Source organism: Lottia gigantea, assembly GCF_000327385.1.
Source record: "Lottia gigantea unplaced genomic scaffold LOTGIsca_53, whole genome shotgun sequence".
NCBI classification, from domain to species: domain Eukaryota; kingdom Metazoa; phylum Mollusca; class Gastropoda; family Lottiidae; genus Lottia; species Lottia gigantea.
Window position 1 is genome coordinate 306,877 of NW_008709815.1, and position 144,179 is coordinate 451,055.

General features: G+C 32.1%; 23 protein-coding genes across 23 annotated transcripts; 9 read left to right on the forward strand and 14 right to left on the reverse strand.

Moving 5' to 3' along the window:
* Positions 1-1,850: 1,850 nt before the first annotated feature.
* LOTGIDRAFT_234595 (hypothetical protein) lies at positions 1,851-5,150 on the reverse strand (the record flags this gene model as incomplete). The annotated part of the gene is made up of 8 exons (XM_009062732.1): positions 1,851-2,014; positions 2,200-2,272; positions 2,615-2,874; positions 3,166-3,335; positions 3,468-3,561; positions 3,803-3,895; positions 4,367-4,466; positions 5,023-5,150. 8 exons carry the CDS (start codon positions 5,148-5,150, stop codon positions 1,931-1,933), a joined length of 1,002 nt encoding a protein of 333 aa, XP_009060980.1. The 3' UTR covers positions 1,851-1,930.
* Positions 5,151-7,893: 2,743 nt separating this feature from the next.
* Positions 7,894-10,593, forward strand: LOTGIDRAFT_234596 (hypothetical protein; the record flags this gene model as incomplete). The annotated part of the gene is made up of 3 exons (XM_009062733.1): positions 7,894-7,910; positions 7,945-8,142; positions 8,690-10,593. 3 exons carry the CDS (start codon positions 7,894-7,896, stop codon positions 8,946-8,948), a joined length of 474 nt encoding a protein of 157 aa, XP_009060981.1. The 3' UTR covers positions 8,949-10,593.
* On the reverse strand, positions 10,516-12,094 carry LOTGIDRAFT_86983 (hypothetical protein; the record flags this gene model as incomplete). Its single annotated transcript, XM_009062701.1, has 4 exons — positions 10,516-10,648; positions 11,073-11,191; positions 11,601-11,750; positions 12,026-12,094. Coding segments are annotated over 4 exons (471 nt in total), but the record flags the coding sequence as incomplete, so codon positions are not given.
* A 1,037-nt stretch (positions 12,095-13,131) lies between these two features.
* Positions 13,132-17,613, forward strand: LOTGIDRAFT_193514 (hypothetical protein; the record flags this gene model as incomplete). The annotated part of the gene is made up of 9 exons (XM_009062734.1): positions 13,132-13,372; positions 13,684-13,938; positions 14,150-14,278; positions 14,594-14,790; positions 15,055-15,149; positions 15,306-15,540; positions 15,816-15,941; positions 16,109-16,226; positions 16,482-17,613. The coding sequence occupies 9 exons, from the start codon at positions 13,132-13,134 to the stop codon at positions 16,661-16,663; spliced, it is 1,578 nt and encodes a 525-aa protein (XP_009060982.1). The 3' UTR covers positions 16,664-17,613.
* Positions 17,543-19,931, reverse strand: LOTGIDRAFT_126181 (hypothetical protein; the record flags this gene model as incomplete). Its single annotated transcript, XM_009062735.1, has 7 exons — positions 17,543-17,641; positions 17,867-17,931; positions 18,116-18,175; positions 18,387-18,444; positions 18,645-18,771; positions 19,343-19,431; positions 19,863-19,931. 7 exons carry the CDS (start codon positions 19,929-19,931, stop codon positions 17,543-17,545), a joined length of 567 nt encoding a protein of 188 aa, XP_009060983.1.
* A 4,271-nt stretch (positions 19,932-24,202) lies between these two features.
* Positions 24,203-33,103, forward strand: LOTGIDRAFT_126429 (hypothetical protein; the record flags this gene model as incomplete). The annotated part of the gene is made up of 23 exons (XM_009062736.1): positions 24,203-24,577; positions 25,309-25,459; positions 25,757-25,944; positions 26,428-26,511; positions 26,790-26,932; positions 27,087-27,130; positions 27,273-27,378; positions 27,519-27,665; positions 27,831-27,972; positions 28,132-28,239; positions 28,641-28,786; positions 28,935-28,998; positions 29,265-29,367; positions 29,766-29,899; positions 30,050-30,173; positions 30,366-30,446; positions 30,590-30,753; positions 30,992-31,130; positions 31,299-31,428; positions 31,698-31,905; positions 32,114-32,290; positions 32,586-32,736; positions 32,979-33,103. Coding segments are annotated over 23 exons (3,234 nt in total), but the record flags the coding sequence as incomplete, so codon positions are not given.
* Positions 33,104-36,338: 3,235 nt separating this feature from the next.
* Positions 36,339-38,559, reverse strand: LOTGIDRAFT_165704 (hypothetical protein; the record flags this gene model as incomplete). Its single annotated transcript, XM_009062737.1, has 5 exons — positions 36,339-36,502; positions 36,782-36,968; positions 37,265-37,447; positions 37,881-38,063; positions 38,341-38,559. The coding sequence occupies 5 exons, from the start codon at positions 38,557-38,559 to the stop codon at positions 36,339-36,341; spliced, it is 936 nt and encodes a 311-aa protein (XP_009060985.1).
* A 306-nt stretch (positions 38,560-38,865) lies between these two features.
* LOTGIDRAFT_165705 (hypothetical protein) lies at positions 38,866-39,825 on the reverse strand (the record flags this gene model as incomplete). Its single annotated transcript, XM_009062738.1, has 2 exons — positions 38,866-39,053; positions 39,708-39,825. 2 exons carry the CDS (start codon positions 39,823-39,825, stop codon positions 38,866-38,868), a joined length of 306 nt encoding a protein of 101 aa, XP_009060986.1.
* Positions 39,826-40,334: 509 nt separating this feature from the next.
* Positions 40,335-46,001, forward strand: LOTGIDRAFT_234601 (hypothetical protein). Its single transcript, XM_009062739.1, has 3 exons — positions 40,335-40,659; positions 40,945-41,257; positions 45,979-46,001. The coding sequence occupies exons 1-2, from the start codon at positions 40,432-40,434 to the stop codon at positions 41,038-41,040; spliced, it is 324 nt and encodes a 107-aa protein (XP_009060987.1). The 5' UTR covers positions 40,335-40,431; the 3' UTR covers positions 41,041-41,257; positions 45,979-46,001.
* Positions 46,002-48,082: 2,081 nt separating this feature from the next.
* Positions 48,083-48,845, forward strand: LOTGIDRAFT_94379 (hypothetical protein; the record flags this gene model as incomplete). The annotated part of the gene is made up of 3 exons (XM_009062740.1): positions 48,083-48,172; positions 48,271-48,431; positions 48,590-48,845. Coding segments are annotated over 3 exons (507 nt in total), but the record flags the coding sequence as incomplete, so codon positions are not given.
* A 2,380-nt stretch (positions 48,846-51,225) lies between these two features.
* LOTGIDRAFT_165708 (hypothetical protein) lies at positions 51,226-56,560 on the reverse strand (the record flags this gene model as incomplete). The annotated part of the gene is made up of 5 exons (XM_009062741.1): positions 51,226-51,746; positions 52,070-52,213; positions 52,423-52,578; positions 53,225-54,043; positions 56,494-56,560. 5 exons carry the CDS (start codon positions 56,558-56,560, stop codon positions 51,226-51,228), a joined length of 1,707 nt encoding a protein of 568 aa, XP_009060989.1.
* A 1,086-nt stretch (positions 56,561-57,646) lies between these two features.
* LOTGIDRAFT_59697 (hypothetical protein) lies at positions 57,647-58,223 on the reverse strand (the record flags this gene model as incomplete). Its single annotated transcript, XM_009062687.1, has 2 exons — positions 57,647-57,729; positions 58,106-58,223. Coding segments are annotated over 2 exons (201 nt in total), but the record flags the coding sequence as incomplete, so codon positions are not given.
* Positions 58,224-58,481: 258 nt separating this feature from the next.
* On the reverse strand, positions 58,482-59,115 carry LOTGIDRAFT_82568 (hypothetical protein; the record flags this gene model as incomplete). The annotated part of the gene is made up of 2 exons (XM_009062699.1): positions 58,482-58,871; positions 58,996-59,115. Coding segments are annotated over 2 exons (510 nt in total), but the record flags the coding sequence as incomplete, so codon positions are not given.
* Positions 59,116-63,670: 4,555 nt separating this feature from the next.
* On the forward strand, positions 63,671-67,431 carry LOTGIDRAFT_165710 (hypothetical protein; the record flags this gene model as incomplete). The annotated part of the gene is made up of 7 exons (XM_009062742.1): positions 63,671-63,806; positions 64,226-64,348; positions 64,828-65,057; positions 66,241-66,498; positions 66,680-66,862; positions 67,074-67,218; positions 67,307-67,431. 7 exons carry the CDS (start codon positions 63,671-63,673, stop codon positions 67,429-67,431), a joined length of 1,200 nt encoding a protein of 399 aa, XP_009060990.1.
* A 4,897-nt stretch (positions 67,432-72,328) lies between these two features.
* On the reverse strand, positions 72,329-74,244 carry LOTGIDRAFT_126231 (hypothetical protein; the record flags this gene model as incomplete). Its single annotated transcript, XM_009062743.1, has 5 exons — positions 72,329-72,516; positions 72,929-73,025; positions 73,170-73,276; positions 73,631-73,754; positions 74,152-74,244. 5 exons carry the CDS (start codon positions 74,242-74,244, stop codon positions 72,329-72,331), a joined length of 609 nt encoding a protein of 202 aa, XP_009060991.1.
* A 1,309-nt stretch (positions 74,245-75,553) lies between these two features.
* Positions 75,554-77,098, reverse strand: LOTGIDRAFT_126242 (hypothetical protein; the record flags this gene model as incomplete). Its single annotated transcript, XM_009062744.1, has 4 exons — positions 75,554-75,651; positions 75,994-76,129; positions 76,510-76,689; positions 76,946-77,098. 4 exons carry the CDS (start codon positions 77,096-77,098, stop codon positions 75,554-75,556), a joined length of 567 nt encoding a protein of 188 aa, XP_009060992.1.
* An 813-nt stretch (positions 77,099-77,911) lies between these two features.
* On the forward strand, positions 77,912-85,267 carry LOTGIDRAFT_193532 (hypothetical protein; the record flags this gene model as incomplete). Its single annotated transcript, XM_009062745.1, has 12 exons — positions 77,912-77,938; positions 79,162-79,322; positions 79,520-79,626; positions 80,861-81,004; positions 81,239-81,374; positions 81,596-81,686; positions 81,920-82,054; positions 83,393-83,498; positions 83,664-83,737; positions 84,004-84,164; positions 84,787-84,983; positions 85,209-85,267. Coding segments are annotated over 12 exons (1,395 nt in total), but the record flags the coding sequence as incomplete, so codon positions are not given.
* Positions 85,268-91,745: 6,478 nt separating this feature from the next.
* Positions 91,746-93,007, forward strand: LOTGIDRAFT_126357 (hypothetical protein; the record flags this gene model as incomplete). Its single annotated transcript, XM_009062746.1, has 3 exons — positions 91,746-91,799; positions 92,199-92,402; positions 92,852-93,007. The coding sequence occupies 3 exons, from the start codon at positions 91,746-91,748 to the stop codon at positions 93,005-93,007; spliced, it is 414 nt and encodes a 137-aa protein (XP_009060994.1).
* A 5,215-nt stretch (positions 93,008-98,222) lies between these two features.
* Positions 98,223-99,395, reverse strand: LOTGIDRAFT_73524 (hypothetical protein; the record flags this gene model as incomplete). Its single annotated transcript, XM_009062692.1, has 1 exon — positions 98,223-99,395. A coding segment is annotated over one exon (1,173 nt), but the record flags the coding sequence as incomplete, so codon positions are not given.
* An 8,080-nt stretch (positions 99,396-107,475) lies between these two features.
* Positions 107,476-111,580, reverse strand: LOTGIDRAFT_150683 (hypothetical protein). Its single transcript, XM_009062747.1, has 7 exons — positions 111,386-111,580; positions 110,592-110,763; positions 110,380-110,456; positions 110,075-110,203; positions 109,804-109,899; positions 109,272-109,373; positions 107,476-108,760 (listed from the first exon to the last, which is right to left on the reverse strand). The coding sequence occupies exons 1-7, from the start codon at positions 111,485-111,487 to the stop codon at positions 108,671-108,673; spliced, it is 768 nt and encodes a 255-aa protein (XP_009060995.1). The 5' UTR covers positions 111,488-111,580; the 3' UTR covers positions 107,476-108,670.
* Positions 111,581-111,893: 313 nt separating this feature from the next.
* LOTGIDRAFT_219361 (hypothetical protein) lies at positions 111,894-116,411 on the forward strand (the record flags this gene model as incomplete). The annotated part of the gene is made up of 8 exons (XM_009062748.1): positions 111,894-112,099; positions 112,341-112,435; positions 112,780-112,960; positions 113,270-113,366; positions 114,672-114,870; positions 115,183-115,307; positions 115,828-115,933; positions 116,223-116,411. The coding sequence occupies exons 1-8, from the start codon at positions 111,988-111,990 to the stop codon at positions 116,409-116,411; spliced, it is 1,104 nt and encodes a 367-aa protein (XP_009060996.1). The 5' UTR covers positions 111,894-111,987.
* Positions 116,412-119,455: 3,044 nt separating this feature from the next.
* On the reverse strand, positions 119,456-124,547 carry LOTGIDRAFT_126355 (hypothetical protein; the record flags this gene model as incomplete). The annotated part of the gene is made up of 12 exons (XM_009062749.1): positions 119,456-119,643; positions 119,885-120,020; positions 120,227-120,354; positions 120,557-120,743; positions 120,963-121,073; positions 121,349-121,426; positions 121,648-121,751; positions 122,200-122,330; positions 122,540-122,726; positions 123,163-123,678; positions 124,112-124,214; positions 124,467-124,547. The coding sequence occupies 12 exons, from the start codon at positions 124,545-124,547 to the stop codon at positions 119,456-119,458; spliced, it is 1,950 nt and encodes a 649-aa protein (XP_009060997.1).
* A 5,599-nt stretch (positions 124,548-130,146) lies between these two features.
* Positions 130,147-143,037, reverse strand: LOTGIDRAFT_234610 (hypothetical protein; the record flags this gene model as incomplete). Its single annotated transcript, XM_009062750.1, has 7 exons — positions 130,147-130,241; positions 130,627-130,683; positions 130,999-131,158; positions 133,235-134,237; positions 134,632-134,737; positions 136,574-136,609; positions 142,986-143,037. The coding sequence occupies 7 exons, from the start codon at positions 143,035-143,037 to the stop codon at positions 130,147-130,149; spliced, it is 1,509 nt and encodes a 502-aa protein (XP_009060998.1).
* Positions 143,038-144,179: the final 1,142 nt, after the last annotated feature.

Here is a 144,179-nt window from a genome sequence, read left to right on the forward strand (position 1 = left end):
CAATAAAAAAGATACATGTACATTAAAAAAGGGATATAGATTTTAGAAAAAGATTCCTATCCAATAAATGTAAAAGTACCATAATCAGATCACTGCACTTGAGTTTTCACAACGAAATTGAGTTCTATCAGCTGTTAACCAATAAATAAACATGATATGAAAATCACAATTTTTAGTTCAAAAGGCTGCTGAATTCTCAACAACTAACCAGATATTTATTTAACATAATTTATTGAACACAACTATAGAGATTCAACAAGCAATAATATAGTGTAAGTTACTTGAGAACTAGCACTATAATAAATACAATAGTACAACTCTTCTAGAGATATATAGGCATATATGAGCCTTACCAAAGGAATTGTTTGATATTAGCTTCTTGTGATACTTTTAAATAAAACAAATATTTTATGAAATTTAGACTGTTGTGACCTCAAGATCATTAATTTCTTCCACAGATATGATCCGTGACATGACAATATGGGTATCAATTTTAGTGGTATAATTGAACTTTGACTCTTAATTCTGAAAACTTAGCAAATATTTAGGCAACTGTGTCACTTATACTGTATATGGGAACTAATGCAACATACAATATGTTGAAAATTTCTCGATGTCATTATTGAAAGCTACAGGGTACATTTTTTCTTGAGTAGTATGGTTGATATTTCTTAGTTTTAAAAGTATCAACATCATGTACTAAACTGTAAATTTGGATTTAAGGAGTACTGTGACATGAAATTAGGGCTGATATCATTCTATACATTGGGGTGAATATATTAACAATATGAGATAACAAAGATAGAACACAACCCATTCTTATCTTAACTTGATGAGGTCAAACAGTTATTTAAACATAATTTTACTAAAGTTATATTGCCTTATACAATATCTAATCTTTTATTTTAGCTCCTTCATATTCACTGAAATTTATGTTTAAATAATCTATTCATAATTTTGTTTTATATTTTCTGTATTCCACTTCAATATGAGTTCAATCAGACTAATATTCTTAAAGGGGATGTCATGGTTAAACTTAAATATTTACTTTTATGAATATTTCATGCACAAGACCTTTACTACAAATTTCGAAAAATCACTCTTCATAATAATTCTCACATCACCCTTCTTATAACAATATAAATAACATTTGGTTAAATTGAAAAGGCTTAATTAACATTCAAACGATGGCACTAACTGATAAATACTTTAACATATATACATATCACAAATATAATATGAGCAACACTCCAGTGAAAAATGCAAATTCTGAATGAATAACTTTATATATAATGACTTTGAATTCCTCCTCTTCCAGTAATTTGATTATCAACTCTTTACAACTAACTAGGAGCTAAGCTGATCATTGCACTGTTCATAAAACTTAATACAATAGACAATATATAACTCATTTCAACACATTTAGTCAATTTTCTTCCATAATCATAACATATCACATTTCTGCAGATATAACCATCAATATTTACAATAATCATCCTTTTGAGGAATCAATTTTTACAACCAATGATATCACAAACAACATTGAAAATGAATACTTAAATCAGGTAATGTTATAGCCTCTAGTGATACTTGTTAATGTAATCATATATAACAGAGAAAATACTATATTACTTTGTAATCATATATCACTATAGATAGAAAATATAGACATCAGTTTAACAACATGAGTTTTCGGCAGGAAAAAGATTAGTAAGTACAGATTCTAAAGCAAATGACTATAACATTCTATGAGATTAAACTTCTTTTACTATCTCTACATCACATTCATTTTGATTACATCACAAATACATATGTAACCATTTTAATCATTCTGATGCTTACATTTTCTTGCATTCCTATTCATTCAAGTTTTATTTGTTGAATGACAGACTATAGTTTTTGCATTGTTTTTGCACAGATAAGTAACGATTTATAAACTAAATAAATTGATAAAATCCTGTGGAGACAGGTTTCTTGAGATACTTTCCTCATGTACACATGGATGACCAAGAGACTGGAAAGAAAAGATACCACCAGATGTAAAATATATTTAAGAATTCACCCCAGCCCTGTAACAAGAGTTTAATATAGCTCGTACTGGAATAAAACTCTACAGTTAAAACATTTACTGTGTCCAGTGTTAATAATGTGACTGATTTGATGATTGAGATAAATATATATATATATATAGATAATTACCTGCCAATAAATACTGCCACAACATGAACAAAGGGCTAAATAATCAGCATACAGATCTTTTTTCCCAAATCGCCTAGAAATTAAAAAAAAATAGAAATTTAAATGAAATATTATTCAGAGTTCAGACGACACCCAAAGCTATGAAATTGTGGTTCAGAGACATAGTTCTGTATTAAGTTTGATTAAGAAAGTTACAGCCATTATCTTACCTGTCCCTCATCAGCTTAGTTAGGGAACAGCTAGTGACATTTCTATGAATCAAGGAGAGGCCACAGAATTGTCTTAGGGAGTCTAACGGGCAATTCTACCCATATATAACATAAAATGAAATGCCAGAGTGGGTAAGCCAATTCCAGGCTAGCCATGCCTACCCTACTACACTTTCCTCAAAAATTTTATATACAAAATATCTTACTTATAGCAACGTTTATAAATATACTGCCAATCAATATCTTTTTCTTCTAAATGTTCAGGTAGAAAGACCAATATTTGATTATCATCAAAATGGAAGAAACATAGTTGTTGCCACAGCCAGTGTTCTTGTGATATCAAATGTAAAGATGTAGAAGACATTCCAGCTCTCATAATATCTTTATGGTCAACTATACGTGACAAAATACATCGCACACAATCTTCTGGTAGATCTGTAAACTTTGTTTTACCATCATCATTCCTCTGAAATACACAAAATAAAGGACTTCAAATGCTGCATTTATTTTCAATGAAGTCCTACATCAAAAAGTATGGATTGATGGCAAACGTTATCCACTACAAACAAAAGTGTCTTCACTCTTAGATTGCTGGAGACTAGATCATCTTGAATTCACATCTTTTGTTCATACAGTTAAATTCAGACATCATTTAGGAAATCATCCATGACTGTCATAAGATGTAGAAAAATATGACATCATACAGAATGTAAAATGCTTGAAATTGTATTTAACAATTGTGAACTGTCATACAAACCTGTTTGACTTGAAATTCAGATATTTTATCTTGCATCTGTGCAACTGCTTTCTTATGCCTTGTCCATAAACAAGCACTGCCGATGTGTGAGTTTTCACCTTGATTAAGGGCACTATTAGCTGATTTCAAGAGGTCTCTGATACAACCAGTATTATATTCTGTTTTTAACACTGAAATATCAACATATATAGTACAATATAGTAATAAGCATTTGTACAAGTTTCACACAAAGATCAATATACTATTTATTGCTTCACAATACAACTAAGAATCTTAGTATGTATAAATTAGTAAACACATACCTTCATTGGAGAAAGCTTCTAATATTGATATCACATGTTTCTGTGCAGTTCCGCTTAAACCAGTAAATTTCTTATTGAAAATAAGCTCAAGTAACTGAAAGTAAAATTTAATATATTTCAATAAGTGTGGAAAGAAATAACCTCACTATAAGTACCGTTACTGTATTATTTGGTATATGGAGCCCATAAACAATAACAACCTTTGAAAACATTGCGTTCTGGTAACAAGCATCCAACAGGTCCATCAGGTAAAATAGAGAACCAAAATGACGCATGAAATTCAACAATTCTTGTGATGATAATTCTTGAACTAAAGATTAAAGAAAGGAAATGACCTTTGCTACAAAATTAATTCTCTGGATGTCTTTTACTGCTCCAGCCACATCCAGTCTAATTAATGCTTCACTTAAACATGTTAACTCTTTTTTCTGAAATATAATAACACTTCATTTAAATATACAGTCAAATTTGCAGTTGATTTGGAATATATACAATTGATTTGGAATATGTAGTTGATTTTGAAATATGGGCTTACAATAGATTTGGAATATGCAGTTGATTTTAAAATATGGGCTTACAATAGATTTGGAATATGCAGTTGATTTTGAATAGTTGATTCAATTTGGAAATGAATTGGCTGTGTTGCTTGTACTAGTAAAGTTTTTCTCAATGTACACAACCTGGCAGAATACGACTTTCTATTGGTGAGGCAGGTGAGTATTCAGAGAATAGACTATTTTATTTTATTTCAATGAAAGTCAAAGTCTTCTGAAATGATGCCAAAATTATTTATGGAACATTGTTGGATACATTTGTACATGTGTCATAAGAAAAATATGTTATGTTAAGATTTTGCTAGATTACATATATTAGAAATGTATCAAATGAAATAAGTATACCTCTCTTGTCATGGCTCTATTATATAAAATATATGGCTGCCTTCTACCATAAATATTATCTTGATCTGACTTTATATCTAATAAAGCTAAACGTATTAATCTGAAATTGGATTAGGATAATCTTTGAATAACTGATTTACAGTAAAATTCAACCTTTTCAAAACAACTTTGAGGGATATCAGCAGTATGATCTATCTCTCTTAGCAATCTAATGCAATGAATTGTGTTAAATCACTTTATAAATCTGGCAATATGTGAACAAATTGACTACTTTTAAGTGAGAAGTTATTCATGATCAAAAAAGGAACTGCAGTTATCTTACATATCATATTGACATTATAAATGACAGCTGTTAAAATATGGCCTTCACAATCTGTCAATAAAGCAGCCATGACAAACTGTATATGTAACTGACAGTGTCAGACAATCTGTGAATGGGTATTGATTGTTTTAAGTGGAACTAAGACTAGAGAAGCTAATGGTGTTATTATATTTCAGGGCCATTATATTTGCTATCAAAAGTTGAATGTCCAATTTGCACTTACCAACTGAAAAATATTTGACTATAAATAAATCTTTCATCAAAATCTTACACATTTTCCTAGAAATAAAGATTTTGTCATAAATTGACCTAGCAAAATAGTATGAGACATTACCTTGCTATCACATTTTGGTTCAAATTCTCAAATACTTTGACACGCCATAACTTCAGTTTTTCCCAACCTTCTGTTGTTCGAACCCATTGATCACCTGGTGAACGCCAATCCCGACCCAGAAACGGCATTTTTTACTTCTAATTATCAAATTTCAGCTCTTTGTCTGAAAATATTGCGTACTGTTTATAAACATATGTAAATAATGTTTATGTGTTCGGGTTAAATTATTTCTAGAAATTTGATTGGCTGAGTGTAGAATTATTTGTATTCTGATTGGTTGATTATTTATAGATTATAACGAGACCACGTGCTTTTGTTTACATCGATCAGCTGAGAACTTCAGTCAGTCGAAACAGGATTCACCATCTTTTATTTTTTCTCTCTTCTTTCTTATGTCAACATTTGATTTACCTGCATCCACATGTTGTTGAAATCAAGGTCAATTAGAAACAAAATATTACTTGTAAGATACTTTCTATTTGTGGAAAGTGCAGCTACAAAAGTAGTGAAACAGACGATTATTTTAAAGATTTCTTTAAATAATATGACGTATTGGCTTAAAAAATCTCAATTTCTTACCTCTGCCAATTTTGTAAATAAAAGGAAGACGCAGTATCGTGTTTGAAATTCCTGGCACCATGCCATATTTCTATAGCTACCTATATAGCGTTAATTGAAGTAGTGTAAGTACTTGATGAAATATATTACCTGAAAATTGGCAACAAAAAGTAAATAATTAAAATGTGATAAAAAGAGATTTTCTCGGTCGAATTACGTACCCACTAGACTTCTAAAATATTCAACACACCGATATTCATCCTCTGTAGACTTTATGCTACTTATACATCGTCATATATGAGGGAAAACTCGTAGTGCATTTCTGACACCCAGTTTGAAGAAAATCAAATGCTGAAAAAGGTCAAGCCACTCAAAATCGACAAATCGTTAGGTCCTGGATGTTTCTATGCCCATTAAGGGCAATTATTGAAGTCAGGAAGGTTACCCCAAGTATGGAAGGACTCTACAGTAACACCAATCTTTAAGGAAATGAACTACTGTAATCCTAACAAAAAGATTGAATCTATCATCTTAAATAAAGTCATTGACCATATGACCAAAATTCAGACTCTCAGCACAAACAATGGCTTTCTATCCGGACGATCAAGTTCCATTAACCCTCTAACTGTGCTGGATCACACTATTGGGCGCAATTACCTGGACTTCGCTAAAGCATTCGACTCAATTCAACACGCAAGTCTGTAAAGGAAGTTAGACAGTTACGGAATAAAGGGTGACATCCTAGAATGGACAAATTCTGAGAGGCTGGAGGCAACAGCTATGTAAAAGTTAACGGAGAAGAGAGCAGTTTGGAACCAGTTATCAGTGGCATATCACAAGGAAGTGTCTTAAGACCTGTTCTATTCTTTACAAAATACATAAATGACCTACTGATAATAAAGTTGCTGACGATAAAAATATTTTCCTGTCCCTAAAACTGTACTTAGATATCTCATCAATATATAGATGCATACCAAGTTTCAATCAGATCTGGTAAAAACTGTCGAGGCTATGGGACATGCGGTCGGACGGACTGACATGAGTGACAGCAATATATACGTCCACATTTCCACGTGGGCGTATAAATATGCATTTCATTTGTAAAGCTTTTATTGAACTTTTTAGTTTTTTATTGCACTCATTGTAGGAGATAGGCACCAGTTATAAGAAACAGCAAACTTTATCTTTTAGGGAATATTCATAGTCTTGTTTGACTAATAACCTTGCATTTTTATCATCACGTAATTTTTGTATAATCTATAGGATATAGTCCATATTGTTTACATAATATGAATAAATATCCCTTTATCTTATTTTGTTGAGCTGTTGTCGGTCAGGGGTCAATAGTGTATAGGGTTGTCTATATAAGAGCTTAACCGGGGCAAGTATCTTATTTTCATAAACATAGTTAAACAAAGAACAAGTCTGAATAGCTACAAAAGGTGAGCCCGAATTTAGTTAACCTGAACTTAAAAATCCAAGAAAATTTATCATTTTAAGAACAAAATGCTACTATATTCAAATATATTCACAAGATGGATTGTTTCTATGATTAATTGTGCATTTTATGTACACTGTATACGGAGTTAAATTACGTCTTTTTATTGAAAAATAATGAAAATTATATTTCAGGAAACTGAACGCTTTACCTAGCCTACGGGCTCTCCTGGCCTGTATAGTGCTTACTTGCATCTTGAAGACAGATGCAGCTCTTCCACTAGGGTTTTGTGAAAGACCTGCTCCATTTACAATCAATGGAGTTAGTCCAATGCAAAATGGACATGGTCGAGTAACTTTGGTAGCTCTTTTACAGGCCAGTTGAGGGTTTTGTATTCACCAAGCCTCATTGTAAGTACTCTTTGTACCATCGTAGATATGTAGTCAATATTGTTTCCATTTATCTTTAAATTTGATAGAATAACAAAGTTCAAATTCAGTGAACCATCTAAGCGATCATTCCAGATTTAAGGAGATTGTAAAGAGGTTTTCTTTACGGTACTTATTTGTTTTTTTTTTTGGACAAAGATAACATCAATTTGAACCATTCTAATGTTCAGACAGAGGTCTGTGTTTGTTGCAATTACACTAAAACCTTATATCATTGGCAGCTATTGCGATAGTGTCCTCGATACACAAGAAAAACAAAAAACCTCTTTACAATCCCTGTACAGAAGAACGACAGAGTCTTGTCTCTTTTTGGTAGATTTTCCATTGTTTTGACTAGTAGGCCTATAACCAGCACTCACGAGACTGATGCAGCAGAATCAATAAGCTGGATTTGCAAAATATCGCACGTATCCGATTATTTCTAACATGGCTAAAAACAGAAAGTATAGCAACATCAAATTATTTGCATAATTTCAGATTACAAACGTTGAAAAATGATTTGGCACTTGAAAATAAACCGGACGTCAACTTTTTCATCATCAATGGCGAACATTCCCAAGAATTGATAGGTCGTTTTCCATCCATCGAGATCCCAATTTACCAAGATACTGAACAACTTGGGTTGTGGAGGACTGTGTTTGCTGGTAACAAGGACGATTTCATCATCTTTGACAGGTAACTTATAACTTTTAAGGTATCCTCTTTTAAAACTTGGCTAAAATAGTCTTTGTTCATCAGTGGACTTACCTGGTGTCAAAACTATACCACAAAAGCCCTCTATAATTCCATAAAACTAAGTAATTATTCATTAAACTACGTAATTATGAAACATGCTTAGCAGCCCGATCCAATACTAACTCAGTTCAATGGATATATCGTCTTACATAGAGATTCTATTCTACAGTCATGGCACTTGGTAAGTAAAACTGCTGAATATAAACACTTGTTGACCAAATTTGAGAGTTTAATTGTTATAACCATTCTAAGAGGCAGTATTCCTCAAAAATCTGTCTTCTGTAATGGTTTGGCATACCAACTAGCATAAGAAACTATATATTAAGAAACTATATCATGTAAATGTATATAATACATAGTCTGATCAACATGAATTCCAGTAATCCGTATTATCTCTATTTGTTCATAAGATATGAATAAGCATGTTTCGGGCCCCAGTTTCGATTACGACATAAGGATGTCATTTTGTTCACTATATATTTTGTAGGTGTGGTCGAAGGGTGTATCATATTCCCTTACCATACAGCGACCTAAGGTTAAATTACACCAGGTATGCAATAGATGTGGTTTATAACAGAAGAGTCTGTGGCGAATGTGATTCATCATCAAACTACATGGACAGAATGATGGGAGATCAACCAGCTTCCACAGATGTTGATGAACATGTTGATATAGTTGGCCAGTCCGATACATACCGGCATCGGAGACGACAGAGACATGGACGTCACCAAGACAGAGATATGTGAACCTGACAAAGCTCTGAATCTGGAGTCATCCACAGGCCAACACACAATTGCATCTGTCCTTACGAGATCCACCACAGGCGATGTTCTTGACAAAATGAAGAGGTTTCCGGTAATCCCGCGCGACTAATTCGCTGCACGTGTAGGAAACCGCCACCAACTGTCCAAGAAACATGTCAATGTCAATCCTGTTCCAACAAGATCGCTAGAAGACCTAGCAGAATAAAAGCCTGACGACAAACCACATCCTGACAATGACGAAGGCGAACAGCATTCACTTCATCCTCACAACCAAGGAAAACCTGACAGTGTCCTGTGGCACATCGTCACAGATACTGTCAATGTCCAATAAGTTCAAGTGAATGCCACTGCAGATTTCATGTGGGGATGTGCAGATGACCAACAGCTTAGACTCCGTAATCCATCTCTGGAGTCTTAAGAACATCATTTAAAACGTTATCATTTTTCAACCAATCCAAATTTTCTGAGCATTTTTTATGCATAGAGAAAACATCATAAAATTAGACAGTCATTGTTGTAGTTTAAGGGTCAGCATCGATTAGTGCTAAATGTAGTATAGAATTTGTACGTCTTCTCATATAATCTCCTCTTGTTTTAAAAGTCTGATTTTCATTAAGAAATGCTCAGAAATATTTGAAGTCTTAAGAAATACCAGCTATTGTAATGATAGTAAACAGATAAACAGAGCGATATTCTGCAAACTTGATGCCAGTATCTGGGTTTCTCAAGAATAACCATTGTACATTGATATGTTTAGCTTTATTTAAACTCACAAATGAAATGTTAAGATTTTTTTAGTTTTTTTAGTGTTTGATGTTTTAGTATTGATGAACTTTTAGTATATTTAAAATAGTTGTTGATTAAAATCAGTATGAAATACATTTTATTCAATGAAATAAAGACATAAAAACAAACAACAAACTTTAAACATTAATACTGAAAGTAAACTCAAGTATACTTGTCCCATTCATGGCAAAACTTGATCCTGGCGTAGATTTTCATTAGTTACTATTAAATACATTTGCCTCGTTTCTCATCATAACAAGTAATTTCTAATGTTAGAATATTCATAATAATATATTTGTAACATTACCTTAAAGTCACCATTGATTTTTGAAATCTATTGACCTCATATAAAACAAAAGATAAAGCATTATCTCAGTAAAGTTTAAAATGACTAAATGAACTTTTTTTTACACTTTAACACTATTACATGATGAACAATTAAGGCACAAACTAATGATCAAATATGAATATCAAGCGATTATTATGCATAGATAAGATTTGATATGGTATTCTCCTGGATACATGTTACAAAGCTTAAGTGTAGAACTACAAATTTTGTGTAACTACCTTCACTTTTCCATGTCAGTATTATTCAATTTTTGCATTGAAAATACCATAAAATATAAAATAACTTTGGCACTAAGAATGGATTGCATTTGAACTTAAGATTTTCGGAATTTTTGTAACTCTTGATCCATTAATCATGACGGCTCAATCAATAATCACACTCCTCTCATAACTCATCATAATAAGCATGTGAGCTAATTTTATCAACTGCTTCTTTTATTGGTTTATAAATATCTTCAACTGATGCCCATGGTCCCCAAGAGTATAATACTTGACCATTTTCATCAAGTAGGTATTTCCAAAAATTCCAATTCGGAGCTGCCCCAGACCTTCCTGAAAGGGAAGCAACCCAAATTAAACTGCTTAGGTGAAATGTCACTGGTCAAAGTAATGATAAGCAAAATGGATATCATCAAAGTGCAATGGTAAAACTGTACTGTTCTTTTTTTTGCTCCAGATAGGCTATGATTCTCTGATTTGTAAATGTCAAGGAATGTCTTCATGTACAATCTGTAGAACATTGGACATAGTTTTTGTGTCCCATTCTGACATTTATTGCAATTTATTGTAATACCATTGAGCTAAATATTAATTACATTATGTTTTGATATATCTGCCACTAGCTTCTTTCATTTCTTTAAAAAATGTATTGGTTAACTCAAACATGCTTTCGTAAGCTTTAAGTCCAAGAAAACTGATGATTTTAAGACAATTCATAGACACTTGAGCTAATCAATATTAGTCCAACAATACTTACGTATGAGATAGTCCCATGGTTCTGATACATGTGGAGGCAGAACATTCACTTTATCAAATACAGGGAAATTGACATGATATTTCTCTCTAGTAAATGTGATTATATCTTCTCTTGACTGTCAAAATAAATAATTAACCAATGAATAATAGAACACAATCAGAAACTGGAGGAGAATACAGTCATCTAACTTTTCATTTACAGAACTCAGTTTTAGCTATTCATATCACTATCCACACGCAGTTATCACTATTGACATAATATCACAAATGACATAGCATTACCAATAACACAGCATCACAACTAATAGCATGTTAGAAGCTTAATAATGACCTGTAAGTGACAAAAATCTTAATCGGCATAGTACATTTATGTTTCATTGTAGGGTAACCATTTGTGTTTTCAGTGTTTTAGATAGTTGAAATTTTACTCTTCAATCAATTAATACAGTAAATATTTTCACAACATAAATGTGATAAACACTACAATCTTGGTATGTTTAACAGGTAAATTATAAGTATACATACACCTGGTTCTTGACTACCAAATTGATTACATGGAAAGGCTAAAACTGTAAATTTATTCTGTTTACCAAGGACATTCTGTAGTCTTATTAAAGCCTTATAATGACTGTCTGTATAACCACATTCACTAGCTACATTTACCACCAATGTCACCTAAATAATGTACCGGTATGTAAGTGGATTATTTTAGATATAAGCTTATATATAACTACATATTATAGACTAATAACAAATAACTAATAGCATTCTTTTGGAAACAACTCAAGATCTACAATTCTGTAGTCTAATGAACCAATTCAGAAACAGGCAGCAAGCCACAGGCACAGTTCATACAAACTTTGACAAAAGCTTATTCCAAAGGTCCTCTGATTAACTGGCCCAATCAGTTATATGATTAGAATTATTTGAAAAGAAACAATTGGTCGTACCATGCCCCTATATTCGTCCAGTGATACTTTGTTACCATGGATGTCAACGACTTCAAAGTCATAGAAATCATCATGTTCTGGAATATTTGCTGCATGAAAATTTTTGATATTCTCATCAATGTCTAATTCATGATAGGGATCATTTTGATCTGATAGCGGCGTCTCTGATGCCAGGACACCGTGGAGTAGGATTAAATATACAGAAGCAATCAATTGGCAATTAATTAATGTTTTAATCTCCATTTAAATGGCTATCAAAACACTATGTATAATTAAGGTTGTTTTGTAACAGTAATCACTGATTATTCAATCAGAGGGCACCATACTGTAAATAATTGTAAGAACACTTCACGTGAAATACCGTGTTTTCACGCATTAGTTTGTTTAACGAGATTTACCAATTGACCAATCAAATTGCTAACTTTAATCAAGACAGCCAATCAAGAGACAGTAAATTAAATGGTGACGAGATCTGAAAATCATAACCTGCACGAACTTGTCAATGAAAACAAAAACGCTGCATTTAACTCTAAAGTTATTGTTTTAAATTGTGATAAACCGTGAGTACTATTCTTTTACTTTCCAATTAAATACAGTTTACATGATTTAGCTGATAGTGAAGGGATTATCTTCAGATCTAGATCAAGATCTATTTGCTTTTTCAAAGTGACCAGCTCACCAGCTGTAGATAGATACAAGTAAAAAAAAAACATTATGGTTTTTACAATGAAATATTCTCTACACTTCCTGCATTCTCGATGGTAAACTGAATGTATAATATTTTGAAATACCGGTATCGACATAGCCACATTCTTGGCCTAATAAGTTTCAAACCAGATAGTTAAACCCTCACCTATACAATAAATAATTATCTGGACAAGAGTGACAAGACATTTTTCTGACTTTATATTGTAGGCAATGTAATGTCTATTTGAACATTTTATTTTGATTAATAGGTATAAGCTTAATATATCTGAATTGACAGACTAGGGCTTTGGTCCAAATCCAAGGTATGGTAATGTTTCTGATTCTACAACAGGCTATAATAATTAGCAACCTGTGATTAAAATTCATAAACATAAAATTCATTTTTTATATTTCAGGTCATGTCCCATTTTAATTTAGAAAATGAGTTGAATAATGCTTTGAGGATGGATGCACCGTTAGCAAGAGCAATGCCTGCTTCTAGAAAAGGCTTAAATGATTCAGAATGCAATGCTTCTTTGAATATGAGTATGAAGACTCCTAAAAAGGGAAACAAGTCATTCAGTGGTTCAAAAACGCCATCAAAATCAAATGAATCCTTAAAAAAGACACCCAAATCTTCAGGTAAGTCACATTTGTCAAGTTTGGTTAGTGATGAAAATAGTATATTTAATTTATTAAAGCCTATTGATTTAATAGCTGACTCTGACAGATAGCAGTTATTGTTGAAAGTGTAGTTTACTTTGTACAGGAAATTTGATATTGTTGACATACTTAATAGATTGATATTTTCAAAAACACCCTTTAAAGTTGTTACAACTGTACCGTTAAGTAAAAGACAAAATCCTGCAAAATGAGAGAGCAGCCTGTTTTATATTTGTCTTGCCAAGATGACTTTCAGAGGCCCCAGCTTAGATAAGTCTCCTAGATATCAAATGTTATCTTTCATGCAGGTAAATATGGAACACCTGGAAATAAAAACAGCCGCACACCTGGTGGTGACAGATTTATACCTAACAGAAGTACAACACAGTTTTCTGTTGGATATTATAAAATAATGAAAGAAGAAAAGGGGCCTGATGAAAATGAAAACTTATTGAGTCCATCAGAGAAAGAATATAAAAGAGTTATGAGTGAAAATTTAAATGGAGATGCTTTGAATAGTAAAATCCTGTCTTTCAAAGCTAAAGCACCATCTGCTCCAGAAAGTAAGATTTTTATTTGAATATTTTACATGAAAGTTGTCAAGACCTCTCCTTCATCTCTTTCTCGAGTATGATAGTGACATCTGACATGAAGTTCTAAGTACGTTACAAATAAGTAATCAGAATTAACATACAACTGTTGACATTCAAAATGTACAAATTTTATCAACTCTTGTCTTGATATTTTGATACTATGAATGGTTTATTTTGTTAGGCTTCACCAATAATATGAAGGTATTGTATAGTTCATCGAAAACACCTTCTAGTGCTAAAAAAACTTTACGACAGATACCACAAGTTCCAGAAAGAATATTAGATGCTCCAGATATTATGGATGATTATTGTAAGTTTGAAACTAATTTGTAATATTTTTGAGTGTATATCACAAGAAGTGAAATGAAAAATTAAAATAAGAAATAGTGTTATCGAACAATTGATTTATATTCACTTTTAAAGAGCATTGAGGAATGAAGCAGTACATTTGATGAGTTGATCAGTTACTTTCAAATATAAATCGTATGTAAAACATTGCAAAAATTTAACCTTTTTCAGATAAGCTTAGCATTTCCGTTGAATTGTACCCAAGTAGGAATTCTGTGTATATGTAAATTATTCATTACTAAATGTCTCAGTGCATTTAATTCACTTTTAATTCCAGATCTAAATTTAGTTGACTGGTCATCTACCAATAATTTAGCTGTGTGTTTGGGTGGTGCTGTTTACATATGGAATGCTACATCAGGAACCATAACTCAGTTAATGGAAGTTGAGAACAGTGAAGAATATATTGGGTCTGTATCCTGGGTTAAAGAAGGAAATTATTTAGCTATTGGAACTAGCACTGGTGAAGTTCAGGTAAGCCATTATCATTTAATAGATAAAGTCTTTTTTTTATTGTAATTGTCCAAATACAAATATTTAACAGTTTTGTTGATGAAAATACCGCTTAATACAATTTGCCTTTTTCCAAATCAATATTTCGCAAGCCATTCTCTATACGTCATAGATTTAGTGCTTTCTATCTGATATAATACCAGGGGTAAAAATTCAGCAATACATAATCGCCATGTGTTCATCAATGCCTATGTCTCGTGTCAATTTTTATAATATATCTTTTAGTTGTGGGACGTGGTAGAACAGAAAAGACTAAGAAATATGGCAGGTCATTCAGCTAGAGTTAGTTCTTTATCTTGGAACTCGCATATATTGAGCAGGTAATTAACTATTTTAAACTTCTTTGAAGTAACATAGTCATTAACAACTCTCATATTAATGTATGGCTCAACTATCATGTAGAAAAATCATTAATCATATCAAAGTAATGTTTTAAAGAAAAGTTATTAAATTAAAATTATTTTGTTTGATTTCAGTGGTTCACGAAGTGGTAATATTCACCATCACGATGTCAGAATACCACAACATCATGTAGCCACATTAGCTGGTCACAGTCAAGAAGTTTGTGGTGTTCGTTGGTCACCAGATGGTAGATATCTAGCTAGTGGAGGCAATGATAATATACTCAATATCTGGTCCTCACAATTTAATAATTTACCACAAGATAATCAGCCATTACATGTCTTCTCTCAACATCAAGCAGCAGTTAAGGTAAATTTACTATATTTCATACATTGAAAAGTACAACCCTAGATATTCTTTAATAGCTTGTTTCAATTTGGCTAACAGAATTTACAGATAATTTATGTATTCCTACCATCTGAATACTGATTTCAGATGGTAAAACGCCCTCTACTCTAAGCTATGAAAGAAAGCATATCATGTTATATGACATTCGCTTGGTAACATGCATCTTTGGCTGAGGAATACCTTGTGATATCAAAAGCAAAATATGATTTTATATATGAATAAAATTTATTTTTCAGGCCCTTTCTTGGTGTCCATGGCAACCAGGTTTATTAGCTAGTGGTGGAGGTACTGCAGATAGACAAATCTGTTTCTGGAACTGTAATACTGGCACCTTCCTTAATAGTGTAGATTCAAAATCACAGGTAATTGAATTACATTTATTTATAATTAGTAGAGTTTTCATATAATTTCTTTCTGTGTATCATCATCATCATATTGATGAGTTGGAAATAAAGACTTATGACAAAATTACTTTCACTGACATTTTTCTACCAAAGTAACTACATTTAACTATTATTCAAAATTTCAGGTGTGTTCAATATTATGGTCTAAAGAACACAGAGAGTTAATATCTAGTCATGGTTTTGCACAGAATCAGTTAACAATATGGAAATATCCAGCTATGACAAAAGTTGCAGATCTCACAGGTAAATATACTGTTATAAGATTATACACAAACCTCTCTAATCAATTTCCAAAAGCAAAATGGAGATAGATATTTGAAATGATAGCATGAATAGAAAAGTGTTTTTTGTCAACTCCACTGTAACCAGTATGGGTCTCATTTTTTACACAATAGTTTATTACCATCAGGTTAGTGGGTAACATCAGTTGTATTCTCTCAAAAGTATACACGAATCCTTTTGTAAATTCCTATAACCAATATTTGATATCATTTTCAGGGCATACAGCTAGAGTTTTACATATGGCTTTATCACCTGATGGTTCAACAGTAGTATCAGCTGGAGCAGATGAGACTTTACGGTTATGGAAATGCTTCGAACATGATGATCAGAAGAAGAAAGCCACAAAATCAACTTCTAAAGACACTTCAACAACATTCCGTAAATCTATGATACGATGAGTGAATGGACATGTCAGTTTGTGCAATGGTGCTTTTCCCTTTCAGAATTATTGAAAGATTGTGCCCAAAATATGTAATTCGTGGAATTTTATTACTTTGACTTTTTTAGACTGTAACAGACATTTACGAATTGAGGGAATGTTTACTTAATTGTATAAATTATGTGTTACAATTCTGTTATGTTTTTGTTTATCAAGTATCGTTATTGTTTAGTTTAGATATATTAGGGGTAGTGTAGTTTATAGATGATATCACTAGTTATGTTGTGGAATATTCACATGTTTCAAAAGAACCAAAAATGTCATTGTTTCTGTCTAATAACAAATTGTTAATTTTAACTAAAATCATCGTAGGGAAACAATAAAAAAAACATGACATTTATTTTTTATCTGATAATGGACAAATTGTTTTCTTTGAATTTTATAAAATAAGTGCTTTATAAATTATAGTGCCTATTATTATGTTAAAATAAAACATTTCACATTACTTAGTCTCTCTCTTATCATGCATATAACAAACAAATCAACCAACAGGGATAATAGCATACAAATAATTAATAATAAACCCGAATTGGATACATAAGCTTATTTGATGTTTCTTTAAAACATGCTCAAACTCTTTCATCAAAATTGACTGATGATTACCCTATATACACATTGTGCAACGAAATGAAATAAAGACAAACAAAAATCGAGCAAATTATCGGGTTCAACAAAATAATTAGAGCTACCAACATAACCACAAAAATATAAAGCTGATTGTTTGGTATTTTGTAACATGTACTGAGTAGACTTCACAATGCACATATTGTATACCAAAAACTCTAAAATCACACACAGTGGCTCACATAAGTCTGGGATTGTTAATATATTTACAGTCTTATCTCCCCTCTATCAGTTTATCTCTAGCTATCACAGATTCATCAAATTTTATCATAAATGTTGTTCCTTTATGCCAATGTACTGTCACTTTAGCAGGCTGAAACAAAGAAATAGTGATACATGTATAACTCAAATAGACCTATAAAATATGGACGAAATCAGATCAGATTTTTCATATTCTGTAAAGTCAAAAACTACATGAGCATTCTTGAGGTTCCCAATAGAAAATTGTTTATTTGAAACTATACCCATCACTCACATATATGATGTACATAACACAATAATATATCAGTTTGGAAACTACAGAATACTTAATACTTACAAAGTTGGCTCCATTCAATACTGATTCTAATATACCAGCTGTAAAAGCAGCACAATTTAAACTACCTACAAAAACATAATGTGAACACTAAAATAATTGAATATACAGCTTGAATTATCATTTATTCACTGCAAAACCATTATGACTGATCTTACATATAATAGTTAAATATTTGCAACTGTACAATGCAGTTATTTTCTTTCCTAAATTTTAAATTCAATGTGGTATGCTTCAAAAATGGAATTTTACCTTTATCTTTTGGCACTGATATAAACTTATTTACTATTGGTTCCTTTTCTATTAAATAATCTAGGAGAGTTAAGGACAGAAACCTTGACTAACAGTTCACTCCTTATCATTCTAGTGACAAACTTCATTGTCATGTGTTTGGTTGATCTCATATACAGTGACCACACTAACCAATGGACATTATACAGCAATCTTACTGTTACTGATCGAAGGATTTTCCTTATTGCAAATTCTATCAAAAAATACAACAAAGTTTAATTATAAAGGATACATGTTCTTTCATCATCGTTAGCCAATTCCAGTTTATCAGCTTCTCTTCCAAATAATGTCTGAAAAATATAGAGAGATAAATGATTATTCCACCTCTGCTCTTCAAACCTTTTTGTTAATACTTGGTCAGGCATGAAGAATAACATTGAGTTATTATCATTCTTTTTTAAGGGGGCCGCGGATAGGAAAGGGGGCTGGTCTTTTCAATTATGTTTTGGCTTAATTTTGTTGGTATACACTGAAATAGATTTTGACATACCTTCCAGAAATTAGATTTAATGAATAATAACAAATTTAATAATTTTAATTCTCTTTTGTACCCTTTTTCTCTCAATAATAAAACATCTAATAGATGAGAACCAACGTGTTGTCCCAACTCAGCTAATCTAAAATAAACAAATACATACATGGAATGAAGTCAAAATACAGAATCTAATTTTCAATTCTCCTTATGATTGTTCCACAGTTTTATTGTGGTCAGAGAATATAAATAAGTATACTTTAAGATGAATTTCCTTTTTTTTCAGTGTCAAATTAAGCAAACTATTTGATTAATTGGTGTTTCTAATGAAATACCATGTATTCTTTCTTATATCATTATGTTCTTATTGCATATATTAAGAGTTTTAACCAATCATAAATGTTAATGTATGTACAGTCTGGATAAACGAAAAAAAATCATTGGAATTCTGATAGTAATTCTCTTCTAATTTAGCTAATTATGAATTAATTATGGACATGTGAAACAAACTGGTATTTTTCCAAGTCATCAGAACACCTCTAATTTCTATTCCTATAAGAATTAGCAATTTTTATAAATGAAAATAAGGGAAATCATCTTTAAATTCTTTTCAGTAAACAAATTTGCAAAATATATCTGTTCATAAAGCTTATTTGTAACCATGTTTCAAAAACAATAAAACAACCATATTACTTTCTTGCCTATATTATATTTACCTGTTCTGAAGTTCTGGGACAGTAGATACACGATTTTGACAATACTGAACAATCTCAGAAAATAGCAATGCAAATGTTGCAATATTCACCTGAAAGAAATATATACCAAAATGAGATCAACTATTTTAAGCTGGTTTCACTTGGAAGAGATAATGAAGTTGTTTAAAACAACAAGTGAGAACACTATGTCATGGCAACTCGGTTGCTTTATATGCATAGACAGAATAAAGTATTCTGTTCAAACTACAATGTATAATACACAACTAGTTTCTAATTTGGCATTGATAAAAATATACACATAAACTATTTTCCGTAACATATAAGAAATGTTTTGATGCTTATATTTTAATTCACACAATAAAAACAGTAATATAAAATATAAACTATTATTATGTAGAGTAGTAGGGCTTTTGCAATCGATCTGTTATTTAGCGGTAAAACAAATGTCTGTCGATATATTGGGTAGGGTAGTATTTTAAAAGCTTTGAATTCATGTAATGTGCTATATTTATGAAAATACTACCTCGGGTTTACCCTTCCCAAGACCTTTATCTAAATTATTTGATTTCTGTCGTCCAAGAGAAGCCATTTTGATAGTCTTGATCTTTTGGTATTCTTTAGACATTGAAAGAGAGCGGCCGAAAAAGTCTGGAAAAATATAACTACATTTTTCAACCGGAAGCTTAACTTGATACCCTAAAAATTTGTGAACGAGTAATTAAACTGAGAAAACGAATTAATTTCTTGATCTCTTGAGCAGCGTACACTGGCTCGATGACAACCAATGCTCAAAATTTCGCTTAAAATCTCCTTAAAATTATTATGTAGCCAGAGGAAAGTCGCTCTATTATTCTAAGAGCGGTTTTTGTGGTTATTGCCTGTTTTTTCGATTATTCAAATTGGCCCGTAGGCTACGTTAGAGAGGCAACTATTTTTTTTTTTTATCTGAAACTAGGATTGCATGTGTATAGGCCTACTGATCATGTTTAAGACTGAAATTAGCGGTAAACCTATCTCTATAAACGGACAATGTTTCAGCAAAGAATATGAATTCTCTGTATATGAAAATTCTAGACTAAAACCACGATAGAGCAGATGATATGAACTTAATGACCTCTATAATGTCTGGAAAAATAACCTTAACCTAGAACTGCAACGAACACTTAAATAAACACGGCTTATGTTCTGAAACTGCATCAAAGATTTTTATTTAGGCCTGAGAGTTACAAGTTCGTCACGAACGTTGTAAAAGCCTGGCAATTTCATCAAGTCTAGACGATATCTAGACAAATTGGTAGGAAATATAAATAAAGTGGAGCATATAAATAAATTAAACCGCAATACACGTATCTATTTTTTACCCCCAGCAACATATGGTGCATATTTTATTTCGCATACATCAAATAGTTATTAAACCCCTCGACACTTCCAATATCTAACCTTCATCGTATATCTGTTTCATCATACCTACCTGTGTCTACCTTTAATCCGAATCTTTCCCTGTTTAAATTGCAAAACGTTTATCTAAAATATAGTGAGTGTACTGAAGGTTTAGCTATTTACACAAATTTAGACAGAAGAACAGTACTAGGCAATTGAAGGTAAAGCAATAAAAGAGAAATATCTGACACCATCTGAACAATACGTCCACACTGATCAAAATCACTTCTATTACCACCGTGATCCAGAAGCGGCGACCGCCTTTTGGAACTATAGGGATACAAATAGGCGGTAAACTTACTTAGAGTTGGGAGAGGAGGACAGCTGATGGAAAGACTATCGAAATCCCGAGGGTCGTAGAATGCTAAACGAAAGCTGAACCGGATCAAACAAGGATAAAAATAACATTTAATACCAACTTGTTCAGAATTACCACTATTATCAACTTGTTTAGAATTACCACCAACAGAATCAAATTTAAAATTACCCTGTAATTTTATTACAATTGTAATGACAGTGCCAGTAGAATTCTTTCTCTGGTCCCGACTCTCCCGTAGAACCTGTTTCGATTCTGTTAACAAATCTAAAGATGCAACCGTATTTCGGACTATCCAACATAATCTGAACATATTCGTCCTTGCAATACATGAGAAAAGTTAATCATCGTTAGAAATGGGAAATTATTGAAACGTTTCTCGTCAGAGGAAAATGAGAAACAAATGTGATGATAAAGGTAAAACCGTTAATACACCTTCATAGTCTAAATATGCAAGATGTGATGGATACGATTAAATAATTTATTAACTCTTTCAATTGAAGGGTTTTTAGTGCTACTTTTTCATTGTTGATTTTAGATCACAAGACACACTTAAGTTCTGTCATATAGTAAGGTATTGTATGTAATTGTGGAATTACATCGGCTAAGTTGGCTCCATTCAGGTGTAATCTGCAGCCTACATTAAGCTTTACTGAACGTGTCTGCTTGATATTAACAAACTTAGGTCGATCTGATGAGAAATATACGTCATGTAAAGTGTACAGTTTAGAAATAAGAAAGAAGATAAAACCTAACCTTGTCTCACCCCTATAGTCTTCCTGATAAAATTCCACTTATGACAACATTTTTATTCGACAGTTTTATCAATTTCCTTTCTCTTAATCGTCACATAATTAATGAAAGGATCCAATTACCCAACGATGAGACTATTTCTTTAAAAATTGAAAAGAGGAATTTTTATTTCAAAGTAATATTTGCGTGAACATTCCATAGAACTTGATATCTGTGCAACTTCATCTGGTATGGTAAGCATGTTTTCACTTCTACAGTGTCCATAGAAACTAATTAAGCCCTCACAACCATAGCGATTTAAACCACTATAAGTGAGAGGGCATCATTTGTACTATTACCAGTGATGATACAAATAAAACTGATTTTTGCAAGGTTGAACAAATTTTCAGAGTATTTTGGTTTCGTTTTTTAACCCGTAAGATTTGTAAATTGGTTGATGTAGCTCCAATTTCACACTAGATAAGCCCCATCAAGCTGAAACGAATTATTGTTTCACCCAGTACCACTATTGTTTATTATTACTATAGTAGTTTCACTAGGTTATCATTTGACCACAAGCTTTTAATAGTAAACCGTCTAGTCAGATTGGCATCAGATAGAGTGCCTCCAGCCATAAAACACCTGATATTGGGATCGTAGAAAAGGATATATATCGTATCAAAGTACTTTGGATTTGCAAAGCTCTTCCGAGAGAAATAATTTTACAGTAGTACATTGGCGCTGATGGAAACCGGTTCTTCATTCACTCAAATAGCTTATAGAAGCTTTCACGGGATAACTTTCTGGATTCAAAATCCGACTAGCACAAGCTTTCGCATTCGGATCGCTATGACTTTAAGGGGTTAAAATTATTCTCAATCGTAAAGAAATTCGTTTAAAGAAAGATATCTTGATAAAGCAAACTTGCGTTTAATATGACCACATAAGCTGGAATAGTTCCAAATGTATTACTACAAACCTACAACTCCGTAAATCGCTCGCTCGACAAATTCTATACAAGAAAACCACACGTTTTTATTATAATAAATACAATAAATATAATATTTATAAAGCGCGTTATATAAAAACAATTACTCTAAGCGCTTATTCTGATCTAGAATCACCGGCTTACTACAATTTTAATGATTGACCAAAAAAACTTTATGAAATAGTGAAACGGGTTTATAAAAGCGAGAACGAAGGCATATTTCAAGTTTCAGGTATATAGATATCAGTCAAACAAACAATGTCTGGGAACTGTTAATAAAACACCTTGATGTATTGTACTTGAAACAGGTAGATAACATGAAAAATTGAATAACATCTGATTGTAAATTGGTTAAAGTTAAATATCAGATATCTTGGCTAAATGTTATTAGGTGCAATACCTGTTGTGTTTTAACAAGAAAAATTGCTGGAGGGCAGACGTGTCGATATTCTAATATGTCTATCTTCTGTTTATTTGCTGAGTTAGTGCACTCTTCGAGTTTTATCTGCAGGAAGACAGACAATTAGTAGAAACGTCTAGATATTGGGCCAATATTTGGTTCTCAAGACTTACGCTCTGCTACATGTGTTTAAGATAATTAAATTAGATAATTAATGAATTTGATTACCATATTGCTATCTTCTCATCACCTTTCATAACGGAGAAATTGGAATACAAGAGTATATAGGACTTCACCGATATAGATCAGAGAGAAAGCTAGACAGGTGCCTGAAGACGACCAAAACACGTGGTAGGTAACAACCTGTTGGAACCTAGTATTGGCAGTATGACGTTAACGTTGATAAGACTGGGAAGAGTAGAGAGATATTGAGAGCTGTGTCTGTAATTTGGAATGGTTGAAGACAAGGAACATTATGGTATGTGGTTATCGTTACAGGACAATAGACTGATTTGAAAAAAAAAACTACGCTTCCAGAAATTCTTCATTTTTATCTTAAAGGATATTATGACCTCTATTTACTTTCTTCTATTTTTAATGATAAAATTAATGGGAATATCACCATTAGTTCAAGGACAACATGAAGAAAACTTTCACCAAAAACTTACAGGTAAGAAACCAGTTTAATTTGTTACAGATACTGGTGCCTTTCAAGCACCATTACTGTTATATCGATTTTGGACTGGGTCTCTCTATCTCAAGCGATTTCTTGATCTTTCATAAATCAATTTGCATAATCCCGAGATTTCTATAAATCTACATAAATTTATTCTAAGTTGGTTGGCTGTTTTTTTGGTTGTTTTTGGACTCTATTCTCCGACCAGTCTATGAAACATCAAAAGTTTCAGCACGATTTGTACTTTTACCAAAACTTTGTGCATTTTCTCGTGTATAGATTATGGTTTTCAGTCTTTACTGTTTTCAGATGATCTATTGAATCAGCTTACTGATTATCAGACTGTTATACCAACCTTAGTTGATGAAGAGGGTCACTTTGTCAGCTATAATGTGGGACAGGACAATGTTATACGATCGAGAAGTCGGAGAAGCGCAGTGTATTCCAACAATGTCGATGGTAATTCAAGCAAATCGAGGGTTTTTTACAAATTATCGGCATATGGAAAAGAATTCAATTTTAACCTGACTTTGAATACTCAGTTGTTATCTAAGAATTTTGTGGTAGAAAATTGGAGTAAAAAGGGCGTAGAAAAAATGCCCAACATCCACGATTGTTATTATGTTGGATATAGTTCCGGTCCTTATAAATCTAGAGCTGCTATTAGTAATTGTATGGGTTTGGTACGTATTCACTTTAACTAACGTTTCATAATCTAAAATATTTGTGTCGCTTTGACCGTTTCCATAAGTATTTTTGGTAAAATGTAAAACCCTATTAAGAAAACCCAAATAGGACAATATCTCTACGATTTTATTTTTCATTGGAAACGTTTAGAAAGCAAATATTCAATATATGACGAATGCAAAGTTCTCAGAGTGTGATATGTGCCAAAATGAAAATTACAAAAGATAAAATAGAGTATGAATATCAATATTGGAATATGAGTTCGCAGTTAACACTTGTTCTTATCGATAAATCATGTAACGAATATAGTCCGAACAAATCGTCTAATTTCTCTCTCAAGTGTATATATGATTATATCGACATCAAATGCCAGGTGAACGATTCGGACCATTTCGAGATGAAAGTTATAAATCTATCAGCTGTTTAAGTTTGTCTGCTCACCAACATCTGATTTCTGCTAATTTCAATCAGACGTGATAAGTAAACACCAGATTTAATTCAGAAATCCAATTCGTTACAGTCTAATGCCTGTGGTACTATATTTCATAAACCATTTACGTAGATGATAAGTTATATAACATAAATAATTATCACTTATAGCCCGAAACCCGTACTATGGCTTCCACGAAAGTATATGAAGTTTTATCTGGATGAAACGAAATGTTCTCAATGAAAATTAAAGATTAGAATAATTCTCAGTCAGTTAAAGGGGGACCTCTATTTACAGCATGGTGTTTTTAGTACTGAAGAAGAAGATTATTTTGTTGAACCACTATGGAATACTACTAATAAAGTAGAAGATGAAGGTTACCCTCACATCGTCTATTCTAGATCGTCTTTAAAACTTAAAGATAGATTCCTTCACTGTGGTGTTAAAGGTACGCACTATTTTGACGTTTTGGGGAGAAAAATTACAACTAACCAACTCAAAAAGTAAATTTAGAGAGTCCTTTTAAAGTCAATTTTTTCAGATCCAGTTATTCGATGCATTTGACAGCTCTCTGCCGTTTCCTTAAAGCTGAAATTGTTGCATAGCACTGATGGGCTTTTCATGGCGAGCTCACAAATCTTATGACGATAAGAATAAAATAACAATTGAATGAATCTAATTTCAGATTACAAGTTTAAAAAATGGCAACGTCTCAAAAATAAAGGACCTCGTATATTTAATGAAGTATTGAAACCAAGAAACAATAAACGTTATCACTATACCTATAAAGATAAGAGTAAAAAGAAAAGAAGAAAACCAAGGTCTGTGAGTAGAAACAGGAATGTGGAAATGTTGGTTGTAGCAGATAAAAGAATGGTTGATTATCATAAAAAGAAAGAAATAGCACCATATGTTTTAACAGTAATGAACATTGTAAGAACAATTTACCATTCACCCATTATTCACAACGATAGTTTATTTATATAAACCAAATTATCTTTAACTTCTAATATCCTTTCCTTTTTATAACATCTTAACCAGTTCATTATCATCGCTTGTAACATAAATTGCTTTTTCCTTTGATGTTTTTAAAGACATAATTTGCTTAAAATGTGTGTTCGAGGAAAAGCATGGCCGTTTATCAGCAATTTGTTGTTGTACAATACTTGGATAACTTAACATGAAAGCCAAATAGAATCTTATAGGAGTAGGTGGAGCTTAGGTATGCTACAACCAGTTCATTTTTTATTGCATGGCTGAAGCTCTTCCTCGGATTTGTTCGTTTAAATGTGTTAACTCGTAAAGAACCGTGGTATATATTTTACTTAAAGATGTATGGCAACGTTTGTTAGATTATGAAAATTTATACCACAAAATAATCATTATAGAAATATATTCTGTATATTTTGAGGTCAGGTTGCTAAATTATTCCACGATCCAAGTATAGGAAATTCCATCAATATCATAATAACAAGACTAGTTTTACTCTCAGAAGATCAGGTACGGTATATTCCCTTTAATGTTTATCGATAGCAAGGATTCACGTGCATTTGAAGCACTGACGTAATGGAATCACTATTCAGCCTGAACCATATCGTCTTTAAATTTGAGATCCTCACCAAAAATTGAAGCTATACAAGGATGAAGGGCACTGGAACAACTAAGCTGAGGTGAATTGTTTTGATGATTTGCACCCCTTTCTAATGATAATGATCGTGCTTTCTAATAATCAAAAGAATGCATAAAAAAAATTGTACTTCATTTATGTTTTCTTTAAGTCTGGATTAGAAATAAGTCATCATGCTGATAGATCGTTAGATAGTTTTTGTAAATGGCAGCAGACTATCAATGGACCAGATGATAAAGACGGTGTTGATAGTAATGGAATAGCACACCATGATAATGCTATATTAATAACCAGGTAAACATGCTAATTCACAATTAAATAGTCATTTTATAATGGTATAATGTTGAAAAAAATTGAGCGTAAACTATTCATAACACAAAGCAAAAGACTTCTATTTATATTTGTATATTTTGTTCCTGTTTTATTGAATTATTTCCATTTTTTGTAGATTTGATATATGTACTTATAAAAATAAACCATGTGGAACACTTGGTAAGAATTATATTTTAACATTATTTTTTCGATAACAGTTCCTATTGATAACTTCATAAAGACTACCCAATGGCCCAAAAACAGAACATTTTGAAGTCGCTTTCCAAACATAAAGTTTAACAAATTGTTTATGTATTTCTAGGATTAGCACCAGTAGCAGGAATGTGTGAAGAAGATAGAAGTTGTAGCATCAATGAAGATATTGGATTGGCCTCGGCCTTTACAATAGCTCATGAAATTGGTCACAAGTACGTTTTTAAATTTTTGAATTCAATGTTATTGTCTGTCGTCAAGTTCGCAAAATATTTTGAAACTGACTAATCTTTGGCATTCAATGCTGTATTTACCACAGAGTTGATAATGCTAATAATGTATTTAATTTTCATAGTTTTGGAATGCATCATGATGGAGCAGGTAATCCTTGTGGTACCCCTGGACACGAAAGTGCACGAATAATGGCTGCTCAACTTACTAAAGACACTAAGCCGTTTCTATGGTCAAGCTGCAGCAAGGAATACATCACCAGCTTCCTAGAGTAAGTATAAAAGTGATGTTCTATTAAAGTGTCTACGGGAAACCAGGACTAGGAATTGGATTATGCCCCGTGAACTTCGGTGCGATTATGACACAATGAAGTGTCGTTTTTATTATGAGAAAAACTAAAGCTGAAATTATATGTGGAATATCGTTCTCTTTGCAGCTCTGGTAGAGGACATTGTCTTAAAAATACTCCACCACAGAGAGAATTTGATTTCCCAGATCAGCTGGCTGGTGAACGACATGGTGCTAATGAACAATGTAAACTTCAGTTTGGGGAAAGTTCGAGGGCTTGTAACATGAAAGTAAGTGACCCCATTTGTCACTCAAAGGACTCTGATGAAAATACTACAAGAACTTAAAATGGCAATAAACATACAGCATGAAATAGTAAACGGATAAGAGTCGCATCAGCAAACGATTTACCTGTAATACATATACCTGTACAATTTTTGCATTTGTAGAATGTTTGCGCTGAGTTGTCGTGTATCGATAAGAAAAGAGAATGTGTAACTAACAGTATACCGGCAGCTGAAGGAACCCAATGTCCTCTTACAAGCAGAAAGAACGGGGTATGTATAAGCAGTTGAAGACGTTTGAGATTTTTTATTGATGTGATGTTTCACAAGGCTTTCACTTGTTAGGAACACAGATTTACATATCAGTTATACTTGGACTCATTAATCCACATTTCCAGGTGACAATCAATCTACACAACCTGTCTTCAAATTTTACATTATCAGATCACAATTTCGGATCTTGATATTAAAACCGGTTTCTCTCAATTGAATGAAATGGTCTTCCGACATTTTAAACGTGTAAGATTTCAAGCAAATTGATCTGAAAAGGATTTTGAAGTAGGTTTTGATTGTGCTATTCCATGAATATTTTTCTTTTGGTCTGAAATTTGTGCTTTGAAATTACTGATATAATTGACGTAATGTTTCCTGATGCCATATTCGGTATATTTTAGTGGTGTTATCGAGGAACATGTAGATCCAAATATTTCACACCAAAACCAGTGGATGGTAATTGGGGTGGTTGGTCTGAATGGGGAGGTTGTTCTAGAACTTGTGGTGGTGGAGTGTCAGCTAGTCACAGGAACTGTAGTAATCCACCGTGAGTATAGTAACTTTTTTTTGCAACTCCATACTGCACTATATAGGTATAAACCCTAAACTTACATTAAAATCGCTTTTTGTGCCAAATGTTAGACTACTGTTAATATTGTATGGAGTAAAGAATTGTAAATATCTGAATATTTCAGAGCTCGTCATGGTGGTAAATATTGTACTGGTGAGAGGAAGAGATATCGATCATGTCAAATAAAGGTACATATCTTATATAATTATATATAATAAATTGTGTCACTTGATGACATTTAAATACCGAAACAATAATGGAAGAAGAACTTTCCTTGAGGACACCCTTGATCTGGTCTGTACGGTCCGACCGGTTTCTTGAAACTCTTAAGGGCAATGCAGCTAAGATATTAGGGTTAAATATCATTAAAGATCAATCGAAAAGTAATATTTCAGCCTATGTTTTGGTTGCGTTGTTAGTTTCAGTAAATTATCCAGGCTTATATCAATTTCAGCCATGTCCCCAAGATTCAGTTGATTTTCGAGTGGTGCAGTGTCATAATTCAGACAATGAGACGTTTAGAGGAAGACATTATACATGGAAACCCTATACAGGAGGTAATAATACGGAATAACATCATAAAAATTATGCCGTTATCTTCAAATACAGCGTTAATCGAACATCAAAGTAGTTGCCAAAAGACAAAGTTTAGGTCAGATATGGAAAATATTTCACAACAACTGACGTTTGGATGAAACGAAATAAGTGTAATTGTATTACAGATTCAAATGCAAGATTAAATAAAAGTTTCAGATAAGTAATATTTTAGGACCTAATGTGATATTTTGTGAACACTAGATCACCATTGTATTATGGGTACACATATTGCAAATTATGGTAGTGATGATGTGTCAATATTGAATGTAAACTTACAAATGTTTATGTTTCCCTCAATTAATGTAATGATTGCATTACAACAGTGTAATCTTATTAAAGCCCAATTTATTTTTTGCAGTACAGGTGAAGCCTTGTGCCCTAATTTGTATGGCCGAAGGTTACAATTTTTACACTGAGAGAAATCCCAAAGTCTTAGATGGTACAAAATGTTATCCGGATAAATTAGATGTTTGTATCAGTGGAGACTGCCACGTAAGTTTGTTATACCTTTTTGGAGAAAGTGATCATACGTTTATTCCATTTTATTCATCTTTCAAATTCTCGTCCACGACTTTTTTTTTACTACTTTTAAAATAACCTTTGAAACTATAAGCTTATACTATTTTATGTTTATCTCAATAGAAAGTGGGATGTGATGGATATTTAGGATCAACCTTAAGGGAAGATAAATGTCGTGTTTGTGGTGGTGATGGTACAACATGTAAAACTATATCAGGATTATTTACTAAACCATTACCAAAAGGGTGTAAGTAGGCTACAATCATTTTTATTTCCAAGGAACAGAAACTCGGCATGATCCACTACGATGCTTGTCTGCTTTGCTGAACTTTGAAGGACGACTTAAAGGTTATCAGATATCCATATTCAATGTCCAATTCAAAATAAAAACTGGTAAAACCATCTTTGAATTCCACTTATCACATAATTTATATTTCAGCATACCATGAAATAGTGAAAATTCCAATTGGTGCAATGAATGTAAAAATAGAAGAAGCCACGTTCTCACAAAACTACCTCGGTAAGTCCGTTTTGAACGTTCACTGCATTTGAGATATAAGCAGTTATCATGAAGACCAATATATTATTATGCAAGAAATTTATTTTGGAAAAAGCCTTTCATTGTCCAAATACACCAGGCACTTATTCATGTGTATATTGTAGCATTGAAGAATGAAGGAGAAAGATACTATATAAATGGAGATTGGACTATTGACTGGCCTCGAAAATTCCAGTTAGCTGGAACCGTATTTCATTATGAAAGGCAAGACAGTCAACCCGAGTTATTAGAAGCTGTTGGTCCCACAAGAGAAGCGCTAGTTGTAATGGTAAGAATGAGTTTTCACCAACATTCAGTATCAGGTATTTGGGGGTTCGGAAACCGTAGGAACGACTACAGTTAATATAATTGCCGATTCGGTCTTCTACCACTTCAAGGATAATATATAGATTCGTTATTCTCGCTAGATAAAGGAGGAACAAAATTGCTATAATTATATACAAATTTTGTTTCGAGGTATTTTATGATGAAAATCACGTTTTCTCACTCACCTTTATTATTTACAGATGTTACTTCAAGAAGAAAATAAAGGAGTGAAATATGAATATAATTTAGCATTCAATAAAACCCACACAAATCATGATATATCATTATATACCTGGGATCATTCACCTTGGTCCAAATGTTCCAAAACATGTGCCAAGGGTAAGTAGTAAACTTTCAAAATTCATCTCACAGACATGATAAATGCTAGCAATGCAAATAACAGTCTGCGACAAAGAAAATTTAGAAAACCTCTTTACAGTCCCTTTAATCGACCGAAAACAAAGAGAGTCATCCATGTACTCAAATGTAATATCCTTATCTTTTCAGGTTTACACATATCAAAACCACAATGTGTTCACAAAAGCAATTCTAATATAGTCCCTGATAAGTATTGCCGTCCTCAACCACGACCCAGTGATCATAGAAAAGTTTGTAATCCCCAACCATGCCCTCCCTCGTAAGTAAGAACGCATTTTGATATTGACTGAAAAAGTGGCCAGTGGTTCATCACAGATAGATTTATTATTTTCAGAAAACGCGAGCTTTGTCTGAGCGTTATTACTGATAGTGTCGATATCTTGACGCCATCGGCTTATGGAATGTAAGGGTAAAGTAATTGCAGAACGCTGGATTGTAATTCTTAAAAGCGTTACGGACAGTTGAAATCGGACTTTTTCAGGCACAGACAAAAAAAACGAGCTTATATCAATGTTTTCCATTAAACAGATGGACGTTCAGCGGTTGGGGTGATTGCAGTCAATCCTGTGGTGGTGGTATACAGACTAGAACTGTTGTATGTGACAGTACAGTCGGAGATGGAGAACCTAAAGAAGTGGTTGATGATTCTAAATGTCTTGAAGAAAAACCATCAGTTGAAAGAACTTGCGGTAAAGTGGAATGTCCGTCAGTCTGGTTTACAGATGAATGGTCTGTGGTAAGAGCTTTTTGGTATTTCAAAATATAATTTTACTTCTGTGAAGCTAGGAAAAGAGCGTCCGCACCAATGTTCCAAAACAGACTACGGTCTTGGGATAATAAGCCCAACGTGATGTATTATGCTAAGTGTTATGCATCTTATAAAATATATAACTAAGCTTGCCTTGAAAATCCAAGTTTTTCATTCCACTGCCATGTTCTTTTAGTGTAGTCCAAGTTGTGGGGTTGGAGAGAAGAAGAGAAGAGCTTTCTGTATGACCAGTGATGGTAAAACATACCTGAAAGAAAATAAATGTGGCGTCAAAAATAAACCAATTACCAGAAAGATTTGTATTAATAAAGATTGTTCACCTCCAAAGTGGGTAAAGGGTGAATGGGGAAAGGTAGGAGTCTTATAGCTAACATAAATTGCTAAACATTGTTACGATCGGTGGTCGTAAGCAAACATTTCAAAATGGCATTATTTTTAGCACGCTAGCACAATAACGTTCTCGTGGGTAATTATAATTATGTAGTTACACATCCAATATTTGCCCACCAAAATGATCGTTTGTGTATGGCAAAACTTTCTCGCTAACAAGAAGTCGATGTTCTTCTGAAAGCGTGACCAGATAATCTGGAATCATTTACAGTTGGGGCAGATCTCTGGTTATGATATAATACTATCAATTATTCCAGTGTTCTGCAGAATGTGGAAGAGGTCATCAGAGGAGAAATGTCCAATGTCACGCATCAAATGGTGATGTGAGTAAGAATTGTGACAGACGATTAAAACCCGTAACAGTTCGTACCTGTGAGAGGAAATGTGACAAAAAGGCAGAGAATGAAGGTAGGTTTTTAACAATAACGTATAGTTAATGGAACTTTTACTCATGTTATTCATCGTGTCTTCCTTAATATTTGTTCTCGGCTGTGTTTCTGGATGCCATTTGTTCTAAAGATTGTTTTTAGAAACCAGAGCAGGAATCATTGCACAAATTATGCTACGCAAATATCTAAGAAATATTAATATTCAGAGTTTCTCTACAGTTTAGGTTTTTGCATTCAAAAGAAATATTGTTATATTTTCAGAATGTGTTGATAAATACAAAGTTGCATACTGCCCGTTAGTTTTAAAATTTAGATTCTGTAACAGAGAGTATTTCCAGAAAATGTGTTGTTTAACCTGTTTAAAACATGCAGCTAAACGTGGATAACCAACCATGTGTTTATTGAAGTGGAAGCCAATAAAAGATGTATCCTAGAAAGAACTCATAATATAGCTACCTCCTTCACATCATGATTTGCTTGTTAGATAAAAAAAAAACCCCAGAATTACTCATTATTGTCTAGTGATATCCTGTTGTGCCTTTACTTCACCACATATACAATGTAGGTGTTATCTGCCGGTACCTCTATTATTTGATTGTTGACGAACAGGACATCAGATAATCATTCTATCAAGTGACATGGATAGAAGAATCTGAGATCTATGAGCTGGAGAAGAGAATATATAGCTAACTTTATATATTAAGCAAAAGAATCAAAAGCTTTGGAATTATTGATCAATATATTTCGATCTAAGACCCTTCATACAAAATTATTTCTTATTAATTTATCATATTGAGAATAGTTCAGATATAAATGGTTATATTTGTAAATTTATTAGGATTGTTTGATATAGAAAACAGAGGGACACGGTACAAATTAAAACATTTATATAACTGATTAATTAAATATTTCAATGTTGATTAATTAACCTGTAAAAAGTACATTGAGGGCATTATCAAACTTTAGGGTTGAATAACAGGTATCAGAAACAATAAATTGTGTTCAAATTTCTTATGTGCCAATTTAAAGTGGATATTTTGGAGAAATGGACATAAAGTTAATATTGAAATTTTTTGAAATGCCATTTTTTTTTTTTTTAGAAAAACTAACGACCAAATAACGCATAAAAAAAAGCATAACCTTCTCTACACACATTATGAAAAAACAAATGTAACTTCACATTGAAAAAAAGATAGCTTGCCAGGCAAGGTAACATACGCCGACTGGCAGCTGTCAGAAATGATTAAACAGTCTTTAGTGACTACAGGGTTGCACAATATAGCTAATAGAGTGAAACGTCAAGTCAGACACGATATTTCGGTGAAAAATTATCCGATCATCACGAAAATCAATAGGGATCATCTTCATAATGACATTGACATACAAAATAAAAATCAAAAGAATCTGTAAAAAATTGTAGCCTGTAGAGTGAGCACGAGTTGCACAATATAGCTAATAGAGAAAAACGTCAAGTCAGACACGATATTTCTGTGAAAAATTATCCGATCATCACGAAAATCAATAGGGATCATCTTCATAATGACATTGACATACAAAATAAAAATCAAAAGAATCCATAAAGAACTGTAGCCTGTAGAGTGAGCACGAGCCAAATGTGAACGGATGGATGGACGGACGGACCGACGGGGTGATTACAATATATGCCCATCTTACGTGTGGGCGTATAAAAAATGTAACTTCACATTGAAAAAACAAATGCACTTGAAGCATGATATTTTGGTCATATTTTAACCAAATCACTTAATGCTTCAAGTGCCTACAAAATAATATGAAATATCTAGCATTGAAATAAAAGCAGATCTTTGGTTGAGAAAAAAAAACCAAAAAAAATTGTGACTTTAAATTGCATCACAGAAATAACAAAAAAGTGAATACTATCTATGACAAGTATATAATGTATAAAGTATAAATAAACTAAACAAAAATAACAACAAACTAAACATGTAGATCAAGTTAATATATGTATAATTAAATAATATATAACATCTAAAAAATGATTTGTGGTTAATTGGAAGCAAAAAATATCAAAAATTAAAATGATTTACAGAACAAATTGTATGTTCTGAAGCAAAACAATTTTCACTAACAATACAAATGGTACTACATTTCAATATGAGCAAAAAATTCAATGTTCAAATATATACATGTATCAAATTAAAAATTATGGCACTAGAATAAAGGAAGCCTAATAGAATTTTTTATGGGGTGGGCTCATAATCAAGATTCAAGAACAATAACTCCTTAAATCAAATTATGTGATAGCAGATTAGATTCATTAACATAAAGAAATAATGGCTCAATAGTCTAAAACTACATCCAAAGATTTACTTATAAATTTAAAAATAATCAATACAATTCAGAATAAGGCAAAATGTGAAAGAATTTTTTTCACTGGAGCCTCAGACTTATTACTAATAATGTAGGTATAGGTATAAGTGTAATATATAGGTATAATATATTGGTATAGCTCAATATATATTTAACCAATTTCCTGTATAAGAATATATAATTTCACATAATATATAGAACCTGGTTAAGATGATATTTGATGCTGAATAAAAAGATAGCTATTGGCATCATCTCATGTCTACCTCATCAATTTTGTTGGCATTAGTAGACTTCTGCTATTCAATTTTGGAAAAGGCATATTCACATAGAAACAACTCAATCTAATAATAGAATAACTAAGCTCAAGCTAAAATTATACTAATAAGAAGTTAAATCTTTTTGAGATTCAAATTTATTTTGGCACCAGGACAATTGAATTTAAATTCAATCCAAAAAATATTTTCATTGGTGCTAATTCCTCTGCTTCAAGCATAGAGTGGAACTTTATTTGTTTACTAACAACAGATCCAGAAAACATTTAAGATTGCATAACAGAAATGTAGCAAGCTGCCAAATTTTCAAAAAATGTATGTTTTCAATGATAAATTTTCACTTATTAATATAATGTCATACCATTTACAATTATAATAACTGAAGGCTGAATAAAATAGTATGTATTGTGTTGCTCAATCTTTGTGGGTTATCCAACCGATAAAAAAAAATTAAATAACTTGACGGTGCTACCCATGAAATATCATATATAGTAATACCAATCTTGTAGAATAGAATATAAATCCACATAGTGTACATAAGTTAAAAACCGACATAAAAAAATGAAAAAATATATATAATGTACATCGTGTTATGTAATTAGTATGTTTTAGGGTCTCTTAATGAACACAGCCCTATTAAAGATTAATTAAAGGTATTGCAAACAATAGTTAATAACAATCTATTATAAAACAAGTAACAAATATAGTGCCAAATTTATAAAATAAACATTTTCTTAAATTTAAAAATGAGATTATATTCTTTTTTATAAAATGTGAACAATACAGTTAAAATTCATGGAAACTGCAAAAGTCTAAACATATATTTTAATATGCAAATAAGAGAGGATTTATTTCCGAACAACTTTGTTAGGAAATAAAAGCTTTTTCAATTACCATTAATTAAAAAAGACTGAGAAAAGGTGCATTTTTTATGAATTTGGCCCCAAGGAGTTCTAATAAATATGAACTATCACGTATTTCACAATCAAAAAGGCACTGTTTACTCTACTTCTTCTTCTGGAGGGGGAGGGGCAGATGGTGTGTGTCCCCAGTTGTAGTAGGTATATTGAGGTGCAAAGTCCATATTTCCTTTGGTGTAGTCATCATCATTCTGTTCCTTGATATTAACTTTACCAAAAACACAATCAGCATAGGATGGTGGTGCTAAACAAAACAAATATGTACATATGCTGTATTTTATCTTACAGCCATGGTCCAACACTCTGTGTTAAAGCACCAAATTTAGAAAAATTGCTCTATATGCTGCTTATTACATGACCTCCAATTCAAATAGTTTTATTCTTCAGAAACAACAACATTCTGAGTGAAAAATTCTCATAAAACAGAAGATAGTATGTTTAAACCTCTTATCATCACTTTTCCCCTGAACAAATTTTTAAAAGTCCACTATACAGCAATGATATATTATGATAAGTAACTTACGTCCTATAGGAGCTGGATTTACAGGATCTGAAGGTGTTGCCCCACCATAAGCAGGTACAGGAGGGTAGGTTTGAGGAGGAGGTATTGGAGGAAACTGCTGCACAATATGTTGTAGTGGTATTGTACCAATAATGATTTCAAAAGGTATACACAGATCAAACGCTGGTCCAGAAGGATCTACCTTCAACTACAAAATAACAGAAGAGTCAGATTTTAATAATATTTTTTGGCATTTCATTTCCAAGCATATTCACATTCACACTAGACTGAAGCAGAATTTCAAATAGATTTCAGCTCTTTGTGTTACATACCTAAAAATATCTGAAAATCAATTGACGAAAACCATATGGTGCTGATAAAATCCTTTTAAAATATTTAGCTTTGGAACTGTGGGTGAACTTTGCCGCATAGAATTTCAGGTGTTAAAGCAAAGTAAAGTAAGCAATCTTATTGAACATGTTTGTCTGTTTTAAATATACTTACCTCCAGATAATAATGTATATCTATAATACGACAACCAGTGAGAAAGGAGGGAGGAACAGGAGGTATAATTAGTCGTTCACCACTCCAAATATCATTTTCACCTTGTTTAAATTCTCCATGTTTAATCTTTGCTAAACTTCTACTCTGAGTCTTTGTTTTACATCTGGCATGGTATTTTGTTACCTAAAAATAATTGATACCAAAAGTAACTTCAGAATAGCTCTTATCTTCAGATATTAAGGGCTACAAAATGATATTTGGAATTGAGCCCTTGCGATACCTGATACCATTCTTTGTATTCAGTCATATGACTGTCAATTTTGATTTTAATATCAAGGGTCAAAATCCTCAAAATGTTTTTCTGAACATGCAATTCAGTATTGAAATAAAGAATGTATCATTTCTCAATTTTCAATGAGTCAACATCTGTCACCATTGTCAAGGGATAGATTTTGATGATCTATTTGTAGCCATAAGATCAGGAGATGTACAGTAGCAAGTGTTATGATGTTCAAGCTTTTATAGATTCTTCAGATATTCTTCTTTACATGTTCTTTGTATATCAAGCTTCAATAAACACATGTCAAATATTAAGACATTCACTTTAATAACATACCATTTTAAAATTGACAGATGAACCATTGACCTTTCGATTAGATGAGTTGTTGATTTCAACATTTAAGGTGATTGCTTCCCCTGGAACATAACCACCTCTGTCTATTCTAAATACAGCAGATATTGGTCCAGATTTACAACACCAACAACATAGAGTCTTCTCATCATGACCTTGTCTAGGTTCCTGAAATATTTACACATAAATATATCTTAAGCTTACAGTGCTTGCTAAAACTGTGTAAACAATTAGATGAACAAAAGTTATAGCTTGGTGATACATGCTGAGATTTATCTACTGGCTATGGAAATTGCATAGAATTATACATCACATGGCTACACAAAGACATCTTTAAATTGTCCTTTGACAAGATTGTGTCATAGTTGCAAATACTGTTCGTGCCAAAAAGACTTGAAGCTGTTGGTCTCCCAGTTACTTATGCTATAAAAGATTTGATACTTACAGATGCCGTTGGTTCTCTGTTTAAATCTAGAAGACAGATGACAGTAAAAGCTGTTTTAGTTGTATGATCAAATTTCCAAGGCTGGTCAATTGTTGACTTCAACCAGTAACGTACATATCCATATTGACCCTCAAAAGAAGATGGTAGGTTTCCAGGCAGTTGAAATTGAAATGGGTAGGTATTTATACCAGCAGGCAACATGGCAGAATCGTTTCCCATCTTGGGCCCTGAAGAAAAATCATATACATGTAGTGACAAAGACAAAATTTAACAATTTTACAATCAACAGTGTAAATTAACAATACCACAGATCAATAGTAAGCACAGGCTTTTCTTTAATATAATGCCGTAGACTTTTACTTTTGCATGTATCAAACAAAAAAAGATTACAGAGTAATGTCTTTCTCTCTAATGGCTCTTAGCTGTATCAAATGATTTAGTGCTATAAGACTTTATTTTGATGGATTTTAGATATGAAATCGAAGCTTTGCAAGCTCATGTCAATTTATCCCTTCAGATCTAAGCTCATCTCATAAAAGACAAATAGGAGAGAATAACAGCCTCACATTGTCCAGATAGTAGAACTTCTTGATTGAAGTATTCTTCCTCAGCCCTATAATGAACAGTTTCTGTTCGCCTGTTGTTACCAGATCCCCTGTGAACCCTTTCAGACCAATGAACAAATGCTCTGCCATAAAACGACAGGCGGATTCCTAAAAAAACAAGAAAAGGTAAAGAAACTTTAAAGGGACAGGTAGGATATTTTTTCACTAATCATACTTTAGTCTGAGAAACAGGAATTTTTTTAAGCTATAATCAGTTATAGCCCATCTTAGAAATTTGAGCCTTCAAATCCACATGTGTCAAGAATTATCTGCGATTGAATGTTAAAATAACAACTTGTCGAGTTAAGATACTCTATGATAGAAAAGACATATATGGGAAAAGTGAGTAAAATTCCTAGGTTGAAGTATATATCAACCCCCCAATATGGTGCACCAGTCCCTTTAAGAACCAGTAAATTCTGACACATGCAAAAAAAATGTTTATCATCATTATGTTTATAGAATCTTGTTCACGTCAATCAATTCACAAAACTTGTACATTAGTCCATACCTTTTTTACTGGCTCCGACAGATGACTACAATGGTCAAGACCATGGTCAAGACCATGGTCAAGACCGTGGGCAAGGATCAAGATTTGGAATCTAGTTTTAATAGAAAATATATCTGCTGACACCAATTGTCTTCTGGAAATTCATACATTTCATTCAGAAAAAAAATGTCAAGGTCAATATCAGAAACATGTCAATGAAAAATAATTATTGAATGTGGTAAATAGTCACTGCCGTCAGAGATCAAGCTTACCTCTAACCTTCTTAGGTTCGCTGAGTTCAACAGTGACGCGACCCTGAACAATCTGTCCGGCATAGAACACTGGACTTGGGGCATCTATATTTATCTCAAATCTGGTTAGTTTTCCCATTTCAAAACTTTTGGACAGTAAGATTGTCAAATCTTTAGCTGGAAGCTAGATACGGAAGTCAATTGAACACCATTTTCCACTGTGTAAAGTCAAAATGTGGAGTGACAGATGGGGATAAAAAAAAAACGAAAAGAAGCATTATTGTTAATGCAATACATTTAGTTTGCAATATTTGAAGCTGCTCAAAAATCAATAAAACTATATAAATCTAGAATTCTGATATAAAGTTTATTTTGATGAAAAGAGTAGGTAATATCCTGTGATGATGTATTATGATGCATTCGTTAAGTCCGGTAAAGCCTTGGCCTAATCAGAGATAATGGAAACTCCACTGAAATCAAATATCGTTATCTAAACTGCATGGGTGGCTTTATTAAGTTCCTTAAGATACTATCTGCACACTCCAGAATACCTTTAAACTATTAGGACCAGAGTTCTTTGATTAAGACATTAAATACATGTAACGAATACAGCAATATTGCAAACCGGAAGAAGGGAAATCTTGGGGACGCCCAGATATTAATTTTAGGAATCAATAAGCGAGGGTTATAAACAAAACGTTGTTAAGCATCTTTTACTTGGGAAAAAACCTACTAAAAGCGCAAAATGGGAGACATACAGAAAAAGATTGAAGACCATATTAGTTCTAAGAAAGTGTTTATCATTTCGAAATCATATTGCCCTTTTTGTACTAAGGCCAAGAAAATATTTGAGGAAAAGTACTTGAAAACTGGAATATTATCATCCGATGATTATATGGTTTTAGATATTGAAAATGATCCGAATTGTGATAAAATTCAAGAATTTATGTCAAAATTGACAGGTGCTCGCTCTGTAAGTTTTTTTTGCATTCATTTTAATCATGAATTTTTCAGTTTTAAAAATGTTTTTCCTATCCAAAACATCAATCGTTTTCAAGAAGTGTAGCCTATTTATTCAAATGTAAATTATCAATCCTTTTACCTGAAATCAGAGAGACAAATATGACAAACAATTGAAAATGTTATTTTGAATATTAGTGATATGGCTGAAAAAATTTGATTCTGTTATCACTATCACTGTGGTAGGAAAGTGAGTTGCCTGTGACAAATGAAAGAATAATTTTGTTTTATTTTGTAGGTTCCTAGAGTATTTATCAATGGTAAATGTATTGGTGGAGGCGATGAAACTGCTCAACTTGAAAGTCAGGGCAAATTAAAAGCTCTGTTACAATAATAATCATGTAACATGGATTACCACTGAAGAATGGAAGCTCGAAAAGAATTTTTAAAACATTGATATTTGGTTTTATATAAATTTAAATGATATTGAAATAAAGAAAATTGATATTAAAAAGCTGTATATCAAGTTCTATTTATTTGATTCTAATATCATTTATACATTCCGTAAAATTTTGATAATTTTATTACGGTATATGATTAAAATTTGATTTCATCTGTTGTTGATTTTATTATAAAAATTGACTTGGATTCCATGGGCTAATGAGGAAACAATTAGGAAACTAGGGAATACAAATCATTTTACTTTGGTGTGATATAAGAAAGTACATGTTCTGTTTTTAGATTTGGATGCATAATGTGTTGAGTGCAAGTGTTATGAATTGTGCAAACCAAAACATAATAATATAATAATAAACTTTTCATTTTACATGTTTTAGAAATTAGGTCCATGCCCCTGTGACATGACCCTGTCTAACATTCAATACAATGAATAAGAAAAAATCTACACAATATATCGATATACATTTTGTTTAAAAATACAAAAGTACCTGTATTAGATGGGCAGATTGTGTTGCTGGGATCAAGTAAATTACCACACAAAAGGCTATTTCAATAATGTATAATATATACAGGAAACTATGAAATCAAATCAAACAAATAAGAAAACCACCATTGGTGCATCACGCCCCCGTCAACCCCCGCAACGACCAACCCACACATCCAAAACAACAACTATAGAAAACAGAACAACATGCTCACAAACCACAAAAGCCGACATCCACGGCCCAAAAAAACCAGCGACAAAAAAAACACAAGACAAAAACACGCCGGACGACAAAGAACACAATTATAGCTCATGGACCAAGTTTCTCATATCCCACCCTCCCACCTACTGCACTGCAGCGCCCCACATTCCAGCATGTCATCTCCCATCCACTACTATTTCATCACCAATCCCAACGAGCCACAGACGCCAGTCTCCACCACAAATACACCTGCTGATGATAGTGTTGAAGATGAAATAAAAAGTATTTCTTCCACAGGATAGCTGCTTGTGGAAGTGAATGCGTTTTTTATGCCGTCAATTACATTTCTTTCCAAATGAATAAGTGATGAAGCCCAAGATAAAAGATAATGCATAATTGAATTCAATGGGCGAGGCCATATTCCAGCATGGTGGGGACAATTTGTGATTCATAGACACCTTTCATTTGCAGGTGTTCTGTTCTGAAACATTGTTACAATTATACGGAGTACATTGAAACAATACTTTGCACTTTGCATCATAAATGTCCCAAAATTTGGTTGAAAATTTCTCTCTGCAAAAACAAATTTGAAGCTGTGATAATGATGTGCCTGTTTTAAATTTTAACTTTGAATAGTATGAATAACACACATTAAACCACAGAAATCATTTTGATATTCCAAAACTATCCACACAATATTAAAGGGACAGATTTCGCCATTTTCGGGGGTTGGGTCTTAAATAATTATATCTAACTAGTCTTTAGAACTAGGAATTTCACTTTCTATATTGGCCAATATCTTTATGACAGAGTCTCGAGAAATGACGAGATAATTCTGGACACACATGGATTTGAAGGCTCAAATGTCGACGATGAGCTGTGAGCACTATTACTATTGTCATTTAGTTTCGGACTAAATACACTACGATTCCTTCAAAATTTATCGGTTGGTTTTCTTACTACTTCCGGTAGGCCAAGTTACTCGCCATTACAAACCTATTTCGTCTTGAACCTAGAGCTGACTTGCAGTTCCGTCGCTTTTCATAATGTTTGGTAGATTAACGAAAACGGCTTTAGGCACCCACACCTACGCGTAAGTTTTTCTTATAATAACATAACTGAATTAACATACGGCGTAGAGGTGAATAAAACTTGACCTTGGTGGATGATAGTTTCGATCACCTAAAATAGTACTAGCCTTAGACTAGAGAGGCCTAGTTAGTTAGTAGTTATACCCATACTGGATTATTATGAGCTTAGTTTCCTGCTGTCAACTTGCAGGTCTGGTTCAATAGGTTGGATGCTTGTTCACTTACCTGAAGGTCTTGAGTTCATTCCCTGCATAGGACAAGGACGAGACATACCTTCAAATTATTGAATGGTCCTATATAAGCCTACTGTGTACTTAAAAAGATCCCTTGGCAACTCTTGGTCTACAATGAGCATAGAATTGAAATTTTTCTCTCATTTCACCAATATTCAAAATATAATTTTCTACTATATAGTCAATATACTCATGCAATTTGTCTAAGAACGTATTTATTTCTTCTTTGTATTATTTTACAGACTGATACCTGCTGGAATTTATGGTAGTTGTTTAGGATTAATGGGCCTGTATTTTTTAGATTTTCAACCAGTACTAAGATTTGTTCCCATTTACAATAGAAAATTTAAAGTTGATGAAGATGAAAAACAAGGTGAGTGTTAATTGATGAACACCCTTAAAGATGGTTTGCTTATTTTTCTTGTTCAAATCATTCTCATGTTTGATAAATCATAGTTATCTGTCAAAAGTAGCTGATTATGAGTTGATTTTTTACTTTTGAGACAAACTAGTTTTTTTTCCCAATTATTAGAACACCTCTACTTTTGATTGATATAAGTATTAGTATTAGCTATCCAAAATATCGAATGAAGTAAGTGCACCTATCTGAAAATTTGATTTATTGCTTCTATGATAAGTAAACAAATTTACAAAGTCCACACAGGTATGGTGAATCTTCTGAAATTTGTTCTCTCTTAATAAAGATTTAATATCTATTTCAGATTAATAGGATTTTTGTTTATGTTTGACAACAAATCTGGAGTACAAGATGAATGTGAGAAAGTGAATAATGGCGTTATTGATTAGGATTATTTATTAAACATATTGATCTGTATTGATGAAGAATAAATACCGGTTCAATTTGTTATTTTTTTTTTTTTTTCAACATGAAAAACATATGTACAAGAGGCCCTGAAACTTATCAATTTGTCCTGGTATATCAAGTATATTATGTTACAGGAAAAAAAGAGACATACAAACCAACTCTACAGTGCAAAATACGCTGTTTGATTTCTAGTCAAACAGTCAAAGTTCAAAGAAGTATTTACTCTACAAATTGTTCAAGTCCACAGATAAAATTCTATATTTTTTTTTTAAAGGTACAAAAGAAAGACACACAATTGCTAACTATTTATGGAACAAAAAACATTACAGGATAATGATATTAACCCTTCACTTCCATATTGATTTGTTTCTAAACTAAAGTCATACTTTTGAACCATGAAAAGATCAAAAACCTGCTTCATTTAAGAGAAACTCACAAAAAATGTGTAGGCCTACACTCATCGTATCACAAATACAAGTTTTGACATGGTCTTATTAACCCCGAGGAAGTATGATGAATGGGGGCATGGTTTGGACACTATGGCCTACATCATTTCTATAGATCAGCCCAACCCAGTTTGATGTCCCAACTACAATTACTGTGTTAGCTCTTCACGAGTGAGATCTTGTGCCGAGCACAAATCATGTAGATACTGTCATCTTGTCACGCAATGGATAAAAACTACAATCAACTGTGATTTATGTAAATGAATCCGTTTCACACACAAAATGAGTTCTATCAGTAGTTACCACTGCCTCTGGACAAAGAAAACATCTTCACTTTGCAGACGATGGCTTGTACATATGGGTACTGTCCCTTTTTTGTTAATGATATCTGTTACGGATCCTTATGAGCAGTGTCATTGACATTATTCGTATTGTGTTCTTCACCACTTTGTAATTTGGCTTTTTCCAGTAAGTGTTTTCTCTCTTCGAAGTAAGGTATCCAGGTATACATGCCACACGCAACACCTATTACGCTAACAAATACAATGTCCATAATGGTAAATCGTTTTCGAATGCGAAATTTCATCGCTGGCTGGAAGTTATAACGTTGCACAGTCACACTATTAGATTCTTGTGTGGTTTGTTTCACCTTTAATTACTTCAAACCTTATTAACCGGATGTGTATAAGTATGCTAAACCAAACGATAAATTTTCAAACAACATTAGTCCGAACATGTCCTATTTTTTTTTATCCCCCTAGATGCCAGATTGTTTAAACTGTTGTATAAAAGCTAGAGGGTTAGGGTGTGCGTGGAAAAGGTAAAGAGCAGGGTGGGGTGGTGAGAGGGGTTCAAGAATCCCAAATGGTGCCACTCCATATGGCGATAAGTGGCAGCCAAAATGGAAAATCGCTTTAGATCGCCAATTTTCCTCGAAGATAGCTTTTCGGGGTGGATGAGCCAATTCCTAACATTCAAGTACCGTGAATCTAATATGGTGGACCTGGTTTCCTAAGTAGCTCTATACAGCAGAGTCCATGTATGAAACTAAATTTATTTGATAGTTTCATGTTGCTACAAAAAGACAACAGACTATAATGCATTTCCAAAGCATTTTATTTTCAAATTTCAACACTTATGGTGTACGATTTAGTCAATCGAAACTTGAATTATCAACGAATCAATCAAACAAATAAATAAATAAATAAATACATTAGAGCATGTAATTTATTTGTGGTCTTGACACTATAGATTGTGTGTTTGATGTATTCATCACGTGTTAGAGATAGGCACGTGCGCTCGTGAAAGGAGTTCAGTGAAGTTTGGAAAGGTGAACATACTTCTGGTTTGAAACCTATCTGGGAGAGGGGTTGTCTTCTGTGATATGTAATTTGATTATAATATACCATTAGAGAACGTCAGTAAAGCAGGTAATTGATCTGAAGAAATAATAGATTTATTTGCGTTAGACAACGTTGTCGATATTAGATTTATTTTCTGGCCACCTTGGACAAAAGGAAAAAAAAACTATTTTCATGTTGCAAATATCTACTCTCTGTCACATTATCTAAAATTTAATTTGGCCTATTACTTTGAATTCTTTCAAACATTTTAATTTTCAGTAAGAAGCCAGCATGAACAAATATGGTTCTTTTCTTCTGCTTTTATTTTGCCATTATTTTGGTAAGTAGAATAGATGATTGCTTATGTCTGCTTTTGTACATTTTCATGTATACACTTACATGCTCACGAAAAGAGTAACTTTAAAATTGGTCGTAAATATTTATTTGTGCGATAGGGCACCAAAACATTGTTGTTATGCCTACAGATTGGACAAAGCGAAAAGGAAACAATAATGGTCACACAGAGCAGTATTAATTGTCCATTTTAAATATATTCCCACGGAACCAGTTATACCCAGTTTTTTAGGAACTTTGTACATGGTTTTTATTGCAGACTTTACATCTGGGAACTATTATGGAGTTGATCCTCTACAACTTGGTTTAGAACCCCTTTCTCAAAGTACAGGCTTGTTATATATCATAGAAGGTATTGCATTACCAGCTGGACGAATTACTGAATTTAAGGTATTTTTATGCATCCAAATGATATAATTGCAAATTTTGTTTCTTGTTCTACAAACTGTCTTTCAATTTTTGGTGTAGAACATCCACAATTCTATAATGTGTCCCAAATTGGAACAAAGATGCTAGTGGTTGCATTTACCTTACCTGGCAAGGCTGTAGCACAATCACAGTAAAAAGTAGACAAAAGGGGATTCAAGGTGAAAACAGAAACCCAAAATTACTAAAGGTTTTTTTACAACAATTAAACCACATAAACGTGCTTATGTTTATGAATATACAACACATATTCCATTCTTTATCAGGTGTTTTATGATACTAGAAATGGCAGGCCATCTACATTCCGATTACAAATTTATCGATCTGAACCTTCGAATCAACAATATGAATTTACTCTGATAGGTGAAAAACGTGTCGAATCTCGTGATGTACCAAGTAACATACAGTCGGAGAGAACGGTAAGTCTGCAAGAAAGGGAAAAAGATCGTCACTCGAAAATCTTACATTGATTGCCTTTTCTCATTATTCTAATATACAAACAATACTGCTGCGGATGTTGCAATCTTCTTAGAGAATTGTCAAGAGTTTCTTGTACTCGTTGGTGAGAATAATCCTTTGCATTCTCATCATATAAAAAACTGTACCCTTTAGTATTAACCATAAGATCTGATAAGAGGGTGCAGGCATGCTTGGCAATCTATTTTCACTTGTAGTTGAAGGTAAGTATTAAATCTAATGTAAAGCCAAGTTGCTGCAATTGATATTCATTTCTGGCCAGAGTTAGTGTTGTAACAAAGCAAACTTAATAACCATATTTTCATTTTCTAAGATATGCATTGAAATTTTAAACACTGTATTGTTAACTAGACTCTTAATTATCTGTTAATCGATTTCAGTTACACGAGCGATAGAAATGGTTTATTACAAATAGCTCTGATTGTTTTTTAGATACCACTCAGAAGTGATGAATATATTAATACTCAAAATGGTGACATACTTGGTATCCTGAGTGAAGATAATGACATGAGTATCACTTACCAATTAGATTCCAGAAACGAGAAACGTGTTAGGTTTACCAGATTAAATTCCTATCCTCAAGTAAACGATAGAGTGCAGTTCAATCAGATCATCCAACCTGAATTATTCGCCATAGCAGTATTTATTGAAGAAAGTAGGTATTTTGTAGTTATCCCTATTCTAAACTGATTGACTTTGTCCGTTAGGCTACACAACGAGATGTTGGAATCATTAATTTTATAACTTTCTTCATGCACTTCGGGATTGTAAAGAGATTTTCTAAATTTTTATGACACGTTTCAGACAATTCAGACATCTACGGTTCCTGCGATTCCACTAAAACTAAGTGTTTGATGACATCACTAATCGCGAAAGGCCTTATGTAAGAAAGTTGTGATTTTGCTGTGTCCCTGATACACAGAATAATTTTAGAAAACCTCTTTACGATCTCTCAGATTATGATAAATGAAAAGAGACACGATAAAGAATCTGATAAATCTATATTTTTTAGACTTTCAGCCACAAACTAACCCTCCGACTACTAGAGTAACCACCCAAAGACCTACCATAAGACCTGCACAACCAGCGATAGCTGGGGCTACTGGATTGAGAGGACCTATTGGAGAGAAAGGTGATCGCGGTGAACAAGGTTTGAAAGGTTCAAGAGGATTTACCGGAGATAAGGTTTGTATACAGAAATTGATAGATTTTAGAATTAGAACATTGATGCAAAATGTCAATAAAAAAATAACTTTTTTTTATAGGGCAACAGTGGAGAAAAGGGTCGTAAAGGCGAGAGAGGAAACGCAGGACGAGATGGACAGAGAGGTGACCGTGGTGATAATGGACTTGAAGGGGCTGCAGGTCCAGTTGGGGTGCAGGGAAATGCAGGTCAAACAGGCCCAAGGGGATTCAAAGGAGACACTGGAACGAAAGGAGATCGGTAAGGAATAAAGATGTACGCATGTAAAATGTTGACATATACGCTTAAATAAAGGATTTGTCGACGTGAAATAGATGTTCGTGTCTGCACCATCAAATGGTGTGAATCTGCAGTTCCACTATTCACCTTATCAGGATCTTTACTTGTAATTTGAACAGGAGTTTTATAATTTTCAGGGGTCAGATAGGCGATAAAGGTAGTCAGGGCGATGTTGGTTCAAGAGGTCAGGATGGTATAAAGGGACAGAAGGGTAATATAGGTTCACGAGGAGATAGAGGTGACCGTGGTCATACCGGACCATACGGTGCTACTGGTGCCATGGGCTCTAAAGGTAGTCGTGGTGAAATGGGCCCACAGGGTTTTACTGGTGTAACTGGACCTTCTGGTCTGACGGGACCTGTTGGACCTGTAGGTTCAGCTTTCCAGGGTAAGTCTCCTTTTGGGTGTCAATTATTTTACTAAATGGACACAAACAAAATATGCATTGATTTGTAGAAAATTCCCATAGCTTTTTGACATTTACTGTTTTGTTCTACAACCTGTAGAATCCTGTAAGATTAAGCGCGCCATGAAATCCCATACCAACAACTGCATGTTATTCTTATGGTTATAGATCGTGATGAATGCCAGACTTCAGGATGTTCAGGTGGTTGTGTCAATACTTTGGGTAGCTATTATTGTACATGTAGTGCTGGGTATGAACTAAGGACATCTGATAATAAAACCTGCATGGGTGAGTGTAATAAATCGTAACAAAAAAATCTCAACGAAATTGGTTGAAACACTTATGTCTCTTGAGATATGGACCAAACTGTTGAATACAAGGTAGCATTTTATTTAGAATAGCACTTCCTTAATTTAGCTGTGTACAATAAGCTTGATTTGTTGCATTGTGATCCTTATACTTTATGATGAATATTGACTTTCTGCATTTGACCCCAACATAGAGATCCGGTTCTAATCCCAACCGGCCCCTCGAATTTGAATTGATCCTTCTTGTTGAATGTTTTCATATGAGGTTTTGACGAATAACTGCAATTAGTCACATTATCACTCGGAATGGATAGGAACAAACTCTACTATAATCTGATATAATTTTACATTTTAGATGCTAACGAATGTGGAAAAAACAATGGTGGATGCCAAGAAACGTGTAAGAATACGATCGGTTCCTTTGAATGTTCATGTGCTGCCGGTTTTGTACTTTCTCCAAATAGAAGAACTTGTAAAGGTAAGATTTAATGGCAGAATTCAACTGTATCAATGTTAAATTCCAAAGGTTGAATTAATTCCCTTGCTCGCCCACTGTGACAATCGTTTGCGAACACAAATGATATTAATTGGTGTTATAGAATTGATATTGCTAAGGCGAATCTTTCTGTTTATATATAGATGTTGATGAATGTAAGTCGAATGACGGTGGTTGTGCAGATGATGAGAAATGTATTAATACACCCGGAAGTAGACGATGTATACCAAAAGTTATAGAAACTCTTGTGCAGTCTAATGTACCAATAACAGGTAATAGATTAGTTTGTCGTTTATGATTTTAATACTAGTTATAGATGTTAAAAACGCTGGTAAATATCCCATTTCGTGAGATTTGCAGAATAGTTATGAGGTGGCTTTTCAGAACTTCACATGGAAAAGGCTCGTTGACATTAATGATTCTAGAAAAATTAAAACAGGGCTTAAATTGGAACCCTTAATTACTTTCTAGGTTTAGTTTGAATGATACAACTAACCAGTACATGGTGTTCCAATTTTTGTTTTCTTTTAGCTGCACTAGAAAGCTGTGAAAGTGGATCTGGGTTACTAAGCAGAATGACAATGATTGGATTTATTGTTTGGTTAATCATTCTCAGTGTACTTATCATAATAATACTAGCATGTCTGTTCATAAGGAAGAGTCGCAGACGAGACGATTTCAGATATCGTGATGACGCCAGTAGGAGATATTCTGAAGCTTGGGAAGACCAACGTTCACATAAAAGCGCGCCATATTCCAGCCGCTTACCGGAAGTTAACTATTATTAGCTCTTATCATCTTCACCTACTCCATTGTAAAATATGCAATATTATATTTATATTTGTTAAAATGTTAAAAAATATACCTTGTCTTGTGTTTGTTCATTTATCGTTTTGTGGATGAATATAGTTACTCGTGGAAGTAACTTACTCAAAACCACACTGGCTTCATCTTGAAAAAAAGACCTGTAGGCTTAAAGGGATTGTAAGGAGGTTTTCTTAATAATTAGAAACTGATATCATCAATTCTATTTGCATTTTCTGTGAAAATCAAGTGATGAACAAATTCTAATCAAAAGAAGTATATATCCTGCAAAATTATTTACAAAACGAAAATTAAAAAAAGGGTGAGGAATATATATACACTGAATGAATAGAATGTTGATAAATGGTAGTTACAGTACTGCTGTAGACAATTATTTACATTTGAACAAGATCCGAAAATGCCGATTGTTTCGGTTTGCGCCTGGGGCCAATGTCGTCAAAATTTAATGACGTGCATGGGACCATTAGGCATATTTGGATTTAAATTAGCAAGTCTTCGTGAAAAAAAAAACACACACTTAATAACACAGAAACTCCAAATTCTAAAAAATCTTTGAATAAAACGCTGTTCACTGGACTAAAAACTTCATAAATAGCTAAATGTGGTAAAACCTGGAAATTCTTTTATCTTGAAAATATCATCTCCGGCATCGAATGGTATAACAGTTATAATAATTATGTGGTTTATGATCAGATTACTACGACCCATCCCAACATTTTTTCATTCAGTCATATTGAGACTCACATCACCACTATTGCTTACGAGATTTTTATGGTAATTACCAGTGTCCTTGGTCTCATCCAATGAAACATCAGTCCACATGGTCTCAGTACTTTTACTGTTCAATGTTTTATAACTGAGTAAGTTAATATGATTATCAGAATGATCTTTTGATGGTGATAATTTCGCCTCGATGGATTTAGCATCAAGTTCTTTACGTTTTGGAAGGGACAGAGCAAGACGCTTCCAAAATTTGGTTTCCTTTTTGTTGTCTTCAATGGTAGGCCACTCTAGGTATGTGATGGTTCTTAGGATATGTTTTAATGTGGCGTCAATACTACCTTGATGTTGTGATATATCTTTATATATAACTGGCACTATTCTAGAGTGAAGGCTTAATGATTCCAAATGGGCGGTTTGAAATTCAAACTGTGCATATTCACTTCCCAGATAGTTGGGCGAAATAATCAACACCGTTCTTCTACTATTCTCTACTGCCCAAAGAATATTGTTGGCAATCGCTGGAATAGAAGATAATAATGTTACAATTAACTTTTATTACCATTATTTCAAGAAATCAGAATTTCTATATTTTGGTAGCACTTTACCCTTTTTCTCTATTTCTAAAAAACATGTACATCAAATGGTATTACTCAGCTTAGTTATTCCAGAATCTCTGCAAAAGACATTCTTCACCGTTTTTCCAGAATTCATACAAACGTATTTGCGAAATTCATATACTTGTGTCCTTTAAGAATTATGGCAAAAGCATTTCAAATTGCAGAATATCATTTCAAATAGTTTATAAGTGATTGAACAATATCAAGATCACAGCAAAACTTACTTTCGCCGACTTTAAAATCTCTGAAATGGAGGCAAAGTTTAAACCCCAATTCTTTCTCTAACTTCTGGAAAACGTGATTGAGAACAAAGCCCTCATCATCAGGATGTGATTTGTAGGATATGAACGCATCAAACATTTTGCCATCTGAAATGTTAAGATTTTAAAAGTTTAACCTAATAGAAAGGAGTCGTCTATTAATATTATCCCTCGAGAAAAAAAAAACAAAGAAGGCCAATATTATCCTGCTCTCCTGACAAAATTTGCGTTCTTTGGCCATGCAATCAACGTGACATCTTTCAAGTGGTAAGATACTGAAGATCAGATTATGATTAAAAGGCAAAGCAAATATCTACCAGAATCTTCATAAGGCTGCATATAATGTACAATTTTCATGATGAATATCTCTCTTCTCTTCCATAACCACACTGGTAGAACAATTAGTAAAAATACCAATAAAACTAATAATCCAATACAACTACCAGCAACCCACCATACCCAGCCCGCATTTGCTGAAAAAGAGAATCACATGCAACTGCTTGTCGTTCTTACTTATATAACTGACACGAACTTAATTGATGACCATTGAAATCACCACGCCAAACATTTCAGTCGATCATTGAGGAAGGATCTATTTCAATTTTGATTGCCTGCATGTCAACAAATTCCTTTAAAAACCGATGTATGGGCAAATCATAAAACAGATTATTCGAGACAGCGGCGCCCACAAAGTTAACAATTAATTGTCCACTAAGTTTTACATGCCGAGCCTCTAATTTTTACTTTTTGTTTCTAAATATGTGGAGTGATTATGTTACTTGAACAAAATATTGACATCTTAAAATGACTGTGAAGTGAAAAGCTTAAACGAATCTTTCAGAAATAAATATATTCGACTTTAAAATCCTGCATCTTCACAATGGTCAAGGTATTACGTTTAAAAAAAAATTATGTATGAAATTGAGGGCTCTAATTGGCTGTATTCAGTCGCGTACAATCCGTGCAATCAAACTGTGAAACAAGAAAGTGGGCCATGACAGTCAAGGTATAAGATGAAGACGTAATACCTTGACCATTATGAGGAAGAAAATCCTTGTGCCACTCAAGAAAACAAAATACAGAAGGGATTCTTAATCAGTTACTACTTCTTAAACATACCTGGTGCTATTAATGTCGCGGGTGTCGGTTTAGGATCAGTACAATTTTCCCCAACCCAATCTGGATGACAGGCGCATCTTTCTTTCAGACCATCTAAATAGCAATGTCCATATTCACCACAGTCCACTCGACATGGCTTTCGACAGGTGGTTCCAATAAATCCCTTGTCACAGTTACATTTAAATCGGTTTTCTTTTAATTTCTCTTGATCGCATATACCATGTTTACAAGTAAAACCAGAGGCACATTGCCTTAAAGCCAGTGGCGCTAGACTTGTAGATGGGATAGATGGAGTAGATGCTGTTGTGGTGTCTGAAGAATCAATGAATGTTTCACACTGAGATCCAGTGAAGCCGTCTTCACAAATACAATACGGTGCGCATGTGCGTTTATTTTGTTTACATATACCTTTATAACAGAAGGCAAAACTGTCACATAGATTCATTGGACATTCTTGGTCAGTCTCTGTATCATTTGTGACTTGGATGTTAGATTCACAGTTAATTCCTGTATAACCTTCTGGACAAACACATTGCTGTTGACACGTATCTTTATTTATAGTACACGATCCTCCATTTAAGCACAGTGTAGTGTTACCACCACATCCATCGGGACATAGTTTCTCTCTACATCTTTTACCAGTGTATGGAGAGGGGCAATGGCAATTAGTCTCACATAATGTTGTATTAAAGCTACATTGTCCATTGTGTAGACAATAAGTTGGAAGGATACAGTAATTTGTTATTTGGGCACAGTTATTATTAGAGGGGGGTGGAGTATTCCCAGAGAAGTCGAAATTAAAGCCGGCTTCTATCACGCCTGGTTTCAAGCACAAGAGAACGATTGAAATTATTGTAGATATCCTGAGGAATAAAGAAAAAAAAAGCAAATATTATTGGCCTTGAAAATATTGTTATATTTGATACTCTCATCTCATATATACTAAATATTTCAGAAAATATAATAAGCTACAGCAATGATCAATTTAATGAGTGGAGAGCTTTTAATTGAGGTTTTTGAAGCGTAAAACAACCCGCATCTAAGCCAAGTACATGTATACCTTCTTTCAGAAAATGAAATCCGTCAATTTTGTCAATAATTCTTGTTTTATACAATATAGAACCACAGTTTCCAGGTTATTGAACAATACATTTTAAAGGGTTTTGTTATGGGGAGCTAGTATCGAATTAAATTAATCTGGATTAACGATTTAAGAAAAGTCGGATGAATATTTTCTTTTTTTTTATTTTCTTAAACAAGATAATAATACAGTCTGAATTTTATAGATAAACACATATTACTTACATTTCGTCAAATCTTTTTCTCACAAAAGGAAACTAAGTGGTTCTATACCGGATTTCATTCGTTGACCTCTTTATATTCATACATCAATTAATACTGTATATGGGTAGGCCTATAGACCATGTCCGTGTAAATAAACACTTAAAGTTATATCCAAGTTACTGATCTATGGCTGACTGTAAAATTATACTGTACATTCACATCACTGGAGTAAAGTTATGTAGATCCTCAATTCGACTATTGACAAACTGGGATGTTTCGACACTCTGCTAAACCCAACTATAAACTCTACGATGGTTTACGTGAAAATCACAAAAACACGACTAAAAAACCGTTTTGTTTGCTTTGTATACGATTCACTGATTATGACAAGGATTGACCGAAATTTACAAGTAGGTCTATTGTATATCCATCCATACCTGTATAAATATACGAACTCTGCTTGCTAAAGGGATTTATAAAATTTTATTTGTATCGGTGACACTTATTGCTTGTATAGTATTTTCATAATTCCGATTTCTGTGGTTTTCAACATGATTCATTACTATTGTATTCACCATCAAACGATTGACTTTTGATAGCTCTGTCAAAATCAAGTAGAGTTATTCTGAAATTACAGTAACCACAATCTTTTAACGTGAAAGCAGAGTGGTGCATGTAGAGGCATAAAAGGGCTAGAAATCCTTGTTCAATCCCTTTAAAGTCAAATTGCTTAAACTTATTCCATTGATTAATTTCGCCAAAGGCCATAACACCGTCTCCTGTTTATGAAGTTCGTGGATATATAAATCTTCTTTGATGTATATCTCACTTATTCCAGGGAAAAGTAACTGTTTAACCAAACACACACTGTGTTTATGAAGCCCTATATGACAATTTTCCGGTAAGTATTGTGTATCACCACTCCTCAATACAATGTTTTCAGAAGCAATGTTTCATTGTGTTTTTAATCTTTTAAATTTTTTCCATGGCCTTCAAGCTTGAATGATCATCTACCTATTTAATATATAATAACAGGATGTAAGTATCAATTTATACAATGCATCCCATTGGACAAATAAATATCTCCCCTGTCACGCAATTTTAAAAATAGATATGTTCATAAGCATCGAAGCGTTTCAAATTTGTCTATAAGATAGATTTGCCGCTAGAAACGATGACTTATAATGATAGTATAATTGTGTTTACATTTGTTGTGATTTGAAAAGATGATATTTCTGTACATTGTTATAAATTATTTACTCAGATCAATCCCGACATAGCTCGAGCTTCATTCAGATTTTTTAACCAGATCAGACATTGAAAAAGCATCGAGCTGCAAGCTGTGTACACCATGGATCCCTCGACAGTTAAAAATCGAAAAGAACCTTTCCTCTATGTACTTCACCTTATTTGGCTCCATCAAATTGAATACACGGCCTACTAACGATCCGAACCGCAAAACAAAACCCAAAATCCAAAACAATTTGGCGAATATTGGTAGCAGCTAATGTAGCCTACTTTTCAAACGAGGAAGTAATTATTTCAATATGAAAAGTAGTATCAGGTGTTTAGAAGAGTAAGCATACCCTGATTGGCGCCACACCCGTCATAGCTACTTAACATACACGACAAATAGAAACGTGCAAACAAAAAATAATAGTGACCTGACTTGATAACTTTTAAAGTTATTTAGACTTTCGAAAATCTATGGCAAAGGCAGGAGTCGTGGGCCAGAAGAATAGATACCACGATTCGTTTCTTTCATATCCCAAGCAGTTTTGTGATGCCGTCTGTAATAGGTCATGAAGAACTGGAGGATTGTTATTTCACAATGGCGGGAATAGCTGCTTTGCATAAGTGGCTACATCCACTAGAACTCGCGTGGTTACCTACAAGGTAATAATCCTTACAACCATATATAGAGAAAGCCTGTAAAGCAAATCATGTTCCTCTAGCAACGGTAGTGTAAATTATTAATATCCTACCGTAATATATCGTACCGTTTGCTAAAGGAACATGATAGCAAATATTCTTATCCAGTCTTCTCCACATTGTCTGCAGAAATTAATGATCAGACCGCAAACGTATGAGTGGTGAGAATTTTGGATGGGTTTCTTCATTTACATGATCGAATCCTCGACCTTCCTTTTTAAAGTATTACATGTAGTAGACGGGTAAGTTGTTTTAAAAAGACAATACTTATTTTGCATCAATTTATTTTTTTATTTCCTAGAGTTCGCTACGTTGTTGACCTTCATGAAGATGAGCTTCATTGACAATTCCATCTTGTTCATTTTCATTCCGGGACTGTCTTCCTTCAATTATGTCCATCCTATCAGAACTGGGTCTCCTATCTAAGCTGACTCGTGGAAAGAAAGCAGGATAATAGAACTGAGGTCTTCTACCACCTGCCTGATGATATCGGGGCTTGTTGCTTGCACAACATTCGCGACATTCTGGAGCAATCAATATGGAAGCCATGATTGTCAGTATGGACAAAATGATCAACCATATTAAAAGACCAATTACAACATCCCTAGTAACCAGTCGTACATCAGCTGCAATTTGTGAACCTGAAAAAATAACCCAGTTAAAGTCCTGTATTAAACACCTATAGAAATCTTTCAGTTTCATGAACATTTAGTCACTCCAAGGAGAATATTTAGATAAATGCTACTAATTGCTATTGAACTTTCTGAGGATTATCAGAATTTGATCCAACATCATGAAATACCATGATGGATTCTGCCGAGATCTTATGGACAATAGTCTAAAAAGTGATAAAAGCAAATCAAAAACTCACTAGTTGTTGGTGAATCCGGTGATTTATCAAATGGTCCGGCACAGTAGTGATCATTCCACAAATTAATACAAATTTGAGCTGTTTTACATTGGGCAGTTCCACTAGCACATTCATCAAAATCTGTAAATATTAAAAAATCAAGTGCTATTTATACTGAACACAGCTATTTGAAATCCATGTAAATTAACTTGCATATTATATTGCTGACAGGTCTGAAAAATTTAAGACAAGTTTAAAGGAATCCCTTTTGTATATTTCTAATCATTTTCAATTATGCTTATGTTTTTATACGTACCGTTGCAGTGTTTTCCATTTTTCGAGAGTCTCAGACCAAGGGGACAACCACAAATATAACTTCCAGGGGTATTAATACAATTATATTCACACAAGCCATTTTCTATATGACATTCGTTGATCTCTACAAGACAATATAAACGGGAATGTACCAAATCTACTTGGATGTATATGAAAGATAAGTTTATGAATGACAGTTACCGTTCAAAAATTCTCCAAAGAGCCCCTATTCAAAATCCCGAGTGACAAAATTTACCTGCAAACCAAGATAGGGTCCTATACTTTGCGCCGTATAGATGCAACGATTTATTTTTCTGTTGATAAATTCTGTTATTTGTCAATATAAGATGATGATTCCTAACGTCAACCTGAAGAAAACAATCATTGGCGTATATTCCGATTGGGTCACATGGACGGATCCGCAGATCTGTGTACTCTAAAGAGGAAAAGAGACTATTTCTCCTCTCCTTCAAGGGATCTACAGCCCTGGAGATACTTACCTATACATCGATTATCTTTTAATTCATAGCCTGGATAACACCCACACTTGGCACCAAGTCTTGTATTAAGACAGTTATGTTCACAGTTCAGACTACTAGTAGAACAGTGGTCAACATCTAAAACAAGAGTAATACAGAGTTGATCATTTGAAAAGTAAATATGACGTTGCAAAATGAAGCTGGGTAATTTCAGGGATAAACAGTTGGTAGAGAGTTCCGAATATAAATACCATACAAGGTTATCAGTAATGGCGAAGATTACGCTAAACTTACAAGAATTCTGGACTTAGCAAGAACGATACCTAACAAACACTGCATCTGAAAAACAATTATAAAACCAGAAACTGAAGGACTACTTACTATCTGGATGCCACATTGGACCGCGGGCACCAGTAACACCACGTTGCCCAACAGGACCAGTAAGACCATCAGACCCTCTATCACCACGATCACCTACATATCCAATAGGACCAGTGGAACCAAAAGGACCCATAACTCCAGTAGCACCTGCTTCGCCTCGTAGTCTGTCACCAGTAGTACCAGTAGCACCCGTGTTTCCAACGGGACCTTCGGGTCCAATATCACCACGTTCTCCTGAAAATCCCTGATCGCCTCTGGGTCCTTTGCTCCCTAATTCACCCTTCTCACCACGACTACCAAATTCCCCATCTTCACCATTTGGACCCCTATTTCCAACCGCACCAGTTTCTCCTCGAAATCCTTTAAATCCTCTGCTTCCTTCTAACCCTATATCTCCGGTTTCTCCCTGAAAAAGTTCAATACACTCCTTTAAACATTGGACATCCTTTTCAGATTTTATAACTGCAGGTATGATCAACTAAAAAGAAGAGAGTAGAGGAATGCATGGTTAAATAACGACATTTCAATACATAAATTACCTTCGGTCCAGCATCACCTGTAGGTCCCTTTGAACCCCTTTCTCCTCTTGGTCCTTGTTCACCAAGGTCACCTCGAATGCCTTTTAACCCCTGGGGTCCAGTCGCACCTTGAGAAGCTCTCACTGAAATTATAATGAAAAGCAAAAGTATAAAAAAGATGGTGTCAAATAGATGAAAGTACATCTTCAACATAAGAGACAAATTTAAATGGAATATTTTTTAAATTATGACAAGTGTAATAAGACTTGAGATTACAGAAAATAATGTCTTACCAAGAAGTTCGACTTCAAGAGCAAACAAATAAGTTGTTTGATATGGTTCGAAGCTGAGTGTTTCATACAGTCTTGGATAATTGCCGTTTGGATAATATCGGTTAATTGTTTGTGATCTCAGATCTGTTTGGACATAATGAAATGGGATGCAGGATTCGTCTGCATCTTCACTGGTGAAGCCAAGTTTATCATTTCGGTTGATGTCAAAATATTGTGATGGTTGTAGTGGCCACTGGAATGTAACATGGTGTTCTATATAGAATGACACATGCCTATACATGATATAGTATTAAGATCGTTGCAAAGGTCAACTGACATCCGTGTGCGAACTAAGGCAGGATTTGCAGCACATGATGACTATGAAACGATCTCTATGTGACAAATAGGAAAAGTCATCACTCTAAGACACAAAACTTCATAAATCAAAACTATAAAGATAACGAAGTAGTAAGTGAGCTCCTTACATAAACGAGCCCTTCTTTAGAACCATCATAAATCTTTTCAAATATCAATGTATAATTATATAAACCAAGAGTTTCAGAAACTAATCTCCAAATCTGTAAACGTGGTCTGCATCCAATTTTCGAATTTCGAAATCTGTATCCAATAACTTTTCCATTTTCTAATTGCAAGCCATGGTGAATAACGGTTCTCTTTCCTGGTCTAGACATCTGATTATCAGTATAATTATATCCAATAAATCCTACAATATTCAAAAACTCATTTTTCTAAATAAGAACAGCAAAAAGTTTATTGGAGAAACCATTAAAACATGGTATTTTTACAGTAAAGATAAATTAATTTGCTAAATTAAACTATCGTAGATAGTTCTTTATACCATATATTACAAATCCTAAAAAGTGATCATTTGAATAAATCACCAGATCATTCGATGTGGCCAGAAAATCTCAGATACAATGCGAGACTGATTGGGAAAAGATTTTATACATCGATATACATTATGACAATTGTATGTAGAAAGTAAAGATGTAGGAATGATTCACAACCAGATGAGTTCGGAACTATCTTCAAAACTGGATACTAATACTTACGTCCGAATCGGACTTCAGGCACAGGAGTAGTGGTTGTACGTCTTGTAGTGGTAGTTGTCGGTTGAGGTGTAGTCGTGGTTGTAGTAGGAGTAGTTGGTATAGCTGGATCTGCAATGAAATGACCGAGCCAATATAGAAAAATTAAATCAAAATAATCCAGCCTAGGTCTGATTGCATACCTTGAGGACAGACAGGTCGGGAGTCTAGAGAATACGTTATACGCCACTCGACAGCAGAAAATACAAGATATTCGTGAAAAATGTCAGATCCATCTAGGATCATTGGATCCAAATGCTCAAAATCTAAGATGGACCTACCTTTGACAATCACACCAATAGGAAATAAAAAGGTGGTTTGGTATGGAGCAAACTTATATACACGGTTAACTTCAGGTGGGGAGCTGTTTTGAAAGAAGTAACGCCTAGTTTGCGACCTTCTGTTATCCGTAACGTACAAATATCCAACGCATGTTGATGTTTCTTTCAAACTGGTAAATCCCAATCTCTGATCTTCTCTGACATTAAACTCTTCAGATGGTGGAAGGGATATCTAAAACAGCCAAGGAACGAATTAAGTTACATGGCATTAGACTGTGCACTATATGGAACAACTGATATTCGACATTATATGACTAATCATGAGCTGAAGCATAAATGGAATCTCAGGAAAGTGGATTTTTTTTTACTTTTTATCAATTATTAGATTCAATTTAGAAAATACTCTAAGAAATTATTTTAATTGTCTTACTTCATAATAGCCTGTGTTTCCATAGAATTCTCTGTATCTATTTAATCTATATTCTTCATCGTTGAGTCGATCCCAGATTTCTAATCTAATGTTACAATCATCTTCTCCAATAGTAACATGGTAACCAGTTACTGCACTGTTAACCAACTGTAATCCATCCAATATAACAGTTGATTTGCCTTCTGGGGCGAGGTTGTTTATGGTGACATTATAACCCAATGCAATGTCTGAAATTCCAAGTCAAGAAAACTCAAAAGGTTGAAATCCATTGTGTGAAAACGTTGATGTACATTAAAATAATGAATGGTCAATTTTATTGTGTGTTTTGCCCTTGAAATCGAAACTCAGATGTGGCTTTGCTCATAAAAGGTTCGACAAAATGTTTTATTTTTCAAATTGAAGTTCGGGTATTTCAACTACAAACTTTCATACATTACTTCAAATATAATTCAAGACTCATTTTGGAGTAATATAGTATTAATTGATATACCAATTTCAAAATACTACAGAGTTCTCAAGACATTCTAAGAAAAATGGCATTGCATGCAATTTCAAATTCCCATGTAGAATATTTTTGAAATTCTGAATCAGATTCTTGGTCAGAGAGCCGCTTATTGTTTTGTTTGCTGGGGTGGGGAATCTTGTTATAGAAAATACTTACCCGTCACTCCAAGTTTAAATGTATAGACTGGATTTATGCTGATAAAAATGGCCAATATAATTGAAGGCAGGTCATTTTTCTGAAATATACAAGTGTGGTTTAACACGGTAAATCTGATATCATAAGAGGAAAGGTTGTATTTCTTTAAATCAATTTCTTACCATGTTGGACTTCGGTTTATAAAAGTTGTTGATACACCAAAATCATACAAAAGTGAGTGATTGAGATTGAACTGTACTCATCGACTGGTTACAGAAAGCACGTGAAATAAATAACCTTGACCTCGAGCTGATCCTCTCAACCGCCACAGATTGGACGTCTCGGTTGACATCATGTTGGCATTTGAACCGAGTGCTTCTGAGGGCCAGTCTACATCTCCCTGATTTCTTCTTCTGACACACTATGGACCAGTTTCATATTATTTCGGTCTAATTAATGTGAAGAATTGAATAATATTTAATTTTACTTATGACAATTGGTATGCACTTGAAAATCATATTTTGAATATTTGTGACATGAGAGAAAAACTTCAATTTAGAACTCAATGAGAGTAGGTTTACCCACCCCTCTAAAAAGCATTTTCAAGCTGAAAAGATGGGAACAAATGACAAAGACTGTTCTCTGATTTCTCATCCAGTGATGCAAGTGAGAGAGGCTGACATGGAAAAAGCGTCTAGTCGTTCGGATGGGACAATAAACCGAGGCCCCGTGTGCTACAGGCTGTGCACGTTAAAGATCCCTCGACAGTTGGAGATCGAAAAAGAACAGGATAATGCCGCTGTCCTGGCAAAATTTCCCTCATTGCGCCCTGCATGGCGTTGCCCGTCTTCATTAGCCCACATGGTGCAGAAAAGTAGGACGTAAAACTCCATTCATTTCATTTCATTTTCTAATTTCTTATAAAAACATAAGAAAATCAGTTTCGACTTAAAGGCTAACGGCTCGGAGTTTTCAAAAAGCGAAAATTTGGAAGAGAACTTTTGAAAATTCAAGGGAGATAAAATTTTATAGTCGATTAGATAAAAAAGACTTGCCCTAATACATAAAAGAGTCCACAAGATAGTAATAAGGGTTTCATCCTGAGTAAGACGGATAGCTTGGAAAACAGGACTTTGGTAAAGTCTGAAAAACAAAATCAGCAACCTGAGTATGAAATTCGGATTCAGGACTTTTTCATTAGCCAGGAAAAAAGTCTACACCGAACTGGTCAAGGATAGACAACTCTTGTTAATAAGAGAAATTATGCTTTTAATCAATCTCAATATTGATTGATTAAATCGGAAATAAATCAAGAAACAAAGCTGCTGTGATTTGCTTATTAAACAGAAAGAAGATGCCATTTTTTCAGGTATGGGTAACAAAAATTAGAAAGTATCTTTCTAGCATGATGAATCTCTGAGTGTTTGTGCAAATCGTTTCACATAACTACCCACAATGGCACACTGACCATAGGTAGTGACAGTGAGTAGACCGAGAAACTCCATACCATAGAGTCCATACCCAAGATATGACAGATGATATTGATGGCTTGTCACATGGCAAAGGGTCAGAGATAAATCTACCAAACCTTTTTAGCTTTGTATTCCCACATACCCATATTATATGAGCATACAATACTGCATAGCACTGAAAAAGAAACTATTCATTAGGCCTACTGATGTGAAAGGGCTCACAGGATGAAAATAAGCAAGTGTGTTAATCTTAAAATTAATTTAGCATTCAGTTTCTACCATTTGCATCTATTCCATTTGAATATCACATGTTCTTCACTTATAAAGCGAATTATTATTGGCTGTTGTTCGATGATGTAACACCTAATTCTAAATGTTAATCACTGTCTTTGTATTTGTAGTGGAATGCATCAGTTCAACGCCATGTGTTGCATGATGATGAAGATTTTACTACAAATTGAAAGCCTAGTCTAGAAAATAAACATGAGAAGTCCAAACACAAGAGCTAAGATCTCTTATTTTCTAGTTACTATAAATAATGATCAGAATGTATTTAATCCTGGAGACGAAATTTCACTAACTATTCATTTGAAGGTGCTTGAACCCTTGAAAGTAAGAGGTAAGATTTACTGTACTTTCTCAGTTGAATACTGTGTTCAAATTTAAAACTTACCATAAGAAGCAGAGTGGACAGTTACATTACAGTGGATGTGCTATTGAAGGTAGTTTTTTCGTTATAAACAATATCTATTTAGGTAGTTTTAGATTAACAAGCATTGTTCTGGACACATCACTGTATATGATATTTATTATTATACAATTATATTATAATATTGATAATAGCTTTGTGTGTGAATCAATGCTAGTAACAATATGGAAGTGACAGCATCAGATGTTACTGAATGTGAAATGTGCAGTTAAAATTGAGCTGTCAGCTGATGAAACACCTCTGAGGGCAACTATATATACCGGTATCCCAATTTATACTCCAGCTGTAAAATGATATAGATTATTTATGATGTTTTATGTATTTTGAAGGTATACATTTAAAGATATGTGGTCAATGCTATGTCTTGTGGGGTGATAAGAGATCAGGGGAAAGTAAACGTTATGAAGGAGAAGATAATTTTATAACTGAGAGAAAAGTTGTCTGGGGAGAAGGTTTGTGTCTTTTGATTGAACAGTCAATTTATTTTTGTCTTTGGTTTGTTGTTTCATGTTTAAAAACTTGTTCCGATTTAAAAAGCTGATGTCTTACAAACCTTTGGTTAAAAACAAAATTCTAGTGTTTTTATGAGACTGTTCTCATCAACATTTAACACTGAAAGATAATTGTCATTTATATTGATGATAATTTGTGTTATTGTGATTTTCCTCTGTAATAGTATTGCTTCTTGGCCTAATACTTCAGAACAATATCCATTTATTACTCCCTAGAGATTTTAACTTGCATAACAGTATTGACATACGATCATAAAAAAGGCAATAGAATTATCCAATATACAAAATTGAAAGACATATATTGACACAACAGTAACTATACTATACAAATAATTATGAATTTGAGAGAGGGCACCCTATTTTGTATGTCATTGTTTGGCAAAAGTTTTAAGCTGGGAAGCTGTCTTTTTCTTTTCCAGAAGGTGGATCAGAGAGGGAACATGTACTATCTGCTGGAGAATATGCATTTACAGAAAATTACATACTGCCTTTAGAAATTCCTTCATCATTTGAAGGGAAGTATGGTCATGTTAGATATTGGGCCAAAGCTAAGATTTACCGTAGAAATTGGAAACAAGATATTAGCTCGGAAGAATCACATTTTTCAGTGAATGGTGTGATAGATTTAAATGAAGCACCACATGCTCAGGTATGGCAAAGTTTGTTTTTTTACATCATAGTTTTAGTATAGCATCTATTCTGTTGTAATAATGCTACAGATATTTAGCTATTCAATTGATTTTATTAGATATTTTATTACATATAAGCGTTAGTCAAAATAAACTTTTGACCTAACCTAACCTAACCCTCTGCATTTTGTGAGAGAGTGAAGGAATTTGGTTAAAGCAATTAAAATCAAAAAGTAATTTTGACGAATGTTTAAGAGTCCAGTCTTCAGACCCTAACTGAAGTGGCTATATTAAAAATAAAAGCTAATACAAAAGCAAACAAAACAAAAGTTTGGTCTAATTTTGGTTAGATTGGAGAATGCCTGTTCTTAAATAATAAAACATTGAAAAACTACAGATTGTTGACATTATAACAGAACTAAAATTTACCTCAAGGTATCAGAATGAACTGATTGATCAATATAATACATATAATTATGATTATTCATAATAGATCAATATCTGAGAGCCCCTTAGAGAAATAGCTGAAGGAAACATGTTTAAATTTAGTAAGACAGTCCAATGATGACAAAACAAAGTTCAAATCAGTTAACCTTGTTCTACATTCTATTTTATAGTATGTATAATGAATAACATGTAGGTGTATTATAATGTATAATGAATAATATGTATGTATATTATGTATAATGAATATCACGAAGTATAGAATTATGTATATGTTTGTATATTTTATATAATGAATAATATGTATGTATATTATGTATAATGAATAACAAGAAGTATATAATTATGTATATTTTTATATATTTTATACAATGTATAATATGTATGTATATTATGTATAATGACTAACAAGAAGTATAGTATTATGTATATGTTTGTATATTTTATATAATGAATAATATGTATGTATATTATGTATAATGAATAACAAGAAGTATAGAATTATGTATATGTTTGTATATTTTATACAATGTATAATATGTATGTATATTATGTATAATGAATAACAAGAAGTATAGAATTATGTATATGTTTGTATATTTTATATAATGTATAATATGTATGTATATTTTATATAATGCATAATATGTATGTATATTTTATATAATGTATAATATGTATGTATATTTTATATAATGTATAATATGTATGTATATTATGTATGATGAATAATATGTATGTATATATATTATTATCTAGGAAGTAGTAATAAGAAGTGAAGAGAAATCAGTATGTTGTTGGTGTTGCAAATGTGGATCATATAGTGTAGTGTTTCGGTTAGACCATCGTGGCTTTGTAATAAGTGGACCAATATTTATCATGGCTGAAATTAGTAATAATTCTACCAACTATGTCACTGCTACTGCCTATTTAATTATGGTAAATATTGATAGCATCTATTATCAATCAACTATTAGTGTTATAAATATGTCATACAAAACTCCATACAAAGAACAGGTCTGTTTTCCACATATCTAAATGCAGGCTCTATGGTAAAGAATCAGTGTAGATTTATATCAGATTTGGACGCCTTAGAACAAGGCAAATTATGTATAACTCCAATTGCCATTATGGTAAAAATATTTTCTGGTGTTAGTACTAAGATTATTTAATGAATTTTGTCATTATAATTTTCTAGAAAACTACATTTAAAGCTGAGAATAGTAGTATTAAATGTAAAGTAGTTATAGCAGAAAGTACACATGAGAGTATAAAACCTGGTGGCAGTGATATCTGGAATGATCCTATACTTATACCTCCTGAAACACAACCTACTAATCTAGGTGCATCAACAATAATAGGTGTCGATTACACAATACAGGTAATATACTAAAATACTGAGTTTCATCATAATATTAGAGTTACAGTGCAACTTGATATTACCATACTGTGTCTTTCTTTAACAGAACAATGTGTTTATGTCCACTTTTTGTTTGTCTGCAGTATTTTATTGTTCAGTCTTCTTAAAAGTAAATACATCAAAATTTTTTTACCCGCATACTTTGTTTATTATGAGGTTTTTAATTTTGTAGTTTCACATACAAACAGATGGTTGTGATTGTGATGATATTAAATTTAAAGAAAAGATTATACTTGGTACAGTCCCTTTAAATATGATAGCAAGCTCATCTATAATGTTACCAAATGATGAATGTACACAACAAACTCCACTAATAGGTAAGTCTTGTTCTCTTTAAGGACATCCCTGGTTTGGGTGGTCTATGTTTCTGCCTAAATTTGCATATTTTTGCTTGAATTTTTTCAGCTCCACCAAGTTATGATGAGTGTATAAATAAACCTTCATCTTCTAAACTTTATAAACAAGACAGTTTACCATCATATTCTGAGATACAGTCTTACCCTCTACATCAACAAATTACTAGAATATAGACCTCTACATCAACAAATTACTAGAATATAGACCTCTATATCAAGAAATTACTAGAATATAGACCTCTACATCAACAAATTACTAGAATATAGACCTCTATATCAACAAATTACTAGAATATAGACCTCTATATCAACAAATTACTAGAATATAGACCTCTACATCAACAAATTACTAGAATATAGACCTCTATATCAACAAATTACTAGAATATAGACCTCTACATCAACAAATTACTAGAATATAGACCTCTATATCAAGAAATTACTAGAATATAGACCTCTACGTCAACAATTTACTAGATTATAGATGAGTATGCTACATCTACCATTTACTAGAATATAGACCTCTACATTAACAAATTACAAGAATATAGACAAGAAATCTACAGTATTCTATATCTACAAGTTACTAGAATATAGACCTCTACATCAACAATTTACTAGAATATAGACGAGTATTCTACATCATCAATTTACTAGAATATAGACGAGTATTCTACATCAACAATTTACTAGAATATAGACGAGTATTCTACATCAACAATTTACTAGAATATAGACTAGTGTTGAGTGTTATTTACATCATGTTAGGTGAAGGTATTTTTACAGAAATATCGTTCATAATTCTTATGTATGTTCAAACTAGAGTCATCATTGGAGAATTGAGAAGTGAAAAACAATAATTAGCTTTTGATCCTTTATCATAATCAGAAAGTCATAGATTTTCACAAACTGTACTTTAAAGAATAGTATAGTGACAAGTGTTATCAAACATGCTTTGTATTTACAATACAATACCCTAGTAAGTATATCAATAGGTATTTGAAATTAACATAAACATTCAATCCAATACATTCTAATAGCTAACTTTATTGACAAATCAAATTCAACATGCGATTTATTTCCATTTTGATTATTCATTCCAATGACTATTCTCTGAAACTGTTGTTTAAAAAGCTCTCCAGGAACTATTGCCTATGAATTTATACATTTTTATCTTATTTTCATGAGGATATTTCAATTCAAAATATATCTTACAACGATTTCAAGACTTCCAAAGACAACTTTTGTCCTTTTTCTATCATTTTATTTTATAACAGATTGCTTCTTGCTCAAATGTGTTTAAGCTCACCAATCCATTTTAGAAGCTTTTGGGTAGCACTGTATTAAACTAGGCTATTATTGATTTTTAAAAATTATTAAGATTTCATTCCGATTTTCAGATGAATTGATAAGTTAACATTAATTCTAGGCTTTACTCATGCTCTATTGAAATCTTACATACATTCCAATCTAAGGTTATAGTTTTAGTTCAAAGCCTAAAATCTTATGAAACATAAAATCTCATTCCATTGTATAAATTTAATCAAAATTCCAATGTGATTATAGAAAGTTTGATCTAGTATTTTAGATATATATCATGTGTGTTATATGCAATATATTGTAATGTCGTTGTCCCTTCCATTTTCTTAATACATGTATCAAGTTCAGTGGTGTATTTAGGAGGGGGGGAAGGCGCTCGGGAGAGAAAAAAATGAGAAATTTGATTCTACTTTCATTGCCAAAATTGTGCTCGATGCATTCTCTTCCTCCATGATTAGAAAATTTTCCAGAGAAGGCCCCAGAACCTGCCCCCTGCCAATAGCACTCTCTATAATCCAAAAGTGGGGCTGAGGTCCTCCTCCGATGGTCCCCCGTCAATAACACCCTGGCTATGCCACTGATAGAGTTTCCAGCTTACAAATGTTGACATGATATTATGAAGATAATGTCCCTCATGCCTTCCCTTATAGTCAGTATTTATTGTAAACTGTATTGAAATATATACTCAATAGCATTATAGAATTACCTTCCCAAATAAAATTCAATTTGTAGACTATAATCATAACTTGTGTAACTCTTTTTTGATGTTAGAATTTCACAAAGTAATTGTGTTGACATTAGTAAATAAAAGTAATTGTGTAGACAATGTAAGATTGTAGACAATTTATTTTTGTGATTAAAATCTTCTAAATTTTCAGTTCACCAGTTGGTTGAATTCAAAATCAAATTTAAACTGGATTTTTTTTTTATAAATGTTCAAACATAAGTCACTATTTGACTAATACTGGGGATGATTGTTTTCCTATAAAAATTTGATCCAATATCTGATCTTCAAAAAATATACTCCTTTTAAATATAGTCCTTCCATTTCTAGTCATTATTTTTATCAGTAAAGCTTTTATATATTTTAAAACCCTATCTTGTGATATTTAGATTTGCTATATATTTGATATTCTTTTTAATTAATATTTCTAGATATTTGTTTCATTCTCTTCAGTCTTTGAATGGAAATGATTTATTTTCCAAAGAGTCAAACATAAAATTGTTCTTATAATTATATATTGTTAAATAGTTAATGCTGCAGTAAATTAATCTAATATAATATTGTTTCTTCATTGATCTAAAGCAATTTCACTGCCAAAGTGGTTCCATATATCCAATCTCTGTATTTTAAAAATTACTTGTTGTAACATTTACAATGTCATTCAGACACTTGCTCAATACTGTATTTCATTCAATTTCCCATATCAAATGATTTAATGGAATTTTATCTTAATCTTAATTTGCTCTTTCAAAGTCAATCTTCCAAATTTTGCAGGTAAAGTTTTCTTTTGTTATCCTATTGTTAAGTTTTGAGTTCTTTCTTTGTTGATATATATTTGTTACTATATTTTTGTTAATCAGCAGTGCTTGTTTGCACATATTTGCCATCATCTTTATGATAAACATGCACCTCAATTTAAGCATTATTTCATAAGGAAAGGTATCAATTCTATTCTATTCATATATACTGTTTTATTGGAATTTCCATTGATACAATAGTTTTGTGTTTCTTAGACATTATATAATGGAAGGAAGTTTCCAAAAATACAACTATGGGTATTGACAATTTAGACTAACTGTACTTTCAATGAATGGATGTATTTGGAATTTAAAATTAAATACAGCTAGTACTCTTAATATTGTATTATTGGAATTTCCATTGATACAATAGTTTTGTGTTTCTTAGACATTATATAATGCAATTAAATTTCCAAAAATACAACTTTGGGTATTGATAATTTAAACTAACTGTGCTTTCAGTGAATGGATGTATTTGGAATTTAAAATTAAATACAGCTAGTACTCTTAATATTGTATTATTGGAATTTCCATTGATACAATAGTTTTGTGTTTCTTAGACATTATATAATGCAATTAAATTTCCAAAAATACAACTTTGGGTATTGATAATTTAAACTAACTGTGCTTTCAGTGAATGGATGTATTTTGAATTTAAAATTAAATACAGCTAGTACTCTTAATATTGTATTATTGGAATTTCCATTGATACAATAGTTTTGTGTTTCTTAGACATTATATAATGCAATTAAATTTCCAAAAATACAATTTTGGGTATTGATAATTTAAACTAACTGTGCTTTCAGTGAATGGATGTTTTTGGAAATTCAAAATAAATACAGCTTCTACTCTTAATAATACAAGGAAATTTCCAAAAATACAACTATGGGTATTGACAATTTTGACCAACTGTACTTTCAATGAATGGATGTATTTGGAAATTGAAATTAAATACAGCTAGTACTCTTACTATTGTATTATTGGAATTTCCATTGATACCATAGTTTTGTATTTCTGAGACATTATATAGTGCAAGGAAATTTCCAAAAATACCATTGTGGGTATTGGCAATTTTAAGTAAATGAATGGATGTATTTGGAAACTCCAAACAAATACAGTTAACACTCTAAATATTTGATATTGTATTATGGAAATTTCCATTCATATTATAGGTTTGTGTGTCTTGGAAATGAGATAATTAGTATAATAGGATTACAGAGAGTTTTGTTGTGATTAAGTTTGTGTTTTTGTTGTTAGATATATACAGATCTGTTATAAATCTTACTGCCAAACCATGACCTCTTAGTATTACATATACATTAATATATAGTTCAACATAATAAACTGTATTTGTAGAATGTTGTTTATCTTAATTCTATTTTCCATGTGGAAATTTGACATTACTGTACCCCCACTCTCATACCTCCCCCCCCTGTCCTGATAGCTTTAGTTTTATCCTTGAATAAAAAAAAAATACTTTGTGTTTTAAGGACAACATAATTTTAATTTATAGTAAATTTGTTTGACAATCAGGATTCTGTCTTTGCTGACGCCTCATTGGCAGCTTTGGCAGTTTTCTCTTCATTCTCTTTTGGAGTTCCAGGATTATAGAACCTAGTAACAAATTGAATTCCTTCCTTTTCACCAACAACTAACAGGGCACCATTATTATCATCTTTTTCTACCAGTGTCATACAACCTTCTACAATTTTACTGACTCTGAAAAAAAAAACATGGCGAAGCATGATCTGATATTATCTCCTATTGATAGAGAAACATTGAAAATTCTCAATTTACAATTCACCTTCTGATTATTGCAGACATCATTCCGAATTACAAACAGAACTAGTGTTTAAAAAGCAATTCAGTTCACATACGGAATAGACCGCATATAATATAATTATATTGTCACTCCAAAACATAGTTTAAACTGAAACTTACGGTGCTATTCCTATTGTTTCCTTTAAGAACTTTCTAAAATGAGGAATCATGATACCCATATGATCTTCATAATGTAATAAAGAGGTATCGGCAGCTGATGGACACAAACAAGCAAAATTAATTCCCATAGCTTCTACGTGTGGGTTAGCCTGCAATCAATAAACAGTTTTACATTAGAGACAGAAAGTTTCTGATAATATTTAAGGGGCACAATCCGTTCGATTAATCTGAAACGGGAATTGTTTAGCTATAAGCCAATCGACTGTTCGCAGCTTACCAACGAAGGCCTTCATATCCCTGTGCAAAATTTGTACTGCATTTCAATCAGAGTTTGATGTTTTGAACATTGGAACTGATATAAAATGAATAGCTTAATTATATTGGTATCATGTGTACGTACCGCCCAACTGGTTGTAAATCCTATTACAGCATGTTTAGTTCCACCATACACTGGAAACCAAAATCCTGGACCAAAACCTAATACGGAAAATACTTATTGTACAAAACTGTAGTCTCAGAAACACTGACCCTGAAGATAGTCATAGTTTCATCGACTAGTTTAACACGTTGACAGAATGGGCTACAATATGCTACTAAGCAAGAGCTGGCAATTCTTTTCGTCTGGTTTATTTTGCAGAATCTCACGAAAACCCTACAGACAAAAATAAATCGGTCAACTTTCACCTATGGAAAGTGTGGACTAGCGTCTTTTAACAAAATTCCAATTCGCTTTATTACAACTTCAGTTATTCATGACAAGACATGACCACTTTCTAAATTAAAAAAAAATTTTCAACGTAATCTTACATCTAATAATACAATTATTTAAGTATATTATATACCCATGTAAAGATTTCATTTCATGCTGAGTGGGGAATAAAATATTTACCAGCAACAGAGGCAGTATTAACGATCAGTCCACCTTTACCACCCTTTAACTTGTCCATGTGTTCTATGGCTAGATTGGTTCCTCTTACAAGTGTCATCTGAAAGAAAAAAAAAGGTTTCGGTAAATTAAAACAATCATCCTTTAAGATAGAGACATGACTTTCCGAAGTTTGATGATATATGCAGACTATTTGCTTTGACTCTAAATACAGTTGGGGGATCGGATATGATATTTTACTCACAACGTTCAATGATATCATCAATTCCCATCGACTCTCATCCATTATACCGGCATTATTCATCATGATATCAATCTGACCAAATCGAGACACCGCATCTTTAAATACACCTGCAAATAAACCATTAAGCTATTTTATTACGCGGAGACACCATTTTATAATGGCATGTATTATTCTAGTCTACATGTGATACGAGTGTTCCAGTAACTTAAAACAAGAAGTGGATTTAGGAACGTTAATAAGAGTAGAGATATAGCTATATGTCGGCTCTAATCGATTTGTCCAAATTTATTCTGTTTTGGGCTCTTATCTTTAGTCCAGTATCATATACTGTATACATTTACAAGCACAGATCAACGGCATTTCCAGCTACAAATACGCATTTAATTCTCATTTAATTGCCTAATGCATTTGGAGAACTAAATAATTCGGGTTTGTGCATCATTCGTTTTGTAAGAACTTACTTTCAAATTCATCTGCTTTAGTGACATCCACTTTTAAGAAGATGGCTTTTTCTTGGCCATATTTTTCTTGAAATCGTTTAACCGTTTGTTCTCCCTTTTCTGTATTGATATCAGCTATACAAACCTATTAAGATTTACGCGAAAAATGACATTATAGTTCATGTTTTGTGAAAAATACTATATGGAATTTTGGATATTATTAAGCATAAACCAAATATTGTTAGGAGTGGAAAGCTAAAATTTGTAAGAACTTATTGATATAGCGGGCAACGGCTGTAATCCCGCAAGTCCAAACCCTTACGCATGTAAGTTTCTGTAATTGCAGTAACCATATCGTATAACTTATAAGTAATCTTGTGTGATCTTTAGTGTCATGCAAAATATATCGTGGCTTTCTACAAAATTGAAAAATTGCTTATTATATGACTGAACATAATATCCAGCCGACATACATTTAGAGCTATTGTCATAATGTGAACTCTTTTGGCTGTCATGTAGGAAAAAAAGTCTAAAATACCAACCCTTGCTCCACGCTCCAACAAAGCCTCCGAGATGCCCTCACCCAATCCCTGAGCAGCTCCAGTTATAAATACATTTTTTCCTTCAATTTTCATTATGACTTTCTATACACTACAATAGTACAATCTCAAATGTCACCAGTAGACCTACAAGCTGAAGTCGGTTAATTATGACTAAGTCAACTCGGTCGAAATACTCTGATAAAACTACCATGTTATAAATATAAGATGATAATATATAGGCCTATCTTCATTGATAATATTTTATACATTCAGGCTTACTTGAGCAATCCAGGTCAACTGAACGGTGGCGTTTCTGCGGGTGGAGGTGGCATGGCCTCAGAAATTTGGCTGGCTCAGCGTTTGCCACTAAGTTTAAAATTTCAAACCATTGTGTTGTTTTAAAGCCTGGTGCTATTGCCCCCCTTCGACCATTATGTGGCCTCCACTCGGCCTCCTCTGGCTAAACGCTACTGAAGCTAAAACTATTTCAGTTGTACTACCCTAGAAAATCAACACGAGTTTAGTATATGAGATTGCTACAACTATTGAGATACGAGATATGTCTGTTGGGATAGATTGTTATAACTATTGAGATACAAGTTCTATCTATTGGCATAGATTGTTATAACTATTGAGATACGAGTTCTTTTTTGTTAAGATAGATTGTTATAACTATGGAGATACGAGTCCAGTGTATGAGATTGTTACAATGTGTCTATTGAGATAGCTTGTTACAACTATTGAGATAGAAGTTATGCCTATTGAAATAGATTATTATAACTATTGATATACGAGTTTATGGTATCTTGTTGAGATACAAGATTGAGCAGGATTGTTTTAACTATTGATATCCTATGTTATCAGAATGCATGTATGCAAACTAAATTTCCCGCTGATTTTTTTTTAGCAATAATTGACAACTATTCAGATTGTTTTTCTAGCAGTGACGGCGGCGGCTTCCCGAAACTGAGGGTACACATAGGGGGCAGACAAACTCAATGAGGAGAAAATTGTCCAGACCGATTTCAGAATGCGCAACAAAGAGGAGGTTTCATAGCCTCAAGCCTACCATTGAGCGTCTGAGAGGGTTCTCTCTATCCCGACCCCCTCCCACCCCCTACAAGAGCCACCACTGTTTTCTGGATGAGAAATGGATAATTTAATCACATAATGCTATAAATTGCTCTCACTAAATAATGTAAGGTCATCTGACATTGGTGCTATTTAAAGTGTAAATCAAAACTTGAAAACTTGAAGAGTTTTGACCATAGCACATTCCTGATTTTGAAATTGAAATCATAAAACAAATAAACTGTAATAAATTTCTATTTGATATTGTCTTTTATATACACAGTCACACATTCCTGACACTTTACACAATTGAATTAAATAGGTCTAGATTCTATTTCCTGTACCAACTCTGTAATACTGACATTCTCATTATTTTTCTCTGTAATTGTAATAAACCATATAACAGAGCTTCAGCTGTAGGTGGACATCCTGAAAAGAAAATTTAAACTTAAATTTAGCAGGAATTTCCCTTTTGGCTTACATACAAGTTGCAAACAATGTAGCTCCATTAATATTCAAGGACAAGGGCAATAACTTAGTTTTGGACCAAACTTGACTGGGATCTCATCTATATATACATACTGAGTTTAATCATGATCAGATAAAAAAAACTGCAGCCTCTATTGTGCTTACTTGCCAAATTTGATTGTTTTTACTAAGTCAAGGGCAATAACTCCTGAACTATTTATCTGATTAACCAAAATAACATTCATATTTCCATTTATCAGCAACCCTGATTATATTATATGAAAGATGCCATTCAAAACTTACCAGGTACATATATATCAACCGGTATAACTCTATCACACCCTCGAACAACTGAATATGAATAATGGTAATAACCACCACCATTAGCACAACTACCCATTGATATCACCCATCTTGGTTCAGGCATCTGATCATAAATCTATAATTAAGAGAATAAAGAAAAAAATTAACTCCTGCATCCAACTGCGATCACAAGGCAACAATAACATGTAGAAAGAATCTCCAAAATAACAACAACAACAATTAAAGGGAGATAATTCATCAAAAGATTTATCTATTTTCTAGGCCAAAGAACATTGCGTTAACTCGAGAATCTATAGCTTTCAAAGTTGTGGTCAAACATAGAGATGACCACTAGCAATGCCAATATAATTACATTCCAATTTTTAGAACTACATGGACGAAAATTATCATACCATACCATACACACATTTTACATACAAAAATTACTATGAGAAGTTTGAGTGGCCTTTTAGATCAAGTTTTAAAGTAATCAGGTATATATAGTGAAATTATTACTTTTCTGAGAGCAGGTGCCATTTTGTTTGTTAAAGTTCCAGCTACAATAATAACATCAGCTTGACGTGGACTAGCTCGAAATACAATACCAAATCTATCCATATCATATCGGGGAGCAGCAATATGCATCATCTCTACAGCACAACAAGCTAAACCAAATGTCATTGGCCATATTGAACTCTGGAATAATAAATTTGCTTTTTAGATGTTATTTGTTAGTATTTGAAAAGGATTAAAATATTCCAACCCCATCGTGTCTGCTGAGATACTTATGGCTATGGCTTGTACCATTCAATTTCCTGTTTCATCCCTGTGGTTTCCTGTGCTTCCGTGTTTGATATACATAATATGGGCTCTGCATTAATTCTTGGGTACTCCCTTTGTTATTCTCAATAGTTTTGGTGTCATTGTGGTTAAAGAAAATCAAGAAAATTACCTTTCTTCCCCAGTTCAACAAATCATCTATACGGGCGACAGCATAATCCACTTTATCAATAGGTGCCTGAAATGGTGAAACTGTCCGTTTCTTTTCTACTGCTGTACTCTTTTCTCTTACAGCCACAAGACTAAAAGAAAAAAAATGATTCATAAAATATGGAAGCTAATTTTTATCAACTACATGTACACGTGTTGCTTATAAATGCCATTTTTATCGACAAAAACAAGTAAGTTTTAGGATCATATGTCCTTAGTTTTCAAAATATATACATGAAACAATTCATTACCTTTTTTCTGTTGAAGTATCTGTTACATTTTGTGAACTTGTAAATAATTGTTTAGTTTGTGAGGAAGATAAACATGCTTGCTGACTGATCACAGATTTCAGGAAAGGAGAAAAAATGCCATTCAGGCCCAGTACTAGAACAAAAAATAAAAAGTTATAATGGTGTTAAGAGTGAAAGATTGAGTCATTTCCTTATATTCATATTCATGCCATTCAATGGTTCATAATGGATGATTAGGCTAGTCCAAATCAACTCTAGCCTGAGATAGCTATTTTGACAGTTGCCATCTGGAAAATTAGGCCTTGTTAACAGGACCTAGTTTTTCTATCTCTACACCAGCCCACAACTGTCAAAATATATAAAAATCATAAGCTGCAATAGAGGCAGATGTTTCGATCTTATCTAATGCCATGAAATTATGAATGACATGGCCATGGAAAGGGCAAATATTCAACACTTCACAATTCCAAGATTATTCTAAGAAAACACCTAGTTTGTGAAAGTGCTAGGCATTCACTAGGCCTAGTGATTATCGAAAGGTTGCTCAGATAATGATTTACTTAAAACCTCAAATTTAATTAAGGATTTAATTCAATGAGTTAATTATACAACCTCTGCTTGTCGCCATTTTACTTTGGATTGTTTTGATACAATGCGCATGCGTCAAAACAAATGAAAAAATGGCGGAGTCCACAGAACTGAAGGTAATATTTACATTTATTTTCTTATATACAGTTATAATTGAATGAATAGTGTTTTGATTATATCTCGAAGTAAATGGGACCAAATTCAATTATTGAAATAAATCGACATATTCGTCTAGTATGATCTATTAACGCCAGAATTGTGTTTTCAATATCTCAGTTGGACTTCCTCTCTCTCAGTCTCTGTTTATTTTTGTGTGTTTGCGGAGAAAATTTAGGCTAATATTTCCTGTTTAACTTCAGATGAAATTTGGGGTATATTTGTTTGTATTTGAAGGAAAATACTTTCTACATCATTTCAAATTATATCTCTATGACCACGTGAACAGTAAAATGCTTTATTTATCTAGTAAACAACATTCATGGGGAATTTTTTATTCGTGGAAGGGAGGTAACTCACTTTTCAATCTTAGCCTTAATAACCGGAAGTGGGTAAATTTTTTATGAAATCGTTTTTGAGCCCATTCTGGCATGGTCTGTACAAGTTCAATTGAGTAAAAGATGTAACTTGTAGGTTATTAACAAAATTAAAAAATAAGATATAGATTACATGGCCCTACATGTCAACATTTTACTTAGCCTATAAATTGACTAAAATGACAACAAACATTATTGTAGGATTTAAGATCTTTTTTATAGGAAGCCCAAGGTCATTGTGGCCTCTGAAATTATAAGGACACATTTGGCTGGCACACTGGCAGAGGTTTTTTCTTGCAATATTTTTTGGTTAAAATAATTTAACGGAATATTATCATTTTAATTAGAGGAATATCAACTTCAATCTGTAAACTTAGGCATGGACTGTGCCATTTTTAGAAGATGATTACATGCAGTGGTACATGACAGCCCCACAATGAAATCAAGAGTGATTGCGGGCTAACTGGAATGTTTGGTCCTTAAGTGACATTTTGACTAGAGTGTAATTAACCATGATCCAATTCCAAATCATTTGTTGGGACCTAGGCTAAATCATTAGATTTATCACTATCAGTGTACATCAAGCTTTAGGATCACTTGATTGCATTGATAGATATTTTGACTTTAGTTAAAAGTGAAAATACTTTTGGTGAAATGAATGTTGACAGATTTATAAACAGATTACATGTATATTCATTTTCTTGGAACTGACAAAGATTCACCAGTGAATCGTGCTACATGTATTTTCCAGTCTTGTAGAAAATTGATTTTGCCCTGTAGAAATATATAATATTTATATTTTTTAGCACATGATTATGAGCTTTCGAGTCTCAGAATTACAAGTTTTATTGGGTTTTGCTGGAAGAAACAAGAGTGGTAGAAAACAAGAATTATTACAGAGAGCTTTACAATTAGTACAGAAAGGTTGTGGCCTTCAAGTTCAAATTAAAATACGGGAATTATATAGGTATAGTATATTGTATTACATGCAATGGACATATTTTATTTGTGAAAAGCTTATAACAATAGAAAATACTATTCGAAATAAAACAATGTACAAATTTATCACTCAAATGTATCTGCACGAACTGTGAATCGTTTTTGTCACAGTTTTATATGAGTAAGTCAACTATTCAGTTATTATTATTTCTGTAATAATTTCAGACAAATATTTGCTACTAACGCTAATAATAGAAGACGGTTTACTGATCCCACTACATTGACACACAGTCAAACAGAACAACCTACGCCTACTCCGGGGATAGCTAGTGGTAGGTATTGAAATGATTTTTAGTTTATGTTAAAAGTTTTAACATTGAGATGAATTTCTGTTTATGTTCCATTTGATTACCTATATTAACCAATGGTACATAAGAAAAATGATCAAGTACCATCTTGGAAAATTCAAGATTTCGGCTGTCTCATGTAGAGTGAAAACAGCATTTGAAATAATATGGTTAAACCTGAAAAAAGATAAATCTTACAGTATAAGGCCTGTTATAATAGATCTACTGCTCATTAGCTCACTTACTAAAATGTGTCATGATTGATTATTAATCAGTAAGCACTGTTAACTGACATTTAGTCAACTACTAATTAGGTTTATACAAATTGAGGAAAGTGAGAGCTATCTCAGTAGTAGTTCTTGTTGAACAGTTGTATTAGTTGAGATTGTATTAGTAAGTCAGTGCTCATATTTAGTTACTATCAGAATGGTGAATACCAGAACTAAAAATAAAAAAGATGAAAACCGTGCCCCAAGTTTGGGCAAAGTTGGTAAAAATAAGAAAACCAACCCCGTAAAATTAACAAATATTCAAAATGTGGAAGTTAGTAGAAATATTGTGAATTATTTGGAATCTAGTAAAAGAACAATTACTAATCAACAAAGTGGAAAAAGGGACAAGGAAAATAATGATTCTGAGAATAATGAGAAACGGAAAGATACTAATGTGTCAGCAAAGTCTGTTGAAGAGACAATTCCTGTTCAAACAGCAAGATTAGCCAAGACACATATATCTACAGAGCCAGCCCGCTGTAATCAAACATCTGATTTTTACCATGAAAATCGTCATGTGTTTACTGGTCAACCAATTCAATATCATCTTGGGGTGCCAATGAATTATCATAAAAGACATATTAATCCAAGATGGCCAAATCCTTCAAATCATCATTATAGAAGTTCTTTTAATTATTTTCCTCTACCCAAGCCAAAAGGTATTGTTGAAAAAAGGACCCAAATCATGTATCATGTCATTATATTATTGAAAAATGTTAATGCCATCTTCACAATGTCAAGCTATAAGGAACTGCTTATTTCAGTTTGACTACAATAGCCACCTTTCTTTTATCACAGAATGCTGCTATTTGATTGGATTATACACCAGCAAATGCAACCAACCAGAGCCCTTGTTAGATTGACTGTAATCATTATGGCTTATTGTTTACCGACTTTCAGTCGAGGAGTTTGATTGGATGTATTCAATGTACAATGTTGTATTGCAGGTGGTATAGATTATGGTGGAAGTAAACATTTAACAACGATACACCCTCCAACATCATCCTCAATGCCTGTTCATCCTGACGTCAGATTTAAACATTTACCATTCTATGATTTATTAGCAGAATTAATGAAACCAACTAGTTTGGGTAAGTTGTGATCAACAGTTGAGCTCTTTACAACAATTCAGTATATGTAATAAGTTGTATGGGATGAGTTGGCATTTTTTTATTAGATCCAAAATGTCTTGCATATAAGATTACTGTGGGCACAAAGCCATTGGTACAAAAAAGTACTGACAGACAGAGTAAATATCCCGCAAACGAGTTAAGATATGTGGTAATGTTACCATCATTTTATTTTGTTCTAATTTTGTTTTGCAGTTCCAAAAAGTAATAACAGATTTCAAGAATCTTTTTTTGTGTTTCATCTTACTCCTCAACAAGCTCAAGATATAGCTATGTCTAGAGATTTTCGACCCGGTGCCAAATGTGAATATACTGTACAGGTCCAATTGAGGTACTGTTTTACTGTTATTATAAGAAAATAACTTCTGCATCAAAAATGGATCATAGCGGCACAATAAATTTTGATTCACACACAGAAACATTTATTCACTTATATGTTAGATGTGGTCCAATATTAAATACTCAGCAAGGTTAAATATTGTGGTTATTTATTTGATATTAAGATTGATGTTAGATGTGGTGCGATATCTAAATGGTTATTCCTATTTTCAGATTTTGTCTATTAGAAACTAGTTGTGAACAGGCTGATAATTTTCCTCCCAGTATTTGTGTAAGAGTAAATGGTAAAATGGCCCCATTGCCGGTATGCAGTGTTTTCATAATTTCTCACTTTCAATTTTATTCTAGTCATTGTAATTAAATATATGTTATTTGAAGCATATTCTTTGTGTTGTCGATTTATTTTAATGTTTATTTCAAATTTCAATCTTTTGGTCTCAATTTTATTCAAATTATTGATGATTTTTTCTTTCAATTGTTACATTAATAGTCCATATTATATTATTTATTTGAATGGAATAATTTGCTATGTTACAGAATCCAATTCCTACAACCAAACCTGGTATTGAACCCAAACGTCCTGGTCGAGCTATTGATATCACATCATTATGTCGTTTATCACCAACAATATCCAATCATTTAGATGTGTCATGGGCATCTGAATTTGGTCGGGTAGGTCTCTATATGTGTTGTGTATATGTTGTCTGTATGTGTTTTCTGTGTTTTCAGAATCCAATTCCTAAAAAGAAACTACCAGGACGAGCGCTTGATATTACACATCTATTAAAGCTAAATCCTAACATGAGAAATGAAATCCATGTATCTTGGTCCTCAGAGGAGGCAATGGTGGTATGTAAATAACAGGTCTTCTCTTATATTAACACAGAGTTTTTACTGTGTATAACCAATCAGACATGCAAGGGGCATCAAAACTTACAAATTTTTAACTCCATTTATTGAACAATAGCTTGTATTTTCTACATTCATAAATAGAGAGAGAAAACTAATTATTTTTAACTATTCTGTTGCTTTGTTGAACACATTCATGAAAGGCTGCAGCAAAAATTTTATGTACTTAAAAAAGTCATAGTTAATATCGTTATTGCCATTCATATACAAATTAGAGAACAAAGTAGCAGCTTTTGGTTATGTTTGAAATTGTACTTGTATAAAACATAAAAAAGGTTATTGTGACCATTAATGGGGCAAAGGGGAATTGAAAATTATTTGGCATCTTGATTTGAGTTAAGCATTTGTATATTAAAATGTCAAGGCAGTCATACTTTAAAGCATGAATCTTTACAACTAAAGAAATTTGATATATAAAGAGATTGCCCCTTGGTCTTTTTAAAATAATAAAGACTGTCTGCTTGGCTAGTGTTATCTATAAGTGATTAAGAGAAGACCTGATATACCAATAGTTGTAATTAACTAAACAACCACCATTTAAAGTTATTGGTTCATTTTTCATTCACCACAACTATAGCTTCTTCATCAGAATTGAACTTTTTTGTGATCAAGAATCAAATTTTATGCAACTATTTTTTAATGTAAGTCTTAGTGTTGGAAATGAACAAGAAGCTGTTTCTTTCAAACTTTTTTTATTTGGTCACCAACTTGATATGCACTTTATACTAACAGGTTTTGTTTTTGTTTGTTGTTGTACCTTGATTGGCATAATTGAATGTTGTTGAATGGTATTTTACTTGAATACTTAAATTTACTGATGAAACTTGACCACCACTTGTAATAAAGTTATATTATGCAACTCTATTGGATAACTTATGAATTCAACCAATATAATGGTTTACAGTGTTATTGTTTAAATTTTGTCCATAAAAGAGGGCACATGGATAGAATTGATAACATTGAGATCAATAATTGACAGTACAAAACAATAACATGATTACTGTGTACGACCGCATGATTAGCAAAAATGATATTGAATTATTACTTGGTAGTTATTAGACTAATGGTATAATAAAGAAATGATCATTAACTATATTACAGGGTTATTGTTTAGCAGTGTTTTTAGTACGAAGATTAACCTCTGATATATTACTACAAAGATTAAAACAGTTTGGTAATCGACATCCTGATCATACCAGAGCATTAAGTAAGTGGACAGATTTTCAATTCTAGCACTCAGTAAATTCTGCCCATTGTATGTCCGATAATAGTCCATCAATGACCAGTTGAACAACTGCCATCACCTAAATTTGTATTATGTTCTAGATAATGGTTCTTTTTAATTTGTTACATTAGACAATATTATTTTCAGTCAAAGAAAAATTAGCACATGATCCTGATAGTGAAATAGCTACAACTAGTCTACGTGTCTCATTAATGTGTCCAGTAAGTAAACTGTATAATTAGTCAATTTGATAGTGATTTACAACTTAATCTGGATGCAATAAAAATAATTTTGCAGCAGTCAGATATCCAGCATGGGGGATATTTCTGCTGCAAAATTATTGTTATTGCACCTTGTATAGTAGGATGTAAAACTTGTATTCTTGGATGGGGGAAAAAATTGATTTATGAAAAATTATTGAAAAGGTTTGATACATGCAATATCACTAAATTTCACATTATACAAAGCAATTCTTTTTACTTTTTAGCTGGGAAAGATGAGATTACAAATACCTTGCCGAGCAAGTACATGTACTCATTTACAGTGTTATGATGCCAATACATTTCTTATGATGAATGAGAAAAAAGCAACGTGGATTTGTCCTGTTTGTGATAAACCTGCTACATTTGATAAATTAATAATAGATGGGTGAGTTATCTTATTCTGAATTTTATCCCTAAAAGATATTTAAAAATTCATTTTCAATAATGAGTAATTTTTTATCGCAATATTTAATCAAAAAGTTTTCAGTATTTAGTCAGAATATTTTCAATATTTAATCAGAATATTTTCTGTATTTAGTTAGAATATTTTCAATATTTAATCAGAATATTTTCAATATTTAATCAGAATATTTTCAATATTTAATCAGAATATTTTCAATATTTAATCAGAATATTTTCAATATTTAATCAGAATATTTTCTGTATTTAATCAGAATATTTTCAATATTTAATCAGAATATTTTCAATATTTAATCAGAATATTTTCTGTATTTAGTCAAAATATTTTCTGTATTTAGTCAGAATATTTTCAATATTTAATCAGAATATTTTCAATATTTAATCAGAATATTTTCAATATTTAATCAGAATATTTTCAATATTTAATCAGAATATTTTCAATATTTGATCCAAAAATTTTTAAATATTTATCCAAAATTTTTCATTATTTATCAAAATATTTTTATCAAAATATTTTCAATATTTATTCAGAATTCTTTCAATATTGCATCAATATTTAATCACAATATTTGATCTCTTTTTCATAGTTATTTCTTAGAGATATTCCGAGCGTCTCCTAATTGTAATGATATACAGTTTCATCCAGATGGTAACTGGAGTCGGCTGGAACCACCAAAAGAAACTCATGTAATAGCTAGTCCGGTTGTATTTAAAAATGAAACAGCTTCTTCACCTACATCTACTGCTGCTGTTAAATTACAACCTTCTGAGCCATCTAGTAATAGTAAGTAGGCCATTATTTATTCGACAATTGGTTTGTAGAACGGTTTCATTTACAAGATAGGTCCCTTTAACATATTAATACCATTAAAGATATTAGGAAATCCATTTCATTGTGTTATTAATGGGAAAGGAGCTCTGTATTGAACAGGAGCATTTTGTTTTTCTGCACATCATCAGTTAAGTGCCAAACTATATTTTAAATAATTCTTCATTTCTCTTGTAGAAGGTGGCGGTAATGATGATGTTATAGATTTGACATTAGACAGTTCAGAAGATGAAGAAGATGATGATGATGATCCTCCACCTAAATCTGTTTCTGATAAAGGGTGCGTTAGTCCAGGAATCATTAATCTGGATACACCAACTCCACCACATGCTGGGTCAACTCAATCAGTTTCTAGTAGTCCTAACAGTACACCCTCTTTAGATTTACATCACAGTCCTAGCAGACTCTCACCTCTCTTTACTCCTAATTCTACACCTCCACCAGCACATTCTAAACCCTCTCTACCTTTTCCTGCCACCTCACTTACTAATCATTTTCCTCCTTATCCTTTACCTCCTTTAGTACCCAGTAGTTCATTACCTGTAACATCCATGCCTCTACCGTTACCGAACATGTCTCCATTAGAAGTTGATCCTACACCCTCAACTAGTGAATTATTCCCTCCTGGTACAGAAAATTTAACAGATAACGAATTTGAGAAATTCCTCAATAATTTAAACTGGTACTAGATCATTGTAAAGAGCCTGTTAAATTTGATAATAAGACAATCCTCAGGGAGACATAACATAATTTTATTGAACTGTTGTTTTATTTGGTGGGACTTCTTTTTTTAGTCTGGTCAGGAACCTGACATCTGTTAAACAGATTCCATATTTTTAAAGTATTATTAGAAAATGTAGAATTCCAAATGATCACAAAAAGATTTTTTGGGGTTATTTGTGGTAAATTAATTCATCTGTAGATAAATGATATTGAGTTGACCGAGGAGATTTCCAAGATTCATCAAAAAATTCAAATAAATTTCACCATTCACTCATAATACGTTTGTAATTAATTACATTAAAGGCTTTGTCAATAATTAACACCTTGATAGCTGTGAATTTAGGTCCTGATAAAGATGTAAACTGTTAGCAAATCATCTAATTTCATTGCTTGAACAGTAGTATGTTAAAGTTACTCAAAATCATTACTTCTGGGTTTACTATATGTTTAATTAATGACAAAGCGTCCACATTATCATTTTCAGAATTATGTAATTTGATTTCATTGTCTTTTTGTTATGTTGATTTTTGACATTTTTGAAAATATTCTTTAGTTATAGGAACAATTGAAGCCACTCTTATAAAAATAAAAATACTTCAAAAACCTTTTTCATATTCCATATTTGACCATGCCTCTATAATAACAAGAGTGTCGAAGAATTCTATTGAGTTAAGTTATAAGATCAGCTTTGATTGGTGGTAACAGTAGTAAATTAAGTAATATAATGCTAAAGACATTGAAATCAATATATTCAATCTAATTGTGTTGTTTTATATATTAATTTATTGTGTAAATATTAAGGGTATGGAAACACACAAAGTCATGTATATTTTTTTGAATCTAAATATATTGAAGTGTATATTTGTTGATAATATTGTGGCGTTATATGTACCTTTTCATGTTTTAAGTGCTAGTTGAAGTAAGGACTTTCATTGGCCATGTTTCTTTTTAAATTTCTTTTCCATATCCAATTATCTTATTTTACTACAACACTTATGTAATGCTCTTTTATATTTGTTTAATCAACAGTCCTATTCATATGCTATTGGTAATTGAATGCATATAAAAAGGGCATTAATGTTGATACAGGACGATACTGATGATAATTATTAAGGGAAACTACCTCTTAGAAAAACCATATAATTTTTAAAATTTAAGCATTTATCAGTAATTACATGTAATTATAGAACCATGGTTTATGGATTATTCACAGTATTGTCATGACGCAGGCAAGCTCACTGATGAATATAATATGCTTCTTTTAAGCCAAGTTTGAGAATTTAATTTTCATGGTTATTTCAAGAGGTAGTATTCCTTCAAATAGATTTTTGGTCTCTATTGAATATACAGCTTGTACTAAATTTTGAATGAATCATGGTTAATTTTAAAATGGGGCGGTGATAAAATTTCATTTGATGGCTTTACTTGCTTATTATAATTTGTTTCCAATTTTTGTATGGACATTGTTTTAATATTGTTGTTCATCTATGTCTGAAGCCTGGTGCAAACAGATAAACATCTTCTAAATTCATTTGAAAAATGTTTCTGAAACCCAAACTTGTTGATTGATTTTTTTTATCTCAAAATAACCACAAATGAAGTGGAAGTCATTGTCAATTTTATTACAGCAAGAACAATCTTGCTAACATAGTGTCAAAATACTACATAGATATATTGTGGTATAATTAGATCATGGTGGCGAGTATTGTTTTGATTCAAATAATTTGTAACAACTCCATCTAAATATTCAGAAATTTGCATCAAGTTAATTTTTAAACTTTTTCAAATTAACAGCTATTAACAAAAGACATGATATGTTGTTAATTAAATATCAAAACATCACCATTCAAATCATATTAAAGGCTATATATAGTCAGTTCAGAGAAGGAACATGTACATTATCTTTAAGGGAAAGGATAAAAAATGCCAAAGAAGGAAATCTAGCCTTTGTTTAAATTATATGTAAAATTAGTGAAACTGTAGAAATTAAACTGTTTCCAAAGTTATAGTTTGTATTTGATGACTGGAGTAATAAAATGGCCATTATTATAAACTATGGATGGGGTTACTTACATATGCTCATGGGTATGTATTTTCTTTTTACTTTTTTTTTTTTTTACTAATTTATTTTATGATGCACGTTCAAACACAATTGAAATTTGTTTCTCAGTGATATTTTAAATATTTATATTTTTTACGTCAGTATGTATAAAGGGAGAATCCTTATTTTCTATGTGGATATATTGACAACTCTCTAGTTGTCTGCCTGCCTGCTCCCTGCTCTCATGAAATTGTAAATTCCATTTAGAATAATGTTTAAAGTTATTGTACTTTACAAAATTTTAATGTAATGCAGACAATAGTTTTTGGATAATTTTTAAAATGGTATGCTTGTGCATAGAAACAAGGAACAGTCAAGGAATTTTAAAAATATGAAATATTGATGTCTGTATTGAAAACTAACAACCAATTTTCAGGAATTCTGGAACCTTCCCAAACTAATCCGGATTCTCCCTTTCTTTCAGCTCATCATATACAGGTAATGAAAGTATTATTTGTCTTTCCTAGAAATCCACTACCACAACTACCATGTGAACAGTGAACTTATCCTTGATTGACATTCAGTTGGTTCCAGACAAACGTAAAGGAAATAGGCATTTGCCCTGTCCTTCAAAAAAACTTTGAATAAAATTAATTCTATCATATGTTCTAGTATGATTAGTCAATCTATATGTAATTTCTCAAACTCCATAATAAATTTTGATCAAGTGCTATTTATATTGTGTAATAAAATGTTATTTTTCTAATTTTTTCTATATTTCTTTTTTTTTTATCATTATTACCATTAAATCGCTGCATATGTACCCTATAAATGTGATTGGGAATCAAGAATGCAGGGCCTACGTTGTAAAGTTTTAAACCTTACGAGGGGAAGGAGCCCCTTCAGACATAAGGCGATTCAAAGTGCTCCAGATTTTGGAATCAATCCTGTTGTCCTTCATCTTTTGTACCCAAGTACCAGATAGGCTACGCTTTAGTTATGAGGAGTACAGCGGAACTCCACTTAAAACACTATTTCAAATGATTTTATCCCGCAATGTAGAGCAATTGGTCGTGGCAAGGCGTGTGTTTCGGTGCTTCGCAGCCGGTTCGTGCGTGCATGATTGTATATGCATAAGTAACTCATTGTATACACAGTGCACGACCGAATTGTGCAATTGTTTACGCATAGAGGACAAGCACCAAGCAGGAGCACCGTCGGCAATCTTAGCTAAGTGTTGACGAATGGGGGTGAAATGCAATCGATCCAATCGAAAGGGGTAATAGGAAGAAAAAAGCTGAAAACCCTGACTCGTAAGTCACCGTCTCTTCATCACAGTGAATATTTAATTATATTTTTCTTAAGAAGTCATATACTCCATCTGGTAAACTATATCGATAGATGCATGCATACAAGTTAAATGATGGGCAGTCAAGAGAATAACTTCCTCTTCAATATCAAATATATTCGTAGTTATATTTATAAGTTGTCATATTTTCTATCTTGAGCATCTCTTAAAACTCGGCTAAATCTTAAGTCTGACTTCATAGATTTGCTTTCGACCGTACTGCAAAGTGTGCGTATTAGTTGTTGGCAGGCAACCGTTGGACTATTTGACTTGCTCAGACTTGAGTACGGGAGTAGGACATATCAACCGAACTACTTAATGTGGTGCAAGGTGCGCGACTATCGAATGACGTCATCATTGATCATGGATTTCCTCTTCGTGTGAAGTACTAGATCAAAGTTTTCGCTTTATACTTGATAAAGTGTAAACCATTGCGTACTCCATGTTATAAAAGAATTAAAGATGCATTGAAAGGACGATAAAAATGCTAAATAAATAGTATCTTTTCTAAACCGGAAATCACCACAATCGCCTTTTAAAGTATTTAAGTATTATCTGACTGCGCTTCATGAATATAGTTCTATTCCCCTCTTATAAATCCTGACGTTAGTACTCGGTATTGTACTTAAATCCTGGCAAATACAGTTAAACAATAATTCATATAATTTTCATAAGAAGAGTGGTACTGTTAAGAGAATATCAGAAATATGTTTGATGAAACCTGACACTTCCGTATCACGCTGCATGATATTTGGCATGCGCAGACGTGGCCATATTGGATTATTTCTATAAATACTTTAGTAATTTCCATTCCCTAAAATAGCACAACTTGTAGATTTTACTGAGCAACATTTTACTGGACAGTAAAAATAGAAACCGCTTGGATATTTTAACAGATCTCGTGGTATTGTTTTGGTAAGATTATCAGAAATTATGGTTTTAGTTATTAGGCAACTTTTGGGCCGTGATCATAATCTAAGAAAATGGCTATCTTACTTAGAAAGTGTGGTTTGACATTGATATGGGTCGGCTCCTCGGCGTTCTCTTCACTACCGTTCTCTTCATTGCCGTTTGAATTACCTTCCCGTCTTGTGATGTCTTTCCAGTGAACTTTCTCGTTTGAAAAGTATAACATAGATTTTATCATTTCGTAAATGTTATTAGAATTTAATATTTTGTTTGTTGGCTTTATTGACAAAGTTGTTTCGTCTTATGCCTACTCATTAACTCTTGTCATGCATAGCTGAAGACCCATTTAACTACTGACTTCTAGTCTACTTTTGATTAGGTTTAGCTGTCAACATGCTAGTTTATAAATAGCAAAATCAGAATCATTAACTTGCTGATTGGTTGAAATGTTATGATTTCTATATTTATTTGGTTATTTTTGGAAATAAGTTCCCTTTATCTTGACTCTTATCATGGATTAAAGAAATAATGAAATGTAGTAGTGTAGTAGTGGGGATGGCAAAATGTTCTGATGTGTTCAGTAGTACATATGACTATGTTGACTCATTGAAAGAGATGCAGAATTGAAACTGCACTGACAAATCCAGTCACTGAGCATTTGGCATTATGGAAGGGTGAGCATTCTCGGCTTTTTTAACAGCACTTGTTGCAGATCTTATAACTTATTTGAGTGGAGCTTAAAAGTCCTTGGATGTGATTGGATTGGATTGACCAATGATGCGTTATTTGTAATTTTAAATGTATCTTATTTTGCATCTCTCAGTTAGCAAACACAACATAATAAATAATTTGCAACGTTTCGACAATGATGCTTTCGTCTTTGTCAACCAATGATGCTTGATAAAGACAAAAGCATCATCCCTGAAATGTCGCAAGTTATTTATTTAAGTAATTGTTATGCATATAATTGTGTCCAGTTATACCTCTTTTTACATTAATTTTGGCATTGTTTATCTGTGCAGACACACAATAGGCATTCACTGACTTTTCTTAAAAAGTCCCAAAATCATCATAGTAAAATGCTTTTCATATACTAATACAATACATATCACACTTCATTTGATTTTAGTTTTCATGTAAATTCCTGGTATCAGATTAAGACATAGAATACATTTTACACTTGTATCTCAAAAAAATCACTAAAATTAGTGGCTTGATACTGCACTCGTTACTTGGTGGCTCAGTGGTGTTATTTCGCAATATTCTGTATGTATTTCAAAGTATAATGTATTTCATTAGCCATAATGTGTAATTGCTATATGAAAACACAATTTGGCTAAAATCATTTATTTCTGTTGATAAAGGTATAAAAAGTATAGGTTGGATGGTGATCAATAAACTAATAGTGTACAAATGTCTCATATCTCATTTTTATAACTTAGCTGACCTAATCAGGGTTGACATAATGGCTAAAAATAGATATGACCCGGGGATTCCCCTGCATTTTAAGAGTGGTTTTATAACAGTTGACACTAAACAGTAGTTCTTTAAGGATATTTATATTGGAAAAAACTATAATATTATGGGATGAGTGAGTGTTAAATTGTTTTTTATTTGTTGTGTAATTCATAATATTTTTTTTTAATAATTGTAATTGAATTATTTTATCTACCTCTTCCTTTCAGGTTCTAAGACAATGGGTCGTAAGAAAATACAAATTACACGAATTAATGATGAGAGAAATAGACAGGTATATATTTTAGGTCTTCAATTTCCTTCTAAGAAAATTCATTTGTATTAAAGCTTATATATTTTTATTCAAGATTTCATTCACTATAGAATTTAATCTACCTACAGCTGCTTCCAAAGTGAAAGTTTTGCATCTTATACACCTACAAATAAAATATTGAATGAACAAACCAACAAGACTGATCACAGATTATTTTTCCATCTAAAGAGTCATATTAAATTCAAGTGATTTCTGTTACGTTTTTTTCAATGGTTTTTTTTGTGGTTTAGATTTCTTAAAAGCGTGAAATACATAAAATTTAATGCCAACAGTAAGATGTCCTTTACCTTTCTTTGGATCATTAAAGAAATTAATCTAATGGTTTTATGAAATTACCATTATATTAACTTATGATTTTAGGTGACTTTCACAAAGAGAAAGTTTGGGTTAATGAAGAAGGCATATGAATTAAGTGTATTATGTGATTGTGAAATAGCTCTGATAATATTTACAACCAATAATAAGTTATATCAGTATGCCAGTTCTGATATGGATAAAGTTCTGCTGAAATATACTGAGTACAATGAAAATGTTGTTAGTCAAACTAATCGCGATATTGTTGAGGTGAGTCCAAATTTTCCATATCTGAATTTGTTTTGGTGACAGGTGCACAGCAAGAGGCTGATGCAACTGAAATATAGTTACTATAGTGATACTGTTCATCTGTGAATATAGGATTGACATGTGAGAAGTATTGAATTTCTGTCAATGTGTTCAAGATTAATTAACTCTCATTAGCACTATTTCTTGAAAGTTTCTTTCCTTATCATTTCTGTCATTTCTTGAAGCTTTAATGTGTTTTGATTATTTTATACAACAAAATCTCTCTCTATTTTTGGCACCAATTTATGTCCGTCTGTCTGTTCATATTTCTCCTTTAATGAGTCTTAAAAGGGTCTGGCTGAGACTGACTATGAGAAGAATCATTGGTCTTTGTTCGTTCCATGTTATGGTTACTTCTCTGACAATTTACAATAACAAAGGCATTATTTCTATTATAGATGTTAAATAAGCGTGAAACAAGAGGTGCTGATAGTCTTGATGGAGATGATGATGAAGATTATACGCTTACGCCAAGAACTGATGAACAATACCGTAAAATTGACATGGAATATTCAAGAGTAATGCAAGGTGGTTCTGCTACTAGGGTGAGTGTACTGCATCAGTAATTAATATAAGTTTAAAATGGATATTTACTGTGGCAAATATATCTCAAAGCAAGTGCAAAGAGTCCATAGAGCTAATATTTTGAAGTTGTATTTATCATTTAATCAGGTATGGCAAAAGCGGATTAAAACAGAAATGAAAAAGTTGGTATGTACAAATTTCACAAATAAATATGTCTAATTTTCTTTTGTAGAATATAACTCAGTTTCAAAACCCAATACCAGTGGCTGTCCCAGTACAGACTAGTACTCATTACATTACTCAACCAACTGGCTCTCAAAATACAGTTGTTCTACTTCAACCACCACCGGCTACAACCTACACCCAATCTTCTCCTAGCCCTTCTGGTAGTCGAACAAGTCCAGCTCCATCTTCAACAGTAGCTAGAGCATCACCACAACCTCCTCATCATCAACCTAGTACCTCTCCAGCTCCTCTACCTATCAAGGATCAAGGTGGAGGTGATCTCGCTACAAAAAATAAACCCAATTTAAAGGTTGTGATACCGCAGCGCACTTCTGAAGTAAGTTTTAGTTTGATTTTGGTTTTGCTACATAATTACTGCTCGTTTGTTGTAAACTTGATATACAATTAAGTATATGGCTATTGTCAATGAAAGATACCATTTATAATTGTTACTGCAAGTGGCTGGATAAATTTTGATCTTACTAATACTTTTCAGACTCGAACGACTATTGGAAACCAGAGCCTAGAAACACCGATCATGTCAATGGCGACTCCTGGACATCAAGTTAATCCGTCCTTGGCTACATCAATTCTCAATGCAGGTATGATGAAATAAATGTTATTTCCTCATTTTTTACTGTTATATTGTTGCATGTCGACTCTTTATTACTGTCAAGGCTGACAATTGTAGAAAATGTGATTGAATTTCAACCTTTACATTAACAATTTTTAAAGCTAATTATCAGCATTTCTTGGTTGTGGAGCATGAAAATTGTTTTTTCTAGTTGCTAGTTATCGGTATATCAAGTTATTGATTTTTGAATTTCAGGTGAATTTCAGTTATCAACTGCTGATTTATCTGGTCTATCACCTTTGGTAGCTCAGTTGAATAGTCAACAAGGTCCTTTAACAGCGGCAGTACAAGCTTCAGGCTTAACATTAACACCCGGGTAGGTCATTTTATCATTTTCTCTATATTTTGCAGAACAATTTACTCCTGTATTTGAACAATCAAGCTACAGTTAATCAACTCAAATGAAGGATGGTAGAATACCAGTATTATCTGAATTATGTAATAAATGCATTTTATTGTTTCATTTCAGTGGTTCACTACAATTACCATATAATATACAAGTAAACCCTGCTTCTTTACGAGTAGCAGGGGTGAAAATGGAACCAGTGTCACCAAATCATGAAGGGAATGGAGGAGGAACTGTACATGTGGTTACATCTCAGACATCACCAAGACCACCAGCTTCTCCAAATGACTATGATGAACCACCAGAAAAACGAAATAAAACCAGTCATAGCTGAAATTAGTGTTTAGTATTTCTATATTGTTATATATTTTGAGTGCAGTGTTCTAGCTAGGTCACTCAAAGTGTGGTTTCAATATGTTAGACATTTTATTATCATATTAAACAACAAAGTTTGTGTGGTTTCCAATATCTTTAAATTAAGCAAAAGTTTGTTCATGCAGTAGGAGTTAAGCATGGATAGAACAAATTCTTCTGTGTTTGTAATTGTAATTCTGAGTACCTTTCGCTATGGTTTTTATGGGACCATATTTTGGTTTTATTTTATATTCTTGCATATCAATATTATATGATTAAAAATTATTGTTATTTTGTATATGGAATGTCTTAAAAAATAAATTTAGTTTTATGATAAAAAGTGTAACAACAGTGTAATATATAAGAAAACTGAAATAAGTATACTAAACTTGGGTAATGATTCACCAGTATACATACTTGAACCTTTTTATCATTGAAAACCACAGAATCAAATGTTGTTATTGTTTTATCATTCAAATATATCATATTGTATATAGACTACTTTCATTAGTTGTTTTATATGACAGATTTAGAGACAATATAATGTATATATAAATATAGTTGTTTAATTTTAACTAGATAGAGCTGAAATGAAACACAAAAAGTTTTGATGTTTTGTAGCTTGACAACGAGTAATAGAAACCACAGATTTGAAGGGTTTGACTGCTATATTTGACAAAATAACCATAACAAGGCAAACCTGAATCATTGTAACTTAGTGCCATATCTCAGCACTATAAGGTGGCGCTCAATTGGAGAGTTTTAAACAGGTTCTGACTGTCAAATTCTTATTTCAATCAATAGGTATGGAAGCTGAATATGTTATTTTCAAATTTTTACATACATACATACATGGAGTGCGTTCTGAACTCTATTCCAACTTGTTTTATTAAACTTCGAGCTTCCTTGAATCCTGAATGTGCAGAACTCACCAATCGAACGACCCCTTAGACATCAATTTATTTGTTTTCCTTTCTGCTCTAATACTGGTTTAGACATATAATATGTTTTAATATTAAGATAGATACTTTGTTTTATATAACACTTTTAATCATGTTCAAATGTCTCAGTAGTGTTCAATACATACATTTCATTTCTCATTACTGAATATTGGATAAAACAGTCTTTTGTTATTCATGTTAAGAGATTATATTAAGAATTTTTTGTATTGAATTAAGAAAATAAACATATATTTACTTTCTGATAACCATAAGTAAAATAATGTTCAGAGTTAAATGCTTTCAAGAGTAAAGAAGTGAATGTAAAGGAAATATTAAAGAGGACAGGTTCACGATATCAAAACTTTGTCTCTTTTTTTAGCTAAACTAATCAGTAATCGGTTCACAGGCTCACCTTAATGATTTGAGCCTTCAAATCATGTTTATCTAGAATTATACACATTTGAAAGATAAAATACCTAGTTTGAAGTTTACTACTTTCATATAATGCTAGACCCAAATCAATAGTGAATCTGTACCTTTTAGTACTATTTAGATTAATTTCTATGTCAAAGAACATAACCAATAAATCAGCCAATTTAATGATATTATATTATATTATGCATAGATGTTTTAGCACTAATTTAAAAATTTAACACTTCATCTCATTTGATTGTTCATATTATAACATTGATAATTGAAAATGTAATATCTGATCTCTTCAACAGTTAAGGTCTACAATAAATGTTATATTTTGGAGAGTGGCTGAAATAATCATTGTTCAGTTAGTAGTTGTTTGTTTTGTTTTTTGATCAGGGAGAAAAAAAATGTTTTAATGCTGTCTATTGGCGAAATGTGTTGCATGTCAAAGGAATTTGAAAACTGTCATTTTTAAAAAAAAACAACAATGTATAAGCTTAAAATTAATGGAATTATTTATTAGTTGATAAGATGTAATCAGAGCACCGAAAATAAATTCAGAAAAAAACAAAACAGTAATGTGATTGGTTGAGTAATCCAAATGTAATATTAAACATTCACAATCCAAATCAGAGATCCCAAATTTTTTTTCTCCAGTCTTTTTTTTTTTATTTGTTAAGGATTTGATATCATTTGTTTTTGTCATTGTAAATATAACACGTGTAAATAAAGAATTTGATAGAGATAAACTACTTATTAGTTAAACTTAAGAAACTTGTCTTGTTGTCTCTTGAATTTAAAATTCCAAAATTGATTGATTAGGTATGAAAAGTTCCAGGGTCCTACCTCAAACAAATACACTTCCTGTCTGACCAAGATTTAAGGTTAGGTGTTTGGTTTTGGGCATTTGAAATTCTTTTTGAAGAAAATGTTTTGTATTAATTTAATCAATGTTCCTTTTTTTTTTAAACCTGGCAGTCTTTAATGACATTTAAAACCAACATACCGAAGTGTTTTATATGACAATCCAGGAAGGACTGTAATAATGAAATAAGGGACACAACTTTTTTTCTTTAATACTCGGTCAATTCATTAAGACCAGTGAGCTAGACTTATTATTTGCCAATAGTGAAAAAATGTTCACTGCTCAGGTCTATGAAGTCTTGCCGTAAGAAATGTGCCTATGGACTCTCTCCATTAAGTAATGTTACAAACGAAGGGCTAGATTAATTGTCCATGCAATTTTAAAGTACTATCAAAGTCATTCGCTCATTGTAAAGAAGTTTTAAAAAGTTTAAATTAAAAAGCAAATTTGGTCAATTCAATTCGTGACCTGTGAGCTAGACTTTATATTTGTTTAGGTGAAATAGAGACATTTTCTCCTGTTGGGTGATTCAGGAAATTCTTACAGATATACCGGAGAATAAAATCAGTTATCTCAAGAAGAAGTATACTGTCGGTGTCAAACTACATGGACACATCGACATGGACTCTCACTGAATACAAACCATAATGGAGAAATGAATAATAATGTAAGTTGCTTCCCCTCTATCTAATAATCCGAATTAAATGTACTGCATATGTGACGGCATGTTTTGTCTTATATAGGTAGGCCTAAATTTTAGGAAAGGCAAGGCTTATAAACATAGACATGGGCATATTTAAAAAAAAATACAGAAATATTTTTTTGTCTTTGGATCTTATTCGGCCGATTCATCCACTGCACGCCAATTTTTTTGGGTGTATAGAAACTTGTAACGTCAAATAATAAAAATAAATCAAGATATGAGAATAAAATAAAGAATAGTGACAGCAATAGTTTTGACTATGTATTTATTATACTTTAATATATTCATATTTCATAGGGATAAATTAACCATATGTCGCGCACATAAATTAACATTTTAATAACTATAGTCCAAATTTCAATATAATAAAATGTTAGAAAATAGAATGTACATTAGGCCTACAGAAGAAGACATAAAGCACAAAAAAAGATTTCAGTAAATCTATTTATTTCAATGTCGAGAAATGCGAATAACGTTTTTCAACATGTTTTCAAGTGTTTTAAGCCCAGTCAAAGTTCAGAAGACTAGGTAAGATATAGGCTAAAAACAATTTCCAAATGCTGCTCTTTCTTACAATAATGCTAGCAATAATGCACAACATATTCTGGGAACATCGATAAGGTTTTAGACTACATTAGACACTTTTTGTTCAAATGATTGCAAATAATTTTATATTAAAGTACATGAAATAAATGATATAATTTTTGGTTTAGATCAGATCGTCTCCGAGAGGCAATTATTTCTAGTAACAACATCCCGAGATCTAGATTTTTGTTTTGAAAATAGGAATTGATACAGAGCGGAACTTTCAATCAGTAAACTGAACGGAACCATAAGTATTGTCAACACCAATAGTTTTATACTGTCCCTAATATGAAACGAATGAGTTTTAAAGGCACCGAATACATTCATGAAATATATTAACCCAAAAATAAATCCGTACACCAATGTAAATGGTCTAGTGCCGGATAAAGGGAATATAAAATGGAGGACGAAATATGATATTGCAAAATGCATTAACATGGTGTGTGCAAGCGCCATGAAAATTCCTATTTTGTATATAAAAAATACATGAGTATTTGAGATAGTTTGTAGGATTTCAGATATAAATAAGCATCTTTGGTTAACAAATTGAAATACTGAATTAGTTTCTTTTTCATACATTTCACAATCAATGTGTCCCACTTTGTGTCCTTGCTGCCAGGCCTTCAACACCATCATATTCTCAACAGTCATGTCTGGTTTACTACCGAAATCAAATCCAATACTGTTTTCCACTCCAGCGTTGCACAAGAGAAATGTACTTTTAACACCAAATAGAGGCATATTCATACATCGGAGACCAAATCGCGACATTCCATAATCCATTGCAATGCGAAGTGAATCGGACATAACAGAAATTACATTAGCTGATGTGCTTCTGCAAGTCACTTGTCCTTGACCTATTAAAAATTTGTTATCATATATAAAATTAGCAATGCTTATCACAGAATTATTGGACATTTCAGTTCCCACATTCAAATGAACTATCCAGTCGTCATAAGAAAATAAATTAACGCCTTCTTCAAGACAATATTGCCAGGCACGAGACTTCCTTTGACTATTTAACACTGTTTGGTATTTCGATGGCACTATGAGTTCACGAAGATAATTCAATGGAACTAGTCCTAAGGATCGTTCAGTCACAACATCGAAAATAAAATTCCGTAAGCCGACGTTTAGGCAAGTCTTAATATTTTGTTCGACGATTGATCTCATTTGTCCGGAAAAGATAGTATCGTTGTCAACAAATACTCGGAAACAAATGAAAGGCGCAAATAGAGTTGAAGATTTTAGTTTGTGTTGATTCTCTTGCGTGTTGAAAATGGCCAGTCCCAGAAAGTTTGAGACCGCCACTGGGAGTAGCGCCACTATAGGTAAGATTCTTGCTAGGTATAGGAAAATGGCAGCAGTGTTTTGTTCCGGCACATACCCCGTATCCAAAAAGCTAAACAGATAAACGCCGATACCACTGAACAATACCAAAACACAGACGGTAATAAAATGACAGCATTTTCTTTTCATGTCTTTATCTGTGTAATAGTTTCCCATTCAATTCACTGCCTGAAATGATTAAAAAAAACTATATTAGTTAGTGATGCCATAATATGAAAGCTACTTCTGAACCGAAATGTTGCTTATTTAAGACTTTTAAAACAGTTTTACGAGATGACGGCATACTGATTGGCACAAAGAACTAACTGTATACTGCTGAATCTACTTAGACAGTGTATAACTGAATCTACTTAGACAGTATATAACTGAATCTACGTAGACAGTGTATAACTGAATCTACTTAGACAGTATATAACTGAATCTACTTAGACAGTATATATCTGAATCTACTTTGACAGTGTATAACTGAATCTACTTAGACAGTGTTTAACTGAATCTACTTAGACAGTATATATCTGAATCTACTTAGACGGTGTATAACTGAATCTACTTAGACAGTATATAACTGAATCTACTTAGACAGTATATAACTGATTCTACTTAGACAGTATATAACTGAATCTACTTAGACAGTAAACAACTGAATCTACTTAGACAGTATATAACTGAATCTACCTAGACAGTATACAACTGAATCTACTTAGACAGTGTACAACTGAATCTACTTAGACAGTGTATAACTAAGTAGACAGTGTATAACAGAATCTACTTAGACAGTAAACTACTGAATCTACTTAGACAGTATATAACCGAATCTACTTAGACAGTAAACCACTGAATCTACTTAGACAGTATACAACAGAATCTACTTAGACAGTATGCCACTGAATCTACTTAGACAGTATACAACAGAATCTACTTAGACAGTATACAACAGAATCTACTTAGACAGTATACAACAGAATCTACATAGACAGTATACAACAGAATCTACATAGACAGTATACAACAGAATTTACTTAGGCAGAAAACCACTGAATCTACTTAAGCAGTAAACCACTGAATCTACTTGGACAGTATACAACTGAATCTACTTAGACAGTATACAACTGAATCTACTTAGACAGTATACAACTGAATTTACGTAGACTTTATATTATACCACTGCCATTATACCACTATATCTCTATTATACATAATTGTGAAAATGTCATATTAAAACGGTAGCCTACTTTAAATGATTCTCTATGGTGTATAGCAGACCCAGTGTATCAAGGGGCTATTGGTGTATAGGCTATTGTATCAAGTTGTTATATTTGGTGACAGTACAATAAATAAAAATATAATACCGAGATTGTATGTCCATGATTTTAATGAGTAAAGCAACAATGAAATTAAAAAAAAACCCACAAATTATTATGCATCGGAATTAGCCCCAATGAATGCAAGAATGGGTTGGTTGGTCATGGTCTAAACAAACGCCATACATTGCCTTAGATTTCCGATACGAAAGTTACATTCTTTCATTGGTTACTTTTATTTATATCTATTTACTGTATTGATCCTTAAATAATTATAACATCTTGTGCTCATAAAGCAAGATGAAAATAGAATTATCTTAACTCGTGATGAATAGTGCAACAATGAAAAAAAAAATTATTATTATATGCGTTATTGGTCCAAAACATGAATAAATGAAAGTTCCTACCGGAAAATTCAGTATTTGTCTACAAGTTAACACAGTACAGTATAGTGCAATTTATATAGTAAACAGTTCGTGTATTTGGCTATATTATTTATGTGGTACTAATTCCTTGCTCGAATGGTCAGGTAGACTTTTTTGTCAGGGTCAATAATATCATTCCATAATACATGCCGAGAATTTCCATTCATGTTATTTTTACTTTTATTGTATTATATATAACTAACCGTCTAACTAATATTATTAAAATTATTGTTACTTTCACTCCCTACCCTTCACTCGAAACTCTCATCTGACCGAGAAATTTCTTTAGACCACAGCTTTGTACTATTACCACAAAACTCTGCCAGCAACTAATACACCCAATACCAATGTGAGCTCAAATATGAAAATTAAGAAAAATTAAGAAAATTACTTAATTCCTGAATGGAATGAATGAATTGAAAATTTCGATGAGAGTATGGGTCATAACTCAATAAACAGGAATGAATTGTCAAAGATCAAGTAAGAAGGTCATAAAAATGTAAGTGTTAAATGTAGATTTATTTATAATTCTTACTTGTTTATAGATTTATTGGTTAAAATTGGTTAATTCAGTGGTTTACTGTCTAAGTAGATTCAGTTGTATGCTGTCTAAGTAGATTCAGTTGTACACTGTCTAAGTAGATTCAGTTCTATACTGTCTAAGTAGATTCAGTGGTTTACTGTCTAAGTAGATTCAGTTATATACTGTCTAAGTAGATTCAGTTATATACTGTCTAAGTAGATTCAGTTATATACTGTCTCAGTAGATTCAGTGGTTTACTGTCTAAATTCAGTGGTTTACTGTCTAAGTAGATTCAGTTGTATACTGTCGAAGTAGATTCAGTTGTATACTGTCGAAGTAGATTTAGTGGTTTACTGTCTTAGTAGATTCAGTTATATACTGTCGAAGTAGATTCAGTTGTATACTGTCTAAGTAGATTCAGTTATATACTTTCTAAGTATATTTAGTGGTTTACTGTCTAAGTAGATTCAGTTGTATACTGCCTAAGTAGATTCAGTTATATACTGCCTCAGTAGATTCAGTGGTTTACTGTCTAAATTCAGTGGTTTACTGTCTAAGTAGATTCAGTGGCATACTGTCTAAGTAGATTCAGTGACATACTGTCTAAGTAGATTATGTTGTATACTGTCTGAGTAGATTCAGTTATATACTGTCTCAGTAGATTCAGTGGTTTACTGTCTAAATTCAGTGGTTTACTGTCTAAGTAGATTCAGTGGCATGCTGTCTAAGTAGATTCAGTGACATACTGTCTAAGTAGATTATGTTGTATACTGTCGAAGTAGATTCAGTTGTATACTGTCTAAGTAGATTCAGTTGTATACTGTCTAAGTAGATTCAGTTGTATACTGTCTAAGCAGATTCTGTTGTATACTGTCTAAGTAGATTCAGTGGCATACTGTCTAAGTAGATTCAGTTATATACTATCTAAATAGAATCAGTTAAATACTGTCTAAGTATATTCAGTGGTTTACTGTCTAAGTATATTCAGTGGTTTACTGTCTAAGTAGATTCAGTTATATACTGTCTAAGTAGATTCAGTTATATACTGTCTAAGTAGATTCGGTGGTTTACTGTCTAAGTAGATTCAGTTATATACTGTCGAAGTAGATTCAGTGGTTTACTGTCTAAGTAGATTCAGTTGTATACTGTCTAAGTAGATTCAGTTGTATACTGTCCAAGTAGATTCAGTTGTATACTGTCCAAGTAGATTCAATGGCATACTGTCTAAGTAGATTCAGTTATACACTGTCTAAGTAGATTCAGTTGTATACTGTCTAAGTAGATTCAGTGGTTTACTGTCTAAGTAGATTCAGTTATACACTCTCTAAGTAGATTCGGTTATATACTGTCTAAGTAGATTCAGTGGTTTACTGTCTAAGTAGATTCAGTTGTATACTGTCTAAGTAGATTCAGTTGTATACTGCCAAAGTCGATTTGGTGCATGTACTGTTCCAGTTTACATGCATATTGATTTTTCATTTTACAATGTAAAAGACAATACCATATAACATGGTAGGCAGTACGCCTTATCCATTTGAATTTTAGATTTTGGCATGAAAAAAAATCCCTTGTGAAATTTCTTTATAACTTTTCAAGTTTTAGAATTTTCAAAATGATTACGAAATTGTAAACATATACAAGTTTCAAATTTCAAGAAATATACCAAAATTTGACCTTAGGTTTTGGCCACTCCCAACAAACAATACTTAATACTTATCATGGATATGTAAAAGTGTGTAAATATACGGAAATATTTTTATGTGCTCCAAACAATATAAATGAAATGTTCAGTAAACATTTTAAACTACATAACAATAACGCTTTTCATTTCTGGTTTTTACACTATGATATATATCTTGCTTATCTCTGTCCAATAATTATTAGCCTAGTCAGATAGGCCTAAAACTTTTTGACCAACCCTCGTACTCACGGCATTAAATTTTTTGACTTGGAAGGGCTGGTATTTCAGTTCAATTCAACCTATAAAGATGTAATTTGGTGCAAAGATTCTATATATATCTATGTAAATATGAATTACAATATTATGTTCTTAGCTTTGATATTTGATAAATAATCCTGAAATACAAACGTTTCTTCTGGGCCACTCGATAATATTTGAAAAGTATACATGAATTTTTCGGGTTAAGAGATCTCGTCAATCTGAAAAAAAAAGTAACACAAATATGTGTGACCGACAAAAATTTGCATTATTTTTGTGTTTCTAAAAGCTATCTATAATTCCCTACCTGTAAATATTTTATTATGGAGCTATGCTTCAGTAGACTGATAAATACCATGTGCTATCTAGCATTTATAGTTTATTTAGCGCCGTTAGTAACATATTGAATACGCTATGTTTATAATCAATACAACTGATTTCATGTTTAACTTATGTTGGGTTTATTATCAAATATTTTGAAATACATATAATGCAATATAATGCATAGAAACTATATAGCTGAAAGATTGTGATACGATAGCAATGAGCGAACATCTCAGACGTAGTCAAAGGCCACTACCTTTGAGATTTTTGAAACTCAGACCGGTTCATCCCCAATCCTGTGGCAAACGTACTATGGAAGTCTACCGAATATTAACAACAGTGTGATTTTTGACCCACCCCTTGAAGATAGATTACAGTGGTGTAACCTATTTTCGTGCATATAAGGATTCAACACCGAATTTCGTCAAAGTTAAAAGAACGAATTTATTTTTTATGTCTTAGATGTTTCCTTAGATATTCTACAAAATAATTAAAATTGGTTTGTTTCGATTTTCTTCATGAATCCTTCACTTTGACCCATATTTCATGAGCAACCAACTCGGCAACAGAGAAAAACACGTTGTATGGATACCCAGTGGTATAATTAACTTCTCTTAGTATTTATCTTTGATATCAATTCATTATAAGTAGTGACAATTCCTTCAAAGAACCACAATTTAAAAAAAAAATACTGACTGACAAAATAAGATACGTAACGTGCTTTATTGCTAAAAGTCACTGAAACAACATAGAATATGGTCCACTTTGTGTTCCATAGAAATTTTCTGCTGATACGAAATCCGCTACTTGATCACGTGACTTCATGCGACTACATTCTAGCAGACGACACTTGTATTCCAATTACCGCTTGGGATTATAAGGAAATTCGGCCGATAAAAAATGGTGACGTTTGGTAATAACTGAAATCCGCCATTTTGTATTTGTCAAAGTATACATTAATACATGTAGGTCGCACATGTAAATTATTAATCCTTTCCGGAAATGCACCAAAAATAGGTTAGCACGAAATTAGGTTACTTGACTGTATATTGGGCTCCCTGTTCTAATTTGAAAAAAAAGCAAGAATTTACAAATAGTATAAGTGTTACTACTTACAAAAAATATCAGTGTTACTTCTTACAAATAGTATCAGTGTTACTTCTTACAAATGAAATCAGTGTTACTACTTACAAGTAGAATCAGTGTTACTACTTACAAATAGAATCAGTGTTACTACTTACAAATAGTATCAGTGTCACTTCTTACAAATAGTATCAGTGTTACTTCTTACAAATAGTATCAGTGTTACTTCTTACAAATAGTATCAGTGTTACTTCTTACAAATAGTATCAGTGTTACTTCTTACAAATAGTATCAGTGTTACTACTTACAAATAGAATCAGTGTTACTACTTACAAATAGAATCAGTGTTACTACTTACAAATAGAATCAGTTTTACTACTTCCAAATAGTATCAGTGTCACTTCTTACAAATAGTATCAGTGTCACTTCTTACAAATAGTATCAGTGTTACTTCTTACAAATAGTATCAGTGTTACTTCTTACAAATGAAATCAGTGTTACTACTTACAAGTAGAATCAGTGTTACTACTTACAAATAGTATCAGTGTTACTTCTTACAAATAGTATCAGTGTTACTTCTTACAAATGAAATCAGTGTTACTACTTACTAGTAGAATCAGTGTTACTACTTACAAATAGAATCAAATTTACATCAGTTTTGGAAAGAATATCCAAAAATATAGTACTATGTGTTAAATAGAAAAATATTGACATTAGTCTACTTGTATCAGCAAGAAACAGGATCCTAAACGTTTCTAAAGGTGCTCTGTTTATTTACAGATTTTTACGAATAAAAATACATAAATCACATCCACATACCTTCAAGGTCTACACAGTAAATACCTCTATTGAACTTTGTTCAACGTCCATGCATATGTTTCTCTTTATCTCAATAGGTCACACCCTTTGTCCAAGACGTGAAGAGAGAACCAAAATATTTTTATCAGCTGAATCCACAATACAAAACTATAGTCGAATCGAGCAAGCAACTGGGGTAAACAAGAATGATGAAGATAACTAAGGTTAGAAAGTGATAATGTTATAATGGACATTAATAAAGATATGACAGGTATAAGTTATTAGTTAATTAGTGATGAGCTTCCTCATTATCACCCGACCAAGGTATTTTAGTCAAACTGTTACCTGTTAGACTGACTTGATAATTTCCCTAATTAATTACCATAGAAATGTGCGGATAATTCAAACAGCTGGGGATTAGAAAAAGTAGTCAAGCAAGGACTTTTTATATTTCAGTTGTGTTGCTTAAATATGATGCAGAATTTTTTTGTTAAAAATGATCAAATCCCATTGGGGTATATTCGATGAATTATTTGTTTTATTATCTTGTAAAGCTCAATTTTAGACGTCCGTATCCTTTTTCAAAAAAAAAAAATAATAATAATGACACGTCCTGGCCTCGACCCCTGTATGCATTTACTGTCGTCAATACAAAGAAGTTATTGGTATTTTCAAGCAAAGATATAACTACCGATGTCATTATGACAATGAACTTTTACAAATTTCTCTTACTATATAGAACTGTCTATTAAAGTTTCTCTCTCATTTCATAAATATTCAAAATAAAATTCTTATTTCATTATTATTCAGGTGAAAACTATGTCACAGCAGTAGGCTTATGCCGTAATGAGTCAACAATATTACCTGTATGTAATACAGTATTTCATAGATTTTACATCAGAAATTTTTTAGGGACATGCATTTATTATTTGTGTGTGGGATATAGACTTGAATCAGTCTTAAAATAGCAGTCATGTTCACTCTGAACTAAATAAGTGTAGTCATGCATGTCAATATTTTACAACCCCTATAACACATTTAATAGACAATATGAAGTATTTTGGCTCAGTCAAGGGCAATAACTCTTTTATCAGTTCATATAAAATTCATATTAAGCGAACATCTCCCAATCTCACCAATTCTCATAGTAGGCATAGGTTAATATTGTTAGCATGATATATCAATTCATAGGACATACATATTATTACGTCGTAGACGATCAAATATTATAAAGGCCGTAATTCAATAAATTTATCTTCAAGGATTGCTTCAGTCATTACCTCACTGGGCACCGCCATCTTTGAATAACAATAACGCATGCGCGTTGTGTTCGCCGTCTGAGAAAGTTGTGCACGGTTACTCGCACACGATGTGCCATCGGCCACAAGTGGTCAAAAATATCAAACACGATAGATATTTTCCACGCGACCACGAGCGGCCAAATGCACACTAAAAATTACCCGCACACGAAGCGCTACTTGTCGAGCGTAATTGGCGCTGCGCTATTTTCCCTCCGTGTGAGGGCGCCTTCAGTCAAGGGAAATAAACCCATATTTTTTTCATACAAAATCCATCAAAATCGGATCAAACTGTAGCCTCAACTAGCATTCACAAGTAGATTGTGGACAGACAGGAAAGGTTGACCATTAAGTTGACAATAAAATCTGGACTTTAAAGAAAGAAAACCACTTTTTTTAAACTTTTATTTTAATATCACAAGAGCAAAAAAAAAAAAAGAACCATTTCACATATTTATCTTTGTTTTAAGATCTAAAAATGGTGAAAAAATAAAACTTACAAAATTAAGATATTAGTTTCTCTTTAATGTATACAACTTTCTGTTTCAATTGAGATTTCTTTGACCACAATAGAAAAGATTAGCCTTTATCATCCAGTTCGTCCTTGTCTATGCATATCATCATTGTAGACAGGAGAAGTCTGGGTGTCAGACTTAAATAAGATTTTAATTCCGCTATGATTGCACTTTACATAATCACTACACTCAGTCTGCGAAATCTAAATAAAAATTCTTGGAAGCTTGGAACTCAGAAGTTGGACACATTACCTCCCTTTCACCAGTTTTTGAAATGTTACACAATATTATACCCTTGACATAAAACACACAGTATCTCTATAATTACAAACACAAATATATACAAACTTAGTGCAAAGCATAATTTATTGATGTTAGTTATTATAAAGAGTGACAAACTATCACAGTGAAGGCAATACCAAATGGATAAGTATGAAGTTACAGTTGGAAGTTATAATAGAATACAATACAAAGTAAGACTCAGCTAAGACTTTCAAATTTCTTTGCAAAGGCATTTCGATAATTGATAAAAAGTTTTTTTTAGCCAAACATTGTACCCTTCATCCTTTGAAGAGAAGCGATCTTAAACCCTTCTGTAAGTGACTTCTGAATAAGTGAAATGACAATACCTAATATTTAACAATAACGAAACTTTAGCGAAACAGGACAATCACTACAAATTTATATCACCCACAGTTAAAAAATCAAAATGATACAATAGCTCCAAAACTCAATATTTACACCAGTTTAGATGAAATCATATGTCCACATATTTCTTCAGTAAACACTGATAAGCTATAGGTCTGGGGATATGTTTGCATGAAGCTGAATAAATCAAAAATTTGTTATTTTTTCTGACAACCCCAGCTTCTTGTGAATAAAGAATATGTAACTTATTCAGATTTTAGAGATGATATTGTAGACTTTGAACTTATATAAATAAATAACCCACTAAGTTGAAATAAGGATTGAAAAAGCCATGATTACATCCACATATGTAATTATTGTAAATCTATATAAAATTTGAATAAAGTTGTGATGTAAACTGAACTTCAATTGGATTTATTTTTTTAGTAAATTAAGGAGCATAAGGTGGAGGAGCTGGTCCATCCATCTTTACTGGAACATTCATTTTGATGGCATCTTCATATTTTGGTGGTAGAAGCATCTAAATAAAGAACAATTATAATACATAAGATCGTGGACCACAGCCTCATACGCCCACCGCAAGCATGCGGATGGTAAATATTAAAGATTTTGGGGCGACAAACCGACGGACCTTCGTTTCATAAATATGTATGCACATACCGAATTTCATTTGATTCCATCAAAAACTCTAGTTTTTAGAGCGTTTACAAGCAAATGTTGACAGACGGCTGGGGGTACCGACAATATACGTCCACATAGAAAGATGTGGACGTGTAAAAATCATAGTCAGAATATCAGATTAAATCTATTCACAATTCATTTATCACAATCAGACCAACTGAATACATGTCATTTAACTTGAAAATTATAACTTCATATTGAGCGCTGGGCAAAATTCTGTGATTCTGAAAAAATTATCTTTTTACATTCTCCTTGATCAACCTAGCTTTAAATGGGAATGGCTGTTTCAAAACTGTCTTTTATTTTTCAATGTTTTCAAGTTTAGGACTGTTTTCTATGAAAGTCCATACCTCAGAGTCTGGATCAACTGTATATTCTCTGACAACACTTCTGTTAGCCAATTTCAAATGTAGGTATTTATTACAAGCCCATACCACACCAATCAAATAAGCCTATAACATAAAAATCAACATAAATCAGATCCTACAGCTTGACAGCAAATTTTCAACATTGTAAAAAAAACCTCTTACCCTTGTAAATTAATATCATGCAATCTACTACAGCTATTGTTGAATTGTCTGTTATCAAAATGATAATGTTAACTTTAAGTAATATGCACTAATTTTCAGAGTATAATTTGAAATATTTATATCGTAGTTACAGTGAAAAAAAGTTAATATGAGACACGATTTCTTCATGGAATATTTTATGAATTATGAAAATCTGAATGGACTGTATTGACCAATGACAGATTGTTCCTTAAGGCTGAATAACACCTTACTGAGTTTATATTTGGAGGACAATTTTAAACCATTTGTACCCTGTTAAGTGCACCCGGTTTGAAAGTTATTTTCTGGTTTGATCAAATATCAAAAAACCCACCTTGATACACAAGACAAAGACAAAGAATGTGACGAAACCAAGCATTAACCAGTTACTATCCATTTTCATCAACATATTCCAGCCTGGTAGATTAGCCTACAATAATTAGAAATAATCATTAATACAAATTTAATTCCTTTCTTTCTTAATCCACGCCATCTTCCTGTGATATGAGACAATGAAATACAAAAGTTATGCTTATATGACTGTAATTCACTAAAGATAAGAATACTCATGGTCTCATGGCTTATCAATCCTGAATCATACTTACTAGACCTTGTTGTTCAATCCACAGCTTAATGTTAGGAGCATAAGTGAAAAATCCAACAACAGTGATGCATTTCAAACAGAAATCAAAAACTTGAAGACAGAAAAATGGTAGGAGGTATCGAGGCTTGGTCTGAAATTAAATTTATTCAGGAATTATGTAAAAAGAAATATATTGAGAATTGCTACTAAGATGTCAACTGATTAAATACAAATATCCATAAATGATCTTATTGGTATTTGAAGTGCTTCTAAAGATGTTTTGTATCAAGAACAATAATATCACATAGAAACAAACTCAATACCTACCCTTATTACACCATAGATTAACGAAGCTGTGATTAAAATTGCAGCAAAGGTCAGACCATAAGCAACACACATATCTTCTGTAGACAAAAAAAAAAATATAACTACACTCCTTTGAACATGAACAGTAACATCATTTTTATGCATTCTTCATTAATATCATACAATAGTATAATTAGCAATAGAAAGATAACTTTAAGTTGATATTTTCTTACCTTTAGTGAATTGTTTACGGGTGAAAACAGAGTATGTGTCAATGAAATATCCATCATCATTCTCTGTAACCACAATACTATCAGTCATCATATGACTATCTGGTTTTGGGGCCAACACATCAGGATTAATTGACAAAAATAACAGTAAGCCAATGCATGCTAACTGTGCAAGCTGCAATAAAAAAAAATAAGAATTCTTCAGTAGTTTAAGCAAAAATCTCAGATCAAAAATTCAGTGTTGCCTAGTGTAGCCTGTGCAGAAATAGATTGCCAAAACAGAAGTTTTTCAGATTTTTTTTTTTTGAATTGTTTACAAAAAAAAAAATTTAAAATTCTGTTTTAACAAACTAAGAAAAATAGAAGTTATTGATCCAGTGACAGTTATTTGTTTGAATCTTTCTACCAGTACCGGTACCCTACCAGATTGGGAAAAATTCATTGTAGTGGTGGGTTTTTTCAAGTAATATGTGTATCTATGATTAGCCTTTTTATCTATGAAATTGATTGCCTTGAGAAGTTGAGATAAACAGACATTGATAAGAGAATGGAATTATAATACTATTTTTAATTGATCTGGAAGAGTGGAACTTTATCTGTCTGCTGATTCGTGGATGCAAATGGCAAAAACTGATTGTAAATTTATATCCACAATTGCAATGGGTGTTGGTCTAGAATTGTGGCTTAATACGGATGCGTTACTTTTTCAGTGGAAATCATTGACATGACACATCCAAATTTCAGTTTCACTTTTCTTTCAGTAATCATCTGTAGCTCTCACACACCCGACAACTTACCAAGTAAAACAACCCAATTATAAGGGTACCAGTTCTGACATGGCAGCAGAAACAACACCTATATGATTCAGGGTTGCTTATTTCGAATTTAAGACGATTCATTTTGTAATTTCGGCTGAAATAACGCCTGAAATTGAAACAAATACTTCTACGTTTACAATAGTATTTTCTGTAATGGATGATCAAATAGTTCCTTCACTTCCTGCTTATCCTTTCGCATCGTTTCGGGCAATAAAGGGTCTAAACGTGACTGATTTTGAATAGATATATTTAATTTCTAAGACTAAATACCCATTATCTACTTTGAATGTTCTTGTTAAAACTTCTTCCATTAATTTCAGCCAAATGAATGCCATAATACTTGGGATTATGTTTTCCAGTGTAATGTTTACAATTTCCTATATGACGTCATAATTTGTAGTCTAGGTTATCAAAAATAACAATAGTCTCCAATGATTAATAAAAAGAGACCTGTTAATCGAAACTCAAATAAGAGTTGTTAGGCTGTAGCAGGTGCTCATATGTTTACAAGTTGCCTCCAACTTTAAATCTTGTATTAATTATGCAGGTAGCATTAGGCCTAGCAGACGAACTTTTATGACATGAACTATCTAGTATTGTGTACAGCTCTAGGCCTAGCTGTATTATGCCCTGGTGTTTGTTGGTGCTTGGAATGGGATGAATCTGGATATGTTATTTATTGTCCCTGCATGGGTGAGTGGGGATAAATTAGTTTTGTGAAGTTTACAATTTATTCTTAAATCTAATTCACTTGGAAAATTCGAAGTGATTTCTATTTTTTAAAAATTCTTTACATCTAACTTTAAAAAAAAAAAAACTTTTTACTTTTCCCTTTCATGTCTTTGTTTAGAAACACACTTGGCTTGAGTCTTTAGCCTATAGCCTATACTGCTATTGTTCACTTGTTTTGTATTAAGATTAACTATTTTTTCAGGAAGATTTGGAAATCAGGCTGAACATTTCTTAGGAAGTTTAGGTTTTGCTAAAAGTATTAATAGAACATTAGTTCTTCCTCCTTGGAGAACCTATGTAAGTGCCAATTGAAGTTTTTTGACAAATTTTTAACATAAGCTCTATATAATCTGCATTTATTAGTCAAATCTACCATGGTACAACTTTTGTTGAGTTGCAGAAGAACCAAGTGTTTGATTCCAATTGTGAAGGGCTATACATAACTAACAGTGAGGTCTATTTGGATTAATATATCCCTTAAAATCTTCTCTGTTTTTGTGCACAATCTTTGAAGTTATTCTTTTCAAAATATGCATTAAACTGCTATGATAAACTGTCTTAGTGAAAAATATGATTCAAGCTAAACAGAAATGTGTATAATTTAATCAGATCACAATAGATTAACTATCTTTTATCTTTAGAGAAATGAACCATTCAACTCATTTTTCAAAGTAGAACCTATAAAACAGTATCATAGAGTTATTTTGGCTGAGGATTTTATGAAACATTTGGCACCTAGACATTGGCCTGAGGGTAAAAGAGAGGGATGGTGTTATAAAAGTTCCCACATGGATCCGTCCTATGCCTGTGATATGAAAAAAGGTAATTTTCAAGGATATTAATTTGTTTTGAAATCAGAAACAGTAGATATGTTCCCAAAAAATTATCTTAATTGACTTCACAAGAGATAATTGATGTAATCTAACACATGTTTACTCATGGTTAAGAACAAAACAAATGTGCAACTTTGTTCTTATTTTCCGATGTTTTAAAATGGAGGTTTTCATCTCAAATCTTTTAAGTCTTAAGCTAGTGTTTTATGAGCTGAATATAAAATAATGTAAATGAATATGTATATACAGTTTTTAGTAATCCACTGCATGTTTTCAAACTTTTTTTTGTATATTGCAGGCAATCCTTTCTATCAATTTTGGGATGGTTTATCGGTTGATTTTGATTCTGATGTCTATTTTAACACAAGTTATGAAGATGCTGAAACGTGGAAACGGTAATATTCGGTTATTAATTCAATTAATGTTCATTCAACTAAAACATAAAATCTGATATAGGTTATTATTGGTGTTAAAGGGATGTAGTATGATTTTCTGGACTTTATTATATCAACAATAGCTGCTTTCACTTTAACCTTTGCTGATTGCTTTAATTGTAGACAAATCAGAAAATTATTTCTATTAACAAAGGAAAATTCAAATTGGTTGTTGCATTCTACTGGCATTTATGGCAGATATTGAGACCAGTATATTCCTTGATGAATATGTACAAATTTTACAATATAACTATTGAAATTGATGATGATGATGATGAGATATTTTTACTCAGAGAAACACACAACATACATCAAGTATTTAAACATGGACACATTTCATCAATTTGGTAAAATGAATTCTTACAGTCCTCCGTTCATTAGTAGTTTGTTTTTGAATGAACGCTGTAAGTTAAGTAGACATAGAAAGAGTGAATTAAGATTAAGTCAATAAACTTTAATTCCAATTAAAGATGGATGCCCACATCTTTTCAGTTCAAATTGAAAAATTCTGAAACATGAGTAGTGAGGTCTTTTTGATATTAAGTCATTATAAATGGTCATAACTTGCTTAACTTTTGCATGTCCTCATTAATTAGACAGTGTTAGCTTCATTGAAAAAAAAAGCAATGGTAACTAATCTTGAAACTATACCATCAGTGAGCAAGAATACCAATTTTAATTTATAACTAACCGTCTCTCAATTGTATGTACTGAGTACTGTAAATAAAACAGTTAATAGTAAAGAGTATTCTACTGTAGTGGATGTTTTTATAACCACTCCTAGTATTATTAAAGTAGAAAAGAAGGGTTTTCATCAAACATTATTATTTTTTCATCACATCTTGTCAAGTGTTTTGAGATTTTTGGGTGAAATTTAGGTTGCATTGTTAGTAGAGAACTTTCACCAATTATTGTCTGTTCTTTTCTCATCACAAACCCTGGTTTGAACTCTTAAGCCTCAGACCAAATAGATGTATTCCAATGCTTAAATCCAGAATCCCTACTTGTGACCTAAGCCATAAGTATCTCCCTTAAAACCTTATACAAATGCTCCAATTTCATTGGCAATCTAATCAATGCATTGGACTTCAATTTTGTTGTTTAAGCTGCCATAAGATATTAGGTTGTGTAAGTGTGGTCGTATAGCCTTCTGGATCAGGCCCCTGTCCCTGATAGACTGATCTGGTTAGCTGAAGATATTTGCATGAATTGTTAAAGAGCTTTCTTTAGGAGGTAATTGTTTTTTATTTTGATTTCCATGTTTAGGAAATATCCTGCCGATAAATACCCAGTGATGGCTTTTAAAGGTTCTCCAGCACGATTCCCTGTATTAGAGAAACATGTACACCTTCAGCAATATTTACAATGGGCGGAAGAAATTGAAACAGAAACTAATGTACTGATTCAGTCTTATTTTTCTGATAAAAAATTTATTGGTTTACATCTGAGAAATGGTATAGATTGGGTAACATCAATAGTTTTCTTTTGAATATATTGTATTAGTTAAATTTTCGCAGTGTAAAGTTATAGATGAAACAAAAAAAGATTATCATTGACATTTGGGAAAGGTTTAGTATTTTTTAAAAGACTTTAAGGCTATGGTTCACCATTTTCAGAAATCATTTATCCCTTGTCTTGTCTTGTCACAGCTTACCATTGAAAATTTAGCCTTCTTAGCCATTAATATGGTTAAGGAGTAGATCTTGACTATATATGTAGTATGTTGATTTTCATTTATACAGTCATATTTCAAATAAGATATATGTTTTTTTTTCAGCTTAAAGCATGTGCTCATATCAAAGGTTTAAAATCATTTATGTCCTCATATCAGTGTTATGGTTTTAATAATGATAGAGAAATACATGAAAATGTTTGTTATCCAACTGAAGACACTATATTAAGGTACCAACACATATTGTGAAATAAAATTTGAGGTGTACTGATCAGGGTTCAATTTAGATTTAAATATTTGAGTAGCAATTTATCACACCAAATTTCATTTTTGGCTAATCAAGATAAAATTGTAGTTCGCATTTCATAATAATTCAGTAGCAATTTGTCCTAGTAGTAAATCTTCAAAAAAACTGTCAATGATGCTAGTTCCTTGAGGTAATGGAGTTGCATATATTCTAGATTTTGCTAAAAATTTTCACAAAACATTTGATTTACAGATTGTTGTAATAAATTTTAATTTTAGCTAATCATAGGAAATATTGGATTGCAAAAGGGGTTGAAATGCAAACTCTGATGTGATACCACTTAAATTGAGTCCAGGTACTGGTTTGAGCACAGTATTATCGTTTCAAGGGGGATTGTGTACCAGCATCATAAAAGCAGGAATAGAGTCTACTACTAACAATAATGAAATTTAAAGTTCCTAGCTTTTCAAAAGAGAATATTAACTTTTATAATATGATTATAGTCATGTGAGAGAAATTGTCATAGAAAAGAATATCTTCATAGTTTATATATCAACTGATAGTAATTCAATGGTTGAAGAAATCAGAGAACATCTTAAGGATCTAAGTGTGAGTACATTTTGGACTAAATATGTAGGCTATGAATATTACCTTTACAATGTACATATTTTTATCCACTCAAATCTTACAACCTTGTGTAGAATATCCCAGAATTTGGAGATATCAGATTGAAAAGGTACCATATTTTATTTACTCTCATTACAATTGCAATGATCTAGATTTAAGAACTTGTTTTTGACTGTTTGATTCTGAATTTCCTGATATTTTACACACTTTAATCTTAACAGTGTTTAGAATCAGATAATCATAGTAAGCACAAATCTTTTTTCCAATTTAGGTGAAAGTACATGATCATGAAGGAAGAATGCCTCAACTGAATTTAGCTGTTTTACAAAAATCAACTCATTTTATTGGTTCATGCTGCTCATCATTTTCAGCATTTGTCAGTCGCCATAGAAAAGTCCATAATTTACCTTCCACTTTTTGGGGTTACCACGACAGTTCACCTAGTCATTCAGAACTCTAATTATAATACTCATCTTTCTTGGATTTAAAACTAAGTTATTTCAATAACGTATTTGTCAGCTATTAGAGCTCGAATTTAGATATCTATATTAATTTTCAGAATTATTTAGTTCCCATAATTTTACAAAATTGTACAATGAAAGCTCAGACTGTAACCAGCCAAATTTCACATGCAAATATTATGTTGTCATCTGTAGTAACTGCTTCTTACAATGTTTATAATTTCATGATAGGTCTTTGTTTAATCAGAATTATAACACGGAGAAATGAAATTGAGCTCTAATAGCTAGTATAGGGCAAATACGTTGAGAACTATATTTTTTTTATTACTGCCAGTTGGCAGCTGTTGCCATGAGTTTTATGGCTTTTTCTTGCTGTTGACTATAACCTGATTCAAGTTACGCATTTTTTGACTTTAATGAAAAGCCTTCCAAATAGAATTTTGACGAAAAATGCACTGCAACACTTTTTCTGTAGACTTGTTTAAAACATTTACTTTAAACATATAAATATACTTTATCTTGACGGCTAGACTTGATGTTTTCAAATCAAAATGCCATGTGTAGAGAATACGTGACTGAGATAAAACAATTAAATCAAAACATTAATCAAAATTTATTTCACTTGCATTTTATTTGTTCAGCATCGACAAAAAATACATTCAGGACTATCTTAAAGGAATTGTTAAGAGGTTTTCTAAAACTTGTTATGTGTATCGGGGACACTGATAACAACAGATTGAAAATTTCGGAAAATTCATAAAAACTTTATCAGGATTTTTTTTAAAAGTAGTGTTATGTTAATGTTTATACAAATCCATTATGTCTTCCTACATTTTTATATTGGTATCATTATTCAATAATGAATTTTACATGTCTTATATATCATGACGTCATCCATGATAACTTCCTACTTTGTGATATTTGTATTATAATTGAATAATGAATGATGTCTGATACATTATGACATCATCGATCATAACTGCTCATTATGGTTATAATGCCCTTTCATACATAGAATGTTTTTGTTACATTGCAATTGTTTTTAAAAATGATTCAGATGTTCAATGTAATTCTTCAGATATTCAGAAATTCAGATATTGAAGTCCCAGATGATTAGGAATGAACTCTTTTACATGTAGTAATGAATTAAAATACTTGAATTGATGACAAATCTAATGGATGATTTAATGTAAAATCTTAAGTTAAATAATAATATATAATAATATTCAAAAAGAAATGAATCAAGTCATCTGACAAATTCATTTATTTATTAGGCTTCAACAGATGGTCTTTCCAACATGTCAGTAATAAATTACATATTTATGTCAGTAAATTACATTATATATCATAAACTTTATACATAACTTTATGACTTGCTATAAAGATGAAATTAAAATATTTTTGTATTGGGGAAATGTGTATCAGGATCATAAAAACCAAAATTCTAACTTAATCCTTTCTCCCCGATATTATGAAATCAATTTTGGTTCATATATTAATGTCTGAAGAGTGGGTATTCTTTAATTCTGATGTTATCAATTATTTTTTTTACCTTAAGGTCAGACCAATTTACCTCAATTTTCCAGAAACTAGAAAAAAAGGGCAAAATCAGCTATCTATAACCCATAGTTCTCTTCAATTAATCATTGTCATTGTCATTAAATTTCTGTGATGATTAATTTCTTGATAAGGTTTCAATTTATATTTTGTTATTTCTTTGTAACAAGATTTGTAGTTTTAGCTTATTTAATATTGTTTTTATTTTTTTGGAGTTGGGTGCTTAAAAATGATGTGATTATAACTTTATTCTGCAATGATATTTTTTGGTGCTATCTACAATGAATGAATATTGTATTATTTGGGTGCTACTTATTTATAATAAAACTATTACAAATTTTGTTGTTAAATTTCATCTTTATTGTTAAGCTATTTCTCACTTGAGACTTCTTAGAAATATATAACTGGAAAATATCCTATATATATCGCTGACCTAAATGCTATTGATTTTTTTTACTGAGTTTCTAAATATGCAGAACAAAGGGGTTAACAGCAGGACAAGACAGTAAAATGAGGCCCCATGTTCCACAGGCTGTACATGTACATAGATCTCCTAATTGTTATTGAGAAAAACAGTCTTTGAAACGGGTGGAATGCAAAAAAAAAAAAAAAAGCATTAACACACTCTCCTCTAAAAGCAGCCCAGAAAATCATAAAATGAAAGAAGAGTTATTACAAAGCTTGATATATTTCTCAGTTTATTAGATGTGACCAATGAATGCGATCTTGCTAAAGCCCCTGTTGGCCAATTTAGATTTGTTGCACACTGAAAGGCCAATCAGGGCCTAAGTGCACGACGACATTTCCTTGAGATGTTCTGAGGAAATTTTCAACAAAAAGCATTCCATTAAAACTCTTTATATTCATAAATAATCCTTTATCACTAATGACAATAACTATCACTTAACAAAATTACATCATGTCAGGAATTTTTGGTCTCTATAACAGGAGAGTTATCTGAGGTCTTTAAGGATTTCTGTGTCCCATTTTTGTCCATACTTGTAATTATTTGATCACAAGTTAATTTAGTTTCTGTGACTTTCTTTTCTTTATCTTTAAATAATATCTCTGTAATATTGAGAATCTCCTCTCTACTGTTATCATCTTCAATATATTGTTTCAATGACTCCAGCATCTACAAAATGAATAAAAATCACATATTGCAGCGAAAAAGTTGGCAAAGTGGTGTGCACATTAAGAATGGGCCAAGATTAGATACTTCACCTTCAAATTTTAATCCCTTTTTATCGAAACACATTGCAGTGGACTGTTAAAGCAAAAAATGAAAGCAGTTTTTCATCTTTTGTGAACTGATGAGAAAGTTTTAGTGTTCTTTAACCCTTTCAACCCTAGCAGCCGGTTTACTGGCCATACACTAACGCAATATATACCCGAACAGCTGGTATGCCTTATAAGTGATATGTCATACGTTTTTACTTTTAGCATGTTACACTCAGGGTTCAAAGGGTTAATTAAAATGCAGTTATTAGCATATCCTAACATACAGATTTACCTTTTGTAAACAAGTAATTCCAGTTGACTGTTTATATAATACTGATAGTTTAATATGGTTATAACTTGTTAAATAATCTTCAGCTAATAATCTAATACTTTTCACTATATCTTTATTCCATATAGAATATACCACCTTATAATCAAATTCATATGGTATATCTGAAAATATATAATAATTATATAGAACTCAGTCAGTTAGGAAAAGGTCATTTAGGCACACCTACATTTAGGCATCAATTGTGTTATAAGATAACACTATGCCAAATATGCATGTGCTTAAAAAGGATGTGCCACAATGAATATGTGCCAAAAGCACTGTGCTTAATAAAAACAATGTGCCTAAATGACAGTGAATCAGAATACAAAAATACAATAGAGTTTTAACATTTTTTATACTTACTACAGTGTAATTGGGGACAAATATCTTGACTAATAGTTAAACAGTTAACTTCTGACAAATAACCCTGATTATTTCTATTATAGGGACTGACTATTATACCAACAAAATGATTACCACCAAGTTTACTAAACCAATCCTGGAAAATAATTTTCAAAATACATGTAGAATATATGAATTGTTGTTAACAAATATAAATCATGGAATTAGGAAGATGACTTGAACCAGGGTCTACAATGTATATTCTCAATCGAATCTATAATCAAAACATATTTAGCTTATACTATTGTATTAAGCAGCTCTTGTAATCTATTTAAAAATAACTTCACCTGGGAGAAGTATTACCTGAAATTTGATCTGTGTTTCAATATCTCTAATAGAAGGATTAGGTGAGAAGGTAGGATGAGAATGATACCATCCAACAACTTTCAACCCTTTATTAGAAATTTCTTCACTAGCTTGAGTTTGAGATACTGAAAAGAATGATACAAAGATGTTAACAAGATAAAACCAGATAGGCGTGCAGTTTCTTTTAGATTGTAGATTGAAAACTGAATTTAAACATACAATATACCCAGTTTTAAGAAATTACATTGAAAATTTTGAGCTTACACATTTTCAATATTCAAGGACAGAAACTAGTCACACAAAATTATGTTTTAGACTTAGACTAACCTGGATCCATTTCACACTGCATTCCAGTACTCAAACTAGTACATGGTACAGCAACCAATATTTCTAATTTACCACAGTCAGTATCATACCTCCCTCCCAACATTCCTATTACCTCAGTCTTAGAGATATGGGCATGCACATCCATTACAATCAGTGGGGAATTGTTGACTTCAACATTAAATGGTGCCTGAAAATACAAATATCAATCATTTTTAGACCATTCTTTATCGAAATTTTAGAATCTTGAAAAAAAACTAGATGTTTTTTCAATGTCATAACCGCCAGTGCTGCTGCTCCAAGCAGTAAAGGGGTCAAATAAGTTGTTGAAGAATCACCATTCACCAGTGAAATCTTTCGCCAAATTTTGAAAAAAAAACAAAATAAGTGTTTACAGAATCTTTCTCACCTTTTTATCCTCAGTAAATTTTTGACAAGGAATCAATTTAAAGGGATCATAGCTGGTTTTAAAAACTTTTATGACTTTTGGTTTCAAGTCTTCCTCTGAAAAATCTTTATGCTGTAAAAAGATGAAAAGACTAATGAATGTATTAATAATAACAGCTAAAATTCAAGAACCTTTCTTGGACAGGACTGATAAACCCTGAGCTTAGTTTCTAAAAGGTTTCCCATTTTTTTCTCATTTTGTACTGAACAAGTAGTTTCCAAATCTCTATTCTTTTATGATTTTGCTCTGAAGGAGTTATTGACATCAGTAGGTAACTGAAGGGGAGACAGAGCATTTGTTTGAAAACTGTTTTATTAAATCAATCGATCATAAAATACACTATTGACCTCAATAGTCTTTCCTTCTGAATCCTTAATATCTATCCATTCACCCATTCCATCTCTTATTCTTCTTTTTCTACATCTCTAAAACAAAGATATATATATAAATATTAATGGCCATAGCTTTAGATATATATTTTAATAGTCATGAGGTCATTTTAGTACATTTGAACCAATACTTGAATTCCTAGCAGACTTGCTACTGGGAGTCAACAAAAGACCAACACTCAAAGCCCTCATAGAAGTATCAGAAAACATGTGTACAGAATAACAAAGAACCTTATACTTATACTACTTACACTAACTAAATCCTGTTTATCTATATTATTGTGTTGTACATTATAAACAGGTGATTCACTTTTTATATTAACTATCTGAGTTTTATTTAAATTGTTATATAATGCCAGTTCTGAAATAAAAATACAAACATTTAGCTACTGTACCATGACAATAACTCAAATATTTCGGCGAAAATGTATATATTTTCGCACAGATGTTAATTTAGAATAAAATAATATGGTTAATGTCTGTTTTAATCTTTGAAAAAGATTTATCAACACACGATCTGTTTGCTAAGCATCAGTTAAAAAATTGTTTGTAACATAAGAAGAAGGCTGCTCATCGGAAATATCAGGCAAGACAGCTTACATATTGGAGCCTCAGTCTACCAAACCTGATAAAAACACTACCAGTAACCAAAGCCAAATTTTCAAGTCAACACATAAAAGTGTCTAAATTTACATTTTTTGTCTCTAATGCATATTTAATTAATCATTTCTTCCCATATTTTCCTTTCATAGAACATTAGCTTTCATATGGAATTAGACAAGAGAACAATTCAAATATATCCAACTTACCACACCCAAAATTAATAACACCAATACATTCTAAATAACTATGTATTCTACCAATACAGTTAACATCTCCACAATTCTTTAATCCTCTTCTTACTGCTGTTTTATTTAAATATACAGGTCTACATTTATACCTACAATATATACCACTTTTTTTAAGCTTTGACCTTGGTTTACAAGATTGGGTTTTATATTGTTTGTTAGAAAACAAGATCTTTGGAAATAACAATAAAAAACAAAAGGATAAAAAAATATACCTGGGCTTATCAAGGAAGAAAATGTTAAAAGTAGAACAAGTCTTGATGTTATCATTATAAATTAAGTTAAACTAAATCATGCTTACCAGGTTTCTATTATGTGATTTCTAATTTTCAAGTAACGATCTGGTGTTTTAGCAATTCTTCCATCAAAAAATTCTGAATGTATAGTCTGCTCTTCTTCACTAATTTCATCAAAGTTTAAAGTGATTGGTGCAGTTGGTATTGGAAATTCTACCAATTCACCAGATGATGACGTCACACCATTGACTGCTGAAAATATAAACATTAACATATAAAAGAATAAAACAGGCCATTAACTCAATTTGAATGCAATTTCCAAACTTCTGAAGCACATTTTGTCCATCATTTATACACAATCATACATATATAACAATATGGGCAATTTTCATGTGCATGTGTTTATCTGGAGTCCTGAGCTTTAAATTTGAAAACCTCACTTTTGTCTTAAAAACAATTTCTGCAGCTGACAGAATTCTGTGAATGTAAAAGACAATTATCCGATCAATTTCAGATGTCTATTGTATTAATGTTCTAAAAGATGAAAAATGTGAAAATCCTTATTAATTGTACCGGGTATAAAAAATAGCAATGTTACCCATTGTTTTTTGATTTCTTATTCTGAGGTCGTTGTTGTCTGTTTCTATCACACTATTATGTTTGTTCAAGCCATTTTGATCAGCATGACTATCATTATCGATGACATATTTACTAACATCATCCTGATTTTTATGACTGATTTCTGTTTCATCTTTTGGCAAAATTTTCCCAGAAAACTCATTTGCTTGAAGACTAGAACGAACAGGCAAATTTATAGATTGAGGTTCTTCCTCATCTTTATCACTTTGTTCACTGTCAGACTCACTATCACGTAAATTAACTTTAGCTGATTTGAGCAGTTTTTCGTAAACTGATGTCGGTGATGTTGATCTAGTTAACAAAACAGGATTCTCTACATCATCATTTTCAATGTCAATGTCCAATTCTTCACTATCACTATTTGACGTCTGCTCACCACTTACAAAGTCAAGATCGGTAGGTCTTTTATCTTCCATAGAATGAGATTGATAATTGTGTTCAGTAAGTATGGTTGTAGGCATTTGTTTCGAAGTGTCTGGTTCACACTCTTTTGAGTTTGAGATAGTATTTTGTATCAACATACTGCTAAGAAGATTATTGTGCAGTTCTGTTTCAAACATGACATCTGTTCTTGAGTTAGCAGAAGTGAAAACTTTTGGCTTCAAACTTTTAACATTATGAGATAAAACTGAGGTAGTCTTTTTATTCATTAAATTGAAAGAAAATTTCTCATTGTTCGACACAAGTTTTTCTGCTACATTTGTGAAAGATTGACTTGGTACTGTTTCCTTAGAAAAAGTTTTTGATTTATTATTTGGGGATCTTGCGCAGGGTTTAACTGTTTTCACTGTAGGCTGCCCTGTTTCTACAGATTCTAGTACTGACTGCAAGAGATCAATATTAACACTGGGAGGACTTATTTCAGACTTGTTGATTTCCTTTGGTATATCTTTATGTTTTGCCTGAAATGGAGAAATGAAGAAACGCAAAATAAAATCCTGAAATCTAACATGCGATCAGCATTTCATCTGATTGCTTCAAAAATATGAACAACTAACTTACAAGGTTCTTAAAATGTTGTTGAGCATAATTTTTGACTTGTAAACTTGTTCTGGAGGGTATCAATTCTGAAATCTTCACCCAACTTCTTCCAAATATTTCCTGGAATTATAAGTTTTTTGATGTATATAAAATTTTTGGACTTCAGGCAGTACATGTACCTTTATTTCTGTTCTGTTTTCTCATCACTTTCTGTAAGTCTTAAAGTTTGTTGCTAATGCTTCTATTAAAAAAATAGTTTGGTCCAAAACTATCCATACTGCCAATGAGGCCTATTTTTCAGCATATGCATGCGTAAATCTGACACATAGGACATTTCAGACATTAAATAATCACATCATGAATATCACTTACAAGCCCTTTAAGAAACATGGCTTTCTCTTCATCAGTCCATACACCTTTATTTCTCTTATTTTTACCAGGTTTAGCTGACATGTTAACTGTCTGTAGTTTAGCCTGAACAGGTTTTATTTTGGCTGGTTGTGATTTTTTGACCACTTGTTCTATAAATGTTGATTGTTTACTTCTAGTTTTACCATTTAGATATTGTCTAGATATTCAATTGAAGGATAAAATTTCAGCAATATTTTTGTTTTATGATGAACATCATAAAAGTTTTCAATAGCATAAGTTTAACAATAATATTTCAATATTTTAAGTTTGCACAATATTTTACTTTTAATTCAATAGATTGTAATATAATTTATTCATTGAATAAAGGATACTGTTCTTCAAGCAACATTTTTTCAATAGTAGCTTTAGATTTTTCATCCATATCCAAAGTCCATCCCTAAAATAAAAATTTAGTTTAGAATAAGCTATTAAAAGATATACCGTATAACTATATGATAACAAAAATGCACATAAATACTTAGTAGGTAAGCAAGAGAAACCATGAAGTTTCCTTCTGGAACGTTACCAATCATTTCCTGTTGTCAAAGTTATGCTGCAAATTGGAGAAGAAAAAAATACAGATATGCACTTATAAATACTATAAGCTTAGTCATACTAGTACATAGATTTCTGCATTTTCATTTTGTATTAGATGATTTTGCTTCTCATCTTTTAAAACTTACCTGTTCCAACATCCATGGTGGGTTAGTATATTCTGGCAACAAGTTGGCACTTTTAGATGGTAGTTCATTAACATCATAAAAGCCATCTTCTACCCTATATAAATTTCAATAAAATATATTGTACAACCATATACATGGAATGAACCATACAAGATTTATTTGACCCATTACTTAGGTCAGAGGGAAGAAACAGAATGGTCTGTAGAGTGAGATGACACATTCATATTAGCTAATTTCAGACTAGGAAATACCTTAAAATACACAGACACATGTAAAACAGTTCTGTTTGAAGTTTCTAATAAGTTATGAATCAAAAATAATGCCAATAATTACTTTTAATTTTCAATAATCAGTGTCATTACTTTGTCAAAACAATAACAACAAAGTCAATGGAAAAGATGTGCGACAAAAATATGCTTTTAATCGTGTTATTTCTAAAGTGGCACAATAATTGGACGCATGATACCTTTCCCTGGCATTTTGTTAAAAAGCCAACGCAATTCTGACTGTCAAAGAAATAAATTAATTACTCTAGCTTGAAATCAAATTCCCCTTCGATGTCTATTTCTCCATCGTCAGCCATCTTGATATCCTACTTCCGGTTGAATTGGCTTCAGACCACAACTATCGATGATATGATAAAATGAGTTGCTTCCCTTTAATCGTAAAGCTTAATTAAGAATACCCTAATGTGAATCTCTTCAATATCAACCTGTCTTGAGGATACAATGCATGTGCCAATTAAATACTTCTTAAATGAGTTATATCTATTGCTTTTGAAAACAGAAAAACCTTTTTGCTACACATGATGTCATCGTCTTCTTTCATGACAACTTATTCCTTTAACTTTGAACTCTTGATGTTTGATAGTCATTTTGCAAAATTATGAGGGAATAGAACTTGATGCCTCAATCAAATCTTACTAGAATCATAGATGACCTTTGTACAGTTTTCAAATTATCTTTCTGTAAAATGATCAAAGTGTTGATCAATCTCTTGCAAATACACAAAAGTAGTGCTCTTCCATTTCACAGAAAAAAAACCCCAAATAATAAATAACAAGACAGTCTTGCCAAAGTGTTTTTATTGACAATATTAAGTATTACATATGAGAATCAAAAATAAATAATACAGTAATTAAAATGTGTCTATAACAGATATATACTTCCTCTGGCTTCTGTGACCTTTGTTTTACAACAATATATTACACAATTATGTGGAGAAAAACTTCACTAGCTTACAGTCATGTGCATGTACAAAGTACAATGATTAAAAAAGTACTAACAAATTAACTGTATAAAACAAGTTATGATATGACTCTTATATGTACCCCCTTTTATGATTTAAATGTACAACCTATGGATTAAGCTACAAATACAACATGAAGGCATGTACAACATAGCTATAATTTACTTGCACAACCTAAAATATACAGATATAACCTAACTACATATACAACCTTACATATACAGATATAATCTGATTATATATACAACCTAACATTATACAGATATGATTTGATTATAATGTACAACAAACAGGCTATCTAGCCTCTTAACAGGTCTATGTGGCCATGTACATAACAATAGTACAAAATGTACAACAAAGCAAACCCCTATAATTTGAAATTGTTCCAAATTAAGCTTTCATTTGATATGACAATTATATTTCAAGGATAGGTTTCTGTACAGTGTATACCAACCATAAATTGACAATATACATCATATAAAACATCTTAAGTTGTCTTATATGTTAGGATTTTGTATTTTCTATCTTTGCTTTTTCATGGGTAATTAAAATTCTACTGTTCAAACATTACACAGGAGTCATTTAAGATAAATTTAAACCATCCTTTATGCATGTGCTTAAAACAACAAGATAACAAGTAAACAACTAGTATAGTGAACAGTTTACTCGCATTAAGGTTAAGAAAGTGCTCAGTTCCCCTTAATATTAAAGACAGAGCTTTCTTCCCCTTTAATATTAAAAACAGAGCTTGCATCCCCTTTGATATTAAAGACAGAGCTTGCTTCTCATTTAATATTAAAGACAGGGCTTGCTTCCCCTTTAATATTAAATACAGAGCTTTCTTCCCATTTAACATTAAAGACAGAGCTTGCTTCTCTTTTAATATTAAAGACAGAGCTTGCTTCCCTTTTAATGTTAAATACAGAGCTTTCTTTCCCTTTAATATTAAATACAGAGCTTACTTCCCATTTAATATTAAATACAGAGCTTTCTTCCCCTTTAATATTAAATACAGAGCTTTCTTCCCATTTAACATTAAAGACAGAGCTTGCTTCCCTTTTAATATTAAAGACAGAGCTTGCTTCCCTTTTAATGTTAAATACAGAGCTTTCTTCCCCTTTAATATTAAATACAGAGCTTTCTTCCCATTTAATATTAAATATAAAGCTTTCTTCCCCTTTAATATTAAAGACAGAGCTTGCTTCCCTTTTAATATTAAGGACAGTGCTGGTTGATATCCCGGATCAGCATGAATATCACATAGAACATTATATAATATTTCAAAATTTACTAGTATGAATACTTCTCAATCGAAAGTGTTAAAATACAGGTTATTGTGTATGGCACGTTTAGTTATTGGAACAGCCAGTTAGACAGAGATTAAGAGAGCTAAGTTCAATATTTAATTGAAAGTGACCATAGGCTAGGCGTTATTTACTAAGTCAATATAACACTGTAACAATTTCTTTGATATGACCATTTAGTACATCACATAGCCTAGATTTACATTTTACCCTTATGTTGACATTCAACTTGGTATTCTGAACTAGGATAACAGGTGAAATAGTAGACTTAATGGAATGTCAAGATTTGAACAAATATTCATGGAATTCAAATGAGCTATTAAATCATACATACTGACGATATTCATAATGTAATAAAGATCAGAAATATTTGTTATCAAATTGAGGATTTCTAACCAAATTTGACAAGGAATCTAACATCAGCATTTTATCAAGTAAGATATGATATGTTATTTGCCAAGCACTCATGTAAGATAAATAATGGGAAAGTACATAAAAATCTGTTCAAACTTATACAACATGCCTTGTAACATAAATTTAATACAAGTGTTATGAAGATGCCTAATTTTTCTGATTATCTCATTTCATTTACATATCATATACATGTATAACAATATATAACAGTAAATTAACAGGAAAAGGAAATAATAAACCAGGTAATTTAATAATAAGGATAATGTTGAAAGGTCTGTTGACAAATCTTCATCAGTCTAATTATATATTTACGGCAAATTGATTTTGAATATGCATGTAACATACTAGCCCTGGTGTATAAACATTGTATATATCTTAAAGACAACATTAATCTTGCCCAATTTTCCAAAAATTAAAGGTGCAGTTCTGTGTATTAAATGTATTAATATGTACATATAGGAATATCATGTACAGAGAAAGCATACTTGAAGGTTCAGTTCTGAACTATTTTAACAATGTACAAAAAGTCTCTTAAAATATATATTCAAGATAAGAAAGTTTAACAATTGCATGATTTTGAATTGGAAGACTGTAGAGTTTATCACATATATTGTTGCATTCGTATTTCAAATGCAAATTTTGAATCATAAATACTTAATGTCTTAATTGATCATACAAAATTTCTTCTTTATAAAATAATTAGATTTGAGATTTGACATACTAAAGAAACAAATGTGTATTCGTTGATGTCAAATATATTCAAAATAATAGGTTCTGTTAAGAGCTAGGCTTGACATAAATTGAGTGCTGTATCTGAATATAATGAAAAGCCTAGAGAGATCATGACACTATGAAAATAGTGAAAAAAATAATGACAATAACCACAGTGACTGAGTTTATCAAATGGTCTATCAAGGCTTTCTAAATAACAGTGGAATAAAAAAAAATATTTGCATTGGAAAAAAAGGATAAATTAAAAAAAATGGACAAGAAATAACTTCAGATCTAAAAAGCTTAAAATGCATTTTAACTTAAGACGGAAAAATAATCACAACCTTGTATGTGTGTATAATGCGGATGAAACTTAGTACATTTAACATTTAGCATTTAAATAACAATCTTTCTCATACATGTGAGAATTAACAATGTGTTTAAAGTGCACTATATAAACAAGTATCTAAAAGTTGTAGTGTATAAACAATGGGTGCTAGTGTAAATGGTGTATACTGTAATGTGTATGTTATAATTGATACTGGCATACTAAAACACAGGATCTGTGATGGGGATGCTTTAAATAAAATAACCTCAGGATAAGACTCTGCAATGGGATGCTTTAAATAAAATAACCTCAGGATCAGGCTCTGCAATGGGATGCTTTAAATAAAATAACCTCAGGATCAGGCTCTGCAATGGGATGCTTTAAATAAAATAACCTCAGGATCAGGCTCTGCAATGGGATGCATTAAATAAAATAACCTCAGGATAAGGCTCTGCAATGGGATGCTTTAAATAAATTAACCTCAGGATCAGGCTCTGCAATGGGATGCTTTAAATCAAATAATTTAAATTTCTATTTGACACAAAATGTCATATAACTTCCACAGTCTAAGGATAATAAATAGGCCATTTCGGCATTTGGTGACAATGCAAGATCACAAATTCTTAATTTTTTATTATTTTGAAAGCCATGGAGCCTGATCAACTTAAAATATCATTAGGCTTAACATAAAATAATGGTTTAAATGTTACTTGATGGTGCTATTTCAATATCATAATTCGGAGATTCTGCACTGTGTTAGGTCTAATATATATATTAAAAACACATTTCTGGGTATGCCCATTTCAATGTCACTTTTTTACCCTGGAATATTCTTTTGTATTCTGCATACTGATAAATATTCCTTATATGATTATATTAAATTGAGCCCATGATTATATAGAATCATTTACAGGCAAATGATAATAGAATAATTTCTATAGCTAAATTCTGTATTAAACTGTTTCCAATGCATCTGGACAATGTTGAATAACTTTAGCTATTAGTCTGTCTATATAGCCTTTCATATCAGCATTATCATTCTTTAGACCTGAAATTTAAATAAATATCTTCATGTACAATATAATTCAATTTTCACATTGATTAAAATAAGAACAGCTTATGCTAATTGCATGTGGATATTTAAATAAAATAAAAATAGCAAATTGCTTTTCAGATAGAAATTCATTTATCTAAAATATGAAAAAAAATGTAACAATTGAAAATCTATATAAATGTAACAGAGAGAAATAGAAGTATCAAAACAGAACCTATAAAAGACATGTTGTTACTTAAAGTTTCACGCCATGCGATCTTCAGTATATCTATATTGCTTTACAATTGTTGTATTGAGCACTATTTTAACAGTAAAAATATTTTACTATTGAATTAAATTAACAGATATTTAAATAGATTTGACAACTATTGGTACTTACTTTGATTTTCATTATATAATCTAATGACTTCTGCTTGTAGTTCTTTCTTTGTTATACCTGTAAATTGAGAATCAGAAAATGTAAAGTTTCAGCAGATACTGTATCCACAGAACATTAATTATTGCTTAGAACCTAATTTAAATTACATACCATACTCTTACAAAGGCTGTTTTTCAAGACACCTGACATCACTTTGTTGTGCGGTTGGCCAAAGTGAAATACCACTAAAGAGAGTTACCCTGCTTACCCCTAGTAATAATGCCAACTATTATGGGATAGAAAATGGATTGCGGTCCAGCCTGTCTTATTCTATGACTGTTTATATATTATGAGTTTCTAAGAAATAAATACACAGACAAAAAGAAGACTTACTATGTCTATCTACGTCTTCTCTTTTGAGACCTTCCTGTTCGGCCACAATAGACTCACTTGCACGACGGACATGTTTCATAAAATTCTTTTTATATCTTCCTTCTATATTATCATTACTGGATATACGTCCTAAAGTTTTTGACTTCTGGTCTGAAGGTAACTGAAAGAAAACAATCTTAATTCATTTATTGTGTTCTTTTCTTTTATTTCCTTTTTTTGTTATCTGAAGTGACCATAAGACATTTAGTCCAACATGTACAATAACAAGGAAAAACAATTGTGCATTTTAAAAACAAAAGTAAATCTTATTTCCCAACAAAAACCTAAAGATCTACAAAATATCAATCTCAATCATTTGCTGAACTACCTGATCCAGCTCAACTTGATCTATCCATAACTCTTTTCAGAATTACTGAAAGGACTACAATTTATGAAAAAAAACATATAGCTTAGATTGTGGTCATTTGTAAGGTAATTGCCACAGCTTAATCTGCAGCTTCATATCATCATTGATGACATCTATAGTTTCTTAAAAATTGCTACAGAGCCAAAGGTCAGATTTGAATTCTGAAAAGTGATATGGGCCACTGTAATTACCCTCTTATCAGGTTATAAGACAAACATTTAGTACTTCTTAAAGATCTTCAAACAAATAATGTAACAAGATGTAATAAGTTACATCTAAATTTCAAAGGTGCTGCCTACACGCACAAAATATTGTTTTAATCAAAATCCTGCACCAGAAGTCAGTTGGAAGGGGGTGGTTAATAGACAATTTGGGTAGATTAAAATAAATCAATTAAATGTAAAGTTAGTTTTTTAGGACCTTGGAATATGTTAAGTTAATATTTCAGTTAAATTATCAACTACCTTGGAATCTAATAATAACTCTTACATATATATTAAATATATATAGCATTGTTTCATAATTTTGGCTTTTTGAAGATAAAACTGCAAGTCAAGTTCTTTAAAAATTTACCAATCTTAATTTTACTAAGAAAAATCAATTTAAAGAAAAAATACTCAAAATATTAGCTGCCTAGATTATGGACTAGTTTGTAATCAATGTGAAAATAACTGAAAACAAAAATGTTTAAAAAGATGAAATGATAACACAATTCCCTCTATTCATAAATAATTAATATATCCATCAAATATTCACAACCAATCTTAAAAACTAACAAATAACAGTTACATCAATATTCATGTAAAACTTAGGAATATAATGAAGACAGCAATATCCATTAAAAGGGGTAAAATTTCATTTGGTACCATCATTTGCTAGCTGTTTGTTTTTTCACCAGCCCCCAATTTTCTTTTTTCATGCTAAACCTGGCTTTTAGTCCCAAGATAAACTGTTTCCATGTTCTATGACCAGCATCACAAAATAAAAGTAATGAACACTTGGAAACATATTCAAAGTACCTTTAAAGTAGTAACATTGAAAATTAAAGCAATAGTACTATAGGTACTAATTTGACTATCTCTGAAATAAAATAAATTAAGTTTTCATTTTTTACTTGTACCAAACCAAAGAACCTTGATATTAATAGGCCAAAAGATCTACCACTAAGAAGCTGTTAATAAGAGCATTGCATCTAAGAGAGCTATGAAATGAAATGAAAAATACCATATATTTTTTCACTATTGACCATCGGCTACCCTCATTTATTTGCTAGAAAAGTTGAGAATATATAGAAATTGAAAACTCTTGAAAAGCAGAATAGATTCCTTTTTGGACTGTTTATGAATTTATGAAACTTAAATGATGTAAAGCGATATTCTATGCAGCATAGCATGACAATGAGCATGACATTACATAAGCTTAACTTAGCTTGTATAAGTATTGACTGAAAACATCTGTTTTATCTGGATATTCTAGACATTAGTTATTACCATCAAAGCAATTTATATACATATCTTATATAACGATGAAAAGTGCACTATTAAGTATAATATATACAAGTAGACAATATAAATCGTGGATTGTGCAATAAATAATTATGTATTATTTGTGATTGCTTAAAGAGATTGTAAAGAGGTTTTCTACAAAATTTTGTATCCCAGACACTGATAGCATCAATAGTATCATTCAAATTTTCAGTCAGATGTCACCTGTTCCCCAATACACCTAAACATTTTAGAAAATCTCATTACAATCCTTTCAATATATAACTTATAATGCATAATGACATCCAGTGTAATAATTTATGATTATAATAGATGGATTACTTACATCTAATTTCTTCTGAGCTTTAGGAGTACGTGGGCTAGCTTTAGGAGCAGATTCTTTACTTTCTGGAGGTGGTGTTGGGGGAACTGATAAAGATAAGTCAGAATCTGTAGTATATGATGTATTATGAGGACCATCAACATCATCAGCTCCTATTTCTGATGACGAATCAGAAATCTTTAATGTCACAGGTACAGGCACAGTTGACTTCAGAGCCGACGTATTAACGAATGTAAAGAAGTTTTTAACCACAGTTTGTCCACCGGATACAGTTTCGTACCAAATATCTCCCTTTCCTGCTTCACATTCTTTCGTTGTACACACTATACTATTGGCTGATTCATATTCCACACTATCTAATAGATCACTACCACAAACCAATAACTCTACGATATCTGATTTACCTAGACCTAAATTACGTCCCTCAATTATAATCCTTGTACCACCTTTAATAGTTCCTATATTAGGTATAACATTAGTAATAACTGGGGCTTGAGCTTGATGAAATTCATCCAGATTATTTGTGCTGCGGAATTTCGATGTAAATTTGGAAAAAGAATTCGGACTAGGCTTGTCCTCATCTTCATTTTCATCAGTTTTAGCAAAACTAAAAATATTGTGGATGGAGCGTGATAATTTCTTATTGAAATTAGCTAATGAACTACGATTTTCTCGTTTATTTGAGTTTGAATTGGGTGATGGAGTTAATGTGCTCTTCAATCTGGCGAAACCAGTTAACTGAGGTCCAGAGTTGACAGATCTGGGAGTTGACAGAGTGCTGCCTTTGATGATGGGTGCCATTGAAGCTTGTCTTTGTTTAGAAATATAACACTGATAAATAAGTTCTCCACGAGGGTTCATACATTTCTTATGAGGTTTAAGGGCAACTTTTTTCACTTGTCCTTTTACTGTTTGTAAGGATAAAGCTGGTATAACAACTTGACCTAGAACATCATCTTTCTCCATAACAGTAAAAAATACTTGATCAGTGGCATGACCAACTTTACTAAAAATATAAAGAAAAACAGAATTCCATATTTTGAAAATGCTAAATAAAAGTAGGTAAAATCCTTTAAAATAAAGGTACAGGTACATCCTTAAAATGTGGTAAAAATATACAATAAAAATATTGCAATCGTCAAAGTGAAATTATTCATCCATGGATGATTAACTGCCACTATTGTTTAAGAATTTCTGTGATCAGAGGAGTTATTACACTTGATGGCACTTTGTGACTGGGTTTATCAATCCCTTTCAGAGATTGCATATAGGTTATTAGGTTTACACACCAATAAAGTTCAATAATAAAAGAAAAGTTCCTTTGGAAAAGTGAAGAGTTCCTTTGGAAAAGTTGTCCAAATTGAGATTTTTAAAATCAAAAACCTTGGAAATTCACTTACACTGTACTCTCTTCATTCCAATCTGGTGCTGCAGAGGAATCTTTAACTACACTAGTTCTATATTTCTTACCACCTACACCAAATATAACAGAATACTTGTGACGACCTGTAATGTACAAAAATATTATTTCTAAATAATTTTCTTTATGAACGGTTGTGATTCTCAGATTTGTTGCGAACTTAGTTGGGGAGGAGGGCTGGCTAAGCATGTGAAGCTATTTCAACGGTTTTATCTGGCATAGGATAACCTTGTTTTCTCTGGTAACTGAGGCCACATGTTACAACCTTTAAAGACCCTCTGCTATTTGAAAATTCAAAAAATAAAAATGGCTACTGCCAATGTGTGAATTGAATCTAAATGTAGTTTAATTTGAGTAAACGATGGGAATTCTTTATGATGGAAAAGATCCACAATAATGAGTTTGACCCAAAACTAGCTGGCAGATAAGAAACAAAAGAACTGAAAAGTTTAAACTCTTAAGAAAATATTGATGTTTCTTTATTTTTTTCTTTAAAAGTAAAGACAATGAATGAGCTAATTTCCTAATTGATTGATCATCATAATTCATATATGACAGAGACAATAGATTTTTAACCTTCAAAAAATGAGTTATTGCAAGTCATATAAATAAAAAAATCTCATCTTTTCCTTATGCCTGTCTACAATATACAAATGAGTTATAAAAACTGTATCTAAGTATATTTTAGGGTCAAGCTTATATAGTCAGTGTCTTATTGGACATTCACATCAATCAAAATAATAGACACACCCTGTTTAATGAAAGGTACATAAAGTATGTGTGGTAAAATATTTTTGTAATATTCTTCAATGAATCACAAGGAGAAAAAACATGTACATAATACTAAGGAAAAGCGATATTCAGAACGCAGCAAACAGTAAATCATGATGTCAAAATTACAAGGGCATTTTTATATTATTAGCAGATTTTGTGACAGTGATTTCATAAAACGCTTAGTTTTAGTGGAATTGCGAGAACCACAGATACCTGACTGAAAATTAAAAGTATATTAGGTACCAATGCTTAGAAACCAATTGATAAACGCTATATCTGAATGTTCTGTTATAATTTAACTTTAAAGATGTTTCAATGCACAGAGTAAACTCAATAAAATATTTCCTTATGATCAGATCATATATTGAGATAAATCAAAAGGCTAGTAAAATGCAATGATGTGAGAAGAGTTGAAATGTAATCTATGACATTAATTGGCTATTTAGCTAGACAGTTCACTTACTATCAGTGTTTCATGAGTGTCAGTTCAGATAAAAGGATCATAATATGTCAATATTTAAACTTCCAGTACACCTTTCTCTTCATAAAAATTCATGACTAATTCTAAATAATTTTGAGGATTTCAGGACCACTCTGGTCACCAACTGTTCAATCTAAAGAAGGCTCAGGATGACTGGTGAGCTATATGAGCTTATTGAAATTTTCATGAACAATTTGACACTCTAAACTTTATTTGTTTCAATTTTTATTACATTGCTATAAATCATATTTAACCCTAGATTTCTATATATGAAAAGCTCCATTAGAATACAATAAGCATAATGCTTTAAAGTTATTTGACCTATCTGTTAATAACCCTAGTTATCTACTTATTTATGTATGAAAAATCAATCATCTGTTAAACCCTTTGAAGATTACTCTAAAAATAAATATAAGAAAATATGGAGATGACATTAACATACTGAAACGTGGTGGAAAGAAAGAAAGAAATTAAAATAAATAAATAAATAAATAAATAAATAAATAAATAAATAAATAAATAAATAAATAAATAAATAAATAAATAAATAAATAAATAAATGAAAATTTATAAATAAATGAAAATTATAAATGAATAAATAAATAAAATTAAAAATAAATAAATAAATAAAAAAAACATTAAAAATTAAAAATAAATAAATACTCACCAGGTTTTTTCCCCTGTAAACCTCTGGCACCATGAACTGAAATAAACAAAATTATTTTTAATTAATAAACAGTTATTTTTGCATTTGGTTATCAAATATGAAGATACAAGGCAATTTAAGACAATTTAATGCTGGAAGTTTCATTCTGACAGCTCTACTTGAGTACTGCAGCCTGATTTATTTTATCTGGGCATGCAAAAGTCAAATATGCTGAATGTTTCTGAGGCAAGCCTTCTCCAAAAAATAATGCAATAAATAATGATTGATGGAAAGTGCAGAAAACCAGTTGTGCTCTTCTGGTGTCAATTAAGGTCATGGATGATACAACCAATGTTTCCCACTGTGATCAGAAGATCAATACTAGTTCATGATCACCTCTTAAAATGAAATGCACAGTAGGATAGCAGTTTTACTTGTTAACATTTCGGGTTGAACAGGGTCACAGCAATTTAGGGATTTATATGTAAAGGTTAACTGAGGTTAATGCCTTACTGCATCTATTTTTTCCCATTAAGAAGGGTTAATTTCAATACATTTGCATGACATGTATGTTTTCATTTTCTTGTGATTTTCATTTTAGAGACAATTTCAATATTGTATTCAACTGCTCCACTTGGAAGATAAGTATTTAAATGAATAGTGCTCCTCGAGTATTCACTTTAACAGATTGAAAATGAAGTGGCATAGGAAAATAATACACAACCAGTTGATATTTATTGAGTATTTCAGTTCTTGTTACACAAGCCACTATTTAAGTTGATTAATGTTAAAATTTCTGCCCATTTGAACCTACTACCCTTATTTGGAGAAATATTTGGAGACATAAGTTCTATCTATCAACTATCAAAATCATGAAATTCAAGGAATACATCACTTGATAAATCTGTTATCATGCATAATTTGTAGGTAATATATAGGTCTTTAGTTTATACACAGTCAATCTATAAACATCATAATGTGTTCAAGTAGGCATATATATCATTAGCTAAAGTGAAAACTGCTACCACCATGACAGTACACCATTTAAACAATCCCCTGAGGCTATAACCTACTCTAGACAACAGGAATGTTAGTTTTATATAAACACTGTTTTAAGCCTTAAAATTCAAGAAAATGGGAAAAATGTTGGCTACAGGATAATTTGGCTCTCAAATCTCTCGATGTTTTATTTTCGATTTTCATTCTTGATCAGACATCAAACTTTAAGTAAACATGTTGAGATCAATTTAAAGTCTTGATGCAGATCTTTCCTTTTGAAACAATCTAGTAAAAATCTCACCGACAAGGCAACAACCCCAAAATATTGATCTTTATCTTTACAGGTTGTTGCAGTGATGTCCTGTTATCAATACATCAGCTATACTTGCTTTAAGTTCTTTTTTTACAATCAAAACAAAACTACTCATCTAAATCAACACAGACCTAATTTCATATTGAAGATCTCCTAGATCTTAAAATTTAACGTGTCTTCAGCTGTCTGCTTTTATAACACAGTAGCCCCTCATTTAATTTTCTGCTTTTACAATATTTCCAATTTTGTCACAGAACACCAACTGGCTACCAACGTTGCCAGGCTACAACGAACTTCGTCCTATACCTTGACTGCAATACCAACCTTTCTAGTATCACAAAAGTTTATAAATGCAGCAATTTGGTTGGATTGTACATGAGCGAATACAGCCAATCAGAGTCCTAAACTGTAAAGAGTTAGTTAGACAAAATGTTTACATTCTGTCTGTCAAGGGCTATGATTGACTGGTATTTGCTGGTTTACAATCCAATCAAATTGCTGCATTCTGTGACACAAAAAAGATGGCTATTGCAGTCAATGTATAAGGCCGAAGTTCGTAATAGCTCAACATTGCGAAGATCTATATTGATTTTTCATGACTTAAGTGAAAGATTTATAAATAAGAGAAATCGTTTTTAAAATGTTGTAAGATATTGTTATCCATAAAATTATAATTTACAACTTAGTTCATACTTTGGCCAGAATCACTATCATAGTCCTAACCCTGTATCAAAATTTGGTCAGTCAAACACCTTATAAATTATATAACCTGACTATAAGATAGGCCAGAATAATTGAATTAAATAACTAGAGTCTATATGAGACACCTATTTATTTGACATGTAGGTCACAATCATATTTCTTCTGTAGTGTCTATTGTTATACATTACCTATATCAAACAAAGGCTTTAACAAACAATAGCTATTATTCTTATACCTTAACTGACCCTGCAGTTTCACTCATATGTTGCCTAATCTATATATATCGAGTGAAATAGGTCTTAAATGGCTGCATGTTAGCGAAAGTTTTGTAGTGCTCCTTTAAAGGTTATGGTTTACCATTTTTGGTGGTAAATTGTACTTTGGTCTCGGGAACAGGAATCGTTCCGCTAAACATATTAATAAAAGTGTTCACCTTATCATCAAACTATTAGTCTTCTAAACGATGTGTTTCAATACATATCCATTTTTGAAAATTACATTGGTGACTCGCCCTTTTCAAGACTCCGCCATAATGTAGAATGGTTAAGGACTGGATAATCAAAAAATTATTTTCTATTCAAGTAGAGGATAACCTTATGAAAGTACTGGAGGAGAGTATCTTCCAGTAAAATCTCTTGTTATGACTGTCATAAAGCAGGATCTGTGAAATATAACTCAGTTTGAAAACAACAAAAACCTTAAAAAATATTGAAATTCTGTGATAATGTAACAGAAACTCTTCAGAACAAGGATGTTTTTGTTCAAATGTCATTTTTAAGAAGACAAATGTCACTTACAATAAAGATTGCCTTCTGTGATAAGTAATTAACTTTGTTATAAACAAACATGAAACATTTGGAGTTGAAAATCCGGTTTTCAGTGATAAATTAAATTTTACGCGTGTATAAAAAAATACTGGTAAATAATCGAAATGGAACATCCATACTTAAGTGTTCTAAGCCTAAACATATCTAGTTTTTCAGACATTTCAGAACTCAAGTATCAAATATGATATAATACCCAACTGATACAAACTAGAGTTTTTCTCCTGTGTCAACATGTTGTGGATATAAAATCCTCATCAGGATTCCTCATGAATTTGTCTAGACCTTCCCTTTAAAATGTTGATAGCCTAATATATTTATATTATCTATGTATGGTCAGTTATAGGTCAATACAAGTTCAACAAAGCATATAACAATACTTGAACAAGTAACTTACTTAATATTCAATAAAACTTTAGATCACAGGTAGAGGAAATTAACCTGGTGGTTTACAGTTATAATTAATGAATTTTACTATAACATACCTGCATCAATATTTAATTAAACATTCCATACAACAAGCTTACTTTGATATATTTCGATTTATCTAAGAGTTTAAAGCCGTGAATAGACGAGATATGCTGCCAGATACAGAAGAAATTAGAAGTGAATACACGACAACGAGTACAGATACGGACACAATTTGGTTCTAGTATTTTCTTCTGTATTAATAATCCTGCACCGAACCATGTCTATTCTCAGCTTAATTCAGTAGGTGATTTTTAAGGGATAGTGTCACTCAAATATTTCTACCACCAGGTAGAACTTAATTCAGATTTCTGTAAAAAAATTTCATAATTTCAAAGGTTTTGTGATTGACAACAAGGAAATATACTTTATTGAAAATTGAGAAACATGGGCCAACTACTGTATAATAAAGACTATAGTAAGGAGGTTGTCAAGGTTGACAGTGTTTGTTTACTGTGTTTTTTATTTGATGCAAGTAGGAAAACTAGACTGAACACACACTGACTGTTTCTCAGGTTTTCAATACCTCTCCCAAACATGGCGACCTTTTTTCACTTGACATAAAATGTAGATTAGAAATTTGTGTGTGTTTATTACTGAAAGCACTTATTTCAGTTTTCTTAGCATCAAATTCTATGGCATGCATAAAATAGTGAGTACTGAGTACTGAAAGCAGAGTTGTGCACTCACATTAGGACCTTCAAGATAACTCAAACAAATGAGATTCATCTTAAGAAAAATTCAGCTGCAGCACTCAAAATTGGCAATTAAGTCAGTCATGCAAAAATAATTCTAAATTTGACACATAGTAAATTTGTTCACAAGGGTCAATTTCAAAACAAGTGCAACAAACTCATTTGTATTCAAACAAGTCGGCAACTTTCACTAAAAGCTTACAAACTGAGTAGAAACAAAAAGTTTAAAGAACATAATGACATTTAAATGGACCTGTTGTGTCGAAAATAACGAAAAAATATTTCTGTATCAGTTGACACATTCTTAAGCCAGATTAGCCATTTCATCTTACTTGAGATGGTCGAATTCTTTGAACTGACAAATCTCTAGCAAATAAAAACTTCTACAATAGATTATAACACATAGTTGTGATATCAAATCCTACTCAAGACATCAAATTGCTGTTCATCTTTAAATTCCATGGCAGTCAAGTTCTGTTAAAAGTAAGAGTACAGGTGACATTTTTTTACACACACTCTTAGTGTAACTAACACAAGGTCCTTGTAATAAGTACAATGAATTTCCATTCTAACATTCCAACTTTAACATTAGTTTACAGTGCTTTATGCCTGTGCCAGTGCCTCCTAATTTCAACTGGCTCAGTCGGTAGTGAGTTTGATTGACTTCTGCTAGTCGATTAGGTGCTGTGGGTTCAAATCCTCAAGGTAAGAAAAATTTGGATCCCTGTACCAATGCTTTCGAGAGTTGGCCCAGTGTTGGCTCTCACTCCCTAATAAAAAAAATAATAGTGTGCATCAAATACAGACAAAACTGTAGCCTCTTTCACATTCTCATGCTCAGTTTGACGTTCAGATTTCATGTTTTGTTGTACACTGACTTCCTCTACTTTGAACAATTTATTGCTACTCTTTATTATGTACATTAATCGTCCAATGTGCTATAGCATGGCATTGGCCAAAAGTAGATGGTTAAATTGACTAATTCAATAATTTTCACTTCATGGGAAAACATTTATTAACATGACGTGATATTTGACAAGGATGTTGTTATACAGGAAACAAGTATAACCTAAAATGCACCATGGATGTAACAGTTGATAATTGTCTAGTCAATGCCAAGTTGAATAAATGTCAAATACTGAATATGTCAAAACTGACATTGACTGTCTGTTAGACTATATAACAGTATATAATAATTATATTAGACTATTGATTATATCATTAGCTACTGTCATATCTACTCATCTTCTACATTTTATTGTATACTGATTTATATATGAAAATATCATTAACAATATCAACAAAATTCTCAGTGTTAAAATAATGCTCAATATATCAATTGTAGAGTGACATAGAAACATAAAAACAGAACATAAAATGTTGTTGTTACTAAGAGTGTCACGCTATGAGATCTTAAATATTATTGATCAGCAAGTCCGAAAAAATTTGTCCGGGAATGTACAGCTATGATGAAATAAACTAATTCACCAAGTCTGTTAACAAATATGAGATTTATGTGACTTATATTGTCACAGAATCTTACTTGATAGACATCATTTAAAAAACAATAGGATTCTTCCTTTTTCTTATCAAAATGTAAATAGGAAGGTATTGTCAACAGTTGGTACACTTATGTTAAAGAGGTCTAGATCGATTTAAAATACATTTTTGTGATTGTAGCATTCAAATTATACAAGATATTCACCATCGTGTTCACATTCAGAACATCTCAGTTGGCAGTGAGTTGTATTGTCACCTGCTTAGTGATTATGCACTGTGGGTTTGATCAACATAAGAAAAATTCTAGTGCCAGTGCCTCCAAAAGTTAGCCCCATGTCGTTTTTCAACCCCTTATACCCATATAGCCCTGTGGACATCAGTATTGAAACCTATAAAACAGTCATGATACTAAGTAATTAGTATAATTAATGATACACCCATAATAGTATATCACATTATAGTACTGTTAATCAGGTAATGTAGTGTAGACAGGATGGTCATATTAATGCTTTCAATAACACTGAAACAAGTTCAACATGAAAACAATAGTTAGTACCAGAGAAGTCATTTTTACTTTTATCCACAACACTGTAAAGGAGATGTTCAATGGCAAAGGCTTTCCTTGTAAAAGACCGTAGAAAATTTGATGATGGACTTTTTTTTATTAAAACAAATATTCTCTGTTTCCGTGTAATGAAAGCAGCCAGCTCCAAATCTTAATCTCAGACAGATGTTTATGAAACAAAAATATTCCAAATGTTTTTATTCATCCCTAGGATATTATTTGGTCTCCAAAACAGAAATCTGAAGGGATCCATTTAATAATAATGGTATGGCAAGTATGAGAGCTAAGCTGAACAGCTAAGCTTATATTTATAAATTCGCACAGAAAGCAAAATATGAGAAAGTGAAAATATAATAAGGTTACTTACCCACAATGGTGATCTCATCAGGTTCCATATTACTCTTTAATCCTCTATCCATCTTAAATCTCTCAATCTCCCTTAAGTACTGGGTTTAACAACTTGTTATCCTATAATCCCATTGTATTATTAATCCTATAAAAAACAGATAATCCAAATTACAGATTAATAAATCACAAATTGTGCTGACTGGCCGAATTTTGATAAGAAAATTTTGGTTTCCTGCACTGTTATAAATAGGGTAATAAAGATATCACAGTATACTTGAAACTGATAAAAAGATATTATATTCATAGAATAAATCTAAATAAACTCAAGAAAAAACTTTGTATGAATAACATTCTTTTAGAGAAAAACTTCATTTTCATAAAATTGAAACAAGTAAAAATATTTTTGCGATACGCATGCCATGTAGAAATTTAAACTATAATTTGATGAAATTTTAGAATTAAAGACAATAATTCCACATTGACAAATCTTTCAGAGTCCTTAAAGTTCAAATAAACTTAACTAGTTAGTCCACTACCTCTAAGGTTTACACACTGTCACACGAAAGCCTATTGATTACAATATAAAGACAAAAGTCAAATATTGGACCAACCAAATTCTAATTCGACCTCAGATAACATTGACAGCACAGTTCAATAGTTCAATAAATCACTAAAAAGTTGAAAAGAACAATAAATCCATGTATACTAAATTCTAAAAAAAAAAACTTGACTGTTACCAAAATCGATAGAGATGTTAATGTGTCCATTTTCATGACTAAAATACCTGAAACATATCATGTCTTTCTAAACTTAACCAAGTGAGTAATTTGTACTTGTAAGTGAAACATCCATCAACTGCTATATGTCGTCACTAACTTAGTTTTTTTTACCTCTCAGCTGTGAACAATAGATGTTGTCGACACTGTCAACCTATTTTTAGTAAAATACCTACAACTCACATTAGATCTACTTGACGATTAAAATATTAAATATGAATAGGACTATTGTGCAATATCTATAAAAAAGGTAATAAAAACATTGTATTGAAAGCTTTGTGAATTCCAAAATGAAAAAAAAAAAATGTTTTAGAATAAGAAGCCACATTGTTGATATGATGTTACATTCTTTTATGTTATTCTTTTAGATTCAGTGAAAATTATGAATTCATAACGGCATCAATGACCATTGAGAATTGCATTCTTTTCACGTTTGG

Excerpts from the sequence above, each read along its gene's own strand:
- LOTGIDRAFT_234601 (XM_009062739.1), top strand. The coding sequence starts at position 40,432 with ATGGGAGACATACAGAAAAAGATTGAAGACCATATTAGTTCTAAGAAA. Across the intron at positions 40,660-40,944 it reads AATTGACAGGTGCTCGCTCT|GTTCCTAGAGTATTTATCAA; the intron begins GTAAGTTTTTTT and ends TTTATTTTGTAG.
- LOTGIDRAFT_150683 (XM_009062747.1), bottom strand. The coding sequence starts at position 111,487 with ATGAATCGTCTTAAATTCGAAATAAGCAACCCTGAATCATATAGGTGT. Across the intron at positions 109,900-110,074 it reads GGATTGAACAACAAGGTCTA|GCTAATCTACCAGGCTGGAA; the intron begins GTAAGTATGATT and ends TAATTATTGTAG. Across the intron at positions 108,761-109,271 it reads CAGTTGATCCAGACTCTGAG|ATGCTTCTACCACCAAAATA; the intron begins GTATGGACTTTC and ends TTCTTTATTTAG.